The following is a 142,744-nucleotide window of genomic DNA, read 5'->3' as shown; positions in this document are numbered from 1 at the left end:
TAGTAGCTTAATATAAATATCTTATTGTCCTATATATACTGATAATGGGTGAGTGCAGAAGGCCTCTTATTTCTATCTGTATGAATTTTGTAGTCACAGCCTTACAGCACCCCTGCCTAATGTTTACAATTTAGCATTGAGCACAACTCTCCCTTTCTTCATAACTATCTGTCTGTCTATCTATCTATCTATCTATCTATCTATCTATCTACCTATCATCTATCTATCATCTATCTGTCTATCTATCTATCTATCTATCTATCTATCTATCTATCATCTATCTATCTATCATCTATATATATCTATTAATCTACCTATCTATTTTTGTCTATCATGTTGATTCCCTTTCCACCTGAATTAGTTGAGCCAAAACGACAGCCCATGCCCCCGCTATTGTGTTTTCTGCACTAGAATTGATCCATTTCATGTTTGAATACAATTGTATTTTGGATCTTGGGAGCAGCTTTTTGCAAGGCACTCCCATTGCTTCATGGCAGAAACATTATTGAGATAGATCATCGTTTACATCAGGGGTCTCAAACTCGCGGCCCGCGGGCCATTTGCGGCCGTCGGTACAATATTTTGTGGCCCGCACCAACGCCTTCTCAAAAGCAATGAATGGATCGCGATTTTTTATTGCGATTCAAGGGATAATGCAAGGCACGGCGGGCGGGAGCTGCTGATTGCGGAAATGACGTTATGCCATAATAACTGTTATGATGGCATAACGTCATTTCCGCAATCAGCAGCTCCCGCCCACCGTGCCTTGCATTATCCCTTGAAAGCCAATTTTTTGTGAAATCCCTTATGTGGCCCAGCCTCATCCTGACTTTGCCTCCTGCGGCCCCCAGGTAAATTGAGTTTGAGCCCCCTGGTTTACATCAATCCCTGCCCCATTGGCCAAAAAGATCTAAGTTCCCTATCAGACTGGGGCATATTTATGTGAACTCTGTCTTTACTGTTTCCTCAATATACTCCTAAAATTCCTATATAAGTGAATAGAGAACTGTGGAGTTCCCTTCTGAGGATCTGTCAGCCAGAGACCATGCATTTGAGCAGATTCCATTTAACCAAATGACAGGCTGCATGGGCATTTCCTGCACTCTGGGGCACATTTACTAATCCACGAATCCGAATCCCGAATGGGAAAAAATCGTATTGGAAACGAAAATTTCGGAAGATTGCAAATATCACGAAAATGCTTACGAAAAAATCGTATTAGTCGTGATAATATCGTATTGGCGATCCGAAAGTCACGAAATTTTCGTACCGAACAATTGTAAACAGCGGTAAAACCTTTCCAATTTTTTCGCGCAAACGTCCGAAAAAGTCGTGCGCCGTACGAAAAAGTTGTGCGCTGTACGAAAAAGTAGTGCGGCCGCCCGAAAAAATCGGCGAAAATATGCTCGGAGCATTCGCATGAACGCTCGAGCCTTCGTGCTTTTGTAAATGTGCCCCTCTGTGTGCTATTGGCCTACGTATCACTGCTTATACCTGGGAAGTCTTTCCTCTCCCCCCGAGTCCCCCCCACACACACAGAGCCAGCTGGGTGCCAGACAATGTTTGGCCTGGGTCAGCCGCCCCAGATCACACCCTTAAAGACAGCCCTGGGAAATGGCATGCAGCACAGAAGTCTTTATACAGTGACATTTGCATCAAGTATTTTGACTGCCACTATTCAGGAGTCTTCAACCTGTGAGTGTTGCTGCTAAATTGGTCATCAGTTCATTTTGTTTGGGAGACAGTTGAGGACCAAGAGCTATTCAACACTGCTGTCAATGGAACACAGCCTGCAGCCATCCCTGGGATTTCATAAAATCAGCCAGTTTGTGACTCAGCCCTTAGTCTCGAGGAAACACATCCGTTTAATGGCTTGTTTGCCTGTATGTCCCTGCCATACAGATCTCATGTACTTATTTTTTATGGGACATGCAACTTGAAAGGTAAAGGAGACACACACAGCTACTGAGGAGTGGGTGTTAAAGTGAGAGATGTGGGAGGGGGATAGGGAGATGCAGGGACAGTTGAAAACCTAAAGCTGACAGATGGGAGGCTTTCAATTTGTATTCCCCGGGGGAAGCCTTTACTGAGGCAATACCTAGTGATTGGCCCAGTCAAAAGAGACTCTGACAAAGCAGCAGGGGTGCTAGCAAACGCAGAGCTCAAACTTCCATGAAATGACTGTACTGATCCATAAGCCAGAGATGTACAGAAACCTGCCCTGCATCCTTCTCCTGCCTTTCCTGAGTGTCAGGATGGACACAGGGGGCAAATGCCATGCAATGATTAGGGATAAGGATAATATACAGAATTATACACCACTTGGGTGGGCATATAGGGACATCCTAGAATCAAGTTTTTAAAGTATCTCAGGCACAAGATAATGACCTGAACCCCTGTTTCAAGTTGCAGTGACATTAGAGTTGCTCTATTTTCTGTGAAACTACAACTCCCTAAGGCTTGTGAGCATCTCTTCCAATCATATTTGGTCACTCTACTACCTGTTGTCCATTACCTAATGATTAATACTTCTTATGCCATGGGACTAATACCTTTGTGCTATTGTTGCAGCTGAGTGAAACACTTCAACAAACTACAACATTCTACAAAGTTATCAGGTGGGAGCTGTAGCTGAGCGATATCTGTGTATTGGTGGGGCAGGCTGGGTATGAGTATCTGGCACACAGCATTCACCCCACACAGACACTAGAAGCACCTCAGGGTGTTCATCCCAAGGCTGTACTGTAACTGCACTATTGGACAGGACTGTATTCTCATGGGATTATATCTCTTACCTGTACATTGATATTAGTGGCTTTTTTTAAACCAAATATTTCAGTTTAACAGCAGTAGGGGGTGGCTAGGCAATCACAAATACTGGCACATGCCTGGGCTTCTGGACAGGGAATGGGGACTGGCCCTAAAGAATGCTGCAGTAGCCACAACTCTGGAACAGATGTGACAGCCTGGGGACAATAGGACACGGGTAGAGACACAAGGCGGAGAGACAAAGGGAAGAGAGGAGACTTGTCAGACAGAAAGCCGGATAAATAGCAGCCCCATATGTTCCCTTCCACCGGCTGGGGAGGACCCTTGTCATAACACTGCAGGCTCTTTCCTTGTGCCACTCTCTCCCCATCCCACCTCCACTGGCCCATTGTCAGCGAGCGGGGCTGGAAACATGAACCTGTTGCACCCATCTGCTCCCAGTTAGAAGGGGCGGGGGGGGGGGAGCAGATTTATGTTTGGTTCCAACGGCCGATTCCTCAGAGATGCGTTGCTTGTGGCTTTATGGAACAAGGCGATTGATAATGAGTGGATTCCTATTGGCTGGGAGACGCCCTCTGTACTTTCTTAATGGGGAGCTATGGGCTGTGTGCTGGGGTGGGTGGGGGTGTAACTGAGGGACACAACTTTCCCTATTACTCACAGCAGCATAGAGAAAATGCAATATTACAAGCCTATGTTATTAGTAGTATTGATATTGCTAAGAGTAGAGTAGAAAGAGTAAATATTGCTTTAGAAATCAGAGATTTCCAGCATCATTTAATCAGCACCAGGACCATAGATATGACAATTGGTATTTTGGCAGGTGTCAAAATCTATCTATCTATCTATCTATCTATCTATCATCATCATCTATCTATCATCATCTATCTATCTATCTATCTATCTATCTATCTATCTATCCATTATCTATCTATCCATTATCTATCTATCTATCTATCATCTATCTATCATCTATCTATATCTATCTATCTATCTATCATCATCTATCTATCTATCATCTATCTATCTATCTATCTATCTATCTATCATCTATCTATCTATCTATCTATCTATCTATCTATCTATCTATCTATCTATCATCATATATCTATCATCTATCTATCTATCTATCTATCTATCTATCTATCTATCTATCGATCATCTATCTATCTATCATCTATCTATCTATCTATCTATCTATCTATCTATCGATCAGATTTTTGCACACCAGTTTGGTTCATTTGCTGGCATGGAGATCATATTGCCTGCACTTTGGCTGGTATTGGCATTTCCAATGATTTACATAGAGTCAAAAATGCATGTTCTACTAGCAAATAACAGAGAAGACAGCTAAAATCATTTTTTTGTTCATATACAGACGTAGATCACCCTAAAATTAGGTTTTACAATCATGATATTTTCAGGGGATGTCTATTCTATCTTCAAGTATGTTTATTTTATTTTCTATATTTAAAAAGCAAGCAGAAATATTGTTATTTTGGTTATAAAGATTGTTATTTGTGTTGTAAAGTTCTTTCTTTTTATCTTCCAACCTGCCTTTTCAAACCAGTGACTGTTTGCTAGGGTAAGTAGGATCTTAGCAAACAGGTACCCAGTGCTTATCATTGCCCCGCCGCTTGTCATTGCCCCCACCGCTTGTCATTGCCCCCACCGCTTGTCATTGCCCCGCCGCTTGTCATTGCCCCCGCCGCTTGTCATTGCCCCCGCCGCTTGTCATTGCCCCACCGTTTGAACCCCCAGAACTGTGCATGCGCGCTAAAGCACACGTGAGGGGGGGGGTGCAGGGGTGAGGTGGCCAACCGGGCGCCCTAGGCCCGCGCCTGCACTTACCTTTTTTTGCAATCATAATGTTTAATCATTAAAAAACCTGCAAATGTAATCATGAATGCAAATAACAAATCGCTTTAGAATGTCCCTATACCAACAGGTTATTTTTATGGAGAGGTCAGTGGTCTAACCCTTAACATTATTATTGCATGTTCTCCCTGTACTTTTCTGACTTTCCTTTGGAAGCTATTGTTTCCTCCCACCCACCAAACACATGCAGGCAAGTTAATGGGCTCCTGGTAAAATTAAAAAAGAATAAAAATATATGCACTTCTAAGCCTATCATTCACATAAGGGTTAAATACTGATAGTGATGTCACAGAATTAGACTGTTGTGAGAGGCTGTTTTTCATAGACTGAGAAAAGTAATAACAGCCTATAGTATTTGCAGGTACCATGAACAAGATAGCACCTACAGTAGCACTCTCTTTGCCAAGTCTGTACTATATCACACCTACAGCAGCACTCTGTTTGCCAAATCTGTACTAACTACAGCAGCACTCTCTTTGCCAAGTCTGTACTATATCACACCTACAGCTGGACTCTCTTTGCCAAATCTGTACTATCTCTTCCCTTTGTTTCTCCGCCTTGTGTCTCTACCCGTGTCCTATTGTCCCCAGGCTGTCACATCTGTTCCAGAGTTGTGGCTACTGCAGAATTCTTTAGGGCCAGTCCCCATTCCCTGTCCAGAAGCCCAGGCATGTGCCAGTATTTGTAATTGCCGAGCCACCCCCTACTGCTGTTAAACTGAAGTATTTGGTTTAAAAAAAAACACTAAAATCAATGTACTGATAAGAGATATAATCCCATGAGAATATAGTCCTGTCCAATAGTGCAGTTACAGTACAGCCTTGGGGTGAACACCCTGAGGTGCTTCTAGTGTCTGTGTGGGGTTCACTGTTTCACTCAGCTGCAACAATAGCACAAAGGTATTAGTCCCATGGCATAAGAAGTATTAATCATTAGGTAATGGACAACAGGTAGTAGAGTGACCAAATATGATTGGAAGAGATGCTCACAAGCCTGTAGGGAGTTGTAGTTTCACAGAAAATAGACCAACTTTAATGTCACTGCAACTTGAAACAGGGGTTCAGGTCATTATCTCCTGAGACACTTTAAAAACTTGATTCTAGGATGTCCCTATATGCCCACCCAAGTGGTGTATAATTCTGCATATCACCCTTATCCCTAATCATTGCATGGCATTTGCCCCCTGTGTCCATCCTGACACTCAGGAAAGGCAGGAGAAGGATGCAGGTTTCTGTACATCTCTGGCTTACGGATCAGTACAGTCATTTCATGGAAGTTTGAGCTCTGCGTTTGCTAGCACCCCTGCTGCTTTGTCAGAGTCTCTTTTGACTGGGCCAATCACTAGGTATTGCCTCACTAAAGGCTTCCCCCGGGGAATATGAACTGAAAGCCTCCCATCTGTCAGCTTTAGGTTTTCAACTGTCCCTGCATCTCCCTATCCCCCTCCCACATCTCTCACTTTAACACCCACAGTGCAAGTTCTTTTTCAGTAGCTGAACTGCAATGGTCTGTCTGTAGTGCACCATTTCTGCACTGGGCTACACCTAGGTTCCTTCATTCCATTATTATTCTTTGCTCCCTGTGACAAAAAGGACTTTAGAAAAGATTTTAGTTTCCTAGGAATAAGCCTTTAAAACAAATGACAGAGAAAGGGATAATTTCAGTTCAGGGGTTGATATTAAGGCTCTAAAACAAGCTAGGAAAAAGGTAGAAAAAAAGATATTGGGTAGAGATGGGGTTAAGGGATATGGGAGACCAACTCGCACAACCTTGAGCTCTGCCTGCTGTGAGGGGAGGGGCTTAACTACAAACCTTAGTAGTAGAAAGGGAGGAGCCAGCAGCCCCGGACTCATTGATATTGGGCACAGCGAGTCTGCCTGGGAGCTGTCCAGCACTCCATGCTCCTGAAATAACTTGGGCAACAAGTCCGATCTGCCCGCTACTCTGTGCCTCCAGCTCAGGCCCGGGGAGAGGGACCCTGCTGAGCAGGACTCAGGTAAGCATGTCTGCAGTTTATTATATTTTATACATTCTGCAAAACTAGTAGTATCATGTACCTCCTGATTTAATACCTATAGTTATGGAAATTTCCTCATTTACCCTTTTGAAGGAACGTGGGATCTTCTGTTTATCCCGTACTGAATCTGTATTCTCTGTGTATTAGCCATGTATAAATGTATGTATGGTAAATAAGACTATTACACGCTAATCCCTCCTATTACAATAAAGCTATGTTCTCTAATATATTAAAGTAGATTGGACCACAAATTGCTGTGTGTAATATAGATATAGATAGATAGATAGACAGATAGATAAATAGATGATAGATAGATAAATAGATGATAGATAGATAGATAGATAGATAGATAGATAGGTAGATAGATAGATAGATAGATAGATAGATAGTACTGAAACTGTGCAGTTTCACATACACAGTACTAGTAATGTAATGCAGAGCAATCTCCTTCTTTGTTACATTGCACAACTAATAACTTACTTGTAACAAAAACAGTAATAACAATAGATACACAATGATCTTATTTCCATAATATTGTATCTTTAAAGTGATCAACAGTGATAGCAAAGTGATAGCAAAGTGCCCTATACTTTTCTGTTAAATCAGAGCTGGCTATAGAACGTAAATATAGAACTTTGAATGGAAAAAAATTGCTGATTTAGTAGGCTGACTTTCAGAGCTGAAAGTTATAGTTCACAAAGAGGGCCACAAATTACGTTTTTCCCTCAGATTGGTCCTCCAGCCTTCTTGCAATGGTCAGGGATCTCCTGATCTATAAATGCAGCCCCATGTGTAATATATGTAAAATAAATGGCAACATTATCATTTGGGAACTCCTCTTTGTTACATTTTAACAGTAAAGTGTCATAGAATTTTATACCAAGTAATAGTTTAGCAGTTAAATGTTACTTGGAATAAATAGCGAAAACAAGTGATAGTAGCTTACCTGTTGTATATGCTGATAGCAGCGTAATGCACAGTGATAGCAAACTGTGTTAAGATCAATACTCATTAACTGTAGCACTAGGGTTGCATTGTAATGTTAAGGTCTTCTGTGTAATATATACTTATGGCAAAGTGATATACCGTATTACACAGTTGTGTTATGTTGTTTTATTCTAGTGCTATTATTAAGTGTTGGGTAGGCAACATTATATTTTAGTTGCTACACAGCAATGCAAAAGTGATGCCAACTTGTCTTGCCTTTGTATAAGGTGATACTATTATTCCTATTATTATTATTAACACATAAATTAACACCAACATGTTCTGCAGAATATACAGAATATCATACAAAACAACCAGCAGTCAATACCAAGAGGTTAAAATGTAGCATTTAAAAATAAACATGTAAGAAAATGTTTAGAATAGAATAAAAGCAATATAATTGCATTGCTGAAAACTGCAAAAAAAGTATGAGGGGCAGGTACAAGAAAATCATAAAACTCTAAACTAAAGGAGCCTTGTTTGCCTTCTGCCTTATATTTACAGTGTAAAAAAACACCTGGAACCATATGTAAAGGTGTTTGTTACTTTGTTACATTTTTAGAAACAAACAATATGGAATGTGAAGGTGTTATTTATATAGAATCACACACACCGGCTGGTTTAGAAAGGCTGTCAGCGGAATCTTTCTTTTTTTCTTTCTTGAAATTTGTTGAGAATGTAAATTACTTTTAAGTTTAGTGTTTAGAGATGAAAGTCAATTATACATTTTAGCATACGTCTTTTTTTTTTTTTTGTATTTTAGGCTGCTACTTTACCCACTTAGCCCCCTGCCTGACAGGGCAGTGACTACAGCTTCCAGATAGCAGTTTTTACATTTAAAATTAATGAATCATTGAATTATCTAAAAATAAATGATTGAATTAGCCCTGTGGAATATGTTGGCGCTTTATAAATAAATGATAATAATAATAATCTAAAATGACAAATTATCTAACAATCACTGTCTAGTTCTAACTAAAAGTTAACTTATAGATGACAATTACATCCTATCTCTGCAAAAAGGGGTTTGAAAAACAGGAAAACAACCATAGTAACATTCTAGATTTTATAGTTCCAAAAACACAGAAATCTACAGCATTTTGGCAAAAAAGGATGCTTTTACTGTTTTTGGCTTTTTATAAATAACCCCCAGTGCAATGTATTAAAGGTGTTACACATTTAATAATGCACACTGACAAATACTGTCATGGGAAAACCTTGAACAAAAACCTTAAACAACCATGGTTATCATGTTCACAAAGCACTAAATAAAGGGTTAAGAAAAGCAAAACCCAAACTGGAACAGGAGAAGTCCCCTCATGTAGCAAGTGCTAGTCTAAAATTGCAGTCACTGTACTTTTATACTTATATTGTGTATAAGTGCTCAGGGTAGAGTTTGTAACTGGCCCTAGGGCTAACAGCAGGATAAAAATAAAAAATAAAATTGTTATTTCAAATGGACATTATGATGGACAGAGATTAATGAGGGGAGAAACTGGTGGGAATTGGGACATAGTGGTTTGGGCAACATGAAAGAGAGGCTGAACCAAATATTAACCTAGGTATTGTGGGCCATAGGTTTAGCAACCTTGTGTATTTCAATTTAATTGGTGTAAAAGAAAGTATAGGAATGACACACTAGACAAAGCATATGAAAACTTAAGAGCTACAACTCCCAGCATCCTCAAGCCTTCCTTATATACCACAATAAAAACCAAACTATGCATCCAATTAAATTTTAATTACTCTTTCATGTTTTGTGATTGCAGGACACTGTTTGAAGATCACATCAAATTCTGCTAATATGTCGGAGATAGTCAGTGTGCATGGGTGGATGGAGGAAGCCCTTAGTTCCCAGGATGAGATGGAGAGGAATCAGCGGCAATCTGCCTATGATATCATTTCAGGTCTGAGTCACGAGGAAAGGTGTAGCATAGATGGAGAAGATGATGATGAAGAAGAAGAGGATGGAGAGAAACCAAAAAAGAGGGGACCCAAAAAAAAGAAGATGACCAAGGCTAGACTGGAGAGGTTTCGTGTGCGCAGAGTAAAAGCCAATGCCAGGGAGCGCACCAGAATGCATGGACTTAATGATGCCCTAGAAAATTTAAGGAGGGTCATGCCTTGCTATTCCAAAACACAAAAGTTGTCTAAAATTGAGACCCTTAGACTGGCCAGAAACTATATATGGGCATTATCTGATATTCTAGAACAAGGTCAAAGTACAGAGGGAAAGGGCTTTCTGGAAATGCTCTGCAAAGGTCTTTCTCAGCCAACAAGCAACTTAGTAGCTGGCTGTATGCAACTTGGACCTCAGGCAATGTTCTTGGATAAACACGAAGAAAAGTCTCATTTATGTGACTCTTCTCTTACTGGTCATACCTATAATTACCAGTCCCCAGGACTACCCAGTCCACCTTATGGAAACATTGATGTTCACCATTTGCACTTGAAACCCCCTTCTTTTAAACCAGTAATGGATCCATCTGTGGTAAGCCATACACTAAACTGCACCACTCCACCCTATGAAGGAGCTTTGACACCCCCGCTCAGCATCAGTGGTAATTTTTCCTTGAAGCAAGATGGTTCACCTGATATGGACAAATCATATGCATTTAGGTCCCCCTACCCAGCTCTTGGGCTTAGTGGATCTCATGGACATGGGTCACACTTTCAAACCGGTGTCCCAAGGTATGAACTACCCATAGAAATGGCTTATGAGCCCTACCAACACCATGCTATATTCACTGAATAAATGTGCTGATCAAATGACTTTTTATAGTTGACCCAAACCTGACTTTTTTGGATGACAATGGCCACCACATCACCACCACCTAAGATGACTGTTGGTCTTATTGTACGTATGTTTTGTAGTTTGTTTGTAGGTCACTTTTGAGACTCTTGGAGCCTGAATATAATGCATAGAAAAATCCAGTCAATCACAATGATAGCTACAAATTGTAATGTGAAAACAAAACACTAATGTGAACATTGCTATTTGGTGGAAACGTACCAGCACATACATATAGCCACATATAGTAACATATAATAACAGGAACTCATCTCAGGGGAACAACACTGGGGAGTGCATTGCTCCTCTAAACACCAAGGTTTCCAAATGGTACACACAACATACTGACCCAATGGCAGAGGAGTGTGTTAGTTGTTACTGGTTACTAGCACTCATTTTTACCCCTAAACTGCTCATAGAAGATAAAAATTTACAATGTATGCAAGGACCGATTTAAAGCACAAGTTTATTATGTATCAATTGCACTACAATATCCAATGCTATAAACTACAGTATAGCTGTTTTTTATTTTTTATATTACTGCTATATCACACAGAGCCATACGGTACATGCATATTTAATACAATGTGTATATTTTTTGTTGAGAATCCCATCGCCTACATATCATGAAATACAAAAGGCCAAAAACCCTTCTAACTATTATTTATACCTTTTAATTTATTTTATTATTATTTTGTATTACTGCATTTGTCAAATGATCCTACAACGGAATGCTCTTACTGTTCATGAATGATTGTTTTTGTATTTGTTGGTTTCAAACTGCATCCTTATTTATATCATTATTTATTTTAATAGAATTTTTAAATTAATCTGTTGCTCTGATTTTAAGACTTCTGGTCTGTTTTTATTTTATTTTGTTGATAGATAGATAAATGCTCAATAACTACACATGATATTACTGCCGGCTAAAGCAGCCAATCCTCGGCCCTCTTAATTCTTCAGCTATTTTTCAGCCCATTATTGTAAGGCTGATTGACCATATCCTAATGTTTTGTATTAGAAACTTTTAATAAATGTGACTGCATTTTCCAGGTCAATGGAGAATAAGTCCTCTGACTTGACGTGTTGCATGTGATATTAAGAGCACAATTTTATCGAGCCAGATTTGGAAAGGACAAATGGAGGAGTGAATGCTATTTATAGGTAACCGGCATGAAGAGTGGGTTGCGTGTGAACACAAGCATTAAAAAAAGAAAGACAAATTAGAAGTCGGGAAAAACACTACGGGCAAGTTTTATTAAAGAACACCAAGCATAAAAAGGGCCTTATATAGCTGGCAACACAAATATTGGAAGGGTTAGGGGGTATACCCTGAGTAGTACTATGCCGCCAGTTCAGATCAGATCTTTTTATTGACATCTCAACCGCATAAAATACTTACACAGTGGGACAAAGACAATACACAACACATTATTTAGCAAAAGGTAAACAGAACAGTGTTCAACACAGCAATAATGTGCAAAAACAGCAATACAATTTCACTTACCAATGTGTCACCACAATACATAATAATATATACCGTTTCTTCTACCCTGGACTGGGTTACAGAGCTATAAAAGAAGATACAATACACAACACATATCACAGCAAAAAAGTTAAGGAGGCAGCACTGCAGTAATAAAAGCACACTGGACTTATCGATTGTTTATTAAATTGTTATATTGTTTATTAAATTGGTTCCCTCTGATTTGGACTCTATCCTTCAAGCAATACCAGGGTCAGACTGGGACCCCAGGGGCCCACCAGAAAACCTTAGACCATAGGCCTACTCTCCAAACTATTTTTCCCCCTTTCCTCACCCAACCTCTTTATTCTCCTAGTCTCTTTTATTTACATGCTAGCATCTATTCTTTCATCTATTTCTACTCTTCATTTCCATTCAGAGATAGGGAATGACAATGAAACAGGCCAAATGGTCAGGAGCAGGAGGGCCCACTTACACCTGGGCCCACCGGGAGTTTTCCTGGTATCCTGGTGGGCCAGTCCGACATTGACTAATACCCAGTGCTCCCCTGGTCTCTAAATCCTCACATTCGGTAAAGAAATTGGAGACTTCTGCCTTTGCACTTTGCACACTGCACTTGCATGGTAAATTAGTCCTTTATTCACTCAGAATACGTGAAGAGGAAGGAATGCACTAAATACAGATCAGTTTATTAACAGCAGTCAAAGTGCAAGGAATACTTTTCTTACACTCTAAATTGCTGTGACATTTTTGTAAAAGCTAAAAGCAGCAGGAAAGGTTGGAAAGGTTTGCCCACCCGACCATGTACCGGTATAAGAAAGTTGTCAGCGCTTGAGCAGTTGGAGAAACTGTGATTGGGACACGTGAATGAGACAATTCCTGTCATCTGTATCCGACAGTGGGAGACAATCAAATTAACATGTCACTGTTTGTATCGCTGCAGCTGAGCATGTGTCCCCCTCCTCACCCAAAGGCATCTGCTCCCACTTTCCATGACAAAAGAAACTGCTAACCAGCGACCTCTCTCTTCTGCCAGCATCACTTAATTCCTTTCCTTCCAGTTAGAGCCAATTAAATTAGCTTCATTGACAGCAACATGTAGATTCATTAACATAACCCTTTAGCTCATACAGATTATACGGAATCTCCTGACAGTTGTACAGTTATGGAGAAAGCCCTGAAGGAAGGCACCAGGGTGGGATTAGTGCAATTAAGGCGCCAGCATTTCACATAGCCACATTTGTGCACTTACAGGGGCTCGATGGTGAAATTACCCCATAAATATGAACCACTGGAAAACTCAAATGATATGACTATGAGATTACTATGCATTTGCCAGTGCTTATTCAATACAATAAGATATCAAATTATATCACATTGGTACAATCAATTTTTTTGTTTCCATATTTACATTTTTTTTTTGCACACAGGATGCTTTTCTACCCATGCCCAATACATTTATTTGCAATTATTCAGTTTAAATGAGATACCTGCAATGATTTAGATTAAAGGGGTAGTTCACCTTTGAGTTAAAGGAACAGTAACACCAAAAAATGAAAGTGTATAAAAGTAATTACAATATAATGTACTGCTGCCCTGCATTGCTACAACTAGTGTGTTGGCCTCAGAAAGCATACTATAGTTTATGTAAGTAAGCTGCTGTGTAGCCAAGGGGGCAGCCATTCAAAGGAGAAAAGGCACAGGTTACTTAGCAGATAACAGACAAACCCTCATTATATGGGGCTTATCTACTAGTTATCTGCTATGTAACCTGTGCCTTTTCTCCTTATTTCCAGCTTGAATGGCTGTCCCCATGGCTACACAGCAGCTTATTTATATAGTAGCTTTTCTGTAGCAAAAACACCAGTTTTTTGCAGAGCAACAGCACATTATATTTTAATTACTTTAAAACACTTTAATTTTTTTATGTTATAGAATGGGCTATTCTTAGCAACTTTGAAACTGATCTTCATTTTTCACGTTTTTTTTTCACAAGCTACTGTTGGCTCAATGGCCTGTAGCACTATTACTTGTCCATCCTTCTGTTAGCTATAGTACCTGTATTAATCCATTAAGTAGGTGAAATGTGATTTATTCCATCACCAATGGAGGCAGAGATGATCTGGGAGTTTAATACTTGCTGACATTGGGATATAGGCATCTTACAGTACTGCTAACTTTGTGCTAGATATCTGTGTGCCTACCACTGCTATTGATATTTAAATAACCATTTGCACAGGTTAGCAGATCCATAGGCAGGGTCGGACTAGGCCAGTGGGACACCAGCCCAGGCCTAATACTCTTCCTGCGCCTCCCCATCAAAGATTCAGTGTGAGGAGGTGGAAGTGATACCATGTGGCACAAATACGCTTGCTCGGGGGTACTGATATCTGGAGATTGTGAGGCCCTGGGGATTGTGAGGGGGGTCCTTCAAGTCAGAACCCTCTTGGCCACTGCTGCCCCAGTCCGACACTGTTCATAGCCCAGGTTTCAAAGAAGCCTTTTGGGGCAGCTAATAAAAAAAATCTAGCAATGAAAATTGTGATCCTATGTAAATAGTTACTATTGATCAGGCTTTCTCTGGTAAGGTGACATTCTCACATAGCAACACTAGATCAGTGTGCAAGGAAAAGTCTATCCTGTGGCTAATTTATTAGTGAAGTGGCAACTGCAGGTTAGTGAATATTAAATTAAATTACTAACACTTGCACGGCATCAGTAACCTTGTTCTCTCACTTTTGCAGCTTTCACTATTCACCGCCTCAGCTGTTCTCATACACAGTGCAAACTATTATTAAAGGCACTGTACCCTCCATATTATATACAGTATATAATAATAATACTTTCTCTCCTCTGCATAGGGAGGGACCAACTTAACTGGCATATGTATATCAGGGCTAATAAAGCCAAATATAGTTTGTCAATGTGCATTTATTTCCTATAATTTTAGAATTATAATCTTCAATTTGATACTGTTTAGTTCTGTTTGTGCAATATTGCTTTTTCTATTTGTGTGATGTTGCTTTATCCGCTTGCCTTCTGACATTCTAGCTCCAGTATCTTTATAAAAGACAATACATTAGAGGAGTCAGGAAGTTCAGTGCTGCTCTGTTTCACATACATAGGGCAACTAATATATCGAACTTTCCAACACTGCATGGGGTCCTTGGTACATTGTACAACTGAATATGTCATTATTCCCTCTTGGACAATTCCTTTTGTTCTCTAATGACTCTTATTGTACGGTACAATATAATGCAGCTAATAAAATTGCACTGAAGCTGAAGTGCGTGTATGGCGAGAGCTGTGTAGCAAAGTGTAGTGCAGAATTCTCTTAATGGTATTTTTAATTTGAAATAATTTCATTACAGGTTGTGCTTGTTTAATGGGAACTTGTCCATTTGCCTAGAATAATGCTGTTCAAGAAGTGGGACAGTTATCCCATAGATGGTAGTTGGATAGATTATATTAAAATCATGACGTTTTACAAAGAAATCTAAGGGCCACATCTAGACCTCTAGTTATTTTTACAGAAGGGAGTGCTGCATTCTGCGTCTGCATCTGAAAAGATCAAATCTGATGGTGTCTCATTGCAATACATTGTTGGATGTAGATGCAGGAACAAAACATTCGATTTTTTTAATTTGAGTATTTTTAAATTTATGACGAAACTCAATTTGAAAAAACTTAATTGCATTACTTTGTAATTATCCATTCATTTCTATGACTTAATATGTCTCCTTTTATAGCTTATATGGTTTACACAGATGATGAATTTTCGCCATCATTTTCTTGAAGCATGGAAAAATGCAGTGTCTTGGTGCTTTATGAACTGGATAGCAAAACTATTGTATACTAATATACTGTATACTAACATACAATTATTTCCCAGTGTACATCAGAGATCCACTTAGTGACACATTTCTTCTTTAAGCTAGTCTCCCCTATGGTTGATCTGTACACTCGGGCCCTTTTCTTACTAACCTACCAATATTTTTTTTAGTTTGTAATAAGAAATCAAAGCACCCAAAAACAACCCATACAAAATCAGGGAGAATATATGAACTGTCTACAGATGACACCCTGGTCAATATCACAGCACTGAGAAGCAGGGTTTCCAACCATTGTGCCACCATGCTGCCCAATTGATGCCTAATTGATTTACTGTGACCCACGGAGATACATCAGTTCATAACTGACACCCATTCAGTATGAATAACTGCATGTATTTTAGATAGATGGAATGGTGTGTGTTTGGGGAGAAGTGAGTTACATTCATTCAAGTCTGATAAACAGTTTTGTTGCTCTAGAAAAAAGGGTTAAGGAGCTGAGCATCTCTTGTTCTGTGTCCTTACTTGCTGGGTTTGAGGGAACGATACATTTACAGCTCATGGAGTTATGAGATTACAGGCAATATCAGAATTACAACCCTTTAAATCTGGATTTAAAGAGAGGCTTTAGCATTATTATAACCGTTGGACCTTTTGTTGTTTACCCGTTTCTGACTGCAGAGTAAAGTACTTATGCCTGTGCTGCGAAGCAGGGCAAACTATTATGTGCAGTCAGACATGGGGGGAGCAAAAGCTACAGGCTCTGCTGCTTCATTCAGTTCAGGGATAAAACACAAGTATATGAACGCTGAGTCTCTTGTGTCTTTGATCAGAGTCACTTGATAGTATGTTTAGGTGTTAAACTGCAAGGGAAATCCCACCTATGGCTATGATGACCCCTTGGGGAGGTAGATCCATTCAGATGCCAGGGGACCTCCAGAAATCCTTTGACTAAAGGCCCACTCTCAGGGTAGGACTGGGCTGTCAGGACAACGGGAAATAACCCAGTGAGCCCTGGCACTTGTAGGCCCTGCCAACCCAGTCACAAACCCTAAAACAATGTAGCCCTCCACTCTCAAACCCTAAAAATGTGGCACAAGTTAAAGAACACAATATGTGAGACACGACACAGTGTGCGCGGGGGCTGGATTGTGAAGGAGTATGCCTGCAAGTTTAAAAATTTGCCACTGGATAGGGGCCCCTGATGTGGCAGCCCCAGTGGGCCACACACACCTCAGTCTGACACTGCCCACTACAGAAATAGGGACTGACACGGGTTCCATTGTTGGCTCCAATTGAATAGAAAGAAGTTATTTTGCAGCAACAAGATACACTTCATAGCCCATAAATGTTACAGCCATTAAGTTACATGGAGCAGGAATTTATACCAGCAGTAAACTACCTAGTATTAGTTGTAATTCAGGTGCCCCTTCCTTCAAGTACAGTTTATAATTCTAATGCATTTAAAATAGCGTGAAGTATTTATAAAGTGAGTAATGTGTGATCTACAGCTGCATTCTGTAGGCCGGTGTGTGGTTTGCCTTTGGATCTACATGTATTATAACACAGAATCAATAAAGGGGAATAGATCTACACAAGCAAATCACTAAAGTTCTTCTTCCTCCATTTTTCTCAAAAAAAGGGTCACTGCTTTCTGGGGCCCCTTAATATAATAAGTGGTGCTCAAATCTTCTGTGTCAGAGATGTTGCTTGTTGCTAAGCAGCCATATCTATGGACCAGCTTCTCTGTGCTTACTGTCCCAGTCTTGTCACTACCTCACATTTAAAAGGAAAAAGTCTGGTGCCACAAAAATACATTTTGTAAATATAGACAGCTGTCTAGAAGCTCTTCTATGGAACCAGATTGGAGGCCTGAGCTGATCGCTCTATGAACTCCTTTTGGTCTTCTCCAAGTCTACTATCCTCAGTCTCCCCTTCTCTCTGCCTCAGGTACCACATTTACATTGTAGACTCATCTTTGCTTTGCAAAAACAAAGTTACAGGTATATGAAAACAGTCTTGTTTGCTCTGAAATTGTCCTTCAGAGTCCTCCCTTTACTACTCTGATTTGGGCAACCTGTAAGGGGCCAGCCCCTATGCATTAAGGAAACAAAACTGCTGGGGATGAAAACATACTCTGTACATTGCTCCAAAACAAGTAACCCCATAAGAACAAAGATAACTATGCCACTAATGTGTATTTTACCAGATGAAAAGTTATGTATTCAGGGGCATGTTCTCATCTCTAAAGCAATATGATACAGGCAGTCAGTTTGCAGCTCCTCGTGTATCAGTATGGAAATGTGTATATGCAAAGGTGTGTATATGTGTATATGCAAAGGTGTGTATATGTGTATATGCAAAGGTGTGTATATGTGTATATGCAAAGGTGTGTATATGTGTATATGCAAAGGTCTGTTTTTTATGACATCCAAGTTCCTGGACTTTATGGATTATGACAACAATCCTGCTTGTTGCTCCTGGAATTACGGAAGCTTTAAACAAAATTATAGACAACATGATATATACTATTTGGAATCATGGGGTATATTTCCATTAATTTCTCCATTAGATAGTATTGTATTATCACAAAAAGCTAAATGTGTCCAGAAACCATTCCTACTCTGCAAATGTTGTATGTTAAGCAGCATTTTAATTAGAGCTGACATTTTATTTGTCATAGGCATGATCTGCAGAAATGAATATACCACAGTCTATGTGTGATAAATATGGCTACCAGCCAGAGTAGGTATTACAAATTACTGTGAATGTAAATGCTGTTAAATGTGGAATACCCAATTGTTCCAACCCAATCCATATGTTACATAAGTGAATTGTATTGTATTTTTATTTGTTTCATGGCACATTGTTTGTTTACATTTGAGTTATGGGGTTTATGGGGCCCCAATCCTCCCCTTTGCATCCCCCACCCCTTATATCACTGGTCCATGGCTTTTTCCATGGGGCCAAAAGATGGGTGCCAATCCTAGGGATCACTGGACATAGGGATATCATTCACTTCTGGTGACGCAAAGAGTATGGTAAAAATGAAATATACTATATAGATGTATAGATATCACTGGATACCCAAATAAATACACATTTAAAACCTTATAAGCCCTCTGAGCCAGTGTGTGGATCTGTGCACCGTTGAAAAAAATATATAGATATATATTCTACTCCAAGCCTTTATTCTAAGAGGTTATTATCAATATAACAAATGTTTCTACAAAGCGAAACCTCACACATTAGCTCATCACTATCTGTCATCTATCTTTCTGTCTGTTTCTCTATCTATATATCATATATCTATGTATCTATCTTTCTATCTGTATATCTATATAGAGTGTCAAATAAAGCAGGGCACTCATAAAGTTTATTTCAACATTTTTGTATTCCTTGAGAAGTTTATGCACCCAGGCATTTTGTCCAATAAGTGAGTGTATCTTTATAGTTAGTGTAGCTTTATATATATATATATATATATATATATATATATATCAAACCAAGGATGGCACACCGCTTCAATTCTTGTCCCGGGTGCACGGTAAAAATTTAAAATATTACAAAAAAGCCAGCAATCACCGATCTATTATGAAAGGTAGATTGTATTAAAAAATGCATGAACAGCCCGTTACGTTTCGATCCTCATCGGGACCTTTCCAAGGGCAACCCTTGAGAAAGGTCCCGATGGGGTCGAAACGTAACGTTGGCCTGTTCATGCATTTTTTAATACAATCTACCATTCATAATAGATCGGTGTTGCTGGTCTTTTTTGTAATATATATATATATATATATATATATATATATATATGTGGGCTTGAGAGAGTTCAAGGACACCATGGCCATTCATTCTACTGTTATTGATGGCACCAGTATATTGCCTCACACTGCAGATTATAACTCTAATATAAATACAGAACTAGAATACCATAACTGAATTGCATGTAGTGTGCTATAACTTTATAACTTTCTTGATAAGTGGTCTTTCTGTAATTTGGATCCTTATCATTTAAATCTACGAAAAATGATTTAAACATCAATTCAATCAAATTTGCCTTTATATCTTATTTGGGATTAATTATAAAGTACTGTTTTATTATTACAGAGAAAAAAGAAAGAAATATGTTTACTGTTTTTTTAAAAGATGAAAATGGTATTTTGGAGCTTTTTGGATAACTGGTTTCTAGATAATGGATCCCATACCTGTACTAGCGGTTTTATATAATTATATATGTTTACTAGTATAAATCTTTCTTGGAAGCAGTGTAACTGGGATAGCCATCTGGTGCTTTTAGGATAAGTCTCAGTAATGAACCTAATGAAGATCCCATCCCTTAAGAAGTGTAGTCGATCAGTATATCCTCATTTCTGCTATTGACAAAATTTTATATAATGATACTAATAGCATTGACTTAGGGGTAAGGGTCCAATTGCTATAGCTTATATACATTTCTACAATGTGCCTGGTTACTATGAAATGATATATATGATATAATATATATTATTCTTTCAGTTTAGGTACAAGATAAAAAAAAACACTTTTCTTAAGCTCAAAAGTTCTTGAAGTACAGCAAGCTGAATATAGGAACTTAATAAAGAGCTTGGTTATACAGGGTGGTAATGTCCCAGAAACAGCAAAATAAAATTAGCTCTTAGTAGTACTAGATTTACTGACAATATTAAGTGTAAAAATCCTTTGAAAGGAAAAAAACAGGTTTAAGTGTGAGCAAAGGATGAATAAAATCCCTCCATCGCAGACCTTCTTAAACTTAGATCTAGTTAAGACCTAGAATTTTCACAAAATCCAAATCCATGTCTCATACTGATGAGATCAAATGAAATCCAAACAGTCTGTCTACATGCTGGGATTATAACTGTGCAGCCTAGACTGTGCTATATCTGTACAACATATGAACGGTTAGGTACGACTTACAGCCTGTATGGCAAATGAACATAGGAGACAGACACAAGTTAAAGCAGTGGTTTGAGTATTTGGCTGAATGGTCTTCATTTGGGCTACTTACATCCCACTTTGTAATTGCCCTAGGAATATTATCTAGAACAGCAATTTAGGCTTTAGCACATATGATACTGTAACTGGCCTCCAGGCTGGGCTTCCAGGTATATCTAGGACAGCAAATACATATTCAACCTATTTAAGGAAATCTTTACCCACCCACCCCGAACAATGTAAGTTTTTATAAATATCTATTGCACAAAAGAGCTCTTATATAAACAATGCTTCATCTGCTGGTAAAGTATTAATTATGGTGTTATAGTTTTCCTTTAATTCAATAAGCAGCAAATGAAACATACACACTTCAACTGAAACTGGGCTTTTCCACCCACCACTTGGTCCTCACTAAGGTAGGGTTTGGGGTTATCATTTAGGAGGTTATGGAAATGCCTCTACTTAAAAGGCTGTTAGGAGGTAATTTTTTTATAGAATCCAGATAAGGTAATAAATAAAAAAATCTTTAAGAATCAAGCCACAGCATGGTACAGTGCAGCAAATGGTTCTACCTACCATGTTTGGTCTATTTAGCAACACATTTGCCTGCATGTGGTGCCCAAGATTCCAACACTAAGCTGGGCAAGACAGTATAACACAGCTGAAGAGTTTCTTTGCATGGTCCCAAGGGCAATGTACATGGTATCATTAACCCTTTGTTGCCATACCTTCATGAAATAGCAATCACAGTCATGTGAAAAACAGGTAGATTTCCATAGGTTTGCACTAATATGTCCATCAACTCAATAACTGAGCGAGAGAATGCCGTGTCTGATTAAGAGATCTTCCCACTGGTTGTGTAATGTTTCTGTGATGCTCAGTATGTTTCCTACTTGAAGAGGCATTTCCTTAGTATTTTGGGGCGGGGAAGGGTTAATTAAGCATTTCTCCTAGCTGTAGATTTTTTTAAACTCTCTTAGGGCCACAAGGACTCCAGGGCATTTCTTCCTTTCCTCCTCTCAATTAGTAATTAGCGAAGATGAATAAATTATATTTAGAAGGATTATGTTGTCTTTAATAGAGTAAAATTGACAGTCATAAGCTCCAGTGATAAATTACAGAATTACTTTGCAATACCGGAGTGAAATTAGCCAGTGCTTTCCTATAGTGCACATGTAACACACCACATAGGCTGTTAATAATATACTGATATATTAGCCTAGCACAGTCTAATTATCTGCCGTGTATGTTACCAAGGCTGCGCAGGTGCCATATTAGTGTCAGTTAATGCAATCCATTCCAGCATTAGAGTTAGGCATACAGCAAGAGAGTGAGGAGAATGCAGTATCACTGCAGCACGTCTCTTGTACCCTCGGTGCAATTGTATCATGACATGAGAAGGTGTAGCAGGAAATAAAAGTTTTATCTGTTTCCAGAATTCCTGGAACCTGGGATCTCCTTTATGTTGCTAAAGACTAAAGCCAAAGCCTTGAGCTTGTTGTGCGGAATTAAGCCAGGATTAGGGGTGGGTGTTACATAAATGTTCATCCAGCGACAGTTATCCTTATGTACAGTATTCTTAGATGGTTTGAGCATTTCCAAATACAAATGCTGCCCTCTGTGCAATGGAAAGAGGGTTTAATGAATAGTGGGAAAACTCATTAATGAAGCACCATTATATATTTTGACTGTGCAGGCAGTGCTAATGTACCTGTGGGAGTGACTGAGACTCTGCATGACAAGATAACAGTAATGCTGCTGCCCAAACATTGGCCTTTTTAGGCAAAGCATCATTTTACTATGGAACCTTCTTATTCTGTAATGTGTTAACACTGGAATTGAGGGCAGGCCATAAAGCTCAGGCCTAGGGCAGCAAAGATCTGGGGGGTGGTTTGCCATCCACTGGCCTCATTTGAACTGAGGACCCAAGTGCCAGTGATTGGGGAACAGCACCAGCATTCGGTGAGGGGGGTGTGAGCAGGGGGGTGGGGGTACATGAGTGGTGGTGTGGAAATGGGGGGTGGGGGTACCGAGGGGGGGCAGGGGTGTGGGAGCGGCCTAGGTGTGCACTACGGTTGCTACATCTGCTGTTTTTTTTTCAGTGGGCAGGGGGCAAACAGTGTTGTTACTGGGCAAGGAAGAGGCGGGCCGTGATGTCACAGGGAAGAGGCTATGAGAGGCTAGGTGACATGGCTATTGGCCAATCACTGCATCAATCTCAGTGAGTCCTGCCCAGTTTACCTAATTTAGAAAGCTGGCAGAAGGTTTTGACACGGACAGCCCTTTCAAAACAGGTGGCAACCCTAGTGTGCACTAACTTGAAATCTGGCCCTGTGTACAAGGCCAAAGAGTGCTCTATAGACCTTGTTACCAAGTGTTCCTACTTAAAGAAAACAAACCCCCAAACAATGTAGGTCTCTATAAAAATACATTGCATAAACAACCTCATATGTAAAACCCTGTTTCATCTAAATAAACAATTTTCAAAAAAATATACTTTTTAGTAGTATGTGCTATTGGGTAATCCTAAATAGAAAATTGCCATTTTATGAACTAAGGGCCGCCCCCTGGGATCATAGGATTCACAGTGCACACAAACAAGCCAAGGCACACATACATGCTAGGCCCCATCAGCCAATGAATGGACAGAGTTCTGCCTTTTGCTCCCACACTACTTCCTGTTACAGTCAGAGCTGCATTATTTCCTGTCAGCTGATCACTGAGGGACACACAGATCAAGACAAAATGTCAGCTCAAGGCAAAAGATATAAAAGAGTAATATTCATTAATATATATACTCCAGTTTGGCGAGATTCTTTAATAGGTCACTTAACATAATATAATAATATGTTGGTTAAGTATTCATTGCCCTTATTGTGTATTAATGTGATAGGGACATTAGATTAGAAAAACAGTAGTTTTTCTACTAAATCCCTTGTTAGTGAGAAGTTTAAATTATAACTAAGTATAGAATAGTATAAATAAATAACTTGTATATTAAATACATTCCTCTCTGTCTTACACTAATACCATGGTTTAGTGTTCACACTTCCGCTTCATTTATGAGTTGAGAACTACTGTATTTCTCTACTGCAAATATATAAAACATGATGCTTGAGAGATACATTGACATGCAATGCCAGGGATAGATCAATAGCTCATTTATTTACTTATCACAATGGCAAAAATAAATAAAATGCAGGCAGAACTTAAATCGCTGCTATCAAAGAGGTTATAAACTGTGTCAGGTTTAATCCTCACTAAAATAACTTAATCTCTCTGTGTCTCTTTCAGACAGACTGGAAAGCCTATTCAGAATTCTAAATCATCATAAGCCACACAGTATAGGCATCTACCAGAACTGTAGAAAGATCAGACAGGCTTGGTCTATGGAGACACGGAGAATATATAATGACTATCACTGCTTGGCTTGGCAACACAGAGCATTATAAACTAAAAAATATGTGTTTTTCAGACCTCCTTCTTCACGGTAGGGAATCTTTTAGAGTAATCAGAGAAAGTGACTGCTACAGTCTGCATCGGCTACACAGCCAGCATAAGAGGAGATGGGATCCAAGTGCTCGCTTACTAAGCAGTGTCAGGATAGGTGATTGCATAGAAGATTTCTAGGGTGATGATACATATGAGCAGGGAGCTTCTGAAGCACAAAGAGTACACTTCTGTTTTAAGTAAATGTGGGGCAAAGACTGAAGATATTGGGTGGGGACGTAGAAAGAAAAAGTCACAAAAAGGAAGAAAGAAGAAACATGAAAACAGGAGACAATGATATAGAGGGAAGAGAGGCACAAAAGAGGGAGGATGAAGGAGAGAATGGTACAGAAGGAGCAGGGAAATGTGGAGAGAATGGAACATGAGAAAACGTAGAGAAAATAGTACATGGGAGAAGGAGAGAGAATTGTCCATGGTGAGAAGGGGAGAAAATGGCCTATGGGGAGACAGAAAGAGTGGAGAGAAGGAGGAAAAGGTGGAAGGAGAGAAAACAGAGAAAATCACTGATAGAGAGAGGTAAAAGGAGGATAAAATGGCTCCTGGGGAGACGGGGTAAAAGTATACAGGGAGGGATCCACATACTTCCAACCATTTTAATTTGATGGTTGCTCTGCTAAAAGTTATCAGGGTGGATCATATTTAAGATACCTTTAAGTACGTTATGGAACGGCCAGTTCTTAACAACTTTTAAGGTTATCTTCATTTTTTTATCCTTTTTGAATTATTTGCCTTTTCTTCTGACTCCATAGGTGAATTTTAATGAACGCTTTGGGAGGCTAAGATTTCCCAAGTACTTTGTAAATTTAGCTTAGCCTGCCTGCAACATTATTCTATACGAGTATCTAATTGAAGGTTTAAAAACATACATTAGCGTGGCACAGTCAGTCTTTAGTTCCTGTTCAGGCTCTGCTGCTCTTGCCTCTCCTCCTTCCCAGTGTAAGTTTAACCCGCCCATCAGGGGCACGGGCTACACAGAGAAATCACTGAGCAGGGAAATCCCTGTAGAAAGGTGTAAGTATAAAGAATAGTCAGGGGCTGACATAGTGGTGTGCTGGAGATAGAATACTGCTAGGGGCTTTTGGAGAACTATTTAAGTGGAGGGGTTCTTGCTGGGGGCTGAACCTTGTAAGGACCAGGCTTACTGGGAGTTGACAGACTAAAAAGATTTATTTTGGTAGTGGAGTATAAGTTAGCTGTTGGTATGGAATGGATCTAATATTAAATGCTCATAGAGAGGGAGAGTTATGGGATTGAATGGAGTTGAATGAGCAAATCTGTCCTGTTTGCTTAGGCAAAAAATTTGCGAACGAGCGAAAAAATAATGAAACAGCAAAAAAATTGTCCAAAATCATTTGTCGCGCCACTTTTTTGGCGCAGAACTTTTTTTACATGACCACACCTATATTTATGTGACCGTGCCCAATTTGACGCCGCCCAAATGTTTCCACTGTGAATTTTCTCTGAAGTTTTGTGAAACAATTCGCCAGTGGCAAAATGCGGATATTAGCTGCAAATTCAAAAATTTGCTTGTTACTAATTTTCAACTTTAAAGGACCAATATCACCAAAAATAGTGCATTGTCTGATACCCTGCACTGCTATAAACTACATTTCATTACTTCAGTACTTGTAACATGTGTCACAAAAATACAAATACAATATTGTTAATAAGTCTAGTGTGCTGACTTGCCTATATAAACTTAACATTTTTTAGCCTCCCATAGACATCTGTCTATGTCTGACTCTTTTAAAAGGGGGTTGCTGACTCCGACAGCCAAAAAACTATTGCTTTGTGAGGCTACTATTTATTGCTATTGTTACTTTTAGTGACTGATCTTTCTATGCAGCTCACTGCTATTCATATTCCAGTTTCTCATTTACTGCTAGGGTAAATTTGGACCCTAGCAACCATATAGCTCCTAACATTCCATACTGGAAAGTTGTTAAATAGAAAGCAAAATAACTCAAAAACCACAAATAATAAAAAAATAAGACCAACTGGAAATTGCGTCAGAATAGCACAGCCTTACTTTATGTTTGCCCATATCATTTTAACCTTATAGACAAATAATATTGATGAAATAAATGCGATGAAAGTAAGATTAGTTAGGGAATAAATAGACTGCATACTGCTAAAGTTATTCCATTTTATTGTATAAAATCGTAAACTGCATTCTAGTTTTTGTGCTTGGGGAAGTTTAGTGAGGGAAGGTATCCCAGACTCACAGATATACTGTATAAGCTGTTATGTCAAGATCAAAAATACACTATGGCTTAAATAAAAAGCAAGAGAGTAAGGAAACTGATATTGTCCCCAAGTTTGCCTCCAGCTGCACCCAGCTTTGATTCAAGTGCCAGTCTTGCTCAGCTTCAGGACCATCTGCTGCGGTAACTGACACCATCATTGCTGGCCCTCTGATCCTTTAATTGTTTGGTCTCTTGCCAAGAACCAGGAAATTTAAATATTTAAATATTTCATGCTAGTTAGGGCTCAGTCAATTCCCTTTGTAGACAGTCATGTGAAGACATCTCAGACGTTTCTAATGTAGCCCAAGCTTTTCTTCTTATTTTACAGACTTGTCAAAAATGTCTTCGTGAATCAAAAGTCAAAGGCAAATGACCCATACGAATAGCTTGCATTTATGAAAACAAATTCCCTAACAGTAGTTAGAATCTTATCTTTGTGTCAGAAACGGCATTGTCCTGGGACACTGGTATTAATGGAGATGCCAAAAAGATTGTTGGAAATTCTGCATATAGAATAGGGCGCTACAAAATCAGTAATACCATGTTAGATGAAGTAATAGTGAAAGGATACTGTACCTAAATCAGGAATTACATGAATAATGACAAGCCAAATAATTCATGCAGTCCATATTCTGGAAAGGGGGTAATTAAAAGCAGAGAAGTAAAAACCAATGAAGAAGTTGTAACACTTTTTATGGAAAGGGAGGGCTTCAGTTCCTAACTGTAAAGAGCAGTATAAGTGCAATCTGTAAGAGCATGTTCCAAAGTCATAAGAGGGTATTCTCATGATAGGCCTTGATAAAGGGCATAATACTGCCCGAAACTGCTCGTGTGCAGTGGTCTGAAATAAAAGTATTTTTTAGTAGATATTCTGCATGATGGTGCTCTCCTCTGTGCTTAGAAATACGTTGGAAGGCTGAGCGGTGTGCCTCTGAGGATTGATGCATCGAGTCTGAACAGTGGGCTGTGCAGTTGAATACCTATACAGGTAGGGGATCCTTTATTCGGAAACCCATTATCCTGAAAGCTCCGAATTATGGAAAGCCTGTCTCCCATAGACTCCATTTTAATCAAATAATTCAGAATTTTAAAACTTGATTTTCTTTGTCTCTGTAGTAATAAAACAGTACCGTGTAACTGATCCCAAGTAATATATAATTAATCCTTATTGGAGGCAAAATAATCCTATTGGGTTTAATTAATGTTTTATTGATTTTTTAGTATACTTAAGGTATGAAGATCCAAATTACAGAAAGACCCCTTATCCGGAATGCCCTTGGTCCCAAGCATTCTGGATAATGGGTCCTATACCTGTACTCGGAAGTGCAATCTGTAAGAGCATGTTCCAAAGTCATAAGAGGGTATTCTCATGATAGGCCTTAATTCCAATGACCACGCAGACAAGATATTCTCTAACACATGTAGGGATACTGTAATAAAAGGTTTGCCTCTTAGATACTGTAGCCTAATCTTTATTGCAAATTATATGAACAACCTAGCTACAGTATGTGGTTTGGTATGTTTTTACTGTTGTTTTCCTGCTCTTTTAACAAAGTTCTTTGCTGATTGTGCGTAGCTCAGCAGATTTTATGGTTTTATGGTTTCTCAAGACAAGACAATATTATATGTTAGGTTCATATATTTTTATCATCCATTGTAGAATCACAAAGATCTCTGCCTTTCTTGAATGGGAATCTCATACTTTTCTCCATGAATCATGATTATGACTTGGGGGCTGATTTACTAAGACACGATTTCGAATCCGAATTGGAAAAATTCCGATTGGAAACGAACATTTTGCGACTTTTTCGGTAATTTTGCGATTTTTTCGTATTTTTTGCGATTTTTTTGGCGTCTTTACGATTTTTGCGTAAAAACGCGAGTTTTTCGTAGCCATTACAAAAGTTGCGCAAAGTCGCGATTTTTTCGTAGCGTTAACACTTAAAAGGCGCAAGTTTTAACACTACGAAAAAATCGCGACTTTGCGCAACTTTCGTAATGGCTACGAAAAACTCGCGTTTTTACGCAAAAATCGTAAAGACGCCGAAAAAATCACAAAAGATACGAAAAAATCGCAAAAGATACGAAAAAATCGCAAAATTACCGATCATTATGAAAAAAACGCAATCGGACGCATTCGGCCCGTTCGTGGGTTAGTAAATGTGCCCCTATATGTCTGAACTTGCATAGGGCAGGGACTGGTAGCATCATCGAAATCATCAATAGAGTATCTACTCTCACTGACATAGGTGCTCCTCAGCTCTAGTTAGCCTGTGAAGTTGATATTTCACCTCCTTACAAGCCAATCAGCACACTCCCCTTATTAAGTTAAGCCTTTAGTGATGAGCTACAAACTAAGAAATGGTAGTAACCTAAACTTAGAAATGGCTCAATTAATTTAACCTAGATGTCTGAAATGTCAGGAAATCAAATAAATAAAACGTACCAAATACAAAAGAAAGATCCGGGTGTATAAACCCCGGATCTGTCTCACAGTTGATCTAGGTCAAATTCCCAACACCATCATATCAGCTCTCACAATGTGAAATCCTAAATACCAAAGAACTCACCGTTGTTCAGGAGTGGTTCAGGTGCTCAGAGCCCCGAACCTGTCGCTGGGGAAGGCGAAATCACGCATATGCAAAAGGGCTCCAAATGCACCGGACACAGCGGCTTGCTTAAAACTCAATTTTTATTACTCCATTTAAAAACAATACGCCTGACGCGTTTCGTATAAATGTACACTTAATCATAGGCATGATATATCGAGTTTTAAGCAAGCCGCTGTGTCCGGTGAATTTGGAGCCCTTTTGCATATGCTTTAGTGATGAGCAATTTTTTTTTGCCAGGCATGTCATCATGAAAATTCTGCTGAAAAAAATTTGTTTAGAAAAAATGCCCATTGACTTTAATGGAAAGAAAGAAAAAGCTTAAAAAAGAAGTTGTGCGAGTAAAAAAATGACACAGTAGCAATGAAAAAAAACCCATTGACATTAATCTGTTTGGAGTGAGAAAAAAAATAGCCTTGAAAAAACGCCTATTTTTCAGCAGTGTCACAAATTTTTGGCAGTCGAAACAGGACAGATTCGTTCATTGCGATTAGCCTCTGTATTAGTGATCCCCAACCAATATAGGATACCCAATAAAAGACAAGCCTTCTTGCACCTGCAGTTCTATTCCTGTTTACTACATATTTTATTCTGTATCCATTACATATTTTTACAGTACAAGGGGGCTCAGCCATCTAATCCCCATTGCATAAAATAGAAGCAGATGAGTTACTGATGGAGGCTTGCAGGCTTTGCTGGATTATGGCTTACTATAATCTTGTCCGAGCATGGTTTGGGGAGATTTTAATCAGAATTTCCACAGTAATAATCCTGTATAAACTCTGCTGAAAAGCCTTCAATCCCTTGCAAAGTTGTAATCAGGCAGCAAAGAATCTGATTAAAACTTACACTGGAGGGAATTGTTTCAGTTGAAAATACCATATTATATTGGTCTTGCTTATCTCTTTCAAATCAGTGGCAAGGACCAAAAGTCCTTACTGGGTTTAAAGTCTGGACCAAAATGGAAGCTCAAACTGGAGTTCAAATAGTCCAATACGCAGTATTCAAGGGTTAAGAAGGCTCAAGGTCATAATTCAGCCAAAAGTTGAGGCAGAAAGCAATCAGTCAAAAACAAAGCAGAAAAGCCAGAAACCAGAAGATCAAGTCAAAACAGCAATTTATTTGGGCATTGGTCTTTTAATTTTCGCCCCACCGCAACATGATGATGTCACACAGCGCCATGATGCGGCCATGGGTGCCACAATCTTTAGAAAAAAAAGCACTCCTGACAGTTATGCAAGGGTTAACAAGATGGATAAAGCCCTGCTTGTTCCATTTTGGGTTAATAAAGACAGAAGACCCTAGAAGTCACCTAGAAGTTGCAAATAAACCTCACTTTCAAAAAAGTAAAGACCTGCACAGTTTGAGATGGTTCATGACTCCGTAGAAGCAGATTGGTCTAAAGCAGGGATGTCCATATCCAACTAGAGGCCTGAGGGATATTTATGGCCGCCAGTCTGCACAAAGGGTCCATAGACTTCACTGTATGACATCATCATTTTATTTAATTTGAGCCTTTAACATACTATATGAGAAATAATTGGCTCACTACATGTAAGGACAGAAGTTGGACAGAATTGGTCTAGATTATTTTTTCTGATGATTGCTGGTGCCGGAAGCATTGCAGCATGGGAAACATTGAATTTATTTATATGTAAAAATAAAAAAATAAAAAATAAATATATAATATTATAGCAACATGCATAAGTCTTAATATCCATGCAATTGAGTGAGAGAAATGTCAGACTGGCACACTGGGCATATGATGCATAAAGGCAAGTTTTATTCATAATAAGGACAATTCTGCACTGCCTCAGACACAGATTCAAACGGAGGCTCAATGTGACCACAAAGCAGATACCCTAGGACTGAGGATACAAAGTCCAAAGAAAATGTGACACTCAGTCCTCAAAACCTCAGTAATTAAACCCCATGTTTTGACCTTTAACATGTCCCTTTCTTTCTAAGTTGTATACACAATCAGCTGCTGTTCAGATTGCTAAGAGGCTTTGACCCTGGTTACAATACAAAAAAGAAAAAGAGAGGACAAGCTACAAAACAATCACTAGAAAGGTTGAATGAATGTATGAAAAGGGAAGAGAGTGTAAATGGAGTTGCTTTCTCTTGCAGTTGCCTGCCACTTGTACCTCAGAGAATGGGAGATTTTGTTTAATGTAAACACTGTGGCTGTGGCCAATGTAATCATCATGTAAAACATGAGAGGAAGTCAGGGTGCAAGAGAGCCGTGGGATTATCGGCCATAGAATTCCTGCCGCAGTTAGTAGGAAATCAGTCAGGAGACCCTGCTGGGAGTTGTAGTTCTACCAGAGCTGGATGGTCCGATTTTTACTGATTACTAGTCACAGTAGTTCCTGCAGATGTTCAGATGACACTCGCTTCACTTAAAACAGTAACTGTACCATAAATCATGGTGTAAATACTATTTATTTATTTACTCTGTCTTAAAGCTGTGTTGTGCTGAGTGGCTTTCTTTGAAGACTCTTGAAAATATACTTTAAAGTTTCACACTTTATTTTTAGGTTCTATTTTATAGTAAAAGTGACACTGAATGTCGAGTGTACATGGTTTCATGTCTTTGTTATGGTTTAGATTGTAAGCCCTTGTGAGTAGGGCCCTCTGATCCTATTTTTACTCTGTAACCCTTGTTTGCAAAATTATCATTAAGTCCCCTGTTAGCTATAAATGAATGTATAGTGCTGTGTAACTTGCTGGCGCTATATGCATAAATGATGGCGATGTTGTAGGCTGAAGCTAAACACACAATTATAATCACAGATACATATGAGGTTATTATTCCACACATAGGGATTACAGTGGATTAAACTATAATGCAGGGCATATTTGACATAAAATAATAAGGGCCACCTCTTGCTATACTTGAAACCCTAGGAATTCACTGTGATTATAGAAAAAGTGCATCATGAGTATTCATGGCCAAAATAGCAGCTCTGTTTAAAGCACCCAGAGCACAGAATATTGTAATGCACATTAGCAAATATAGATATGTAACAACTCCACATAAGCCATAAATCATTCTCTGGCATTAGTGTGTTGGCCTAGTGGCTACATAGATGGTGAATTGGTGATGTAATACATAAAGAAACTAATTGTATTACTGGCAATTGTAAATATATCAGTGGCCTGAAACCCCAGCAGGCAAAATAAGTGAGTAACAGCTACCCAAAGAGGGGTCACATACACAACAAATTAGAAATATATAAGTAAATAAGTAAATATATAAAGTAATAAGCAATTTCTTTACCCCAGAAGAGCATTGTCAGAACTGAGTAACTAGCTTAATTAGTAAATTCCCAAAAAATATTTGAATAGTTCCTGAGGGACCTTTTCACTGGGTATTCTTCACTCTCAGGGTCATTTTCCCCTTCTTAAAAACCTCTGACTCTATCTATCCCAATTTATGGACACACATATTCACTTTCCTTCCAAGTAGTTATCCCAGATAAAGAACTAGATCCTCATTTGTATTTTGGACACTCCGGGTGGATGGTCACATGGTACACTTAAAGGCTCCCAGACATGACATGAGTAACGTTGGATCCTGACCCGCCCTTCTCCCAACCAACACCCCCCTTTTACTTCTTTACTTACCATCCCCAATAAACACACAAACACCGATTATTGGGATAAAATGGCCGCAGAGAATTTATTAACAACAAAGTTTTAATTTAAAACATAACATAAATAACAAATGTGAAACAAAACATCTCAAACATAACACAAATGTTTGTATAACAAACAAACCAACTTTTAAATAACCAAACACTGTAACAATCCAATAACTGCGCAGCGCAACTGGGGCTGCCAGCTGCCCTTCTAGCCCGGAACCAACTACCCAACAAACTCACCTCCTAATCCACTTTCTTAGCCCTGAGGTTCCAAGCATGCCAGCCCCAATTAACTATAACTCCCCTCCTAACCCAACCATTGTTTTCCCCCAAGTCAATCACCCCGCCAACGACACTCCGCTATCTCCATCTCTATAGGGAGGGAGGGTGGGCGTTTTACTATGCTGACTAAAATGGATTGAGAAGCGGGAACGGTTCCCCAGCATTTATACCCCTTATGAATCAGCGAATCACCTGCAACTGGGAGTGGCTAAGTCTGTCCAACGTATCTGTCATGCCCCTGCTTCCCTACATTTCACTACGGGTCATTGGGTTACTGGATCTGAGAACAGAACAAGGTTACCCTAAACCAGGCCTGGGCTGGGATTCAAAATAGGCCCTGGCATTTTAAGTACACAGAGACTAAAACAACCCCCCACCAGCCCTAGAAATAGTGACTGTCTATGTAGGGGTGCCACCTCTGCCAGCTTAGCCAGGCAGGGGTGACATCATGGGGGGGATGCGTGGCCGTGACATCACAGAGGTGGGGCTTTGACATGGAATGTTGCTGAGTCCTGCCCCTTTTTTTTAATTTGGGAAACTGGGCAGGAGGTTTTGACCTGGGAACCCCTATGTCTATGGCATCTTACAGCAGCTATTATGGTATTTGGCAGAATTCACAGATTGCCAGTGCAGGTCTGCCATAAACTCAGTTATAACTCAAGAAGACACTTATAATGGCTGGTCCGGGTGCCAGTATAGAGATGTGCTCTGGTGTGGATATATTCCTTTACCTTTGCAGTAACTTAGGCCTTAAGTCTGCTAAAAATCATTTAAAAATTAAATAAACCCAATAGGGCTGTTTTGTCTCCAATATGGACTACACTTTCTTAGGATCAGGCTCAAGAGACTTGTCATTATTACACAGGAAAAGGAAATATTGTTAAGAAATTTGATTTTTTTTTCTTAAAATGCACTAGTTTACATAAGGGGAAAATGTCACATATGATGTAAAAAATTTTCTGTGACATGCTAAAACAAAAGTACGATATGTGTTGGCATATTCACTTGCCATTGCCTTACTTTGTTAGGTCCAAGCTGGCATTATAACTACCATTATAAAGATACAGCAGATATCTTATATCTCAATGCATTGCATTCCTGTAATTTGGAGCTTTCTGATAAGGAATCCCACGCCTATATTTAAAGCTTTTATTAGTCTTAAGGCCTGGTTCTCCCTATTACAGAAAAACTCAAAGACCCTGAGCATTCCAGGCTCCCAAGAGCTCTCACAAGAGCAGGCAACCAGATAGGACTACCTTATGTTGTACAGGTATTGGACCTGTTATCCATAATACTCTGAACCTGGGGAGTTCCACATAAGGGGTATTTCCATATATTGGACACCATTAGTGACAAGCAAAATTTGTCTGCAGGCATGGATTCGCTGTGAAATTATGGATGCCACAAAAATTCCATGTGACAAAAATTTGGTCAGTGAGGAAAAAGTCAAAAAAGTGTCAAAAAAGTTGTGGTTGCATGAAAAGAATTGTGTTTGTGTCAAAAAAGTCACAGTAGTGTCAATACAGTCACAGTCACACCAAAATATTGCGGTCATTTTAGTGAAGTTTATTTTGCTCAACTAACATGATAGAAAAGAATTTGGAGTTATTTCTTAAGGTGACAGTCTACTAAAAAGTCATTCAAACATTTAACAACCCAAATGGGATTGTTTTGCCACAAATATGGATTCATGCAGCTTAGTTACTATTAAGGTACCGAGAAAAATGAAAATATTTTTTAAAATTGGAAACCTTAAAATGGACTTTATGAGAGATGCCCTTCCCATAATTTAGAGCTTTCAGGATTACAGGTATCTGGATAATGGATCGCATACCGATACTTTATGTAAAAGATTATTACTCATCTTACTGGTATTGCAAACTATATATATATATATATATATATATAAAATACTGCAAAAGGAGCCACCACTCACAGGACTTTTAAATAAATCAACAGGAAAAAATAAATAAAGTTTTCAAACCCAGTGATGAAGCATGGTTTTTTATTCGTCCGACGTTTCAGTTCCAAACTGGAACTTTCATCAGGGAGAGCAGCACTCCCTGATGAAAGTTCCAGTTTGGAACTGAAACGTCGGACGAATAAAAAACCATGCTTCATCACTGGGTTTGAAAACTTTATATATTTTTTCCTGTTGATTTATTTAAAAGTCCTGTGAGTGCTGGCTCCTTTTGCAGTATTTTGTATTTTTGTTTTTGCATTAGCACCCGGGCATTTGACTCTATGTAAGTGGAGTGCTACCGTTTGTTGGACTATATATATATATATATATTTTTTTTTTTCTTTAATCAATGATAATTTTCAAACCCCTTGCCCACACTAAAGACTGGTCAGCATAACAATTACATTTATACCCTGTCATGAAAATCAACAAAACTGGAAATCTGGTTCTTTTCATTTAAAAAAGAACACATTGCATACATGGAATTATGCCTTAATCTGCCACTTATCTTTAAGTGCGTGACTAAGTGATTCACATATATATATTTTGCCCTGACATTTGAAATACCATCTGGCCAGTCGAGTGCTCAGGAATGTATGTTAGTGAGGGGCAAACCCTAAGTGGATAAATAGATCACGTTCTCACACACACGATGGTAATTAATGCTGGAGGCTCTACAGGCTGTGTAGCATCTGAGTGGCAGCCTAGGCCAACATCTGCCTGCAAGAAGCCTGCTAGGTAGGGAGGATTGTCTGCTCGCGGATGAACACTGCACAGTTCCATACATGGGAATAAAAACCCAATTCAGTGGATACAAATTCTAGATTCTCTCCAATGCTGCCTTGTTGTCTCTCCTTCCTTTTTTATCCCACAGGCTTAAGGTCCCTCTTTTCATCCTTTCATCTATTTCCTCTTCCTTAGTATGTGATTGGTCACTCGTTTGTGTCCTCTTTTTCATTATCGCAATTTTCATAGTTTCAGATATTCACATGCAAACCCCCCAGTCACACATCGGCCCCCATGTTGTTAAATGATTTGGGCACCCAGCCATCTTCTCTTCCCCCCCAGATGCCACACTCTTGCCCTGTTTTTCTGCTGTCTCTGTCATAGCCAGTCAATACTTTCTTGTAGTCATACTATAACTGACTATTACTAATAACTTTGTGTTATACATGCTAATAGCATATGTGCATCAGTGCTGGATTCAGAATGGGAGGCAGAAAGGACGTATGACTTATCAATCACGTATGATCAGAGTCTCTCCAGAAACTGCTCCTTTTGAAACAGGGTGCAATCCTGAGGGCACGTGCAGCTTGGCACAGGGCCACAGTTACAGGGGAGTTTTGGGGAAACAGCTGCTTTGTGGGAAAAAATTGATTTGAAAAACTGCACCTTGCATGCTGCACTGCACTCATAAATGTCCTTTATGATACAATGGAACAGATTTAAATTAGGGAAAACATAATTTAATGGTTTATTATGTGAAAACATTTGCCCAAGGTTCAATTTAAAAGAGAAGGAAAGTCAACAATCACTGGGGGTGCGAAAAATTAGGCACCCTCCAATGATTGTATTTAGTTGCTTCTTTTAGCAGAAAACTGCCCCGGCTCGGGTACTTCCAGCGAGAACCACGGAGCAATCTTGTTCCTGCTTCTTCTTTCTTTGCGCAGTACAGTGTGAACTCTAAAAAATTTGGATCTAAATTAGAAGACAGACTTATTAAATTGATGCTGGACCACAATAACCTAAGCATTGACTTACAGTAAATTCTAGTGTACGTTCAGTTCATTCAGTAGATGACCCAGCTGTGCTATAGGTATGACATGCTTAATGGTCATTAGTAGTTACAGATGTGATCATGTTTTAGATACATCTATTATTATTATTATTATTATTATTATTCTGACTATATAAAGTAGCCAGCATTATGCTTATTATCCCTTATTATAATGCTTATTATCCCTTGTACAAAACTAGTGTCTGTGATTTTGGGAAGAAAGAGAGATCTTTTAAAAAAAAAAAAACAGAAATATCTTAGTAGGTCTTAGGGCTCATTTATGAAGCAAGTGCAATATGAAAAGTGTAAAATTTTGCACCAGATCAGATGTTTTACACCCTAATGCAGCATTTTTCCCACAATGCATTTGTGTGAAAATGGCACATGCCAATAATGGCATTAGCATCCAAAACACTGAATGCAATTGCCGGCATAGGTGCAACAAGCTAAGGGAACCCTGTTATTACCAGCAGGTCAATGCTAGTGTTAATTCCAGGGTTCCCTTGCATCCAGTTCATCTATTTACTTTTAATATTTTTATAGTTTGGGCAGTAGCAAAAGCTGTTTATGGCAGAACTATGCAACCTAGTGTAAGAGATTTAAGGTGAATAGATTTGCAATACCCCAGCTTACACACGAGACAATATACTAAGAACCAAGTTAGAAATGTAGATAGCGAAGTGGGGCATGTTGGCAGTAATCTGTATAAACAATAATGATTAGAAAGCAGAGACGAGGGGGTGCATATCAGGAAAGGCCTGGGAAAACTCGAGCTGTGGCCTGTGAATAAATTGACAGCCTGAACATTGAGCTCACCATCTGTCTCGGTGCAGCCCCAGTGACAGTAGCTTTTGTTTCCTAGCAAGTACGGGAGGGACCGACATCGCACCCATTCCCTCCCACCCCTCCTCTCCCTGGCACCTACATAACAAGGTTAAAGCCACACCTGAGGTGCAAGGTGGGGGAAGGACCACTGTGCATTCTCTTTCACTTCCCCGGCTCTGTATTGCAAATTCTAGGAAAAAAGACTATAATATTACAGTACATAAAATGACTTTAATAGAAAAAAAAATGATTTACTGAAACATCCCAGAAGCACAGTAATCCAATTTGGTTATTGACAAATCTCATTAATTACTAGGGAAATGTATTTAAGTAATTTTAAACAAATTATATGCAAACAAGAGGTTTTCCCCAGGCTCACAAGGACTGGGTGCTGAGAGGGGCCCCTGATGGATGGGTCCGTGGCCTTATAGTACATATTTGTTCTACGCAGCTGCCTTTCTGAGGTAAGGACACATTAGACAGGAGAGGCCCTCGGCAACATGCAAGGAAGCTTCATAAAGTCTTGAATCATGGACTCGAATGGACACAGCAGCACAGGAATAGTATCCTTTATCCAGAAACCCATTATCCAGAAAGCTCCAATTTACTGCAAGGCCATTTCCCATAGACTCAATTTTAATCAAATAATACAATTTTTTAAAAAAATGCTTCCAGTTTTCCCTGTGATAATAAAACATTACCTTGTACTTGATCCCAACCAAGATATAATTAATCCTTATTGGGGGTAGACCAATCCTAACAGGTTTGTTTAATGTTTAAATAATTTTTTAGCAGACTTAGGGGCAGATTTATCAAAATGTGAGTTTAGAGCTTGATACACCCACATTCTATTCATTCCTATGGGATTTTTAGAAGTGTATTTCTCAATGGGTGACATAAACCCCTGGTCTCAAACATTCTGGATAACAGGACCCATACCTGTATTTGCACTATAACTCAAACTGTCCCCCAACAGCCCTTGTCTGTCAATGGGGTACTGGTGGTTGCAGTTCAAATGCCACAAACCTTCGCTCAAAAAGTCTGAGGAAAATTACACAATATTTATTTGTGTTAGAAATTATACTGTATGCAAACCTTTTCTACATGGAGGGGCCAATACAGAAAGGGCCTTGACTTTATTGAAGCCTAGAACACAGGGGTTGAACCAACTGGTCAGCTAAGACTTGTCCTATTTCCTTGAACCATACATGCTAGTGACAAACACAAAAGGAGACCACCTGGTGCCTTATGTTGGTTTGGAGTGGGTTTCATGTAGACTTTAAGGGTCACATAACAGATGTGTTGATGAGCAGCCCTAATTAGTGGAACTCAGCATTACATTCCTATACAGCCTGTCAGTGTCACTTACATTTTGAACGTATAGTCATAACCAGAAGCTTTGGCTAAAGGACACTGGGCGACACAAAGGAATCCAGGTTGTTGTAAAGCTTCTCAACCATTTCGGGACAAGAGATACTGAGCCTGATATATTGCCAAGCATTGATGCAATTCCTTCAGGAAATATTAAAGACTGATATTTTTGGTTTTGGAGACACTGCTAGTTACATAGAGTAGAGGCTGTCAGGCTGAGGACATTTGTCCAGAGAAAGAAGCAAAAAGGTTTATATTCAAATCGCTCAGGTTTACACTTTCAAATTCTGTAGCTGTAAAATTTGCACAAAAAAAAAACTAATTCTACAGCGTTCAAGGAGTTGTTGGGATGCATCTTGGGCACCCTTGAACTGTGTAATCCCTCCTCTCCGTGCATAGGAATGGCCTACAGTATTCTGACCTATGGCCCCACTGGACCAGTAACCAGGAGAGGCACAATTACTGTGACACTTCCAGCAACCTTATTGGTGATATTATGCAGCCTTGCTTATTCACCTACCTTATGCAAACCCTATGAAGATGGGACCAGTCTGATGGACTTAGGCACATTCATAGCCTTGGTAACCTAATGTGGGGCATCAGTGCTAACAAGCAAGGCATCCTTTATGGGCTCAAATGTCAGCACAGACAGGAACACAATGAGGAAGAAGCGTTGGGTATTTTACCCTGTCCCTTGCCACCCGATTTATTTTAAAGTCTCCTCCTTACTTTCTTTTGGTCCTTTGATTCCAAACTTCAGCCCTGTACTAGAATTTCACGCAGCGCAGGTGCAATTCGCAGGGCATTTGTCGGATTATGGGGATGGGCTGTTTGAATCCCAGACTGCACATGAAAGCCCAGCTCCTAAATCACACCCCCCTCCCTTGGGGACACAACCACAGCCTGTGGGCACCAATTAAAGAGCCATTACACAGAACAGTAGGGGAGGAAGAATTGGTTCCCACCAGCCTCTTACAAAACAAACAATCTGTGCCACTTACTTCAATTAATAAGGAATAAGGGAAAGAAATGTGAGATGGGACCTTGTCTTATTTTTAAATAAGAGGTGACCAAGTGAAGGGAAAATGTTCTGCACAGAAAGGGTTAACATTCCTGACACCCACTAAGGAGGCGAGTGTTACTGGGAGTTACTGCCATAAATAGCCGTGTTCCTTGTATGTAAGTGACAGGTTATTTTGTTTTCTCAGGGACAAATGTAGTTAGAAGCATAAAAAAAAACCAGATTGTAGCTTTCATAGAATCTAATTCTTGCCTGATACTTCCCATTCTTTTATTAATACAAAGAGTCTATTATATTACTATATATATTAAATTATTTTATTATGGTTGTATTTATCAGCATTCTGAATTACAAACCTTTATCCAGAAAACCCCAGGTCCCTAGCATTCTGGATAACAGGTCCCATACCTGTTCTACATCCTATAAAGGATCATTTGCAAACAGTGCTGCAATCACAGGTTTGTTATGTTGCACTTACTGGCACCATTACTTGCATCCCAACATGCACCTCGCACTTCCATATAGTTGTACCAAGCACCACTGCATCTTGCACCATATAGTTGTACCAAGCACCACTGCACCTTGCACCATATAGTTGTACCAAGCACCACTGCACCTTGCACCATATAGTTGTGCCAAGCACCACTGCACCTTGCACCATATAGTTGTGCCAAGCACCACTGCACCCTGCACCATATAGTTGTGCCAAGCACCACTGCACCTTGCACCATATAGTTGTGCCAAGCACCACTGCACCCTGCACCATATAGTTGTGCCAAGCACCACTGCACCTTGCACCATATAGTTGTACCAAGCACCACTGCACCTTGCACCATATAGTTGTGCCAAGCACCACTGCACCTTGCACCATATAGTTGTGCCAAGCACCACTGCACCTTGCACCATATAGTTGTGCCAAGCACCACTGCACCTTGCACCATATAGTTGTGCCAAGCACCACTGCACCTTGCACCATATAGTTGTGCCAAGCACCACTGCACCTTGCACCATATAGTTGTGCCAAGCACCACTGCACCTTGCACCATATAGTTGTACCAAGCACCACTGCACCCTGCACCATATAGTTGTACCAAGCACCACTGCACCTTGCACCATATAGTTGTGCCAAGCACCACTGCACCTTGCACCATATAGTTGTGCCAAGCACCACTGCACCCTGCACCATATAGTTGTACCAAGCACCACTGCACCTTGCACCCTATAGTTGTTCTAAGCACCACCGCATCCACCCTGCCTTTTGTACTGAATCACATGCCTGTGCATCTAATGATGATAGGGAACTCTGAAACTACCACCACCAAGAACATGGAGGTAATTCTAGAACTTAACGACAAACGAAAAGTCACACGCTAATGCTGTTAGAACACCACTCGCTGATTTGGAAAACATTTGCTGGTGCCATTGCGTTTTGTTTTTTTTACTTACCAGCTGCAGTTGCATTGGGCACAGCTCCCCACATGCTATAATTATGCTGTAATCTTGTAGACTGTAGAACTATTGGTAAAATACAATACATGTCTAAAAAATACACTCTGTGTTCATAAATGACCCTTACAAAGCCTAATGAAGAGACGTCATTTTTCATTTTTCAATCTGAAAAGCTTGCATTCTTACACATATCAGGCAGGTACTCAGTATTTCTACTGAAAAAGAAACCCTCTGTTGTTATTTAATTATTTATAACAAATTAGGACTCATTTACAACCACAAGCACAGTGGACAACTGTACAGTATGTTGTGTGTAAAATCACTTTCATTAAAGGTACCTGTGTCAAAATGAGCTTCTTGAACATCCAAGTTGCATTCGGTGCCGCTCAGTCCTTCCTGCCCTCTGTTCTGTATTGGGCACTACTGCACGTATTGATGCAAGGGAACCCTGGAGCTACTGGCACCTCCTCAAACACAGGCATAGGTGGGTGTTGATTTTTTTGGGGAGGCTAAAAATGTTAAGTATCTATATCAGGGTCCTCAAACTTCTTAGGCAAGGGGCCAGTTCATGGCCCCTTAGACAGTTGGAGGACCAGACCGCTATCACCCCGCTCCTGCATTCTCTTCCGACTGGATTATAAGAAATCTGTTTATAAAACATACAGCAGGAGGTGGTGGCTTCATTACACTATAATATATAAGAGTTAAACCCTCGATAGTTGCATTTGGTACAACTGCATTGTCCCAAGTTACTCTATCCTATGACAACAGGGCACATAACAAATTGTGAAGGGCACAAAAATGTTATATTCAAGCAGGTAACTCAGCCCCCGCTCTCACACACCCATTGCTATGTGTTCAGTGTGCAGATCATTTTTGAGACCAGCCAACAAGGATTTAGTAGGCTATAAATTAGATTACATCCTCAAACGCGGGGGCAAAGTGCAATTTTGAGTGCAATCTCCATGTTGTTCCTCAGGTTTCCAGCATCATTGCCGGCACAAGGGGGGTGATGCACCTGATTCACTACAAACGCAACTGCACACACATTTCAATGCAAATTAGGTGCAATTGTGTGAAAGTCTGTCTGACATCATTTGTGGTGTTGGGTATGTAGAGTGATGTCTAAACCCGAATTTGCACATGCATTACCCCTAATGGGCTGGGGCACATTCAGGTGAGTAAAGGAGGATACCCAGAATTTTGCTTGCAGATGAATGATGATTCAGGTACCCTCACCCTGCAGGTGGACGTCGCCATGGTTTGCTTGTAATTCTTTTCTTTTTTTTTATACATTGTATAGTCCTGCAGAATATAATAATAATAATGATAATAAATACGCATACAGAACACTGTATAGGTTGCATATTATCCATTGGTGATTTGAACTGCTCCTCGGTTCCAAACTTCGGTAAATGAGTGGAATGTGTGACATTGCTGCACTCTATCCATCGGTTGGTCTGGCCATGAAAGCTCAGGTGCCCTTAGCAAGGATATTTGTGTGGATAGAGTACTGAAATAATACACAAAATCCATGCTTACCCAGAAAATATATCCTCATTAACAGTGCCTAGTAATGTAAACAGTTACTACCAGAACCTGTTATGACCAGTGTGGTTATTTTCTTCTAAACTGCACAAAAGTGCACCCATTGGTGCTGGGGAACGCTGGAGCTACCGCTGCCTGGCAGAAATTCCAGTGTTCCCTCTACAGTCAGTTAATAGGCAGCAGACTGCTCCCCAGTGATTCACACACAAACATAATTATAATGCCAAATGCTGAAAAGACACAATCCCCACACTAACTATGGATTCCTCAAGACCGTACCTGTAATTACGTTTGTTTTGATGTATCAGACGTAATTTTGTTTACAAGCAACACGGCACTCAGCTGCTATGACACTGGATTGTGGGTAAAAAATGCTAACTTGTACTTTGCACATGACACTTGCATTTGTAAATGAGCCCTTATTCTTTTGTGGCCAATAAAAAGGTCACTATAAGGCCTTTGGGTCAGGGACTGCTGTGCTAATGAAACGCTTAACATTCCACCTATTTTTTAATTACATAACAAAATGTAAAGATCTGCTGAATGATATTGGAATGTGAATATGGGTTGGGTTTGCCAGGTTGGATCCCATGGGTGGCAACAAAAGGATTTAGGGCTTATTTACTTACTATACAGCAGTGTGCAAACTGCATTTTTGTTATTTGCCATAATGCCAGGTTCACTGTAATTGCCAGTGGACGTTTTTCCTGACCAATAGGTCAAAAGCTACATGATAATATTGTATATATATATATATATATATATATATATAAATATACTGTATACTGTATATCTATATATATATACTGTATATACAGTATATGTGTGTGTGTTATGCCTATTAGATATTAATAGCACCACTGTCTGTTAGTTTGTTAGTAGCACCATAAGAATTAGTGTGACCCCCATAACACGGAAAATATAAAGAGAAAAACAATAATGTGCCCCCAGCTGCTCTGATGGCTTATGTCCCAAATCAGAGCTAGAAAAAGAAACCAGAGACCCCATTCTTTTTTTCTCTTGGGGGTGCCAATCGGTGCTCAGGTGTGGTCTGCAATGGGACATTTCCTGAGAGGTCTAAATCTCTCCCCCGTGTGAATGCAGCCATAGGTCTGGGGATCTCCAATGGGTTTCGGAGCACTAGACAGATGGCAAAGAATCAGCTTGGCTCCACCTGACCCCTCCTTTTACTCTCTTTTCCCTCATGGCACATGCTTTGACACACAATCGCACATTGCTCAGTTCCACACAGACACCTCTCAATGCTACATTTTTATTTTTATAAATATTAGTAGCTAATGCCTTTGTTATACTTTTAACATCCAATGTAATGGCAAAGCACTCGTTTTAGATAAATAAAGTTTAAGGAGATACTGGAATTACTTTATATAGGAGTGTGAACTTTATAAATATAAACTTTATAACTATAACTGTACTTAAATAGAAATGACTATATACAGAATTCTAAAAGATAAAATGCTTATAAACTTTGTGCAGTTAATGGGTAAGAAGTATATGCCTACTTTGTACCTCACTATTCCATTGGCTGCTTTCTTGGCCTGGTACAGTTGTTTATTTAGATCTTAGGAGGTCAGTATATATCCCGTGGGTACAAGTGCAAAATTGCACCCCCTTTGTGCTCATTCAGCAAGCAACTGTGTCTGTACTTGTCTTGGCCGCATCCAAAAAGTCGTGCTCTTTAAAAAAGTTGCATGTAAGCCGAATTTTGCAAATTTTTTGCCGTTTTGCACGTTTTTTTTTCATCACTACTCTACGCTACAAAGTCATGACTGCACCACTTACAACAAGATGGTGGTGAGACGTTATTAAAGGATGTTGGTTGCCTTCCCTAAATGTCCCCAGTTTCTTAATCTTCCTATGGGATTTCCTCCAATCAGTTCAGGTCTCCTAAACACATAATTGTCTCTTTCAACAACCCAGATAATCAGAGTGGCCATAGCTGGATCCCCACCTAAACTTAATGTTTAATAAATTGGGGGATTTACCTTTTGATGGAAAACCCCTAATTTTTAGTGTGGTTTATTCTTTTCTCTGCAATATTTAGTAGTGTGTCTGTAATAAAACTTCTTAATGAAAAAGTTAAGTTTGCTCCAAAGGATTACGCCAGCTTTAAGCATCCCGCAATGTGCAATTAAAATTCACAATACATTAGCAGTCTAATGAAGAATATTACATTGTGAAATGTGAGTTTCTATTGTTATTTGTGCAGATTTTTTTTCCATTTACGACTTTCATAACATTTCCCTCGTTAGTGATTTTTCTATAGTGCAGTGGTGCATTGAAGTGCCAATTCCTGGATACCCAACCGCGTCTGCATACACCAGATAATAAATGAAGGATCTACATGTAATCTGTGGCTCCCACAGTTCTATTTGGACTGTAAGCTACTTTAAAAGTATAAAAAAATATATATATATATATATATTTTTGAGAAAGGCTGAGGTGTTCAGCCGAAACGTTAGTCCACCATCACATTAAAGGAATCTTTATTTTTTACATAAGTCCTGAGAGCGGCTTCGTTATTTTCTATTTTGTTTCCTTCTTTTGGAGGCTGCACCCAGGCAGTTTGTGTGCTTTAAACGTGAGTGCCAGTGGTTTCCATTTTCGTATATATATATATATATATATATATATATATAAGCGCTAAGGCACACACATATAGGGGTTACAACCAGGGTGCAAATCTGAAAGATAATATGTATATGTAAAAAAATCCTGATGTACACTGGAAAAATGTTATCAAAAAAAGATACTAATTTTATCTGGATCAACGTTTCCAGGACCTTTATCAAGAAACTGAATTGTCGATCCAAATAAAATGAGTATCTTTTTTTGATAACATTTTCCTGGTGTGCATCAGCATTTTTTTACATATATAGCTAGAATTATATATATCATTCTAGCTACATTCCTGGGGTTTCACTGATATATTGATAACACCCATAGTTATTCAAAACTAATTAAAATCCTACTTAACAAGTAGCCCCAGCTTAGGTATTATATATAATATAATGTCCCCGACCCATGCCCCAGAGCTTATATCTGGATCTGTGAGGCCGCTATGGCAGGGGTCACTGTACTACTATAGCGCTAAATCTCTCCTAATCAGCATGCTTCCTACTGATTACTGATGCGCTAATGTTCTCTGGCAATGGACAGCGATGAAACAATCAGAACTGACCCTTAGAAGCCTGTGATAATGAAATCTCTATGTGTCAGGCTAAGAGGCCAAGCTAAATATTAGTTTGTGCACCTTCTGCCCAGCAAACCCCCCCGCGCTTGCAATGACATAGCCCGGCAGGCCTAACGGGACACACAGAACAGATGGCCTGACTGCAACAGTTTGAGGAGGGGGCTGGGATCTCTGCCATCTGTCAGGGAAGAGGCACAGGTGACTGGGGGCTAGGTTCAGGGCAGAGGAAACTTTAAGTTCAAATGCCAGAAGTTGATTTTATTTCTGCAGAGGAAAATATGTTTATCTGTTGACCCTTTGATGGCCGTCTCTGTTTGCATCCTAAAAGGCTCAGACACATCGTATTGTCCTAAAGAGAACAACCCATAAACTTAAATGGCAGAATTCAGCCAAGACAAGGGCTTTGTGCAGCTACAATCATTGTAAATGGAAATGACATAGCTACATGCAGGCTGCTAATGACCCTCCAACAGCTTGCATTCTTGCTTTATGTGGCACAGATACACATATAGGAATCCAGGGCAATATATTCTGTGAGGGGCCCCACGCAGACCCCAAGCTGTTATTGAACTACAGCCCACAACAAACCAAGATAGCCAGGGGAAAGTAAAAGTTTTATTGTAACAAGAACTGCACATAAATTGTTGCTGTTGCAGTCCCATCCACAAACTCACCCTATAAAGTATAGGCTCACCCCCGCTTGCATCAAGATAGCTATGTAGGAATCTCCCTGATGTCTCTCATAGGTTTTAAATCACTTCCAAATCACACATTAATAAGTACAAAAATAATCATTTAATGGCAAAGCTGCACCATTCAAAGACTCCTTCCCCAGCAGGACATCTGAATGAATAGCAGTGATTGTCAAAAGCCTTCAGAATATGAAAGAAACCCCCAAGCACTTTATTGTGTTATAGAATGAATGTTGTACAGCTAATTATAGGGTGACCTTGCTTGAATTAAGGAGTCACAACTAAGATCTTGTTCAGTGTCACAACAACTGCGCTGCAGCATAGGCCGGCAGTTATTTAGGGAAATAAATGTAATAAAAACCAAGGTAGAACAATGATTTCAGGCTGTTATAAATATATATTTAGCAGAGAGTCCTTATGCAGAAGGTGCCTTTATAACAATGCAGAATCCCAAGGAAACTCCTAAAATCAGCTATACTGTAACAGCTAGCAATAATGACGTGATGAGTGAAAATTTTTGGCAGGCATGGATTCGCTGCGAAATTCCGCATTTCGCCATTGGCAAATTTGCAGAGTGAGGAAAAAAAGTCATGGTCACGTCAAATACATTGTGGTTGAGTAAAAAAAGTCATTGTCATAAGGTAGTTGTGTTTCACAAATTTTTCAGTGGTTTTGTGAATTTTTCTGTGAAGCAAAACGGGACAGTTTCACTCATCACTGATTATGACCAATTACTGAACACTTGGGGAACAAAAAGAGGGTGAACAGGAACACTATAGAAAGAATGTGAAGGAAGATAAGATAAAGGGGGATAGGAGGGGTTAATAATATTTTGTATATTGGGCCAGCCTAGAAAAGCAAGAACTATAAATATACAAACTGAAGGACTGGAACACAAAAAAAAGAGTTCATTCATACAACAGAATTTAGCAAGAAGGATCTTATTTAGCTCCAGTAAGCTAGGCACAGTTGTGTCCATTAAACCTATTAGAGCCGGATGATCTGATCACACCATGCAATTACATGGGATAACTCTGGCAGTGTCAGGATGGGTTGCAACATGCTGGGATGGCCCATACTATCGCCATTCATGTAAAGAGCCACATGGCAATCAAAAGTACATTTTTTTCACGCAGCCAGTATGGTGCAGTCAAATGTGGGACCAAATCTGAACCGGCATTAGCATATTAAAACTTGTTTGGTTTTAGTTGTTTGGCCAAATACTAAACCAACTAATGCATTCAGTATATCCCTACATGATTTATAGTCTGTCCCAATCTGTGTAGTAGGAACCCTGAGGACTACTTGAAACATTGCACTTTATAATGAGCTGCTACTGACAGCGTACTGTACAGCGTACAATCAGGAAACAGCCAGGAGTCAGGGAAGGCACAATACAATCAGGAAACAGGCAGGAGTCAGGAAAGGCAGTGTACAATCAGGAAGCAGGCAAGAGTTAGGAAAGGCAGAGTACAATCAGGAAACAGGCAAGAGTCAGGGAAGGCAGCATACAATCAGGAAACAGGCAGGAGTCAGGGAAGGCAGCATACAATCAGGAAACAGGCAGGAGTCGGGAAGGCAGCATACAATCAAGAAACAGGCAGGAGTCAGGGAAGGCAGCATTCAATCAGGAAACAGGCAGGAGTCAGGGAAGGCAGCATACAATCAGGAAACAGGCAGGAGTCAGGGAAGGCAGCGTACAATCAGGAAACAGGCAGGAGTCAGGGAAGGCAGCGTACAATCAGGAAACAGGCAGGAGTCAGGGAAGGCAGCATACAATCAGGAAACAGGCAGGAGTCAAGGAAGGCAGCATACAATCAGGAAACAGGCAGGAGTCAGGAAAGGCAGCGTACAATCAGGAAACAGGCAAGAGTCAGGGAAGGCAGCATACAATCAGAAAACAGGCAGGAGTCAGGGAAGGCAGCATACAATCAGGAAACAGGCAGGAGTCAGGGAAGGCAGCATAAAATCAGGAAACAGGCAGGAGTCAAGGAAGGCAGCGTACAATCAGGAAACAGGCAGGAGTCAGGGAAGGCAGCATACAATCTGGAAACAGGCAGGAGTCAAGGAAGGCAGCATACAATCAGGAAACAGGCAGGAGTCAGGAAAGGCAGCGTACAATCAGGAAACAGGCAAGAGTCAGGGAAGGCAGCATACAATCAGGAAACAGGCAGGAGTCAGGGAAGGCAGCATAAAATCAGGAAACAGGCAGGAGTCAAGGAAGGCAGCGTACAATCAGGAAACAGCCAGGAGTCAGGGAAGGCACAATACAATCAGGAAACAGGCAGGAGTCAGGAAAGGCAGTGTACAATCAGGAAACAGCCAGGAGTCAGGGAAGGCACCGTACAATCAGGCAACAGGCAGGAGTCAGGAAAGGCAGCGTACAATCAGGAAACAGGCAAGAGTCAAGGAAGGCAGCATACAATCAGGAAACAGGCAGGAGTCAGGAAAGGCAGCATACAATCAGGAAACAGGCAGGAGTCAAGGAAGGCAGCGTACGATCAGGAAACAGACAGGAGTCAGGGAAGGCACCGTACAATCAGGAAACAGGCAGGAGTCAGGAAAGGCAGCGTACAATCAGGAAACAGGCAAGAGTCAAGGAAGGCAGCATACAATCAGGAAACAGGCAGGAGTCAGGGAAGGCAGCATACAATTAGGAAAAAGGCAGGAGTCAGGGAAGGCAGCATACAATTAGGAAAAAGGCAGGAGTCAGGGAAGGCAGCATACAATCAGGAAAAAGGCAGGAGTCAGGAAAGGCAGCATACAATCAGGAAACAGGCAGGAGTCAGAAAAGGCAGCATACAATCAGGAAACAGGCAAGAGTCAGGGAAGGCAGCATACAATCAGGAAACAGGCAGGAGTCAGGGAAGGCAGCATACAATCAGGAAACAGGCAGGAGTCAAGGAAGGCAGCATACAATTAGGAAAAAGGCAGGAGTCAGGGAAGGCAGCATACAATCAGGAAAAGGCAGGAGTCAGGAAAGGCAGCATACAATCAGGAAACAGGCAGGAGTCAGAAAAGGCAGCATACAATCAGGAAACAGGCAAGAGTCAGGGAAGGCAGCATACAATCAGGAAACAGGCAGGAGTCAGGGAAGGCAGCATACAATCAGGAAACAGGCAGGAGTCAAGGAAGGCAGCGTACGATCAGGAAACAGGCAGGAGTCAGGGAAGGCACCGTACAATCAGGAAACAGGCAGGAGTCAGGAAAGGCAGCGTACAATCTGGAAACAGGCAAGAGTCAAGGAAGGCAGCATACAATCAGGAAACGGGCAGGAGTCAGGGAAGGCAGCATACAATTAGGAAAAAGGCAGGAGTCAGGGAAGGCAGCATACAATTAGGAAAAAGGCAGGAGTCAGGGAAGGCAGCATACAATCAGGAAACAGGCAAGCGTCAGGGAAGGCAGCATACAATCAGGAAACAGGCAGGAGTAAGGGAAGGCAGCATACAATCAGGAAACAGGCAGGAGTCAGGGAAGGCAGCGTACAATCAGGAAACAGGCAGGAGTCAGGGAAGGCAGCGTACAATCTGGAAACAGGCAGGAGTCAAGGGAGGCAGTGAACAATCAGGAAACAGGCAGGAGTCAAGGAAGGCAGCATACAATCAGGAAACAGGCAGGAGTCAGGGAAGGCAGCGTACAATCTGGAAACAGGCAGGAGTCAAGGAAGGCAGCATACAATCAGGAAACAGGCAGGAGTCAGGGAAGGCAGCGTACAATCAGGAAACAGGCAGGAGTCAAGGGAGGCAGTGAACAATCAGGAAACAGGCAGGAGTCAAGGAAGGCAGCATACAATCAGGAAACAGGCAGGAGTCAGAGAAGGCAGCGTAAAATCAGGAAACAGGCAGGAGTCAGGGAAGGCAGCATACAATCTGGAAACAGGCAGGAGTCAAGGAAGGCAGCATACAATCAGGAAACAGGCAGGAGTCAGGGAAGGCAGCATACAATCAGGAAACAGGCAGGAGTCAGGGAAGGCAGCGTACAATCAGGAAACAGGCAGGAGTCAGGAAAGGCAGCGTACAATCAGGAAACAGGCAAGAGTCAAGGAAGGCAGCATACAATCAGGAAACAGGCAGGAGTCAGGGAAGGCAGCATACAATCAGGAAACAGGCAGGAGTCAGGGAAGGCAGCATACAATCAGGAAACAGGCAGGAGTCAGGGAAGGCAGCATACAATCAGGAAACAGGCAGGAGTCAGGGAAGGCAGCATACAATCAGGAAACAGGCAGGAGTCAGGGAAGGCAGCATACAATCAGGAAACAGGCAGGAGTCAGGGAAGGCAGCATACAATCAGGAAACAGGCAGGAGTCAAGGAAGGCAGCATACAATCAGGAAACAGGCAGGAGTCAGGGAAGGCAGCGTACAATCAGGAAACAGGCAGGAGTCAAGGAAGGCAGCATACAATCAGGAAACAGGCAGGAGTCAGGGAAGGCAGCGTACAATCAGGAAACAGGCAGGAGTCAAGGGAGGCAGTGAACAATCAGGAAACAGGCAGGAGTCAAGGAAGGCAGCATACAATCAGGAAACAGGCAGGAGTCAGAGAAGGCAGCGTAAAATCAGGAAACAGGCAGGAGTCAGGGAAGGCAGCATACAATCTGGAAACAGGCAGGAGTCAAGGAAGGCAGCATACAATCAGGAAACAGGCAGGAGTCAGGGAAGGCAGCATACAATCAGGAAACAGGCAGGAGTCAGGGAAGGCAGCGTACAATCAGGAAACAGGCAGGAGTCAGGAAAGGCAGCGTACAATCAGGAAACAGGCAAGAGTCAAGGAAGGCAGCATACAATCAGGAAACAGGCAGGAGTCAGGGAAGGCAGCATACAATCAGGAAACAGGCAGGAGTCAGGGAAGGCAGCATACAATCAGGAAACAGGCAGGAGTCAGGGAAGGCAGCATACAATCAGGAAACAGGCAGGAGTCAGGGAAGGCAGCATACAATCAGGAAACAGGCAGGAGTCAGGGAAGGCAGCATACAATCAGGAAACAGGCAGGAGTCAGGGAAGGCAGCGTACAATCAGGAAACAGGCAGGAGTCAGGGAAGGCACCGTACAATCAGGAAACAGGCAAGAGTCAAGAAAGGCAGCGTACAATCACGAAAAAGGCAAGAGTCAGGGAAGGCAGCGTACAATCAGGAAACAGGCAGGAGTCAGGGAAGGCAGCATACAATCAGGAAACAGGCAGGAGTCAAGGGAGGCAGTGAACAATCAGGAAACAGGCAGGAGTCAAGGAAGGCAGCATACAATCACCTGCTGTTCATTTCTGCCAGATGCACAAAGTAGAAAATTAAGATGATGGATAAAGCAATGTTTTATAATGTTGCTGTGCTAAGAACTGGCCAGAGAAACATTTTCTGACTCTGAAAGTTAATTAACCATATAATGATCCGTATTATAGAGGGTTCTCTACTATAGGTCAGCAAATCTGACTGCTAAAGTATTACTTTATATATCTGTGTTGAACAGAACCAGCAGTGACATAATCCTTAAAGAAGAACTAAACCCTAAAATGAATATGGCTAAAAATGCCCCATTTTATAAACTGTACTAAGTTTCAGCATTTCAATAGCATCAATGGTCCAGGACTTAAAACTTGTCACATGAGCTCCCCATCTTGGAAAGTGTCAGAGGCAGGCACATTCTCAGTGAGCTCAGGGCAGCTGTTGAGAAGCTAAACTTATGGGGTTTTGCAAATTAAAATCACAAAATAAGGATGGCCTTACATATAAGCTGATGCTACAGGGCTGGTTATTAAATTCTGATGTCAATTGCACTGTTTTCTGAGCTGCAATGTAGTAATTATTTGTATTAATTACTAATCAGCCTTATGTTGTGACATATACATTCTATATATACAGTATGTTGTGACATTTATATTCTATATATACAGTATATTGTGACATATATATTCTATATACAGTATGTTGTGACATTTATATTCTATATATACAGTATGTTGTGACATTTATATTCTATATATACAGTATATTGTGCCATTTATATTCTATATATACAGTATATTGTGAGTGGGTCCCTAAGCTCAGTAAGTGACAGCAGCACAGAGAATGTGCAGGGAATCAGCAGAAAATAAGATGGGGGGCTACTGGGGCATCTTTGGGGGCACAGATATTCCCTGTGCAGGGATCCCAAAGATTTGGGCCCCTTAGGTTGGGTTCCCCTTTAGACAGGCACCAGAGGGTGGCCTTATGGGTTATGGACACCTAAAGGTGGTCCTAGCTGTTTGTGTGAGAAAAGGGAGTTTCCATGTCATTCAACCACCAGGTGCTGCAATATAAAAAGGGATGACACACATTCTGTGTAAGGTTCGCTCTAGGAGTGACAGACAGGAATATCTAGAAAGGGCAGACGGAAGCCCCACCAGGAGGTAGTGAGGTTAAGATCTCCCGGCATTCATAGCCGGAGTTCAGGGTAACTAAGTGGCCAGCTCAGGTGGAAGCAAGGGACCACACAGTGGAGATTTTCTAAGCAAGGGGTATCCTGGTGTGAGTACCAGGGAGAGGCCTCAGGGAGTATCACTCTGGTGAGAGTACTGGTGAGAGCCCTAAGAGAGTGTCACTTGGCGGGAGTACCGGTGAGAGCCCTAAGAGAGGGTCTTTCTGGAGTGAGTACCGGGGGGAGGTCTCAAAGAGGGTCTTCTGGCAAGGAGTAAGCCCAAGTGAGAGGGTCTCCAGAGAGAAGTGAGGGGCGAATACCTGAACTGCATATATACTCCTGGATATCCTGTGTGCATCTAATAAACAAGCTTTTGGTTATTCAGCACTTCCAGTCTCCTGGTCTATTCCTCACAGAGTGGATCCTCAACTGCCTGGTAAGCAACCACCCCAAGGGGGGCAAGGTCCTGGGAGTTGCAGGGAGTCCATACACAAGGAGGACAGTACAGAGTTCCCAGGGAGGAGTGTTACAGTTCAACCTGTCCCTACCCTGGGTGGAGGCACTCCAGGTAACAGCAATATTATACCTGCCCCCCATAGTATGTGGGGACACAGGGCTCCTGTAGCGCCACACGCAACTAACTGCATGATAGAAGTAGCAGCACCGTTTAAAGTGGGCTACACCTGCTAAAGGGCTGGGGGTTACCTGGAGCTGGTGCAGAAGCCCAAAACATAATGTACAATGAACATTTCTGCCCTACTTCTTTAGTTATGCTTTAGTTTTTGTTTAAAGTGGTAGTTCACCTTTAAGTTACCTTTTACCCCCATATGTATGTATTATACAGGCACTAAATTTTCCCAGGAGCAATAACCCTCAGCAACCAATAACATGTTTGATTTTAAAAAGTTAACAAAAAAATCCTACCTGCTCATTGGTTAGTGCCTTTTATTACATAACCCCTTTAGTATGTAATAGAATGGTCAACTGTTAGCAACTTTTTAATTGGTTTTCATGTTTTATTGTTTTTGACCACTGCTGTCAAAAAAACATTGCTCTTTGAGGATCAAATTTTATTATTATTATTATTATTATTATTACTTTATATTATTTATCTTTCTATGCAGGCTCTCTGCTATTTATATTCAAGCCTCTTATTTAAACCACTGCTTGCTGGGGTAATTTAGACCATAGCACACAAATAGCTTCTGAAATTCCCAGTGGAAAACTACAAACCGGATTCCAAAAAAGTTGGGACACTAAACAAATTGTGAATAAAAACTGAACGCAATGATGTGGAGGTGCCAACTTCTAATATTTTATTCAGAATAGAACATAAATCACGGAACAAAAGTTTAAACTGAGAAAATGTACCATTTTAAGGGAAAAATATGTTGATTCAGAATTTCATGGTGTCAACAAATCCCAAAAAAGTTGGGACAAGGCCATTTTCACCACTGTGTGGCATCTCGCCTTCTTCTTACAACACTCAACAGACGTCTGGGGACCGAGGAGACCAGTTTCTCAAGTTTAGGAATAGGAATGCTCTCCCATTCTTGTCTAATACAGGTCGTTTAAGGGCCTAGAGATCACGGGCATCCAGTATGGTTTTACGGCCTTGACCCTTACGCACAAAGATTGTTCCAGATTCTCTGAATCTTCGGATGATGTTATGCACAGTTGATGATAATTGATGCAAAATCTTTGCAATTTTTCACTGGGTAACACCTTTCTGATATTGCTCCACTATCTTTCTGCGCAACATTGTGGGAGTTGGTGATCCTCTACCCATCTTGGCTTCTGAGAGACACTGCCACTCCGAGAAGCTCTTTTTTAGTGTTATTTGGTTTTCCAGCTCTTCGTTATGCCCAAATTTACTTTTTCCAGCCTCTTATTGCTACTTGTCCCAACTTTTTTGGGATTTGTTGACACCATGAAATTCTGAATCAACATATTTTTCCCTTAAAATGGTACATTTTCTCAGTTTAAACTTTTGTTCCGTGATTTCTGTTCTATTCTGAATAAAATATTAGAAGTTGGCACCTCCACATCATTGTGTTCAGTTTTTATTCACAATTTGTTTAGTGTCCCAACTTTTTTGGAATCCGGTTTGTAAATAATTAAAAAACAAACAGAAATAAAACCAATTGCAAATTGTCTCAGAATATCACTGCCCAAAATATAATGTACTACTATATTGTACCCTTTAAAGAGACACTGCCAGTAAAGTAAATGCAGGGGGTCAGCCTACAAGGAAGCCACTCTGTAAATTAACCTCTGCAGAAGTTACTCTAAACTGAACAGATTTACTGTAGTTACTGGAAATGCAGGGCTCGCTGACTTACTAGCACATTAACTAATGAAACTATATTAACTACTTATTATAGATTAACTTAGCTATTTATATTTGGATCTTTGGGAACAAGATATTTTCCATAAACATATTAGCATACAGTATATTGCAGCTGCTCACTCATTGGGCCGCCTATAGTTCCTGCCCCCCCCCCCAGCAGTTTCAGGGTGTGTTTTCTCTTTAGTTATACCCGTGCTTTTTAGTAAAATTATATGGGTTTATATTTGGATTGCCACCTCTCCTGGGCAGGGAGGCAGGGCTTGAAGTCATGGGGGCGGGCCGTGCCATGACGAGGACAGGGCTATGATGCAGCGATTGGCTAATCTTAGAGAATCCTGCCCGGTTTCTAATTGTGAAAAATGGGCAGGTAGTTTTGATCCATACAGCCTGGTAAAAACCAGACAGGTCGCAACCCTAGTTTGTATCATAATAATTTGTGTAGGGCACGCAATGGCTGTGGCCAAAAAATGTTGGCACTATGTGTGTTTCTTAGGGGGCAGATAACTTGTATGGCACTCTGAAGTTCTGTTTGCAACCCTGTGGAAAAATGAATTTATAAACCCTAAAATATAAGATACAGTTCCAGTGTGTAAGAAGACTTATATTTTGGAATGGGAGAATCCGTCATTCTGATTTAAGTTCTGGAATGGTTTTCCCATAAGTAATACAGATTACATCTTCATCAGGGGGTGATGCTTATTTGCTATTTCTATAATGGATCAAAACCAGTCAGTAGCACAAACTGTGGGTTTTGATATCTGTTTCCCAAGTCTTCTCTATTGGGGAAGAGTAATTAAAGGTGCAAAGTTGGCTACTGGTCTCATCACCTTTAGCAACTAACCAGCATTTGTTAGTCACGTCACTGGTTGCTATGGGTTTGCTTATCAGTCATTAGCATGGAGCACCAACCAGACACATTAAAATATAAACTTATCAGTCACATAAAAACATCAAAGACATGTAACTGGCTTAACCAAAAAAACAAAAGCTGGGCTTTATGCGTTTGTGGCAAACAACCACTTCCTCAGAAGCTCTATGGTCACGGCAAACAGGTTTTTTTTTTTTTGGGGTTTTTTTTCCTTCCTCTGCATCAACTAGTAGGTTATGTATAGGCATTATGGGTGAACTTGATGGACATATGTCTTTTTTCAACCTAAGTTACTACAGTACAGTATGTCATTTTATTGAATTGTTTCATAAATTAGTTCAGACGGATATATAACCAGTGTCGGACTGGCCCACCAGGAAAACCCCTGATGGGCCCCACTTATGCCAACCTCTTTAAGGGGTGGTGAGAGAGGAACCCACATTTTTGGAGATAATAACCCATTTAGAGTACATCTGATATGTTTATTTCGGTATATCGATGATTGCATAGGCACATAGGATGGAGATGAATAAACATTTGAGGCCTTTATTAATTATTGTAACAAGGCTGCAAAGGGTATTTTTTATTTTTACATATGAAATCCATCCAAGAAACATACCGTTTTTGGATATCACCTTTTCGGTAATTGGGGAAAACATGTAGACTAACCCATTTCGTAAGACTAGAACAAGCAATACTTTATTGCATGCAGATAGTTGCAATCCTGTTTCGTGTGTGAGGGGCATCCCAGTGGGACAGTCCAGGCCATGGAGTTATGGGATAGGTTCACTGAGTGGGGATACAAGATGTCTGATATAAGGTTGGCTTATGAGAAGGCAGTTGCATGCAATCTCCCCAGTTTATTGAGAACTAAACATCATTATAAGAGTTATGGTAAGGGATTCACATTTAAGATATTGTACCACGGATAACAGAGATGCCCATTCCATCAGACGGGCAGTGTGTAAACCTTAGGGTGTGCTATTAAAAGACCCTGTCTTGGAATGTGGCCTCATGGATATCAAAGAGTTTACATAAATCCAAGATTAGCGACAGGAATCCTACTTGGAAGAGATATAAAGGAACTTATCAGTGTGGCAGGAATGGATACAAGGCCTGTTCAGCAATTAAATGTTTCAGATACTTTTACAGGCAAGATATAGAACATTAAACAATATTAAAGGAGTGGTCCATCTAGCTACTTGTAGGTATGGTGCCTAGTATGTGGGCAAAACTGCCCGGAATGCGAGTGTTCATTTTGTTTGGAACTTTTGTCAGCTATAGAAAGACAGGATACTAAATCAGCTATAGCTATACATGATAGATCTATAGTTTTTCAAGTCATGTTACTTTTCAGATTATTGATAAGCCTAAATAGAATGTAAGAAAAGGAGATATGGATAGGAAGTTATCAGAAAGGGAAGCATTCTGGATTTATCTAAAGAGGATAGTTATGGGGGGCGGGGTTGAATAGTCAGTGGGATGATGTCTTTTTATGATTAATTTATGACAATATGTCAGTTGTGCATTTTTTGTTTGTTTGTTTTTTTAATCTTTGTATTGCATATTTATATTATAACTTGCTTGGACCGAGACACTGATTGTAAGTGGTAATGGGGGGGTTAAATTTTTTAATAGGAGGGTTTTGGGTGGGTATAAAAACCTGTTTGACATGTGACCGTAGAGCTTCTAAGGAAGTGGCTGTTTGCCATAAAGCCAAGCTTGTGGTTTTTAGGTGAAGCATCTCCTTGATGTTTTTATGTGACCAATAAAAGTTTATATTTGAATCTGCCTGGTTGGTGTGCCATGCTAAGGACCGATTATATGATGCCTATCCGGGGGTGGATTGTGTGTGTAGCACGCCAAGAGGCAGTAACTGGTTAGCACTCCCACTATTGTTAATCTTATTAACTGGTTGCTATGAGTTATCTGCTTTTTTATATGGGGGTCATATTTCCTAGTTATAGAGAAGATCTTCAGTGGTATTTTTAAAGCACATGATGAGATCGCAAAAATAAAAATTGTTCCTTGTTACACGGTTAAACACGCAGAAACAAGACTATTTCTATTATACATAGCAATCTATGGAGTTTATGTTTTTTCATTGTCTGCGTGGGTTCTGTGTACTCCAGTTTCCTTCCACGCTGAAAAACATACAGGCAGGCTAATTGGCTTCTGACTAAACTGACCATAGTGTGTGTAACTGTGATAGGGACCTTAGACTGTAAGCTCCTTAGTAGCAGGGACTGATGTGAATGATGAATAATCTGTAAAACAAAAAGTGATATAGTGCACGCATTGCTTTACAGTACTACTAAATTGTGTATTAGAACGTTGGTAAGTAAAGGAACGGTGACATCTAGTGTTCAGAGTAAGGATGTACAGTCTAACATAAACATGCCTCAAACATGCTTACATACCTGCAGCAGAATTAACACACCAAAGTGCAATAGAATAAAATTATTTTATTTAATTTAAAAAATGGAGAACTATAAAATCTCAGAACACTAGCAAAATTCCTAAAAATAAATAGGTAGAAACTGGATCTTAAAAAAGCATTAGAGTAATTGAGAAGGGTCAGCATCCATGTTACCAGACATCTGATGCATGAGGCTTTATTAAAATGAGTTTGCTTGCCAGTAGCCACCTCAGAAGCCTTATGACAGCCATGCTATTTGCTTGTATTCAGCGGTCAAGATCTATGGAGCACTGGTGTTGGTTGGAGAAGTATTCCAGCAGGCGCTTTGTTGTTGCAGTCATTTCTTCCTCTACATACTGAAGGACGACAGTAGAAAATTTGCGCTAAAGGAAAGAAGAAAGACTTGATGGTTACATGTTTGGATGGAGCAAAGAGTGCCATTATTTATATACACACACAAGTTAGATTTGCTGCTGCTGCTAAGGAATTGGGGCTCTGCTGGATGCAGTCAACTAGAGCTTTCAGATCAGTGGGGCTGCATTTATGCAAGGCAGGAAGCTTATACCACCAATAGAATCCAGCCAATGAAACATTTCTCCTATCTAAACTACAATGCACCTGGAAATGGTGTTGCATGTAGCCTTGGGTAGCACATACACAGCAATATGAAATATAGCACTTAAAGTCAGAGATCCTGCTTATAGGTGCAATAGTAGCTTGTGCTTTCAATGTCAGGATCCCACAAGTTCCTACAGAAGGGAATCCACATGTAGAAGGCAGGTGGGGTAACTGCAGCTATTGGCTCTGCTTCATATGCACATTTAAAGGAGAAAGAAAGGTGAAACCCTGGGGGGAGGGGGGGGGATGCCATAAAGTTATTGATCCCAGTTATTAAGATCGCTTTCCCAATACCCCAGGCTGGTGTTCCTTGTGTCTCAACCCTTTCTCCTTGTAGATTGTAAGCTCTTTTGGGCAGGGCCCTCTTCACCTCATGTATTGGTTATTGATTGCTTTATATGTTACTCTGTATGTCCAATGTATGTAACCCACTTATTGTACAGCGCTGCGGAATATGTTGGCGCTTTATAAATAAATGTTAATGTAACGTAAATGTAAAAGAGAATGACAAGTGCAGGGTACATGCAGGCGAGTGATTCTCTTCCAGTCTTTCACTGCAATCTCGGGGCCACACATGTGCAGTAGAGTCAAAAAGCTGACATGTTAAAGTGCGGCTTTTAACTCTACTGTGCATGCCCAGCTGGCGAGAAGAAAGACTGAAAATAACCTCTGGCCTTTGTGTACCCCGGACTGGTACAGTTTTCTGCCAACATGAGCACCAGCCTGGGGTATCGGGTAAGTGCATAGAATCACTGGGGGGTACCTAAAATTTTGGCACCACCCAGTAATCACAGCTTTCCTTCTTTAAGGCACTACTGACTGGCAAGGAACAGTTAGAGAAGGGCTCTTCCAGTCACCCAGGAAATATAACATTTTATCCATCATATTAATTCAGTTATATTTGACATTTCAATGCATTAGTTTTATGTATATTCTGAGTTATTAACCATCTTAGGATAGGATAGCGTATTGATTTTAGCACAGGTAAAAAGTTGGTAATACAGCTTCTATATGATTACTACAGAATGTGACCCTTTCACTGTTTAATTACAGAGCTCAACTGGGGGTATAATTTTAACAGCTGATATTAAGGGGAGCATCCTTAAATTAAATCTTTACATCACCCTCTTAATTTGCTGTTCACACTTCTCTAACTTCCAGCACTGAAATCACTGGTCTGCATCCTGTCCAGCCATCAGTATAACAGGGAGCTGGGCTGGTACCCCAGTTAAGTGTGGGTCCCTCTCCTACTTGCACCAGGGGGCTAAGCCAACAAGCCCACCTCTCTTGCAAGGACCCCGTAGTCCCATGATCTGCTGTATGGTAATTGCACTATTGTGCCCAAGCTCCTGAAACTGAAAATGCAGCTATAGTTTAAAACCAGTACTGAAATGATTAAAAGAGGATATGAAAATTTTGCCCAGTGGCATAACTACAGAGAAAGCAGACCCCATGGGCACGGGGGGGGGGGGGGGGGGGGGGCTTGGGCGACCAGTGATGTACACAAAATCATGGGTCACTCATGATCTTTTGTGACACAGGTGTCCCATGATTTTTTTCCAAAAGTTTTCCCCAAAAAACAAAAAAAGTTGTTAAAGTTATTTATAGGTGTAATTGCACTTTTCTTTGTTAATCTCTGTACTGTTGGTTGCGACTAATGAAACAAGACAGTTCCAGTAGTATCCGCCATACTTTTCTCATAGGTCGGTTATCTGGCTTCTGCTACATAGAGTAAAGGTCATTTGATTTACAGTAGAGGCCTCACTCACATAGAAGCTTTTGATTCGATCAGCTTCCAGCCGCAGAAACCCTTCCATTGTGAGGTCGTTCACACACTTTGTCAGGGAAAGGAAACCACAGCTGGCAGAACGCTTGGAGTGTTCAGTCCTTTAGGGAACAAAAAAAGTCAAAACTGTGTACAGAAACATTCACCACCTCTTATTCACTATCGCTTAGCCCTACTGTGTGCCACAGACTGCCAGGGCCATAGATTCTACATTTCTAGGGTATTTCAAGGCAGAGCTCCAAGCCACAATCCATGATACAGGGTTATTAGGGTTATTGCCCCCTCCCTCCAAAAAATAATTTTGATTTACTAGCCAGATGAAAGTATGCCTTTAATGGCATGTACACACAAGGGGAATTTGGATCCAGTTGTGCCGATGCCGTCAAACCACCATTCAATGGCAGCTGCCTGGCAATTACAGCTATTTTGTCATTGAGATTTGTCTGAGAGATGCTGTACTGGTGCCATCAAGTGATTCTTAGAGGGCAATGGAAAATGATTCTAAGCAACTTTCCTTTCACTCTCCTTCCTAAACAGTTTTTGGGTGAAGGACCCATAAGAGCGCAAGTTTTAAAAATTAGGGTATAGGCACTGGGCACTTGCCCAAATGCCAGTACAAAGACCAATAAGTTAGACTTTCTATGGAGTATTAGATATCCTCTACTTAAAAATAGGCCTTGGCTTTATGTGTAAGATATATACTCACCAAGGGTCATCATCTGGCTCCCAGCCCTCCAGCTCCTTCAAGCAGAAAAAGCAACAAGCAACATCAGGCTCATTCTCAGTGGGGCAGTGTACAAAGCCAGCCTTGGCCATCTAGGGTGCAGTAGGGAGAAAGGAGAGGAGTTTAGGGACATGCCATATAAAGTGTGAGTTAAAGAGGGCACAAACCTATCTCATGGATAGCCCCTACTTACATTTTCTGGGGTGCACTTGCAGTTTTCAGTAAAGGGCCAGTCTGCGAATGTTGCAAGGCGAGCTTCATAATCATACATATTCCTGAAGTCCTGCAGGCGCTGGACTGCTTGCACAAACCTGTTCTTGGCAGAATGCATTTCTATTAAATAATATTAAAAAAAAATCTCTCCCCAGAGAACATGCAGCTCCTTCCTCCAGCTCCAAATATATAACTGCACAGAGACGTTAACTAGCCGCACCTAAACCACTTCTGCTCCCAGGAGGGTGCATTAACCCCTTCCCCTCTTATCTGGGGCTATACATATATAGGTAATGTGCTCAGTTTTTAAAACCAGTGAAATACTATTTAGAAAGTGTTATCTGTTGTACTTTTTTGGCATTGAGATTGCGTATAGCAGCCTCCCTTTCAGTTGAGAATCTTATGAAAACGGGTTAAGATCCAACTGAGGCAGTCACACATGTTCATGGAACACAGGAGCCACTTTTGTTAAATATCATGTGACTGGGGTGATACGTCAGCCCTTTTTTTGCATAGCACCACCACATGGGAACACAAGGGTTAACTGACTTCAGTCGTCTCTCTGTGGCCTGTACAGTCCTGTGTGTGTAGTTTAAAGGGCTGCATACAATGTATCTCAGTTTTATGATGCCCTTATTTTGTGATTAAAATGCTCCTATTCATAGGACACTGGGCAGTGTGGCACTGTACTAATCAGCTTGCCCTTAATTGTCTGTAAGTCCTCAGTTACCAGGCAATCATTTATCGGTGAGACGTGGAAAAAAGGCAAATTATTTAATATGTGTGTATATTATTGATAAAGGGTTTGATGTCATTCCAGCTTCTTGTAAATTGATTTATCGCAAGTTTATCAAATGCAAGCTTGAGGCTGAGCCAGACAGGCTTATCAAGAAGAGAAACCACTAATTATAACCTTAACGCTGCAGGTGGTGAGGGGTGTTATTACCCCGTATCTGATGTCAGTTTAAAAATAATTCTCTTACAAAACATGTATAAATGATAAAAGTGATTTTGTACTTTGAATAAAAGACAATAACTAAAGGAAACCATCTGTGCTACATGTGGCATGGCCCATAGAAAAAAATGAAACCTATTTTTGTCTGCTCCGCTGATGTATTTCAGCAGCCCAAAAGAAACCCTGCTGCCCCCTACCATCCCCTCTAATTCAAACTGCCTGAAAGCACCAGCAACCTCTGTCATATGCAACAGTGCAAGTACTACTGCCCAGGCAAGCCCATCTCTGCACAGCTACAGGCTGATAGCTGGAAATTATAGTTCAGCAAGCAGGTATTCAGCTACATAAAATTATATATATCCAAGAATAATGAATAGCCTATAAAAAAACTAATAGACAGAAATAATTGGTGATCGGCGATGGCACATGTCTCGTAAATTCTTGTTTTATTATATAAAAATATTCTTCTTGCCTGTGTATTTCCAGGTTGCAGTTTGCCTATGTATTTTTATTAACTATATACTGTAAATGCACATGGTCTGCAGCCTACCTTAAAGGGGTAGTTCAACATTAAGTTAACTATTTGTATTTTGTAGAATGACCTATTTCTAGCAATTTTGCAATTAGTCTTCATTTATTTTTATAGTTTTTGAATTGTCCTATTCTTTTGCCTGTTTCCATTTTTCAAATGGGGCCACTGACCCCGGTAGCCATAACACTTACACTGTCAGGCTACTATTTAGACCCTCTCTTATACATATTCAAGTCTATCATTCAAACCTCTGTCTGGTTGCTAGGGTAAATAAGAAACTAGCAACCATATAGCTGCTGAAAAACCAAACTGGAGAGCTGCTGAACAGAAAATTAAGGGGCACATTTATCAAAGTCCGAATGGGTACGATTACAACAAATTCATATTTTTTCTAATTTATAGAACTTTGTGTATTTTCCACAATATTTTCGTTAATTTCCAACTTTTTCTGGCTTTGCGTCAATTTGTGTGACAAAATCGAATTTGTCGCGCCGAGTACAAAAGTTTTGGATTCATTCAAGGTATAGTGACTTTCCTTGGGCCAGGTTGGAGCTGCAGAGTGCCATTGAGTCCTATGGGAGACTTTCCTTGGGCCAGGTTGGAGCTGCAGAGTGCCATTGAGTCCTATGGGAGACTTTCATTGGGCCAGGTTGGAGCTGCAGAGTGCCATTGAGCCCTATGGGAGACTTTCCTTGGGCCAGGTTGGAGCTGCAGAGTGCCAGTGAGTCCTATGGGAGGCTTCCAAAATCATGCTCAGAAGGATCAAAGTCAGAAAGGTTTTCCCGCCGTTTACGATCGTTCAGATACGTAAATTTCGTAACTTTCGGATCATACCACGATATTTTTGTATGACTACGATACGACTTTTTGAGCAATTAATGTAGATCTGAAATGATGATGAATTTCAAATTGTCTCAGAATATCAATGTCAACATATGAGTAAAAGTTAACTTAAAAGTGAACAACCCTTTTAAGGACTCTTACAAATGGGTGCTCCATCATGCAATCCTGGGATTTTTTGCAGTCCCCCACACAGGAGCATTGCTGGTTATTGCTTTTCACCTGTGTTCTATTAGGCAATAAGGTGAGTACCATCACTGTAGGACTGAATGGGGTCACGTTACTCATGCTTTCCTGCGTGGTGGAACACATAAATGGGGTTATGTAATAAAAGGCACTAAGTTTGCCTAGAAACAGTAACCCATAGCTACCAATCAGCAGGCAGCATTTACTGGTCACCTGTTTAAAAGGAAACATCTTATTGGTTGCTATGGGTTACTGCTTCTGGGAAAACTTAGTGCCTTTTATTACATATGGGGGAAATAATCCGTCACATAGGATTTCATAAAAAAAAATGCTACTGTGTTAGAGCCCTAATATGGCTATAAAATTATCCTCATTTGCCTTCACTGTGTTATTCTAAATTATGACATACAGTTGAAACTGGATTGACTGAAATGTTACTATACCTGATAACACAGTATGAACTCTAGCTTTGGCCTAGCACATACCGTATAACCCAATCTTTGGCATCAGTTTATATTGCACTCAATGACTGTACTTTGCATTCTGTGCTAAGGATCTTGTACAAGCCATTTAGCATGTGACCTTAAATCAGGCCTTCTTTTAACAATATTATAGGGGCAGTAGAAGGGAAACCTGACCCTACAATGAGCCATCTGGAGCAGTGGGAAGCCCCTAGGCTAATGGTTCCCTACTCCCTCAGCTCCTGTGGGCTAAATCAGCACAACCCACTTCACTTGCAGAAGACCTTCTGTTACTTCTACTTGTCCTGTGTGTAGAAAGGTCCGGTTCTTTGATGTACAAAAACAAGCGGAACTCTTCCAGAACATTTTGTGTCTCTGTTGTGTGAGTGTCACATCAAGACAAAGAGTTACACACTGATGGGCAGAACTATGCAACTGATCTAAATACTGGCTTCATGAATGATCCACAAGAACCAATAAGAAATCTGCATTTGGAATGTAAGTGATACACTGACCCTGCTATCTATTTTATCAGTTATTATAACAAGGCTTATGTTTGCACCTCTATTTTCCTAGGCAAAGCCATATGGGACTGCTAAAAAAGTTATATTATGATGCTGCCCATTATCTATTGAGTTAGACCCACTTTAAAAGGTGCACCTTTGTTTAATTTTAAGGGAAATGGAGCTCTGTTTACAGGAAGAACCTACGAGTGAAACCTATTCCCATGGGCTATTCTGTACAATCAACTTCTTTACCTTTGTTTATTTATATTTTTATTGGTTCTAGATGGATAATTAAATATGCTTTTATACAGAGGCATGATGAAAAATGATTTTACATGGGGTAATTTATGGACTACATCTTGAAAACAAGAAAAACTATTGGTGTAGGTCAGTGTATGGCAACTTACAGCTCCAGGGATCCTGATGGTCTGTTTGCACTGTAGCTAAATATGCCAATCTTCTAATATTAAAAGGCATTAAAGCTACAGCATATTCTGTACCAGTAACCGTAGGTTATCAATGTTACTGCCCTTCATAACTGTTGCCCAGTACCTTGTAAATACTTTGCATCCCAGAAGTGTTTACAGGTGTTTTGTTGGCTTAGATCACTTTCTGACCTGTATCTGTACCACTGGCATCACATGTAAAGGTCCAGCCTAGGTACCTGGACATTGTACAGAAAGTTTGGATGGATTTTTAGCTACTGGGAAAATATAGGGTTAAAAAAATTAGGTCTTAGTAAATATCTGATCCAGGTACTGGTCCAGTTGCCCACTTGGAGTCAGAAAAGAGATGGGGGTTCAGGCCTCCTTCTAGATCAGGTTTTACTTGATAAAAGGTAGAACCTGATAGACATGTGTGGTTTTAACATAAGTTGGTTTGTATGTTATTACTGTATGTCTGGGAGAAACTGGTGGGCTACATTACTGCCATGCACTGTTATTTAACTGTTTTTGTGTGTGAATGTTTATCTCTATAGGTTTGAGTACACAGTGGTAGTGAAGAATTAAACCAGTTACTATACTGTATGTGGTCCTGAGCAGCAGAGTGCACTAGAATGTCCCACAGCACAAACACTCATAAGTAAGTACATTATGGTTGCATTTGGTAACAATTCCCAAGACCTGGGTTACCTTATAGTGTATTTAATAGACATGACATATGACCAATTAGCTGAGCCATATGCTATACAGATGCACAGAAATCAATACTGATTGTTACATGCATTAAGCAACCATTTAGCATTAACATTTCATATGCTTCCAGCTTGATGGTGCAACTGAGCAAGAGGCTTGAATGTGATGGGAAACATGAATGTTGGCACTGTCAGTTGTGGCAGAATAGTGGAACCCTAACTGGCATATCACTACTGAATGGCATATCCAGCAGGACCCTACATTGTCTGGGTGCATGGGGCAGTGGTACAAAGGTGGAGTGAGATTGATTTTTTTTTTTTTTTAGTTATGCTCTATTAAGCCTTTTCCATGGGGCAGTGTGCCCACCACTGTCAGTATGGGTTTCCCAGCATAGTCAGCCAGAGACTAACTAAATATGGTGGGAACTGTTGTCTGGATCTTGAGGCTTTTTTGATCCATTGATTTATATGTTAGAACTTTTTTTCTATATTTTGTGACTGAAAGCAGTGAGGCACAATTTAATACCCGAGTAACCATTCTGACTCCTATCACCCACTTGATATAGAATGTCCCTGATTTGTTTCTATAGGATTAGTGTTCAAAAACTGGACTGAAGTTTGAAAACTGTTTAAAATTGATAACATTAATATTTGTATTCAATATAACTATGAATTTGTCACAGCACTAGTTTCATTGCTGCAATGCATTCACTTGATTTACCATTTACCAATGGATTTTATACATACAGTTTTAAAGGGCTTGTTCATCTTTTAATTAAATTTAAGGTGGAGATTTAATAATCCATGAATCCGAATCCCAAAAGGGAAACATCCGGATTGGAAACGAAAATTTCACCGTCTTTTCGTCGCCGTTGCGACTTGTTCGTATTTGTCGGGACTTTTTCATCGCTGCCACGACTTTATCGTATTTTGCGCGACTATTTCGTCGCCGTCGCGTTTTTTTCGTATTGATCGATTGTAAACGGCGGAAAAAACAATCCGATTTTTTCGCGACGGCGGCGAAAAAGTCGCTGAAAATATACGAAAAAGTTGCAACACCGATGAAAAAGTCACGGAACATAAGAAAAAAATGCGACGGCGACAAAAAAGTCGCAAAAATACAGATCATTACGAAAAAAAACGCATTCGGACGCCTTTGGACCGTTCGTGGATTAGTAAATCTGCCCCTAAATATGATGTATATATTTATGAGTGTTATATTCTACATTTGGTCTTCATTTTTTTATTATTTGCCGTTTTTGTAGTATATAGCTTTTCATGAAACAGCTCTCAAGTTTGGAATTTTAGCAGCTATCTGGTTGCTTGGGTCCAAATTAGCCTAGCAACCAGGCACTGATTTGAATAAGAGACAGGAATATAAATAGGAGAGAAAGGAATAGAAAGGAAAGTAATAAAAAAAAATAATAATTAAATTGTAGCCTCACAGAGCAATAGATTTTTTGGCTGCTGGGGTGCAGTGGCCCAGTGGCCCTTGTCTGAAAGCTGGAAAGAGGCAGAAGAAGAAGGCAAATATTTCCAAAACGATAAAAAAGGAAGGCCAATTGAAAAGTTGCTTAGAATTAGCCATTCTATAATGAACTTAAAGTTGAATAACCCCTTTAAAGGAATAATGTGTCAACCCTAGCTATATTGAACCAGTAATAGCTAATGATCTGCAGTAGGTAAGAAATATGATATACTGTTCTTAGGGAAAAGCACATGGGCCACAAAATGAAGCACAGATTGTCCCCATTTAAACAATAGGATCTGCAGGTCTTGGCCACAGATAGGGAGTGATTCTGGGATGTAGTTACAGGTGAGCTGATCTGGCACCGCTATCTGAGCCCCTGAGAGATTCACCTGTGTTGATGTAGGAGGGCCCTAAACAGATGCATTGTGGGGAGGAGCTAAGGACAAGTCTGGGAGCTGCTGCTCAAGAAGCAATAGCAATCTGCATTCAAGGGATATACCCCACCTCACACCTAATGGGGAGACCCCATGTCAGGCTGATCGTCACATTGTAATTTGATAAAACTGAGACATCCTTTAGGTCAGTATTGGCTGAGGTTTACAGAAACTGAGAGTGTTGGAAAGGTAATGAAAGCTTTGGTAGAAAATGATGTTTTCTTTTGTAGGCTCTAATGTATTTATTATATTACCCTAAAGTGGTAAAATTCAAGTTTGTGGTGCATTATGAATTGCTTAAATTGCACATCTGAATGTATTTACCTGATGACTGAACTACTTTTCTGGGGAGATGTGAAACCTGAGTAAGAAAGATTAATACACAGACGTGTGCATTTGATACAATTACTTGTCTGGATTTCTGTATTGAAATCAATGAAGAGTAAAAAAAAATGCATAGACATGCTTCATTGAGATCTCCGTATTGTGGGGAAGTAACTCATATCATTATCTCAATTGCAGATGATCAATAAGTGCTGGTCAGTAGCTATGTGTGCAAATGACCCCAGCTTTATAAAGTATCACTATCCAGACACCTGCAAAATATACCTGACTAGTAATTATGTATGTATTCAGGGTGTCCAGATCACTTAATCCAGCTTGCAGGGCTGAACTCATTGCAGTTTATTTTAAATGCAATCAGTGCTGCCCAGCAACATGTATTTATTAGACCTGACTTTTCAGGTGATCTGGTCACCCTAGGTATGCAGCACTCTACAGCTGAATGCTATTGATTCTAGCTCCCAAAAGTTGCAAATCCCTAAATCTCTCGCTCTTTGGCTACAATTCAGTTTAGTGTATTATGTCAGTAGTTAGAAGGCAGCGTGTGTAATAGAAGATCTCACAAAACCAATTTTTTTTCTCAGGGTCACTAACCAATATTGGATGCATGTTTTACCACAGGGTAACAACAAGCTTTATGCCTTGCATTGTTCCAAGCTTTTTTTCTGAATTCAGTTTTGTTGTCCCCTTTATAAATGATGAAACAATTTTACTCATGTGCCGTTATTCAGTGGCCCACCTACAAGTGCACCACAAACCTAACACCTACAGAGCCTAAGTGGCCCTACACGGGCAGATTTAAGCTGCTGACTGCCCTCTGACAGGCCTATGTAACCAATATTATAAAAAATCAGGCAAATGTCAACAGCTCATTGATGTGTTCCTCACCCTGAATGCCTGTATGTATCCCTACCCTATCTCCAAGGGCCAAATGATCAGATCAACCATATATTGCCCACCTTAGGCATATCGGTGAAAGATCTGCTTGTTTAAGGACCTTGCCAAATGAGTGGATCTAATATATGGTCTGTTTAAGGGGGTTGCACAGGTTTGCAGTCAGGTTCACATAGTTCCTGTATGTAGCAGATACACCCTGAATGGATATGTTGCCAATGGAAGTGCTAGTGACCTAATGGGGATGATGTGCACGGAGCAACTTCCAAAATGTGGCTGGCCCCTTCTGCATGTGTGCTGGAAGTACTGTAGAACAGCATAACAATATTTTAACACTCTAGACCTCTGCTCCCTGATACTTCTGTGTTCATTTAGATGCCAGATGTATCCTTTAAGATACATTTAAAGGTAAAGTTTCCCCCTGAACATTGCAGGTTTCTATAAAACATATCACATGAAACAGCCCATATGCAAAACCCTGCTTTATCTAAATAAACCATTAGTGAAAATATCTTTCTAGTAGTATGTGCCAATTAATAATGCTAAATAGAAAAACTGCCATTTTACATACAAAGGGTCACCCTCCTGGTCATAAAACCAAGGACACACATACGTGCTACACTATGTCAGCCAAGAAATATAAATTTGGTGAAGCTTTAGGCACACGATATTGTAATTTTGTTAGGCTTGTTTACCCTAAAATTGGAAGAGGATCATAACATCTATCCAAAATAAGGGATCTCAGCAACTTGGCAATTAGTTTTTATATATTGGAATATTCCATTTCACGTCTGTATTTATCCAGTCTGGAATTGTTTAATATTGTTACTGTTTTTGTCTTTGCCACAGTCCCACTATGGATTCAGGTCATCACACTCCATATCTCCTGGCCATTCTCCTCTGCATACTTCTGCTGCTTGTTGCCTTGTCTACCCTGCTTGTCTGCTACTGGAGGTGATGTATATGGGAATATAATTGGTGCTGTGTGAATATGTATATTCAATCTAACCATGTCTGTTTTGCAGGCTATTTTGACAACGGTTCACTAAGTTTAAATGCAGATTACTCTTTCATAGATTTATATATAAAGCTTCTTGTCCTTCTTCACTGCACCATGTTAGTGACCATACCTAGTATCAAAAGAAAGACCCTATTTTTGACTCTACATTGGGTTTTTAACCCATACAGAAGCATTTCATTATAACTGTAGTCAGAAACCAGAACTCATAAAGGATGGCGCTTAGGTACTTGTGGCAGACTTAAGTGTTGGGTTTTATTATTTGCAGTCCCGCACAGAACTAAAGAATTGCGCCACAGGTTTAACAGCAGCTCACTTTCTAGAATCAGCAGGTGCTCTAATGCGCAAGGACAGGACTGCGGCAAAAATGTAAAATAATTCATCTTACACTATTTTAAATGTGCCTTATGGATTATGGTTTGTTATAAAAAGCTCCATCACTGTTACTGTTTGTTTCATTCTGCTAACAACTTGACATAAATGCACTGTGGCCTCTCTCTTCCAGTGCATTATCTGTGTTTCTCTGTGTATTTTATTCTAAATGTTTGCCTTTTTGCTTGCCCTTTATTTCTTGCATATACCTAAGAAACCAGTCCTCTCTTGTGTTTGCTTATTCACCTCGTAACGCCATCATCTTCCTATAATATCTTGACAGGAAAAAATGCTTCAAAAATAAGAAATGGAAAATTCCCAAAAAAACCCGGGGACTGGTCAAAGATCAAGCAACTTCCATGACAAGTTTTACCTTACATGTGACAGACCCAAAGTCTCACATTTATCGTGGCCAAAACATATCAAATGTTTGCCCCTCCTTTCCTCTTATGGTGGACCACAGCTGTCAGAAACCCTCTCGACCTTCCTCCTTTTTGTCTCTAGATGGACAATCATTGGGTGTGAATGAAGATTTTTGTTTGAACACTTTAGACCCTACCGTGGGAGAAAACGGGAAGGCTGTCCAACAATCATCTGTTCTTCACTATGCAATGTCATCAGGAGCATCTTTGCTTAGTAGCATATTAGATAACTCCTTGTATGTCCTCAAGTCCAAAAGGCGCAGTTCTTCTCTAAAAAGTGGACTAGATCCAGAAACCTTAATGGTTCCCCTAGAGTCACCAGTCAAAGAAACCTCATCATCAGGTACAAGTCAATTTAGGGCACTCAGTCTCCCCAGAGACTTGGACCGCAGTACACTTCTGTGTGACAATTCTGTTGACCAGCAGTTTACATGGGATACCCTTGGGCTCTCCAATCTTAGCCATCCTGCAGGACACAAAGAATCAATTTCTGTGCCAGGCACTTTAGAAAGGAATGCACACAGTTCTGAAGATCCTAAGAAGCAAGACTTTCTTCAGCTACAAAAACCTTTTCCTATTCAACCAATGGCTTGGTTTGTATCTTTTGGAAATAGACCATTTTCTGGAGGTTTTCAGGTTGGAAAGGTAGACATAAATAATGTGACAAGCTTGGATTCTGGAGTGGATATCGTAGAGATACCAGTGAGGAAAGAATGTGATGGACTGTTTAAAAGTGATCCCAGCAAGACCTCTTGTTCAGGCAGAATGGAAAGCTGTACAACGAGGCAAGAACCACAAGAAATAACTGACCATAGAGAAACAAATGTACATATCAATAAACCTCTAGGCAACAGAGTTCATATCTCTCATCAAGAGGCTGCTAGGAGGCTAAATGGGGAATACTGTGGCAAAAGTCCATGGCAAAAGAGGGAAGACAGACCCTTAATTGGCATCAACTAACTTTGCACTACCTATAAAAAATTGTTTGGCTGAATTTTTATTTCAATATTTTATTTATATTTGAGGTATGGAATCTACTACAGTCCACCTTCAACACTTATAAATATAAAATATATCTGTATGCTCTATCGCTTGTGCTCTGTATACAATGGAACTAACAAATAAAAGTAGTTTTTCCAGTGACAGGGTGTGTAGGCAAGGTATCCTTAACATAGGTGGATTACACGCAAAGATAATGAGACATATCCATGTTGGCCAGTTGAATACTTCATCAATAAACACATGGTCAAAGGTTGATAGAGCCCCCACTGGTATAGCACTAAATGTAACACACAAACGTCCTTAGAGACCCCCCTCTTATATAATTGGCATTCAGTAAAGTATTTAATTATGATTTGAAGAACAGGATACAGGGTAGTATCATGACTTGGTTAAACCGTGTGCATATTTCAATGCTTCTTATTCAAATAATGGACTTTCAAGCCAAATAATTTGTTCTGACAGTAACTGTTGTAGCATAAACTCACTGTGCCATTGCCCACCCTTGTCTTTGCTCTATTTAACAGTTTGGTTAAAGGAAATTGCTTTAACCAACGCACTTCTTAATGTTTTACAAATACTTGTCTAGTATGCTTTGTATGTTATTTATAAATAAATTTTTAACATTGATATATCTTTCATAGTTTTTGTTTTGCACATCTGCCATGTAAGGGACTGTACAAATGGCTGTAGATTTCCAGTATTTTGGTGCATATTGCATTATAGGGAGGGATGGAAAGGAAATAACCAGGCTGGGATGTCCCCTTTAGGCGTCTGCAACTGTGTCATGGTTTTAGCCGGACTATACAGAGCTATATATAGTACTCTGTTAGTTAAAGGTGTTGTTCACATTTAAAAGTACTTTTATTATGACATGGACTTTGATCATCTAAGACATTTTGCAATTTGATTTAATTTTTTGTGCTTTTTCAGTTATTTAGCTTTTCGTTCAGCAGTTCCCCTGTTTGGAATATTAGCAGCTATCTGGTTGCTAGGGTCTTCTTTACCTTAGCAACCAAGCAGTAGGTGGAATGAGAGACAGGAATGTGAATAGGAGGGGGACTGAGTAGAAAGATAAGTAATATAAAGTAACAATAATAAAATTGTAAGATCACAGAGCAATAGTTTTTTTTGGCTGCCGGGGTCAGTGACCCCCATTTGAAAGATGTAGAAGTGAAAGGCAAATCATTCAAAAAAATTAAAAAACAATGAAGACCAATTGCAAAGTTGCTAGGAATATGACATTCTATAACATATTAAAAGTTAATTCAAAGGTAAACCACCCCGTAGAATACAAGTCTGAAACTTAGTGAGAGTTTTAAACATACACATATGCATACAAGCAAACAGACCAACATCACTTTTCCCTTTTTCCTTTGACAGTAGAGAGGTGTGTGTAGTAATACGCCCCATGAAACTACTGGCAGCAGCAACTCCAACACCAAGCAAGGAGACAAACATGATTGTGGTTTGCTGTATTTCGGAGACATATTATTCATGGCGTATGGTTTAAGGCTTTAATAGGGGGAATTGTGCCTTAAAGGAACAGTAACACCAAAAAATTACAGTGTATCAAAGTAAATAGTATACAGGTATAGGATCCCTTATCCGGAAACCTGTTATCCAGAAAGTTCCGAATTACGGAAAGACCACCTCCCATAGACTCCATTATAAGCAAATAGTTCTAATTTTTAAAAATGATTCCCTTTTCTCTGTAATAATAAAACAGTACCTGTACTTGATCCCAACTAAGATATAATTAATCCTTATTGGATGCAAAACAGTCCTTTTGGGTTTAAATTATTTTTTAGTAGACTTAAGGTATGGAGATCCAAATTACAGAAAGACCCCTTATCCGGAAAGACCCAGGTCCTGACCATTTTGCATAACAGGTCCCATACCCTGTATTATGTACTATTGCCCTGCACTGGTAAAAGCTGTGTGTTTGCTTTAGAAACACTACTATAGTTTATATAAATACGGTAGTGTTTCTAAAGTAAACACACAGCTTTTACCAGTGCAGAGCAACAGTACATTATATTTGACTTACTTTAAAGCATTTTCATTTTTTGGTGTTACGGTTCCTTTAAACCAAAAGTTAAAATTGCAGGATTTTTCTCATAGATTGCAATAGATTATAGGAGTGACTACAGAGATAAAATGTGCTTATCAAGCTATGTCCCATATCTAGGAATGTTTCATGGACAACTGGCAAATATGCTTATCCTGTAATCTCAGTTGAATATTCAGTTCAGCATAGGAATGTAAAGAATGTAATATTTTTGGATTCTGATGAATATCCCCATATATATATACAGGTATATGAATATTTGCTGAATCCTACACAAAAGATGAAGCTGAAGGTGAAACCAAATCTAAACCCAAACAAGGCTATTTGAGCACAATTGACAAAAACATAATCAAGGCTGCCATTGTGGGACAATTGTCCCAGGCCCAGTGGATTTTGGGTATTTTTGGGCCTTAAGGCGGGCCTGGTTGTGCTGAACTTGTTTGGATTAGCCAGTCCCCCCAGTGATCAGAGAGCTGCAGACTTTGGAAGGGAGAGTGCTTGTTTGTCACTGAAGTTTAAGTTCCAGTACAGCCGCATAGAGATGAGATCGGCTGGAAGGGAACTTTACATTTCACCCATCCAATCCCTGTGCGGCTTTACCAGGACTTTAACTTCTGTGGCAAACATGCAGGCACCCGACCTCCTACTCTCCCTAACCAAGTCTGCAGCTTACTTACAGCAGGGGGTCCCACAAATCCAAATAAGTGCAGCACTGCAGGGCCCCCTTTAAGTGGTAAGAGAGTGGGAAAGTACATTCAAAGACTAAAAGAAACAATGGTTTCAGGTTCTCCATTAAAAAAAAAAAAAAAAAAATCTATTTCTAATATACATTCATTAAAAATCCATGCTGTTTTTATAAAAACCGCAATCCCTTGCCTTTATTCCATTAGCTCTAATTAATGATCACACAACAGGGTTCTTATACCTTTATTTCTCACTAGCTAACCTCGGTCAGAAACAACCCTGCACATTGCTTTCCTGCCACCCAGAACATGGTAGCCATGACGGTTTCAAAGAAATGCAGCAAAGTTTTGTGTGATCAGAGCTAGTGAAGTTAAGGGGAATATTGCAGGCAAGGGATCGCATTTTAAAATAAATGTATTAGTAATAGGTTACTTTTTAATAGAGAACCTGCTAGGTAGATCCATGACCACCAATATGTGTTTTGGTTTTTAGCCACTAGGCTTCTGGGAGAGCCCTGATCATTTTGTTGCAGGGGGGCCTTGTTATTTCTGAAGGCAGCCCTAAACACGATTGTCTGTAAATCACTGCATGAAGGCAAGAACTTGCATTATGAACTTGCATTATGGATCTGCCTAAATACTGAGGATGCCAATGGATAAGCAATTAGGCATTCTACTAAATCCTGAACTACATTTGGTCCATTGCTAGTACAGCATATAATTCCCACTGGGAAATATATTACATATGGGGTTTGTGTGTAATCTGTTTAAAGTAGTCATGCCCTAGGAAAAACCCCTTCAAAGGCTCACTCTGTAAATGTATGTACTGTATATTAAATAGAATTTGCCCGTGATGTCTATGTCATACAGAGTTTTACAAATTGTCAGGATCCTTTTCAGTTTAAAGTGCACCAAAACTGCCCCCTTGACTTCTTATTGACCAGCACCAGTCCTTTTTCAGCCCTGGAAGGCTGCCTTAAGAATGCTAGCTGATATTGGCCTCTAATTCCAAGCATCCCTTCTGGTAAGAGATAATGTTGTACTTCCACAAAGTCTGGAGGCTTATCTTCCACAGAGTATGCAAACAAAATAACCATTATATAACTGGGTGGATTACATCTTCTTCATGGGCCCAAATATCTTCTTGGTTTTTATCAAAAATATATACCTTCTGTTGACAAAATATATACATTCTGCATAGCAGTTAATTAGTTGAACAGGGCAAAGAGTAATTCTTGTTTATCAAGTTTTTGCCCACCCATTTTAAACAAGTGGCAATCATATTTTCTTATGTTTTCAGAATTCCAGCAAGTTCCTTGGCTGTTCTACAGTTCTTCTGCTGTATCACTGGTTAAGTCTCGTTCATGAATCCTCCATGGAATGTCTGAATAACTTCATGTAGATCGGAGCAGTTTAGTTAAATGGTTCTTGCACATAACTAATACAATATTCTTACAAACTGAATTCAGTTGATTTAGTCTTGAAAATTGTGAGAGATGCTTTTTAGTCCAAAGAACCATTTTACTTTAAATGTCTGCCACAAATAAAAAAGATCATCTTTTTACAAGTACAGTAATGGACACAGTGCTGAGATCAATTAGATGGATCCCTTCCTTGCCTCAGAGAATGGAAGACGTTGCTCAGGTTCTATCTGGAGGTGCTTTAAGCAGCAACAAACATTTCAGTTAGACTGATGTATTCCACAGGATAAACATCCCCAATGCTTAAAGGAAACCATAAAGAAACAAAATTGTGAATACTGCGGGGAATGTAGATACCACAATCCAAGAGCTGGAGTGCCGATACAATAGTAGTGTGTTAATCTTGACCCTGATACAGGGACTCAGTTGCAGTCTTAGTTCCAGTCTGTGGTTCTCTTATATAATAATCATGTAGAAGAGGCAGGCTCCAGGCTACGGGACAATTCCATCAGTTTCTTCTGATTATCAATCACTTTCATATGCTGAATATAAGCCCATGTTGTAGCTGGGCTTCTTAACGTCATTGAGTGCTCTGAACCTGTAAAAACCATGCATTAGGAGGTTAGGAAAGATATACTGGCTGCCTTTTATATGCAAAATATAACAACCATACTACACAGCTATATCAGTTTGCATGCTAAGTCATTGTTTGTTGAGTGAAAGCTAGACAACTTTTTACATTTGGTAATGGATTTTGTGCACACATCCATAAGACTGGCTAGGTAGCTAATTTAAAACCTACAGAAGCACAGACCATCTCTAGGATGACTGACACCCCTGTATCTGTTCTTGCTGTCATTGTTTTTTATTTAGCTTCGAAAAGTAATTTTCATAAGTGGCCTACCTAAATCTGCTTTGCGCTCAAAATAAACCAGTCACATGAAAGAGAAGAATCTGCTGGCAATGACATGAGCTTAGGGGAGAAATAGATCATCATAGGGGTAACAGCGTACAAGCGTCTTTATATGTACATGTATAAATTGATAAACCAATGAACCGCCAGTGAAGATCTGAGATGAGAAGAAAGGCTCGCTAACAAGGTATTGTTTATAAAGCAAAAGAAGGTTATTATCATTATATATAAATTTTAAATACTATACAAAAAAATTCTCTGGTGCCTCATACACCAATAGATCCTTGCGGGGACACAAGGACATCCTTGGAGATTATGAGAAAATGGTTTTGTATTTTTACAGCAGAGGCAGAAAATGGTTTTAATACTGTTCCGCTACTCTACTACCACTCCATATTGATCCATGGACTAGAAATCAGAAAGGATTTCCCATTTTGGGGACAGCTTCACTTTTTTTTCCTACTAGATCAGCTAGGTAGAAGTCTATAAAATCCACAAAATCTTGTAAAAATCTCCAATATAGCAAAAGATTGGGACAAAAACAGTTAAGAACACGTTGCTCTTACATGCAGATATCCGCGCAGCACTAGGATCCTCAAGGATGTTTACAGGTCGAGGTCTCAAAGGTGAGAGAGGAACTGGGAAAAACAATGTGTCATTATAAACTGTCCTCAGTGAACTAAACTGAATAGATTATTAACAGAATTTGCCATCACAAAGAAAAAACATCATTGCTCAACACTGCTTCCAAGTAAGTACAAGTATGGGACCTGGATCTTTCTGTAATTTGAGTCTCTATACCTTAAGTCTGCTAAAATTTCAATATAAAATAAACCCAATAGGATTGTTTTGCTTACAATAAGGATTAATTATATCTTAGTTGGGATCAAGTACAAGGCGCTGTTTTATTATTACCAAGAAAAAGGAAATCATTATTAAAAATTAGAATTATTTACTCATAATGGAATCTGTAGGAGATGGCCTTCCTGTAATTTGGAGCTTTCTGGATTCCAGATAACAGATCCCATACCTGTATAGCATCAGTAGATGTAGCTTTGCAGCCCCATTTGTTATATTGGAATAAAAAAAATACAAAATGGGCTTATTGATTCTATACTCCTTCATTAATTAAGAGTAAAGTTGCCATATGGTATGTTTAATAAAGCCAGTAGTGGTGTTCCCTTTATTCTATGATACATTCAGGAGGAGATATGGCAACCACCTTTACAAAAGGCACCTTTTTTTCATTCAAGTAAAGACAATAGCACTCACTGTAGGCCTGGCTGCGGCAGCTGTGGAACATCTGAACTGTCTTTGCAATCATGCGCTAAGGAGTAAAGAGTACAATCAATAAGTACAGGGAATATTTATTTGTTTAATCTTATTCTTGTTCTTTTCCCATAATGCATGAGACTAGATCACTTTGGAGTTGATCATTGCTAATTTGCCTAGGGCCCCAATGGGCAGATTTTTAGGAAGATATGAATTATGCCAGGTTAGGGAAGAACAGGTAGAGTGTACAGTACATGTTTCCTGGACCCAAAAATGAGAAATTGGCCCCTTGGCCAGAAAATGACACCTTTGAAAGTTTGAACTTAGTTATTGTGTTAATATTATTTCAGGGTAATGTAATAAATTGCACAAGGCTTGGCCCAAGGAACCACGGCAAACATATGTTAGGTATCTTCCCTCCTTTTAATCAGACAAAAAAATGCAATATTTTGGGCAATGTCACAAGTGGCATTTTACAGGACAAGTAGTGGCAGTCAAAATAGCAACTTTTTTTGCCACAAAGTGGCATATCTATTTAAATAATGTTAAATCCAGTCTTAGGCTGATGCCACACGATGCGTAGGGCTGATATTTTCGGCAAAAAATTCAGCCCTACGCCTGCTACTTGTGCCTGCTCCTGAATGAATGGAATACGCTCGGGTGCAGGCACATGTAGCCGATATACGCATGAAAACGCGAGACTTTGCATTCTCTCGCGTTTTCATGCGTATATTGGCTACATGTGCCTGCACCCGAGCGTATTCCATTCATTCCGGTGCAGGCACAAGTAGCAGGCGTAGGGCTGAATTTTCGCCAAGCGTTTTTCCGCTTGCCGAAAATATCAGCCCTACGCCACGTGTGGCATCAGCCTTAAATCCTTTTATGAGAAACTTGGCTTTACTACCTACTGGGTGGGGCTACTGGACAATTAGGTATAATTCTAAGAATAATGGCACACAATTAGGGTTGCAACTCACAAAAACATACTTGCAATTCACCCTCTGGCCTGCTGCAACCAAGCCCAAAGCACACTACATAGTTAGTTACATAGTTACATAGGGTTAAAAAAGACCAAAAGAGTCCATCAAGTTTAACCCTTCCAAGTGAACCCAGCACACACAAACTTATTCTGACCTATCTATACACTCACATACATAAACCATATATACCAGCATCAATACTAACTGTAGATTGTAGTATAACAATAGCCTTGGCTAGACAGCTTGATCTTTATGTAGAGCCCACCAGTGATCGAAACACACTTAACTGGCTCTATTTTAGTATAAAATATTATAAAACAAAACTATTCCACTTTTTAATATATAAAAAGGCAATTTAAAAAGAGGGGAAAAAATGCCACCGAATTGTTAAATGGGCTGATGTTTTTTTGCCCTCTCCAAACATAACTCTGTCCAAATATAAGGAACAGGAAAACAACATCCCCAATGTCACATTATTTTCCACTGCTTTGATGTTGAGGTTATGTGGTCATTACATAAAAGTATGGATTTTTCCAGTTCAGTTTGGACTGAAAGGGACAGTATATATCTATAAATACCTTTTTTTCTACATGAGCAAAATAAAACACTAGGGCATCTCTCCCAACCCGTCCACGACTTGATCAATCCCTCACTTCTGTCACATCATTACCCTACCCAAAGTATGCCTTTACCCAGCACCCATTTAAGACTTTCTGGACCATACTGGTATAAGTGTTCCATGCACATATGGGATATCCCATACGCACATACATACATTTTTTCCAAAAATCTGTACATGGGGGCTGATTTTGACCTGCAAATGCACACTTTGGGGCCGATTTACTAATCCACGAACGGATCGAAAGCGGCTACGAAAATGTTGCGACAATTCGTGCAAGTCGTAACGGCTATGAAACAGTTGCGACAATTCACGAAAAAGTCGCGACGGCGACGAAAAAAACGCAAAAAATACGAAAAAGTTTTTTCCCATTCGGGATTCGGAATCGTGGATTAGTAAATCAGCCCCTTTGTGTTCTGGGATAAACTCTGACCCAAGAGTGCAGGGCCAGGCAGTGCTCCCTCTAATTTCTTCTTGGCTGTGTGTGCGGTACAAAATTATGTTTTGTGGTATTACTGGCCCTATAAACAAAAAAGAAATGAGGGTAAGGATCTTTAATTATGTTAATCACTCACCATTTTCTCAAAGTTTACCAGGCTGTCCAATGTGCTTCTGTTTCCCTCATGTAGGAACGTGAGGTCTGTAAAACAATCATTTTAAATAAATGTAAAGGATGCATCATCTGAGATCAGCATTAGCAGTCCCTAAGGACCAGCATACGCAATCCCATGTGTGTTACCAATGAATAATTACAAGTCACCTCAAAGTTTAAAAGAGCAGAAAATGAAAGTGGCCATTCTCTGCACAATACTAAAGTGGTTTTGAAAGATGCTGTGCTGCCCAGCTTGCTGCCAGAGACAGGGTACAACTAGTGTTATGGTAATGGACAAGTGGGCATTTTAATTATGCACTGAGAATTTTGAAGAACCACAGTTAAGGATTTGCAAGAGGCACGTTCCTTCTGTTTAAGCCTAATTTCCTAGAATTACCAGCATCACTATAGTATTTCCCAGTGCCTACCTGAGGCTTTGATGGTTCAAAAACTATTGACCTCATGAGCATTCAAGGGATGAATTTTAATCCCTTTATAAACTCTAAACCTTTATCCTTTCATCCTTCCACTTTAATTTGGCCATCAGAATATTTTCTTGCCAGTTAAACTTGTTCTACTTACAGGTTATCATCTCTGTGATTAGAGTGTAGAGTGTGGGATTCACATAGCATTATTCCTTTGTGTGCTGCATTAAAAGGATTGTTACACTTTGTTTAGGCTTTTGCTGTATAATCTGCAGGGGTGGGACCTGTTCATCTTGCAATTAAGGTTTGTTAACAGACGTGTCTTACACAATACTCTTCAATATACAGCCACGTGTGTCTAGTCAAGTTGCTTAAGGGCAATCCTGCAGGACTGGTATCATTTACCCCGTGTCCCTATAGTAGGGTGTGTGTATAGCAGTCAGTCATGCATGGTATTAGATAAAATACACTAAAGAGGCAACAAACATCTAATTTTAAAGTTACATCCCCTCCCAAATTACATTAATAAACCCATCTGTTCTGTGTTGCACATTAGGTATTAGCAGTGCCGTTTAGCCTTTTTGTAAACACCATGAGAAGTTTGCATGTAGAATGGGTGAAGCTTCTAGTACAGTCAGAACATCCAACTTGGTACAGGCACTGGCAGTGACAACCAATGTAAACTGCAGCACTCATTATCTTCCTATTGGTTTCTGTAAGTTACATACCCACCTACAATGTAAGCTCTACAGGCAAGGAACTCCATATTTTTGCCTCTTTGACACTTAGCTCTTAAGCATTAAAAGCGAGTTAAAGCTCAACCAAAAAGGCAGAGCAGAAATATTGTACATTATGTTTTTGGCTTCTGTACCAGCCCAAGGCAACCCCAGCCCTTTAGCAGGGAAGATCTGTTCCCCCAAAGATGCCCCAGTAGCCCCCCATCTTCTTTTCTGCTGATTCCCTGCACATGCTCTGTGCTGCTGTCACTTACTGAGCTTAGGGACCCACTCACAATATACTGTATATATAGAATAGAAATGTCACAATATACTGTATATATTGAATAGAAATGTCACAATATAAGGCTCATTAGGGAATAATTCATATTATTAGATCATATCAGCTCTGAAACCAGTGCAATTAGCATCAGAATGTAATGTAATAATCAGTCCTGTAGCATCAGCTTACATGACAGACAAACCTCACTTTCTGCTTCAAAATTTGCAATGACCCCATAAGCTTAGCTTCTCAACAGCTGCTCAGATCACATTGAGCATGTGCGTGTCACTGACACTTCTAACAAAATCCAAGATGGTGAGACCCTTTGACAACTCTGAAGGCCTGGATCATTACTACCATAGAGATTCTGAACCTTTAGTTTGGTGCTATAAGTTTACTACATAAAATATGGCATTTCTAGTCAAATTCATTTTTAGGGTTAGTTCTCCTTTATTATAACTGTACTTTGAATTTATTTGTATTTATTATTGTATTGAGCCTTGTTTGTTCTATAAATGTTTTGTTCTACTGTATAGAGCTATGTGCACAAGTAGCACTTTATGAATAAAAATATACATACATACATGCAAGAAACATAGCACCTATACAAGCCCTACTCATTCATAAGCTTTTAAACTGCTAGCAAATACTGGGAGTTGCAGTTGAGTGCAATGCAACACCTGTGACTATGCCTACCACACAACATCACACAACGTGTTTTACCTTTAAGGATAAGTGGAAGAAATGGGATAAGAGGGGCACTTAGTTTTGCTACAGCAAGTCTGTAAGATCGATGGTTCCACGAGGGGTCCTATAAAGACAAAACAAAGTCACTGTTTACACATATATCCTTGTTAGTATTAGTGATGTCTGGGTCAGGTAAAAATCAACCTGCGCCCGATCCTAAACCCCTAAACCTTAACCTGACCTTAACCCACAAAATGTTGCCATTGTAGGACCCGCTCCCAAACTGCACCCACATCTTTCTGCTCTGTACGCTACTTCTGAACACACCTTTTGTTCCAAGACAAGGAAAATTTGGGGGCAGAGGAAGAGTGTACTTTCCCAGTCAGACCTAAACCCACAATGGTTGCCCAAATTTCAACCCTAACCTGTCTGATCCCGCGGGTTGAGGGTCAACCTGCACATCACTAGTTAATATCATATTGAGAGAAAAGGCAGTAATGAACTAACTCAACTAATAAGAAAATGTTATTCAGTATGTAACCACTAGAGGGCAAGCTAAGGTGTGTATATTTCAAATTAATTAATTTGCTGGTTGTATGTATGTATGTATGTATAACTTTATTTATAAAGCGCCACAAGGGTACGCAGCGCTGTACAGTCTTAGAGAATACAAAATTACACACAGGGAGGACGAGTGATATAATAAATAAATACAATAAATACATATATGTATATACAGGTCCTTTTCAAAAAATTAGCATATTGTGATAAAGTTCATTATTTTCTGTAATGTACTGATAAACATTAGACTTTCATATATTTTAGATTCATTACACACAACTGAAGTAGTTCAAGCCTTTTCTTGTTTTAATATTGATGATTGTGGCATACAGCTCATGAAAACCCAAAATTCCTATCTCAAAAAATTAGCATATTTCATCCGACCAATAAAAGAAAAGTGTTTTTAATACAAAAAAAGTCAACCTTCAAATAATTATGTTCAGTTATGCACTCAATACTTGGTCGGGAATCCTTTTGCAGAAATGACTGCTTCAATGTGGCGTGGCATGGAGGCAATCAGCCTGTGGCACTGCTCAGGTGTTATGGAGGCCCAGGATGCTTCAATAGCGGCCTTAAGCTCATCCAGAGTGTTGGGTCGTGTGTCTCTCAACTTTCTCTTCACAATATCCCACAGATTCTCTATGGGGTTCAGGTCAGGAGAGTTGGCAGGCCAATTGAGCACAGTAATACCATGGTCAGTAAACCATTTACCAGTGGTTTTGGCACTGTGAGCAGGTGCCAGGTTGTGCTGAAAAATGAAATCTTCATCTCCATAAAGCTTTTCAGCAGATGGAAGCATGAAGTGCTCCAAAATCTCCTGATAGCTAGCTGCATTGACCCTGCCCTTGATAAAACACAGTGGACCAACACCAGCAGCTGACATGGCACCCCAGACCATCACTGACTGTGGGTACTTGACACTGGACTTCAGGCATTTTGGCATTTCCCTCTCCCCAGTCTTCCTCCAGACTCTGGCACCTTGATTTCCGAATGACATACTTTGGACCACTGAGCAACAGTCCAGTGCTGCTTCTCTGTAGCCCAGGTCAGGCACTTCTGTTTCTGGTTCAAAAGTGGCTTGACCTGGGGAATGCGGCACCTGTAGCCCATTTCCTGCACACGCCTGTACACGGTGGCTCTGGATGTTTCTACTCCAGACTCAGTCCACTGCTTCCGCAGGTCCCCCAAGGTCAGGAATCGGTCCTTCTCCACAATCTTCCTCAGGGCCCAGTCACCTCTTCTCGTTGTGCAGCGTTTTCTGCCACACTTTTTCCTTCCCACAGACTTCCCACTGAGGTGCCTTGATACAGCACTCTGGGAACAGCCTATTTGTTCAGAAATTTCTTTCTGTGTCTTACCCTCTTGCTTGAGGGTGTCAATGATGGCCTTCTGGACAGCAGTCAGGTTGGCAGTCTTATGATTGCGGTTTTGAGTAATGAACCAGGCTGGGAGTTTCTAAAAGCCTCAGGAATCTTTTTAAGGTTTTTAGAGTTAATTTGTTGATTCAGATGATTAGGTTAATAGCTCGTTTAGAGAACCTTTTCATGATATGCTAATTTTTTGAGATAGGAATTTTGGGTTTTCATGAGCTGTATGCCACAATCATCAATATTAAAACAAGAAAAGGCTTGGACTACTTCAGTTGTGTGTAATGAATCTAAAATATATGAAAGTCTAATGTTTATCAGTACATTACAGAAAATAATGAACTTTATCACAATATGCTAATTTTTTGAAAAGGACCTGTATATATATATATATAAGTGCCATGTGGTATGAGACACAGTAGGAAGGAGGTGATTCAAGTTCTAAACCAACTGAACTGGCTGAGACCAGAGGAACTCTTTACTGGAACTAGTAATGTATAATAATTAATTATTCAGTGTTAATGAAAATATAAAGACTGCATTGTACTTACCATGAGCCTCTCAAATATTGAATATAGCTTCCTGAATTTGTTTGGCAGTTTCTACAGAAAAAAAAGAACTATCAAATCACAAATAAAATTTCCCTCTTGTTTAATAGATTAATTCTGAGTAGACGTATTTGGGCCTCTAGGTGATTGCCATTAAATATGTGTCACACCAAGCACATTTGTGTTTTTTAAACAAATATCTTGGAGAAAATGAGATCTTGAAATGATATTGAAAATAGGAGGTAACTTACCTGCCAGGTTCTGGACAAGCGGCTGACGGCTGTGTTACTGAGACCGAACATTACTGCAAAGAATGAGTTCAGATTTTTCTGCTCCTTGAGGCTAGATCAGAATAACAGGAATAAATACTGTAAGATGGCAGCATTTTGAGCAAGACTTACGGGTAACTATCTAAAAGTTTTTGGTCTCAGCTGTTGCTAAACAAAAACTTCCAGCAGCCCTATGAAAGCTAAAATGGAAAATCAACAACAGCTTGAAACTTTACGCAGACATCTATACCAAAGGGCTTTCAAAGTACAAGTATGGGATCCATTATCCAGAAAGCTACGAATTACAGGAAGGCCATCTCGCATAGTCTCCATTTTGATCAAACAATTCTGATTTTAAAAAATGATTTCCGTTTCCTCTCTAATAATGAAACAGTACCTTGTATTTGATCCCAACTAAGATAGAATTAATCCTTAATGGAAGCAAGACAATCCTGTTTGGTTTAAATGTTTAAATAACTTTTTAGTAGATTTAAAGTATGGAGATCCAAATCACAGAAAGATCCCTTATCTGAAAAAGCACAGGTTCCAAGCATTCTGTATAAAAGGTCCCATACCTGTACCTGAAAACTGGGAGAAATACACAAATATCATAAGATGACAAACTAGCCGTGGCTTAACTGCCTTTTGTCAACAGGTATTTGACATGTTTTTTTCACAGAGTGCACAATTCCACCAACCCAACCCCCAGCATTTCCAGATTATTTGCATTTGCCTCAAGTCACTGCAGAACTCTGCGTTGTGCTGTGCACCATAAGTGCATTAACATCAGTCATTATCTTTATTCAGAAAAATGACTTGCACCTATAAATGCTCCACAGCACTTACCCAGCCTAGTTCAGAGCTGCAGTTTGTAAAAAAAACTCTGTCTTGCATTTGTATATGAGCTTTAGTCATTTACGTGGCATAATAACTTACTAAGCGGCGAGTTTGATGAACTTTTTTAGAAGCAGTGCTCTCCGCTCCTCCTCTTGGCATAGGCATACCTCAGTAGCCACCCAGAACTGAACTTCATTGAATCGCCTCATGAACCGCTCAAGGTTAGCAGTAGTTGCGTTACGAAACCTCTGCTTCCCAAACGTGTGATAAATCAACTCCACCTGGAAATTAAGAAGCATTTCTCACTTAGCATTTATAGCTAATAATGTTACCTTTGCTGAGACACCCCCACCCCACCAAAAACCAGTGCATGCTTTCTACACCGCTACACAGACGTTGCATTAGTCAGATGGATGCATGAGTATCAATGATGCACTTACTAAGCCACTTGTACATATGTTTACACATACATTGTTGGGGGTGTTGTCTAAGGCAGGTCTCAAAACCCTAACACGTACTTGGTGGATGCTCTTAAACAGGTTCCAGTCATTATCCGTCATCTGGTGAGCCAGGTCCTTTGAACTGATCAGTTCCAGAATATCAGAGCTGCTGGTGTTTGGTCCCAGTTGTTCAGGGAGGGGGGTCTGGGAAAAGCATAGAAGGCATTCTGTGATCAAATACATTCATTTGGGCACTGGTGGTATGTCATTAAATAAGGGCAAATTTTACCACTAAAACACTTCAACTCGTTTTTACCAAAAATTGGCAAAAACAAGTCACTTTTTTAGTTTTACCATCAGTGATAGAAACTTTTATCCAGCAATCTATTTACCAAAGTTAATCCTCACTTTCCCCAAACTGGTTTTAACAGTTAAAATTGTTTACCAGCTCTAATCTGAAAATAACCATTATATGTTCCATAGGTAAAACACTTACAAGCCTGCTTCACATTTCATTTATGAATTGAGCTGAAAAAAATGGCCTTTGCTTGAAAATCTTTCAAAATAAATTCCTATAGGCAACACACACATATACATATAAAGCCCATTTACACTGAGAGTATGATTAAGACATATCTCACCAATACATCAAATGATGACTGTCTATTACATCATACAGCAGCCATATTTGCCAAGATTGCCACAGATTGTTACAGATTGCCAGTCCAGCCAGGCCTGCCTGTGTGTGCACAATTCATGCAAATGCACACAATGCATTTCTATGTATCAGTGCTTGTGGCTCTTTAATCATGGCAGATTGTTTCTCAAGGTTGATTGGCCAGTGTCACTCACCACATTGTTCAGTTCATGATTGTAGCAGATGAAAATTCTTTCGTTGAGCCCTAAAGACGTGAATACGCCAGTGTCCTCATGCTTTAGACAGACCCTTTCTGCCAAAGAATAAGGTACAGACCAATACAGATATTAGTTAAATCATTCAAAAACCACCAAAAACTGAAGATCAATTGCAAATTGTCTTCACATCATACTAAAAGTAAATTTAAAGGTGAGCTGCCCCCTTAAGGTGAACCCGGTCACCAATAAGCCTGCATTGGCCTCCGTTATGGTCTGATTATTTGCCCAGGGGTCACCAAGTAATCATGGTAGTGAAATAGCAATCAGACTGTAAGCCTTCACCACTCTGACATTTATTCATTATGGCACAATATACATTTGTATGGGCATTGATAATGTATTTCAAACGTATTGCCTGTTCATTGCTAAATTTCCATACTTACCTCCACTTGAGTTGACTTTTACCACGATTTGATCTCTGTTATATCCATTTTTTGTTGCTAATGATGATATCACCTCTTGCACCGAGGCATTCACAGGCAGCATTGTGGTGATGCAGGAGTGGTCTGGTCGATAAATATCATAAGGCACTAGAAGGAGAAGCAGCTAATAACCAGCCTTGCACACCTCTACATGTCCTTGCGTAATCATCATACTGCGCCTTATGCGATGGTAACTATTCAAGTTATTACTTATCCACATTGATGGCAAAATAATTGTGCTGTGTATTAGTCTTTATTTAACCTCCACCACCTCTTTGTCAGTTCTTTTGACTGTTTGGTACTGTTTTTTTTAGTTTCATTATAGTATCAGTGTAAAAACTGCTATTATCTTAAAGGTATACCGTCATGATTTTTATGGTGTACTTTTTATTTCTAAATTACACTGTTTACAAAGCAAATAATTCACTTTACCACATAAATGTTATTTTTTAACCAACAAATGTTATATTTTTAGTTGTAATATTGGTGTGTAGGCGCCATCTCAGTGCATTGTGCCTAATTCTGAGCTTTCAGAAGGAGCCAGCGCTACACATTAGAACTGCTTTCAGATAACCTATTGTTTCTACTACTCCCATGTAACTGGAGGAGTCCCAAGCCGGACTTGGATTTCTTACTATTGAGTGCTATTCTGATATCTACTGGGAGCTGCTATCTTGCTCCCTTCCCATTGTTCTGCTGATCGGCTGCTGAGAGGGGTGATATCACTCCAACTTGCAGCTCAGCAGTAAAGTGTGACTGAAGTTTATCAGAGCACAGGTCACATGGCTCTGGCACCCTGAGAAATGAATGGCTAGCCCCATGTGAAATTTCAAGATTAAATATAAAAAAAATCCATTTGCATTTTTGAAAAACAGATTTCAATGCAGGATTCTGCTGGAGAAGCTCTATTAACTGATGTGTTTTGAAAATAACATGTTTTCCCATGACAGTATTGGATGGGAAATTGCACAAGTTCTCAGAAGAACACTCTGAGCAGTTGTACATTAATTTGTTTTGAGGATTTACATTTCCTTTAAAGCTAACACAAGGAACTCTGGTTTAATATCTGAAGCAATGATGAGAACAATTTTTGGCCTACCTTTGTCTCCTGCTCGAATAGTATATGTGTTACTAGATGCGTCCTCCTCCAGACTGGAAAAAAGGTTCCCAAAGCTGTTGATCTAGTAAAACAAATGCAGTGTCAGAGAAATGTAGCAAACTATATAACAAGAATATATACACTAAGGAGACTATATTTGTTAGACACTGTATTCCCCTTGCTGTTATTCCATGTCCATATATAAGGTGTTAGTGTGTATGGCTGTGGGGTCTAAAGGGGACCTAGTAACATTCCAAGTGGCATGCAGTCTGTGTCTCGACTAATGGCATCACAATTAATAATAATAATTATTATTATTATTATTATGTATATGTATGTATATCTTTATTTATAAAGCGCTACTTATGTACGCAGCGCTGTACAGTAGAATTCATTAATACAGACAGGGGTGTTAAAGATAATGGATAAATACAAAGTACAACAATAAATACAATAAATACAAAGTGCAGTTGCAATAAGAGTCAGAAACACAAGAGGATGGAGGTCCCTGCCCCGTAGAGCTTACAATCTATATGGGAGGGGTAACTAACAGACACAAATAGGCAAATATAAGTGCTATAGGTCACAGTGGGTGACATTACAGTATAAGTGCCATTTATTATTATTATTAAACTTTATTCACAAAAGTGTACCTTTATTTGGGGAGAGTGATTCCCACTGCTCACCTCCAATCTGTAGACACAGTAATTAAAAAAAAAATCAGTACCCATACACATTACCTGCATTATATAAAATCAAGATCATTTAGTAGCCAAAGAAGCATTACCATAATCTGCAAGAAATTATAGTAATTTGCACAATACTTTTCTAGCAAGTTCTGGTTTACTTCCTGCATTAAACAAGAAAATAGAATCACTTTCATGTCCTGTAGCGCTTCCTGGTTCTGCCAAGTTGCTAAGTAGGTAGTAAAACAAATTACCAGTCCACAGATAAGTGCTCTCTATATTAAATTGCTCCTTATCTCAAACCCTAACAAAGGCTGCAGTTTAGAGAAAGGAAGGGTTTGTTTACACAGAGCTCATTATCTACATTTAGATCAATGACTTGTTTAGAGAGGGTAGGGAGGTTCATGGAAAGATAACATTATTTTCCATTGGTGCTTTATAACAGGAAAACTATAAGAAGATGTGGTTTATTTTTATATACAGTACCTGTACATTGTGCTTATGTTTAAAAAAGGCATACACAGGTTACATAGATATATACAGACCATTTATACAGACTGGGCAATGAATAGAAAAGAAGGAAAGTGGCTGGAGGCACAAATTGCACATATTCTATCGATATCTAAATGAACAGAGAGCGAGAGTGATGAGTTATGTAGTCACAAAATCATCACAAAATAGATCTACTTAACTACAGCAACCAATCAGCAGGCAACATTTATTGCCTGGTTGCAAAGTTAAACACCAGCACTCACAATATAATAAACATACTTATGCAATCTATTGGTACTGCCAATGTCTCAACACTGTAACGGGATAACCAAAACATGACATTCCCCCATTATGCATCTAAAGTCATATTATTATTATTATTATTATTATTATTATTATTTTTAAAAAGTTACTTGGAACTAATGGTGTATGCCCTCTGTGACCGACCAACTAAAATCTGATGCTTTTTATGTTTGTATTTATGTTCCTTTTGATTGGTGGGCACATAATCTCAGACCTACTACATACTGCACAGTAAAGCCCTAAGCAATTTGATAGGTTTGTTTCCACTGAATTATTCTAGCAGGATATCCTCCAACTTTTTACAAAATGTCAAAAGTATGTTATCCAAGTGAGAATATGCTTGCACTTCCAAAGGTAGGAGAAATTATTTGATTTTCAAGGTACCATGTTGTAAGCATATAACTAGAAATCTATGAAGCATTTAGCCGTGGTTACATTTATAATTTTATAATAATTCATCTTCAAACACATAGCTGTGTGCCACTTACGTTCTGGTTTTCCGCCTATCCTGAAGATTCTCTCTCCAAAAGGCAAGGAGCCGTGGATCTCTGCTGACATGTTCTGAAAGTTTCTGTTGAAAACAAAGGACAATGTTGGATTAATTTCAGGATACTGCATTAAATATGGAAAGGTTATTAATAATAATTGGTATTGGATTGTGATAAGAAACCATATTCTCAGGGAATAACAAAATGAGCATCCAGTAGAGGGCTTAAGTACACAAAGTAAAGTCTTTGACTGGCCAACAGCATGAAAGCACAAGTAAATACTTATTGAAATGTTTAATCAGCTCATTACTGTTGTTCTGCTGAAACTGATTTCAGTCATTCTATATCTTGTACGTATCAAAAATATAGGCTGGACATTTTTACTGACTGATTTAAAACAATAATGTTTTCTGCTTTTTCTAGCATAGCACATGTACTCCAAAAAGCTCTATTCTCAGATATATAACATTTCTGCTCTTTTATATAATAGTAATGGTACTTTATTAAAAGAAGGGTTGGGTTTATCTTTGTCAGTGTAATAGGCCACTCACCTCTAGGAAGCTCTTGGCACTTGGCTCAGCCTCCAGTAACTTCCCATACAGAGCTACCCACAGGCTCACCAGGTGCAGGATGTTCTGCCGCTTATGAAGGGAATAGGTTGCCTTTTCTGGCTCATTCACTTCTGACGGCTCCACGTTGAACCTAAGTGGCTGTTAAGGGTCATTTGATTTTTCCTGTATGTGAAATGGTTTATAAGGGCAATGTCACACAAGGCTGTTTTGAGTATTTACTAATCCACGAATCCGAATCCCGAAAGGAAAAAATTGGATTGGAAACGAAAATTTTGCTACTTTTTGCGACTTTTTTGTCGCCGTCGCAATTTTTTCGTATTTTGCGCAACTATTTCTTCGCCGTCGCGACTTTTTCGTATTGAACGATTGTGAATGGCGGAAAAACCTTTCCGACTTTGCATGATTTTGGAAGCCTTCCATAGGAATAAATGGCACTGTGCAGCTCCAACCTGGCCCAAGGAAAGTCTCCCATAGGGCTCAATGGCACTCTGCGGCTCCAACCCGGCCCAAGGAAAGTCTCCCATAGGGCTCACTGGCACTCTGCAGCTCCAACCCGGCCCAAGGAAAGTCTCCCATAGGGCTCAATGGCACTCTGCAGCTCCAACCCGGCCCAAGGAAAGTCTCCCATAGGGCTCAATGGCACTCTGCAGCTCCAACCCGGCCCAAGGAAAGTCTCCCATAGGGCTCAATGGCACTCTGCAGCTCCAACCCGGCCCAAGGAAAGTCTCCCATAGGGCTCAATGGCACTCTGCAGCTCCAACCCGGCCCAAGGAAAGTCTCCCATAGGGCTCAATGGCACTCTGCAGCTCCAACCCGGCCCAAGGAAAGTCTCCCATAGGACTCAATGGCACTCTGCAGCTCCAACCTGGCCCAAGGAAAGTCTCCCATAGGACTCAATGGCACTCTGCAGCTCCAACCCGGCCCAAGGAAAGTCTCCCATAGGGCTCAATGGCACTCTGCAGCTCCAACCTGGCCCAAGGAAAGTCACGATACCGAAGCTTGAATGAATCCAAAACTTTCGTACTTGTTGCGACAATACGTTTTTTTCGCGACGGCAACGAAAAAGTTGCGGAAAATATACGACAAATTCGTGACGCTGATGAAAAAGTCGCAAAAATACCGTTCCTTACGAAAAAACGCATTCGGCCACTTACGGTCCGTTCGTGGATTAGTAAATCTCCCCCTAAAAGTGTGAAAAAGCCTCCCATACACTGACATTGAAGTGGCCTGAAAAAGCGTATGGAGGTTCATGTTAATTTAAGGCAGGTGTCACATGTAGCGGAAGTGAAGTCACATGAAGGTATGCATGTGGTGTCACTTTCACAATCTGGGGGCGCTGTTAAGGTGCAGCTAGGATGGCATGGAAACTAAATATAGCACTGGCAAAGTAGATAATTAGATTACCAATATACAACCCGTCCCTTTATCCTCTATTGCTTTTGTTAGCTGGAGTCCATTATACAGGGTGATTGTGCTCTGTTAATCTAATTATCTACCTCACAAGGCCAACATGGGCTAGCTTTAGTCTTCCTGTTTAGCTCAAGAAAAAAAACATACATTTTATTTTGATAAAAACCACAAGCAAAAAGAAATAAGTATGTTTGGCACAAGCCCTATTCATTGCATTCATTCTAAAAAGGGATAACTGCCTTTTCAGGTCTAGCGCATGTACCCCTACGTCAGATTAATTTTAGAGACACCTCAAATTATGCCCAGTGATGTAGTTCACTCAATTCCATATGACTGCTGTTTAACAACAGCTCCCAGCATTCCATGACACTTTCACTGGAGGCATAAGGACGATAAGGATGAAGTTGTGGTTTAACAGCAGTTGGGGAGATTCTTGAATGTCTGTGCCAGATGTAGAGCTATTCTTGGTAGGAAATGGGGTATTACCTAACTGCAGGCTAGACAGTGGTAAATTTCACTTTGCCACTTAAATCTATACTAATGTACAGTTTCCAGCACAAGGATATTGGTGCAGCAAAGCTTGGCACAGTTGGGTTGTTGGCATGAAGATACTGTGAGTCAAGAGGAAATCACCTGCAAAGGAGTCTGTGAGAAAACAAAAGGGAAAAAATCTTATTTTGGCACTTGAATCAATATCATCACCGGTAGAGGGTTTCTTCCATAAGAGTATAAAATAATGAAGGTTGGAAAAAACAGAAAGCAGGCATGTCACAACAAGGGGCAGCCGCAACACTATTCATTTTGTCAATTGGAAACAAAAATAAAAAATACAATTAGAGCTACCCACAGATTTACATACCTTCTGTGCATGAATCCAGCTTTATAGTCTCTAGTAAGTGTTCCAGGATTTTATCAGCTGTCCCAGACATGACAGTGTACCTAGAAAGCATTCAAGCAATATTATAGAAAGAACTTTTGCAGACAGCCGTTCTCGTGTGAACTTAGTGATTGCACAGCATTATCACTATGCATATATCATTTGTAAAAGATATGGTACTTGTATACAGTAATGCAATGATATCTGAAGAGAAATATATAGATAAAATGTTTACAAAACATAATAAACCTTGCTGTGTTAGTATGAATTCCTTTACATACTGTACATTGTGGAAGGGTGCCAATTCCTTTGTATACTAAGCACTAAGCATAAGGTTTAGGAGAGGTCTAGGTATGTTGGTAAACCTTCAGGTTACATCTCATAAATATAAACACGATACAGCTGATTTCCCAGTGCCAAAAAAATTTCCACAAAAATTGTTTTCTCTTAGGGCCTCTACATGGAGCTTGTAGCAATAGCAGGCACAAAGGGCATTCTGCTCCTTGTGTCAGGTGCCTATGTACCACCCATGTATTATAAGGTGAAGGCAAGAGCTGCATGCATACATGGTCGTAACTATTTGTACTCAATTCTGCAAGTGCAACATAGAATATTATAGGAACAAAATACTAAAATGCTTTATGGCTGTTTTTGGCACTTTACAACATTCCCCACCATTTTAAATGACCCTAATATACTTAATATTCTCAATGCCCATGTTTTGATGGTACAGTAATTGCAACTGCATTTCATTTTCTATTCTGTGTCAATCTGATATCATTTTCATCGCACACAAGTCACTCCATTTCACTGTGCCTGAGGTTGCACTGGTTTGTGCACACCATTGACTGGCTGGAATGCAGCAGTTGGAGAGGGTACAAGTACCTTTCACCAAGAAATTGCACAGCAGCCAGTCCTAAACAACCAACATATTTTACAAATAAACAGATCACCAACAATTTTCAAGCCTGATAGATATGGGTCAGGTAAAACAACTACAGCATGACTTTACTCTGTATCACAAGCAGCCCCATGGTCAACCATTCAAAACCTTCTCAAAGCACCTCCCCCTGGGAAATCTTATGTATTTCTAGCAAACATTATATTATTGTTAAACAGAGAGTAACTTAATAAACCATTACTTTATAATTCTTGTGACATCTTTTTTTCATTTTTTTTTGTCCGTTTTGTACCTCAGTTTCTGTGACCTGTATAGCTTTGCCTGTTGGATAATACAACCCTTACATTTAACAGTACAATGTAATGTATACCTTATAGGAGATACAAGAGACTGCCTACACTATAGCTATATATGCAAACACCTATTTGATACTTAAAGAAAAATTAAGATTTGATTTAATAAAAAAGTAAATAATTCTATATAAACAGATATTGAATAAACTACAGAGGCTAAAATCAGATGTACTTACTTTTGGTTGGAGGCCCCTGCTGGTTGGTGGTTGTTTCCAGCTGATATTTGTGGATTTTTCTCCAAAACTAATACCACCTTCCCATGTTCTTTCAGACGAACTGTGTTAGCTTCTACATCCTTTGGGTAAGACCATGCAATTTAGTGAGATTTGGGTATTCATCAAAGAGCAAAAATACAAACATAAAAATAACAATAAAAATCTAAAAAGGAAGCGCACATCGGGCAAAAACTCTTTACAACTATGAAGAGGAAAAGAACCCAAAGGTACTGGTGGTCAAGTGTCTGAAGATAAAGAGAATTCAATACACCCGGAGTGCACAGGCAGACTCACTTTCCCTTTTGGGTGGTTACTTATAAGCAACTTTGCATCAGCCATTGGTGAGGAATGATTTCAAGGGAGCAGCAAGAATACTCATTAAGTGAAGCGGCATGGTATCAATAAGAAATATTCTTGTTCTTATTTTTACCATGCAAATAGCTATAAATGAAACAATACAGTATGCAATAAATTATTTTATATAGTTAGAAGACTAAGATACAAACCCGAAGAATGCGATTGAAGTCATGCTTGTCCACACGCAGAAAATGGCAGTTGTCTTCCCGCAAGACTATGGTAGCAGCTCTTGGGGCATCATTTACAAGAGCCAACTGCCCAAAATCATCTCCCTCGTGAAGTGTAGCAACCAGGCCCTAATTCAAAGAATTCATAGGGTGTTAGGCTAGAAACTACCAGAATAATAGCAAACATTTCTAAGGTCTCGAAGACTTTGTAACACCCACACCAATGATTTTAGTTCACAATTCTGTTAACTAGTGATACAAAAAGACTTCCTTGCCCCCAGCAAAGAACTATATATAACTTCACCATTGATCTCTGCATGATTTGAAAGTCCAATATGCAGCCCTAAAAAAGATACTAACCATAAATTAAGAGGAATGGCTGCCCATAGCTTTTTTCATATATTTAGATCTTTTGTACAAGATGCAGGCAGGAAATGCATCAACCATTTGAGGTCACTACTGATGCCACAGGATGGCTCACGCTTCCAAGTATACATATATTATATAAAACAGTAGCATCCACTTTTCTGTTATCTATATAAAATTTTTTATTTTATTCAGAAATGCCACACCACAATGAGACTTCGAATCCGAAAAATTACCTCTTTAGTCTCTGTTAAAGTCTACAGAGAAAGATAAGGCCAAGACAAGTAACATGGGCCCACACTAAGCTAATCTCTCATACAATAAAATGCAAAAGTAAAATAAATGGAAGAGCATACTTGTAGCTTCATTTTTATGACTATAACGAGGCCGCTTTGACTAATTCTCAATTAATACAGAGAAATTTTTTTTTAACATAATAAATTGAATGAAAAAAAGTTGAATTTAACCAACCTTCCCATGTGTAATTACGTTTACAGAACCTTTCCATATAATATACCAGGAGGTGCCCTTATCTCCTTGATTGAACACTGCAAACACAAGAGGATGGACAATTGGAGCGCAGCACAAATTGGCAAGAAAACATTTTTTCAGTGTAATATTAAAGACTATTGTTATGGAATAACACAAACATTCTCCAGAGGCATGGTACACTGGCACAATTTCTACAGTCCTGGACCATGTAAATCTGTGATGTATCCCACGGTTACACTTTACTGTGTAGTTATCTCGAATAGGGAAGACAAGGAAGTTACAAAGTTCATATTTTGTGGGGGGGTACAGAAAAGTCATGGACTTCCTATAAAGGAAAGTGTTGTTAAGTGATTGGTTGAGTTTTAATTGGATTAGTATGAGACGGCCACCGTGAAGTTACATAGGCAACTGTCTTTGTAAATGCTAAAAGGCTATTTGTATCAATCAATGTACTAACAGTATAATTACCAGTATGTATGTATGTATGTATGTATATTTTTATTTATAAAGCGCTACTTATGTACGCAGCGCTGTACAGTAGAATACATTAATACAAACAGGGGGTTAATAAGATAATAGATAAATACAAAGTACAACAATAAATACAAGATACAGTTACAGTTGCAATAAGACAAGAGTCAAAGACACAAGAGGATGGAGGTCCCTGCCCCATAGAGCTTACAATCTATATATAGCCTTGTGTTGTCTCACTTGCTAAAAATATATTCAGCTCTAACTAGAGTGAATGACAAACCTAAAACCTATAGACAAAAGCCATTTTAAGCCTCAGGACAAAGGGATGGCATTAGCAGTTTTAGGTAAAGCACTTGATATCAATTACTTACACACTGTACCAGCTTTCGCATGAGACTCAAATATCAAAACAGAAGCCAATTCCTTTTTCACCTGTAAATGGACAGAAAGCAGAAAGTGATTTCACAGTTCAGTTTGGGCTTTCAATCAGTCAATATTCCTTCACATATTATATATATATATATATATATATATCTTTGTTTCATAATAGTGCAGTTTTCTGCCCATCCGTTTAACATTCACACAAGGGAATAAGATGTACCGACCGAGTTGGAAAGATGGGACACCGCCTTGATGTGAAGTAACTCCTCAAATATCACTTCCAGCTCTTCTTCAGTACGCTGGCAAGGGCTAAATAACATGAAAACAAAGATTTAGTATGATTCAGACACTGACCCATATTTTTTTTCATCTGTTAGCTGTTAGCTATGCAAACTGGTAACAAAGGCAATTTAACCGAAACCATAAAAATCTACTTTCACAATAAAAGTCCACTCTTTGTTTGCTTAAATCCGCCTTTTAAATTACCAGGTGGAAAGTGACAACAGAAAGAACATTTACAGATTAATTTTGTTTGATTTATTCCCAGAACATACTGTTTTAAGTTACATTTCCTTTTAGAGATAGCAAGTAGGGTACAGATGAAAGAAGGGAGTCTAAATGCGTTGTATATTCACTGTCAGTGCTATTGGTGTCACATGCCATCATGGTTTCCTTCCCCTCCATCCATACACCTGTATGTGCTACAAGGGTGGTGTGACAAATGCAGGGAGGAGAAGTACATATTTGCTTACAGCTGGCATTCAGCAGTTCCCATGGTTGTACTGAACAGGTACACTTTAAAAAAATCACTCAGTATGAAGAAAAATAGGGTAAACACGGAGCTTGTGTTTTCCAAAGGCACAGCAGCTAGGTAAAATGTAAAGGATAAACTTGAACTTCTGTCATCCAATCGAATAATTTATAGCTCCAGCCAGGCTCAGGCAATAATTAAAGCTAACAAGGAGGTAACATACTCCAGCTTAGAATTAAAAAGAGGAATGGAAAAGAAAAATAGGGGTAAAGCTCAAACATATATTTATAAAGCACTTCTTATTAACAACTGAATGGCGCTAAGCAGTTAACTGCTTTACCCCCCATGGTCACAGGTGTACAATAATGACCCAGGTTTAAAACCCCAGGGTCCGCCAATTGTTACAGACTTTAAACTTTGGATCATTTAAATAACCGATTTAGCACCAACCAACATTGTTTGTCAGGCAATAATCAAAAGAAAACCATAAATGAGTGTATATTTAGGCATTTATAACCAATGTGTGTGAGTTCACATTCTGGCCAAGTCCAGTAATTTAAACACATTTCAACTCTTCTCTTGTAAAGTGGGTACATAACCAAAAGGCTTTTTATATTTTGGCTCTATTTCTAAATTAAAAGTGTAACAATTACACTCAAGTTCCTAGAGAGTAGAACTTTTTCTAAAAGATATCACAGATATCGGAGTTATGGCCTATCCAATATTCAGCCTTCATCTTTACAAATTACTTTACACTATGAATGGCAGAATCCCAATAATGGGATGGGAGGTTGTGACGTCCCCCAAGAATAGTATAATCCTTCCCAGAAGTAGAATGTGAATTCTACCATGCAATATAAAATTACACTTAAGAGTAGTAGAGTCTCCCATCCCAGAAGCAGAGTACGATATGGGTTCAACCATGCAATGTGAAAGCAAGAAAATAATATATTCCAGCTCATGTAAAGGCAATTATTCTTACGGTTTGCGTAAAATCATGGTTAGCAACGCTGCTGGTCCCAACTGAGACAGTAATACCAAGGACTCTTGCACTTCTTCTTCTGTATCTTTGTCAGTCAGCAAGGGGTCAACGTGTAGTTCTGCTTTCACGAATCGATAAAATTGGGAGTCTTTATCATGGAAATTGGGCTCTTGTCTCACTGTAACAAAGATCATTAATCCATTACCATTTTTTGTATAGTCGCTGAATTCCATATAACAAAAGTTGAATTAAAATAAAAAGTGGAACCTTTTTTAGTATCACCATAACGTACCCTAATTGCCAAAAATGGGACAAGTTGCTTAAGGACTCAAGAAATCTGACTACATGAAAAAGCTAAATGCTGGCATTCCAGGAATGAGAGAGATGAGAGAGCTTTATAGTAAATTCATAGAAATAAAAGGTTCTATGGTAGAACCAGATAGATTCAAAATTCAATATCAGCAAGGAGAGATGGAACGTTTTATGATTTGCCCCTTTCAGATTATGATCATTTACAGTTAAAGTGATGTCTAGTAAGCAATGTGTAAATATTAGCTCAGCAAGACAAATGTTGCTAAATGTGACATTTTCTGTGAGCAGTAAACAGATAACACCAATAACACCTTCCTCTTGTAACAGACAAAAGATAGCTGCTGAACATGTCTTGTTCATTCTCATAGCATTGATACCATCACAACTCTGATTCTAAAAAGAAAGCAGCCTCACTTAGACAGCTACAATGGCAAGACTTTTCATTAGACCAAAGGTAAAGGCCAGTGGGCTAGATGTAAAGTATGCTCAAATGCTGCACATCCTTACTTGTTAACCATGCAGAATGTAAGGTTGCCACATTTTGGCAAAGATACCACCAGTTGGGACAGGTCCACGAGGGGAAGGGGGTTATGATGTAAAGTGGCAATGTAAAGTGGAGATGTAATGCAAATGAGTGATTTTGGAGAGGATTTGCTGAGTATGGCTGGTGTCTTTGGGATAGAAGGGGAACTGGAAAAGGGGGATTGGGGCAGCTCAAAGGCAAGTCGGTGGCAGAAGGACTAGTTATCACAAATCAGCTGGAGAGTACATTGCCAGTAAAAATACCAGCCTCAGTCTTGGCTGGTATTTTACCGACTAGACCAGCTAGTGATGTAGTGATGGATTCTGCGATATAAAGCCCACAACAGCCGGAGAGATTCCATTTGATAGGCTTTTTCTTTGCACTATAGTAAGTAGTGATGAGCACATCTGTCCCATTTTGCTTCACCCTAAAATTCGTAAAATGTCAAGAAAATTTGCGAAACGCATTTGTCATGCGATTTTTTTTTTGTCGTCCATGTCTTTTTTGTCGCCCGCATCTTTTTTTTTGTTGCCCGCGCTTTTTGACGGGACCGTGCCCAATTTTGAAGAGACCACACCCAATTTGCCACGCAACAATTATTTTTTGACGTGCAACGAATTTTTCTGCAGCGCATTTTCACAGAGGTTTTGCAAAACAATTCGCAGAGGGTGAAATGTGAAAATTCACTGCAAATCCATGCCTGGAGAAAAAATTCGCTCATCACTAAAAGTAAGCAATCCTGCTGGAGTTTCCTGAAAGGAAAGTATTATCAGCATACCCTATTGTTCCTTACCATGCACAAGGGCTCCTTCATCCACCAGCACCTGCCATATCCCCACGGCTTGGCTTCGGGACTGCAGGCCATGACTGATGCCCAGTAACCAGTCAACAAGCTCCTTCCCTGAGCAGCATTGTCTGTTTAGAAGGGAAGAAGGCCCAGTGAATGTGCATTAGTATACATGAAGTCTCAAGTCTCAAATAACTCAATCTATTGGCAACAGACAATAAGCTTAAATATGTTTAGCGATAAAGAACTAGAGGGCTTTTTTAAATACATTTTATTATTATTTATTTTTATTACAAGGCCTTTTTTAACTTAATGTTAAAAATGTAACTAAGCATTAAGTTTCAATTGCTGTTCCGCTTAAATGCAGGTCCTGGCTAACAGGTGTGGGTTTATGGCTCAGTCCTCCAATTTATCCCACCAAGCGCTCATTCTCCCAGTTCATTAGCAATCCCACATCCACTGCATGGGCAATTTGCAAGCATTGCTCCCTGCACAATGTAGACTGTTTCCAATAAATCATTAATGTTTTTATTTGTTTTTCATTAAAAGTTTCTACATGGTATTTTGATTTCCTCAAGGGACATATTTGTGCCAATAATTGAAGCTCATTTTCTAACACTTGGCAATTATAAAACCAGGGCAGTAGCACTGCTATGAAGTAGTCATGGCAATCAGATATTGATTTAATAGCCTCAAGCTTGATAAAGGGCCCAGGTAGGGCCCAAATCATTGCCCTCTATACATATGTATGGGCTAAATAAACACCCCTTTTTCACTTTGCAACTTTTTGGTATGCTACTTGATTTTTTCTACTTGGAATGTTGCTGCGTTTTTTGGGTCTCAGTCCAGACCTGATGAACATTTTGTGCACCTAATGATACCCTCAAATTTTATAATACAAGAAAATACGAGAAAGATAGACGTGACATCTATTTTAAATCACTAAGACTTTTTATTACATTCCTACAGTATATGCACCACCCTTCCTAAAAAGATGAATATGCTTTGTTTGTAAGAAAGCTATAACACAATGTGTTGAAATTACTAATTGAATGGAATGGCAAAATATGTTCCTTTATCTTGCTAAACATCTTGTCAGAAGACAAAGGACCCATTTAAAAAGAATCATTTACAGATTTAGAAAAAAACTCATGTTTTGTATGTCATTTCCTACCAAAGAAGGCAGTAGCCAAGAAAGTGTTCTACCAACTTTTGCTGATTTTTGAAAAGTGGCTCTATTGTTAATGAACCAAAGTCGAGAATCATTTTATAGGGTGCTAGCTAATTTGTTACATAGGAAAACTGCTACTAGACTATTATTATGAGTTTTTTCCATGTACACAGGGCCACTCCTGCCATAAGGCAGAACCTTGCCTCGGGGGGCAGTTAGCGGCCAGTTATCAGGGGTGGTCATTTTTTAAAATAAAAATTTGCCTCTGCTAGTGCAGCGAGCACAATAGCACTCTCTGCACTAGCAATGCGACCCCCTCTGGACATGCTCCAACGCTACAGTTGTAAGTGCAGGGCATGATATTGAGGGCAGAGATGAATCAGCTGCCTCCAATCCGAATTCTGAATGGGAAAAAATCAGATTGGAAACGAACATTTTGCGACTTTTTTGTATTTTTTGCGATTTTTTCTTCACCGTCGCAACTTTTCGTAGCCGTTACGACTTGCACGAATTGTCGCGACTTTTTCGTAGCCGTTACGACTTGTGCGAATTGTCGCAACTTTTTCGTAGCCGTTACTACTTGCGCGAATTGTCGCAACTTTTTCGTAGCCGTTAAGACTTGCGCGAATTGTCGCAACTTTTTCATATTGAGCGCTAGTAAACGGCGGGCAAACCTTTCCGATTTTTTCGCGACGGCTACGAAAAAGTCGCGACAATTCACGCAAGTCATAACAGCTACGAAAAAGTTGTGACAATTTACGAAAAAGTCGCGACGGAGACGAAAAAAATCGCAAAATACCGATCATTACGAAAAAAACGCATTCGGACACTTTCGATCCGTTCGTGGATTAGTAAATCGGCCCCTATGTGTTGTTATTGGTTGTTTGCATGAAGAAGATGTTACTGTGTACTCATGTTGTCCATGACCATGGATCAACAGACCTTAGATATGGCACTTTTTTTAGCCTAATGATTCCATGAAACACATTCATACAGATCAACAAGCTTGCACTTCACATTTCTGATTACAACGCCATACAGTATGACTGATTTACTTAATTATATATAAGGACCAATAGTCTGTTCAATAATGTGGTGGTACCGGTGGCTGCGGAAATGGTGTTTCCTGTCACGCATCATGGCTGGAGACACGGTAAGCAGGTAAGTGTGCAAAACTTTTGCTGCCCTCCAGACTTTATGTGTTACCACCTAAAGAAAAACAAGGATTAAATGTGAAAAGGAGAATGCAAAATTAACTATATAGACAAAACATGGATCCACAATAAAGCAAGCCAATCCCCTCTATCCTCATATTATAAACTTTAAAGGAGAAGGAAAGTCATTTTGGCATTTTACTTCCAATAGATTTGCCACATTAGTGCCACCTAGAACACTATTCTGTAGAAAACATTACCATTAAAGAGCCCAGTAAAGAGCCCTAGAAGCTTTCTCTGTTTGCTTAAGATTGCAGCTGCCATTTTATCTTGGTCTTCATAGCTTCCTGCTGTATAGCTATAGCCATCATATAGTTACATAGTTACTTAGGGTTGAAAAAAGATCAGAGCCCTTCCAAGTAAACCCAGCACACACAAACCTATACTGACCTATCTATACACTCACATACATAAACCATATATACCAACATCAATTCTAACTGTAGATTTTAGTATCACAATAGCCTTGGATATTCTGATTGATCAAGAACTCATACAGGCCCCTCTTAAAGGCATTAACAGAATCTGCCATTACAACATCTCTAGGAAGTGCATTATAGTTCACACTGCACATTCCTAAGGGAAGGGGGAGGGCATTTTAGTATTCCTTAGGGAGGGGGTGCAGGAGAGAGGAGAAAACTGCCCAGATTCTGGCCCCTGGATGTTTCTGAGAGAGGAAGTCAGATACCCAAAGAACATGTTTACAAAAAAGGAGAGAAGAAATCCTGTGTTTCTTTTGATATAGGACTCTTCTGTGAGTGCTTATGGCTGTATTTACATGGACCTTTCTGATAAAGCTTAGTTTTTACTTTTCCTTCTCCTTTAAAGGCTCTCACCAAAGGAAAACAATAACATTTTTGTTGGCTTATGTATTTGAGCTGTTGGGGCATGGAAATACACAACAGTGTCAATGACAATGCAAAAAGCTCCAGCATGGTACTCCGGCAGATTCTGCAATATGAGTTTCAAAAGGGGGTAACCTAGTTCAACAAAAGTTAGCGGTCCCCTGGTATAAATACAGTACCTAAATGATGTACTAATTAATAGGCAACTTGAATATAATTTATATCTTTACAAGAGATGTGTAGAAACAGCAGATGCCTGCTTTCAAACAGGTGATCAGAAAATTCCCCCTGCCAGTTGGTTATTATAGTAACATAGTAAGTTGGGTTAAAAAAAGACATACGTCCATCATGTTCAACCATAATGCCTATATATAACCTGCCTAACTGCTGAGAGCTATCTCCCCTACCCCTGTATTCCCTCACTTGTACTGAGAGCTATCTCCCATAACCCTGTATTCCCTCACTTGTACTGAGAGCTATCTCCCATACCCCCATGCCCTTCCTAGTGATGTGGTAATGGCAGATTCTGTTAATGCCTTTAAGAGGGGCCTGGATGAGTTCTTGATCAATCAGAATATCCAAGGCTATTGTGATACTAATATCTACAGTTAGTACTAGTGGTTGTATTTATAGTTTATGTATGTGAGTATAGATTGGTAGGTGTGGGTTAGGTGTGCTGGGTTTACTTGGATGGGTTGAACTTGATGGACACAGGTCTTTTTTCAACCCTATGTAACTATGTAACTATGTAACTTGTACTGAGAGCTATCTCCCATAACCCTGTATTCCCTCACTTGTACTGAGAGCTATCTCCCATAACCCTGTATTCCCTCACTTGTACTGAGAGCTATCCCCCATAACCCTGTATTCCCTCACTTGTACTGAGAGCTATCTCCCCTACCCCTGTATTCCCTCACTTGTACTGAGAGCTATCTCCCATAACCCTGTATTCCCTCACTTGTACTGAGAGCTATCTCCCATAACCCTGTATTCCCTCACTTGTACTGAGAGCTATCCCCCATACCCCTGTATTCCCTCACTTGTACTGAGAGCTATCTCCCCTACCCCTGTATTCCCTCACTTGTACTGAGAGCTATCTCCCATACCCCTGTATTCCCTCACTTGTACTGAGAGCTATCTCCCATACCCCTGTATTCCCTCACTTGTACTGAGAGCTATCTCCCATACCCCTGTATTCCCTCACTTGTACTGAGAGCTATCTCTCCTACCCCTGTATTCCCTCACTTGTACTGAGAGCTATCTCCCATACCCCTGTATTCCCTCACTTGTACTGAGAGCTATCTCCCCTACCCCTGTATTCCCTCACTTGTACTGAGAGCTATCTCCCCTACCCCTGTATTCCCTCACTTGTACTGAGAGCTATCTCCCATACCCCTGTATTCCCTCACTTGTACTGAGAGCTATCTCCCCTACCCTTGTATTCCCTCACTTGTACTGAGAGCTATCTCCCATACCCCTGTATTCCCTCACTTGTACTGAGAGCTATCCCCCCTACCCCTGTATTCCCTCACTTGTACTGAGAGCTATCTCCCATACCCCTGTATTCCCTCACTTGTACTGAGAGCTATCTCCCATACCCCTGTATTCCCTCACTTGTACTGAGAGCTATCTCCCATACCCCTGTATTCCCTCACTTGTACTGAGAGCTATCTCCCATACCCCTGTATTCCCTCACTTGTACTGAGAGCTATCTCCCATACCCCTGTATTCCCTCACTTGTACTGAGAGCTATCTCCCATACCCCTGTATTCCCTCACTTGTACTGAGAGCTATCTCCCATAACCCTGTATTCCCTCACTTGTACTGAGAGCTATCTCCCCTACCCCTGTATTCCCTCACTTGTACTGAGAGCTATCTCCCCTACCCCTGTATTCCCTCACTTGTACTGAGAGCTATCTCCCATAACCCTGTATTCCCTCACTTGTACTGAGAGCTATCTCCCATACCCCTGTATTCCCTCACTTGTACTGAGAGCTATCTCCCCTACCCCTGTATTCCCTCACTTGTACTGAGAGCTATCTCCCCTACCCCTGTATTCCCTCACTTGCTAAGAATCCATCCAGCCCCTTCTTAAAGCTATATAATGTATCAGCCAGTACGACTGATTCGGGGTTATGGGTTATTATATGCAAATATAAATATATGCAAAATAAACATAGGTCACACCAAAGGATTATGTGACACTGGGAGATTAGTAGATGCTATTAGTAACTGATTAAGGAAAATGTGGCAACACAATCACCCAGCTATAGAACCAGGAAATCCTGGAGAGTAAATAAGCTGTCATTCTCACATCTCACCCTAACTGGCCTGAGGTTAGCTCTGCCTTGGGTCCCAATAGAAAAACAAATTCTCTCTCTCTTCATAGGATATGGACAAACTTTGGGGGGGTTGTTCTTGCGGTTGCTACACCTACATGAAACCATAAAGACTGCCCTGTCCCCTAGGCCTTTCTGTACAAAGATTATGAAACTTTAGTGGCCTGAAAGAAATTCTGTTGAAAACACTAATAAGCAGGGAACTTCTCTTTAGCTCTGCACACAATTAGCAGAGGTGAATGAGCATAGATTGCTAGTGTACTTGTGCAGTATGAGAGGAGATAAGCTGTGCTGCACCCCAGCAGGTCGGGTAACACAGACAGAGGGCTCATTCACCACATTTAAGCTGGAGTCTAAAAGATTCCTCTGTTACCTGTTTCACAGTCTGCTTGTATTCTTCTTGAGACTTAATATCAGGTAACGGTGTCTGGAAGAGAATATGAGGTTGCAAATTATCAAGGAGAAACCAGAACATAGAAACACAGTAACCAAAGCCCCATAAATATGAGCTGCGGTGGCCTAAATGCATAATCTTTGCGAGGACAAGCCATGGTGAAGTTGACTGCATTTGTATCCTCTCGTGTTTATTTTCTACCAGCCAGAATAATCCTGCTTGCAGCCCCTCTGTACATTGCCCTACTGTACCCACTTTCGGGACAGTTGATCACTCTGCAATTTTAGCAGCAAAGTGCTATATATTCCCTAGTGTATAAATCATCTATGGCGTACGGTGGTCTTCCAGTGTACCTGCCACTCTACGTAGCAGAAAGGGTTAAAGGTGCTTTTGTACTGTCTGTTATATCACCCTGTCACACAAGCCTTGTTTTTGTCTCTTAAAGGGGTTGTTCACCTTTAAGTTAACTTTACGTTACCCTATTACTATCAGTTGTTCAATTAGTAATTATTAGACTTAATCTTCTGCCTCTTTTCAGCTTTCAAATGTGGGTAACTGACCCCAGCAGCCAAAAAACTATTGCTCTGTGAGGCTACAATTTTAATGTTAATTTCTATTGTTTATCTTCTTATTTAGACCCTCTCCAGTCTTACATTTAAGCCACTGCCTGGTTGCTAGCCTAATTAAGCAACCGGGTAGCCGCTGAAGTACCAAACTAGAAAGATGCTGAACAAAAAGCTGAATAACTAAAAAACCACAACAAATAAAAAATGAAGACCAATTGCAAAATGTCTCAGGATACCAATATCTACATTATAAAGTTATTTAAAGGCTAACTACCCTTTAAAGAGAAACAACCATGTTTATTAACTAGAACAGTTAATTCCTTGCTGCTCACTGGCTTTATTTCTCTTAATTATTAAATTCCCAAATTGTCCAAGGCACAATCAACTTGACAAACAGCAGAAGGCAAAGCTAGATATCAACAAGTACTACAGCCTATTTCATTTTATTTGTTACCAGGCAAAAAAAATAAAATGGCCAGCACGCTTCAGGTCTGTTTCAGCATGAAGAAGACCCAGAAAATAAAACTGGGCTCTATTAATAGTCATGTAGGGTCTGCCTACTGTGTATGATAGCAGTATGTAAGCTACCCTATATGAGAGTTGTTTACTGCCCTGATCAGTTGGGGTCACTCTCCTCCAGCTGCAATCTGTGGTAAGGTTAGTTTAACATTGTGTTGCCCAAGAATTGCATGGCTGATAAATAAACCAAGAAATGTTGTAAATTCACATTTCCTTCTTCTAAGGACCCAGATATCAGGATTCAGGAATTATTTCTCTTATTCCCTTCACGTGCAAGGTGACTTCATAAGCTCCCTCCCTGCAGCTGTCACCTGTACACCGCTTTCTGCCTGGGTGAATTTGTTTGCACAGCAAACATGCCAAGTGCCCTGCAATAACCGAAAGTGGCTACTAAACAAATATGCTGCAAGTCTGTCTCTATGCGCTTTATCCATAATGTGTATTAAAATCAAATAAGTTCAGGTTAATGATATTAAACCTGCACAACTGCAGATGGCTATCGTTGACCTTCAGAGCTGCGGAACACCAGTGCTCCCAGCAGCCATTATCTGCTCATGGGTGTTGCAGTCTAACAACTGGAGCTCCATAGATAAGTATTGTTTTACCATTGATTAAGCCGTTTCAGATGGCCATGCATGTTGTGACATTAGCTTCACATATAAGATGTCTGTCTCATGGGTATGGACTGAGGGCCATTGTGCCTGATCCTGAGCTTTCAGAAAGAGCCAGCACTAAACAACAGAACTGCTTTCAGATAAGCTATTGTTTCTCCAACTGTAACTGGAAGAGTCATGAATTGGGTAAGCCAGACTTGGAATTTTACTATTGAGTGCTATTCTCATATCTACCACTAGGCAATGCAGGTGTCAGGGAGCTATCTTGCAATCTGCCCATTGTTCTGCTGAAATTTCAACATTAAATAGAAAAAATATGTTTGTTTCAATTCAAGATTCTTCTGAAGGAGTGCTATTAACTGGTTGTAAAAAAAAAAACACCTTTTTTCCCAGGACAGATTCCCTTTAAGGAATATTTCCAATGTAATAGACTGCATGTGCATAATAATATAATTCCATGATTTATGCTAGAAAGATGAGCACCGCTATGCAGTTGATTGAGCCTGAGTAAGCGCCCCAGGATTTGCAACCCTTGGGTTCCAGATGAACGTGGTGGGCATTGGGAGTGAAAATATCTCTGTAAACCGGTCGATATGCTAGGGCACACAGCCATTCTTTTTATGATTTAATCTATTTATTGTTTTACTCCTGAGTCACCTTCAATAAAAAAAATATGCGTAATAAAGCACACTTGGATCTTGGTGTTTCCATGCTAATCAGTGAGTATATCTGGGCAAACACTGCTTGCAGTGAGCTAACACCCATCTGACAGCAGTATAACTGCAGCCATGGGAGAACCTTACATAATAGTAATGCTTAAGATTTTAGTATGGCATGGTATATTCGTAAAGATCCTGTAGCTTACAAGAAAGCTACTCTATTGTCAATGTTTGCCCCTTTTTACAACACATCTTTTATAATGGCATTTCAATTCAGTGAAACTATGTAGCACTCTAGCAGCAATAGAGTTCCACAGGCTGCAGAGAAGTCCCAGTTAGTCGCTTTTATATCTTACATGGCAGATGTTTGGAAAGGGCAAGCAATGCTGTAATCAGTCTGATGATTGTAGCACTATCAAGAAATAGCAATGCAAACATGATGTCAGGTATTTGAGAACACTCCCTGCTTCTCTTCTGTAACTGCACTGTGTCACCTTCACTAGCCTCCTTCCAAAGCAGGATCCAGTAAGCCATTTGCTCTGGGTTTCCTTTGATTACAACCATATACAGGTATAGGATTCATTATCCGGAAACCTGTTATCAAGAAAGCACTGAATTACAGGAAAGCCATGTCCCATAGACTCAAATAATTACAAATTTCAAACATAATTCCTTTTTCTCTGTAATAATAAAGCAGTACCCTGTACTTGATGCCAACTAAGATATAATTAATCCTTATTAGACAAAACAATCCTAGAAGGTTTATTTACTATTTAAATAATTTTTTACAAGATTTAAGGCTATGACAGACAAGGAGATTAGTTAAACAGATACTGACACCAGCAATGAAACCTTTTTTACATCTATCATAACATTGTCTTTGCATGAGCTTTATAATTTTGCCAAAAAAGTATTTCCTGAAGCTTTTCCATTCCTTATCTGATCCCCCATGTTCTTCTATGAGGGGGCGGCCATATTTGTGCAGCAGTAGGCTGTTAGCATTAGAAGCTATAAGTGACAGGCTGAGATGGGACAGTCAGGTTGGCAAAACAGTCAGTATCACTTTAACCGCAACAAATTTCCTCTGCTGCCAGTGGGAAAACGTATGCATCACTTCAGCTTTCCGAAATCACACAAAGGTCCCTCGCGAGGAAATTTCAGGTGTTTAAGAAAGCCATAAGCATAAGCAACACGTATGTTTTCTCACCGGCCATAATGTAAATCTGGAAAGACCCTTTTATACAGGGCCCCAGGTCCCAAGCATTCTAGATTACAGGTCCCGTACATGTAATAGGAATGGACATGATCATTTGCAGCACTTTGCCTCTGACAGTAAATACAGTATACAAACACACACACATAGAAAGAAAGAAAAGATGGATATAATTTCTGAATTTGTGGATGTAACTGATCTGATTCAACCAACTGGACCAAACTTGCTCCTGAGAACGAAGTGGTTCAGAGTCAGTCAGAAAATCATTGCTGCATCTTTATGTTTTTACAGACGTGCTAGAAATGACCATACCAAACTTTACTACTGACTATGGTGTCCATTATCATTACTTACCACCTAAATTTAAAATATATATTCTTGCTGTTTAGTAGGAGATAGGTCTGTCAATTTATTTCATCCAGAAATCCACATTGTTTTGTTGATATCCATGTTACCACATCTTACATTCCAATACTGCTCTGTATATGTTTAAGTTCTGTTGTATCTTCACCAACTACTGCACCACACCATCCAACAATTCTGCCAGTTGCCCCACCAGATGTCTTTGTCTGCTGCTTCATTCCCCCTTTTGACCTTATCAATTCCCCACTGCCTGACCTCAAAGGTTGCCCATTATTTTTGGCTATCTCCAGCCAAAACTATTAGAGTCCAACTCTAGTAATTCTGTTTGTCTGGCTGGCCATCGAATGACCACTATATCCACATCCAATTTCGTATTTAACCAATCCATCTCTTTAATGGCTCTTTGTGGCTAGTCTAAGCTTGTTTTTTTTCTATATTTTGCTGCCCACTGTGTATCCTGTACAGCATTACCTTTATTTACATGCCGGTACTATACAAATTAATTAAGGGGTAGCATAGAAGGCTCCAGTCTGAAGGTACCAAGGCACTGAAAAATAACCTTAAAACTGAAGGATACAAAGCCTTTTGTAGATACAGATTTAAAAAAAAAAGTCAATGGTGAATATAATACACACAGCTCAACTGCAGCTTACTGCCAGGTGATTACCTGCCTCCTGTGTGTGAGTCTTTCCCATAGGGTAGCTACCCAAGTCATGTTTCTGACTTAAGGATTTCCCTAAGTGTTCCAGCGTTGAGTTATGAATTTATGTACATCTGTTGCGCCAAGCCGGTGATTGGCTGATTCTGTGTTTTTAGAACAAACACGGAGCGTGAAAAAACATTTTTTCCCTTTTGTTTATGCAACAAACTTTGTTAGTAAGTAAAACTTTTGGTTAGCTTTGTTCTTCCATAAAAATTGCCTTTTTAACTGATTCAGGACTGTCTGGATTTTCTGGAGAAACTGCCTAGTGATTTCTTGAAGAATGAATAAATAAAAAATAAATTGAGTGAATCTCATGCAACAAATGTATGTTTATCAAAATAATGTCCATTTTTTACAGTTGATATCCTCTAGTCATCACAACAAACTGCTCCTTTAGGTACAGGGATCTCTTGTACTGTCAGCACTGCGAGTTTCAATCCTGCACAAGGCTCATTGCAGCAACACAAACCAACCATAAGCAAGGTTCAAGTGCCAAGTGTATGGGTTGTAAGGGGAACAAATTTACACTCCTTAGTGCTCCAGCCCTTGCCCCCCAGCCCAAAAGCTTTACTTATAGTGATGAGCGAATCTGTCCCATTTTGCTTTGCCAAAAAATGGGGAAAAATTTGTGAAACGGTGAAAATGCCACGCAGCAAAAATTGCTTTAAAAAATGGCACACAGAAATTTTTTTTTCAATGCGCATTCATTTTTTTTGACACAGGCCAGTCTCACGAAAAATCCGGCAATGGTGAAATGTGGAAATTCCCTGCAAATCCATGCCTGCCGAATTATTTCGCCCATCACTAGTTACTTACTGTTTATAACATATATCTTTTAGTTTATTTCTCCAACTTTATCCCCTCCATTCTGCACATTTACACGAGGTTTGGGGAATACTGTTATTTATAGCTCATAGTAGTTTAAGTGATTGTGAATTTGACAGGCCCAGGCAGCATAAACTTACATGGAATCGGAAGGCTTCTAGGAGGACCATGTTTATTCTCCCATATCAGGCAACTGGAAAATATTTTTAGTTAAAGGTCTATAATATTGTTCCCCCGTGAAAGGGTCAGAATGGAAGACAGACTTCTCAGGCTCTTACCGACAATGTTTTGATATAGTCAAAAATAAGACACATTGTCCTGTGGAGTTTTATGTTAATTTCCTCCTTTGATACAATAGGAGCACACCCCTCCTTTCCTCCACCCTCCTCTCGCAAGGCTTCCTGCCATGTACCGATCCAGAAATCCTGAATTACAGGAGACATCCGGCAGGAGTTTGGCTGCTTTCCAGGCTCCAAGCTCAGATCCCAAGTGTATTTGGCATAAGTTGGTGTGTTGCTATAGTGACCCATCGCATGCTGTAGGGCACTCTGCCTTGACTTCACCTCAGAGGCAATGTTTGCAAAGCATTTCCCATTATATATCATGTTAGGCACTGACATTTTAAATGAACTGTTTGCCCAGAAAGATTTCAAGCTACTCTTTTCACCCCAGGAAATCACCCCCCCCCCCCACCACCACCATAATCGTATATTTAGCTCTGTTCAAAAGAAAAGTTAAACTGTTCTGTAGCTCAGTGAGGAGATCTCATTGGCAAAGGGCAAGGGAGAGTGACAGAACAATGGATAGTGAAGCAAATGCACAGAGCAGGGATCCTGAATCTCCGCTGCTATTGAAGGGGTGATATTCCATGGCATTTGAACTATGTGGGTTAGCCCATCCTCTTAACATTGTTGGCAGCAATGATGGGGCTGTAGGAATGTGCTTTATAGGCAATGGCCTGTAACTGTGAAACCTATGTGTGAAGAAGAGGGTGACAACTCTTTGGTTAAATTGCTCTTTTACCATACAGAATAGTTTTCAAAGCAACAGTGGTGGTATATCAAAGGTCATGAAAGAAACACTTTTTCTGGTACCAGGGAAAATATTTGATCAGTCAGTAAAAAATTAATTTTTTTCAAATGTCATAATTTTTCAGCATTTTCGCTTAAAGGAGAAGGAAAGGCAAAAACTAAGTAAGCTTTATCAGAAAGGTCCATGTAAATACAGCCATAAGCACTCACAGAAATACTGCACTAACTTCTCTGAAAAAAAGATTAGTTGTGTCTGTTTTCCTGTGCCACAGACACGCAGCTCTCTGCTCTCTCCCCTCTCCTGCTCCCCACTCCCTCAAGAATGATAAGAACTCACTCCCCCCCTTAGGAATGTGAATCTGAGCCAATCAGCAGGAAGCTGACTCGTTGTCTAACTAACTGAGCATGTACACTTGGTCTGGGTCTCTGTGCAGGAGTGAGGCATTATGGGAACTTTATTTACACAGCTCAGCATTTTTTCTTCCTGTTTGGCTTCTGATCATCTGAACGGGACTTAAGGGCTCTGGCACACGGGGAAATTAGTCGCCCGCGACAAAACTCCCTGTTCGCGGGCGACTAATCTCCCCGAGTTGCCATGACCCGCCATCCCACCGGCGAACATGTAAGTCGCCGGTGGGATGGCACACGCAGCGGCGCGATTTCCCGAAATCACCGAAAAAGACTCGCGAGGCTTTTTCGGCGATTTCCCGAAATCGCCCCGCCGCGTCTGCCATCCCGCCGGCGACTTACATGTTCGCCGGTGGGATGGCAGGGGGATGGCAACTCGGGGAGATTAGTCGCCCGCGAGCAGGGAGTTTTGCCGCGGGCGACTAATCTCCCCGTGTGCCAGAGCCCTAAAGGCACTATTAAAACAACTAACGTTATGCCTGCAGCTTGAGATTAACTCTTTATTAGCCTTTTCTTCTGCTTTAAGTGATAAGAGGTGATAAGTTATACACATAAATGTATTGAGCTGAGTGGGTTTACTATAGATTGCCACTGTGTCACATGTTCTAACTGCTAAAAAAACATGGGGGACTAATTTCAAACAAACCATGAATGGTTTTTGCCTGCTCAAAGCAGGAGAACACTTCTTGGTAAAAACATGAACGTATGGCAAGTGGGGAGATGCTTCAATAACTGAGCCTAATTGTGAAAATGTATTCAATTTGGTGAGAAATACTGAAAAAAATGTGAGCACTGATAAATCTGATAAAGCCTAATTGGCTTTGACTTAGTACTGAGAAAAAGTTTTATTGGCAAGAAAAGGTTACATGGACAACTTACTAATATCATTGGAAGGAATGCCTTTACCCTATGTTATTATTATTACAACTGTATTTATAAATTGCCAACATGTTGGCTGTACAATAAATAATTGTATACAGTGAACATACAGATATAAATGCAAACCTTCAAAGCCCTCCATTCCTCTGCTCCTCACTACATCTCTTCCCTTGTGTCTCCGTACGTTCCTGGCCGACTCCTTCGTTCCTCGCAGAGCAATCGTTTGGTTGCGCCCCACTACTACTGCTGTTTCCCGCCTTAAACCTTTCTGCCTGGCTGCCCCTTACATTTGGAATGCCCTCCTTGATCTCCTCCGGAGAGAATCCTCCCTCAGTCTTTTTAAAACTAAACTTAAAGACTACCTTTTGGAGCACTCACCCAGCACCTGATCTGGAAACTGGCACTTATACTGTAATGTCACCCACTGTGACCTACAGCACTTACATTTGCCCATTTGTGTCTGTTAGTTACCCCTCCCATATAGATTGTAAGCTCTACGGGGCAGGGACCTCCTTCATCTTGTGTTTCTGACTCTTATTGCAACTGCACCTTGTATTTATTGTATTTATTGTTGTACTTTGTATTTATCCATTATCTTTTGTATTTATCCATTATCTTTAACCCCCTGTCTGTATTAATGAATTCTACTGTACAGCGCTGCGTACATAAGTAGCGCTTTATAAATAAAGATATACATACATACATACATACAAAATCAACCAATACCTGATACAAGAGGTACAAAGGGCCCTTCTCAAAAAAGCTCACCATATAAAGGCTGGGGGCAGAGGAGTTAATATAGAGGAAACAGTGAGTGCTGGCCCCCCAAAAAAAAGAAATCAAAATTCCTCCAAGGGGCCCGTAGCATACCTGAAACCTTTATAGAGAAAAGGCAGCTCTACCTGTTAAGACTGCCTCTACTATAGTCAAGAAAAGCTCTTTACTTCTCTTTGCCCCCCATAAACATATATGACACACTGCAACCACATGCTGGTAAAGAAAAGAAAAACTTTTAAAGAATAATACGGCTACTCCTCTCCATGTAAAAATGGCTCCGCTCCTTCCCCCCATTATATACCAATTGTGCATGATACTGATTTGTGTTACCAAGACCAATGCATAAGGGTTGATTCACTAAAGTGCGTTAAGCGTTATCGCATGCTTTTTTGTGTTAAAAATGACGCGAAAAAAAGCGTGATTCGCGAAAGTATTATCGGGTGCGTTAAGATGCATATCGCATGCGCTAAATAACGTATGCTTGCAAGGCGTTAATTTTAACCCATTGTGTTAATTCTCGCATAGAAGTAATACTAACGCATGATTCACAAACACATAAGAGGCGTTAGACGTGCTAAATATCGCATTAGTCTGTGCAAAAATTAAGACCTACTTGGGGCAGGCGGTACTTATTGAAAATTGGGGTTGGTGAGCTTTTGGCAACACAACATGGACTTTGCAGTGGGAGTTTTTCAAGTATGTGTTGGCCCTAGAGTGATTCAGCCTCCAGTTTGCAGGAAAATGGTCATTTTCAGAAAAGTAGCTTTACGAACGTAATGGTTACATGCGTTAAATCGTGCGCTAATATAGCAAGCAGTGAAATATATCACGCGCAGTGGGAATTAACGAACGCGCGGAAAATAACGCAAGAAAACCACTCATTGCGACTTAAATAACGCAAACAACATTGCGTCTAAATTAACGCAAGTATCCTTTTAGTGAATTATGCGTTATGGCAAAAAATAAGAAGCGATGAAATTTTTAACACATGCTATAAATAGTGCTCGTTTTAACGCACTTCAGTGAATCAACCCCATAGTCACTGTCAACTAAACTTATCTACTTTCCAGTTTAACTTTACAGTATCATCCCCCCAAGATACAAGAACACATGGCTTACACATCACTTAAATGGAAATCTACCAGGGAATTATATATATCCATGACCAGACCCACTAAAGCCTATTATAAAAGCCAAATTCAGCACATAAAACTAGTTCTAGTTCTGCTGGTGGGTGGGCTGATTGGTTGCTATAGGTTACTAGATCTGGTGCAAACCTTGTCCTAACTGCTAGTGTCTGGACTGCGTGCATTAAGCAATTAAGGTGAAAGGTGGATCTGATTTAGAAAAATAGAATTTTTGTTATTTCTTCACCCTACACTTTCAGCCTCCAATTGTCAGGTCTGTCTGCCACAAAATACTGAAAGCAGAATTTGCTACTAATAAGCTGCTATGGAAAATTGAGCACAGTTTAAATGGTAAGCGCACTAATATTCTACATTTCTGAAGTTATACAAGTTATACATTTCTGCATGTATGCTAGATTTCAAACATTATAAACACCGTACTCTAACATCAACCTCTGTTAACACTAGTGCCCATTTGTTGACAAAGAGATGGAAATTGCACAGACGTAGCATGGATGAATGGCTGCTTATTGCAAGGAAAGCATTGTAAGTTCAGCTTCTACTTGGTGCTTCATGTTACGGTCCCTTTCCCTATTAACGTCATCAGTTCCCTGAACAAATATTTCCACACAGCCAGTTCCTTCCATTCCACCTTCGAGTTGTTCACTGCTATCGCCTCTAAGCACTTAAAGATATTCATGTTTACCACGCTTCATAGTCTGCGCCAGTTTATTGTTTGACTGAGCCTTACATAAGAAATTCAGGCCTACCAGGTCTGAAATGGAGCAGTAAGAAAAACGCATCCACTTAATGGTACAGTAGTTATCAAGTAGGAATTGTGAACATTTATCTATAAAATATTTATATATTTCCTTTCTGAAAAATAACAAGAGGTGCTGCGTTCAGGCAATTGCATGGCTGACCATAATGATCACTGAAACCTATGAATGAAATGAAACCAGTTAGTGTAATAACGATATGGCTATACCTATTCATTCAACCAATCAAAAATATAAATATAAATAGGATCTGTGTAGAGGACAACCAACAGCAATATGTTTTTAGATTGAAAGCTTTTTTGAGCAGGGCCCTCTTTACCTCTTGTATCAGTTATTTTGTATGTAATTTGTATGTTCAATATATGCGCCCATTTATTGTACAGCACTGCAAAATATGTTGGCACTTTATACATATGTGTAATAATAACAACAATAACATTAATGTTTTATATTCAACATTTAATATAAAAAAAATAAACATAAACAAAAGTTCTTTGTATAATAATGAGAAAAAATAATAGAAATAATGAACACTGGTAATACAGTAACAGCAACCATGGTGGGACATACTTTTGTAGTGAGCCATACAACAAGTACAGGTATGGGATCTGTTATCCGGAAACCCCTTATCCAGAAAGCTCCGAATTACGGAAAGCCTGTCTCCAATAGAGTCCATTTTAATCAAATAATTGAGATTTTTAAAATTGATTTGCTTTTTCTCTGTAATAATAAAACAATACCTTGTACTTGATCCCAACTAAGATAAAAATAATCCTTATTGATTGCAAAACTATTCTGTTGGGTTTAATTAATGTTTTATTGATTTTTTAGTAGACTTAAGGTATCAAGATCCAAATTACAGAAAGACCCTTTATCTGGAATAACCTTGGTCCCGAGCATTCTGGATAATGGATCCTATACCTGTACTTGTATATGATCTATTATCCAGAATACCTTGGACCCAGGGTTTTCCGGATAAGGAATCTTTCCATAAAAAAAAAAGTAAATGTTTTTTACAAATTAGAATGATATGGACTCTATGAAGATGATCTTCCTGTAATTTGGAGCTTTCTGGTAAACTAACTTCCAGATAATTGATCCCAGTCCTGTACAGCAGTGTATAAGGAAGGTATATGACTCTTTTTCAAGAAAAGCTGTAATATGTTTGCAGAGGCAAAGCTAACACAATCAAGTAGGAACAACTGTACAAGAATACTCTGTTTCTTTCAGTAAGTTCCAAAACATTATTCAAGGTACACAAAAACCCTTTTCCAAGATAAAGTGGAGTTCTGATGTGTTTCCAAAACACAAGATTCTTTCCTTACTGGTAGATACATACAAAGAGAACTACACAATGTACCCATTCCCTAATCATACGCACCTCTGCCAAAAGATTGGGTACTGCAAGAGAAGAAACTGAATATTCTAAAAAGTTCGTAATTGCATCATAGGCGGATTTTCAATAAAGCTACAGGAGGCTAAGAATCTACAGGCTATAAACTTGACCTGAGAACCTCACTAACTCTGACCTTTTGCTGCAGATTTCATCCCACTCCCACAGGTACTATACTGTATATGTTCTAGAGGCTGAATCACTAGCTGAAATTAAATGGTTTTTTGTCACCTGGCATCTATAATCTCTCTATCACCCTAGCTCCAGCCCTAAATTAACTCATTGCCCCTGAAAAAACTAATTGTGCTTTTATAGATTTTTTTGCACTTTTTTTCTTACTTTTGTCACTGTTATGTTTCTAGTTAGTTACAGTGGAGCCCCCATGAGACTGCATGTGTTGTGTTTCAGTGCCAGTGTTATAGTGCCAGGGCTTGGCTGAATATCTGGCACCAGTACCCACTGCATCTCACTGCCCATAATGTGCCTGGGGTGCTAGTACCCACTGCATCTCACTGCCCATAATGTGCCTGGGGTGCAAGTACCCACTGCATCTCACTGCCCATAATGTGCCTGGGGTGCTAGTACCCACTGCATCTCACTGCCCATAATGTGCCTGGGGTGCAAGTACCCACTGCATCTCACTGCCCATAATGTGCCTGGGGTGCTAGTACCCACTGCATCTCACTGCCCATAATGTGCCTGGGGTGCAAGTATCCACTGCATCTCACTGCCCATAATGTGCCTGGGGTGCTAGTACCCACTGCATCTCACTGCCCATAATGTGCCTGGGATGCAAGTACCCACTGCATCTCACTGCCCATAATGTGCCTGGGGTGCTAGTACCCACTGCATCTCACTGCCCATAATGTGCCTGGGGTGCTAGTACCCACTGCATCTCACTGCCCATAATGTGCCTGGGGTGCAAGTATCCACTGCATCTCACTGCCCATAATGTGTCTGGGGTGCAAGTACCCACTGCATCTCACTGCCCATAATGTGTCTGGGGCGCTAGTACCCACCGCATCTCACTGCCCATAATGTGCCTGGGGTGCAAGTACCCACTGCATCTCACTGCCCATAATGTGCCTGGGGCGCAAGTACCCACTGCATCTCACTGCCCATAATGTGCCTGGGGTGCTAGTACCCACTGCATCTCACTGCCCATAATGTGCCTGGGGTGCTAGTACCCACTGCATCTCACTGCCCATAATATCAAACCTTACAATGTGCCTGGGGTGCAAGTACCCACTGCATCTCACTGTCCATAATGTGTCTGGGGAGCTAGTACCCACTGCATCTCACTGCCCATAATGTGCCTGGGGTGCAAGTACCCACTGCATCTCACTGCATATAATGTGCCTGGGGTGCTTGTACTCACTGTATCTTACTGAATATAATGTGCTGGTTTGTAAATATAGACAGCCTTTGGCTGTATATAATGTGGCTGGGATGTCAGTACCCAGTGCCTTTCTCTCTATAAAAATAAGTAAAACACATTTACGCTAACTGATCACAAACACAAATGGATGGAGAATACCTCACAGAATTTTAGGGTGAAAAGCACTCAACTGCAAGAGGTACTTGGTAGGTTCATTTTTTATGCCAGCAGCGAATCCACTAAGTCTCACATTAGTTTTAGGTCATTCAATGTATGGCCCATCTTTAGCCCCCCCCCCCCAAACAAAAAAGTCACCCTCTGCCTTTGATCTGCATAGAACTAAAACAAAGAATCTTTTCCAAGTAAAGTTGTTCCTGAAGCTTGTGAAATATCTTCAACTTCTGTGTTTACAGAAAAGTTTACAAAAAGTCATGTGATTTTAAGGATTTAGATTCTGTTCGGCCAGAGGCATGGATTCAGCCAAATTCGAATCCTGCTGAAAAAGGATGAATCTTGGCCAAAACCCAAAGCAAATCCTGGTGCATCCCTAGTTCTGACAGAATATTTTTTAATGCCACTATGCTTGAGGCTACACCGTGTACCACTTGAACATCCCTAAGTGACAGTAACTCCTGTATTGACTCAAGGGATGAGAACATAATTTTGCCCCTTTATAGGTCCCTGGTAAGGCCTCACCTTGAGTATGCAGTGCAGTTTTGGGCTCCAGTCCTTAAGAAGGATATTAATGAGCTGGAGAGAGTGCAGAGACGTGCAACTAAACTGGTTAAGGGGATGGAAGATTTAAACTATGAGGTTAGACTGTCGAGGTTGGGGTTGTTTTCTCTGGAAAAGAGGCGCTTGCGAGGGGACATGATTACTCTGTACAAGTACATTAGAGGGGATTATAGGCAGTTGGGGGATGTTCTTTTTTCCCATAAAAACAATCAACGCACCAGAGGTCACCCCTTTAGATTAGAGGAACGGAGCTTCCATTTGAAGCAGCGTAGGTGGTTTTTCACGGTGAGGGCAGTGAGGTTATGGAATGCCCTTCCTAGTGATGTGGTAATGGCAGATTCTGTTAATGCCTTTAAGAGGGGCCTGGATGAGTTCTTGATCAATCAGAATATCCAAGGCTATTGTGATACTAATATCTACAGTTAGTACTAGTGGTTGTATTTATAGTTTATGTATGTGAGTATAGATTGGTAGGTGTGGGTTAGGTGTGCTGGGTTTACTTGGATGGGTTGAACTTGATGGACACAGGTCTTTTTTCAACCCTATGTAACTATGTAACTATGTAACTATATGCTGGAACAATTATCTCATGTGCCAAAATGGAAGAACAAGATTGTGAGCTTAGTGTGACATTGTGACAATGTTATTTTGACTTCTGATATCACTGTTCACCCAGGTACAACAGTACTTCACCTTATTCTAAAGGTGTATTCATGTATACATACCTTGTAGGGGGAGTAGGCGTAAGTAAAGGGTCGTAGCAGAATCACGTTGCTGAAATTTTACATATGTTTTGCTTACAGCCCCTTAACAGTAATCAAAACAGGGTCAGTGTTTAGTAGCTTTAGGGCTAAAATAACTGCAACACAGCTTTGCAGTATTAACCTGCTGTGATTGTCCTTGAAAATGTTGCCATTGCACTTTAACCCCATTCCCCAGAATTTATAACACAGTGCATGGTCTCATTTATATATCACCACAAGTACAGTGAGCCAGGCACTTCCCTTTCAGCTTTCTGTTACTGACTGCTTACACTTAAGGGCTCTGGAACACGGGGAGATTAGTCGCCTGCGACAAATCTCCCTTGTTGCGGGCGACTAATCTTCCCGAAATGCCATCCCACCAGCGAGAATGTAAATCGCCGGCATACGCGGCGCCGCGATTTCCCCAAAATCGCGGAAGTTTTCTCTCAATGCAACTTCCGTGATTTGGGGGAAATCGCGGCACCGCGTATGCCATCCCCCACAGTGAGGACCAAGCATTTGGGGTCTTGTTGCGCTACCACCATTGTGATAACATGGGTGTGGTTTGAAGTGGGTGTGGCTTAAAAAGGGGGAGTGGACAAAACTGGCTTCCATTAGAGGCCCTCCACTATGTATGCTAGAGAAATTCCGGCCCTCAGCATCACAGAAGTTGGTGTACAGGGTATTTTAATCAGCATATGGAAAGCCAGGAAAGTGGATCCACAAAAAAAAACCATTCTGATTAAGGAGAGTCAATAACATGTTGTTAGTATTTAATGAGTAAGTACTAAAAGTGTCAGATACTGGGTATGCTTACGATTTAATACAGGTTCTTGCAGAATTTGAAAATCCATATGTCGAACCTCAGAATCCATATTATTCTAGCACTATTTTAGAGCTTCTAACAGTATGTCTTATAGGGCTATATGTTTTTCCATTTCTTGCTTTCAAATGACCCCAGCACCTTGGGTTGAACATGGCTGTAAAGGGAAAGTCAATCGTCCTTTCTAGGGGTACACCAAATCAGTAGTTTTGGATAGCATGACTCAGAACAGAATGGCACATTTTTTTATAAAGTTGGTCCAGACAAGGCCAGGTACAAAACAGATGAAACGTCCATACATCACCATATTTCTACCAATCCCTTTTGACTGTAGGTTTGAAGCACTGCTCCTTTAACCTCTAAAAAGGCTCTTCCAATAGCAATTGTCCATGGCTAGGGCTCAGTTTTGGTTGGCAGTCATTTGAGTTACTTGTTAGGTTCAGAGGACAGGTTTGGGAATGGGGGTTCATTCATCTAGGATACTTTTTCCTATGAAAAATGAGTGTAGACTGTCGAGAATTGCATCTGAATGGGTCATTTATTTGTTAAGAAAAACAAGCCGAGGAGTAGAGTTGATTCATGGGAATGGATCTCTTAATTTTTATGCCAAATTAGTCTAATGCTAGAGTTGAGCCATGTGATCCATGCTAAAATCTGCTTTGCAGAAGAGCTATTCATCTGCCAGTTAGTATTATTAACACATATTTATAAATCACCAACGTATTGCGCAGCATTGAACAAAAAAAATACATTGAACATACAGATTATATGCAAAAATACAGCTGATAACGGATATAAGAGATAAATATTGTTTATTCTCACCTACTATACACTCTAAATAAATTCAGTAATTTCATTAAGTAATGAACTAATTTTAGCTTCCTTGTAAAACTGGGCTTCCTTTTAAAACGTAGCTTCTATCGTATCCATGTTATTTTTATAGCTCTCTATCTGCTCTTCTTTCCTCTACTTTTAACGTTAAAAATTTTTTATTTTTGGTAAGGAAACTGAACTGTAACTACTGGAGTGGGTACAGTAAACTCTGTAAACTCCTAATACAACATTGGCATCAAATAAGCTACAATAAAGGAACATGTGCACATATGTGGCTATGTCTTTGTAACAATCCTAATATCTTCCTACTAGGACACTGGTAATTTGGTGTGAGATTCCAGTACTGCACAATTACTGCTAATGCCCACTGAAGTCAACAGAACATGTACCCAAAGAACCAACCTCCCAATTGATTTCAGCTGGTTAATTCAATTCTGCCCAAAAAACTTGTTGGTACTTCCTTTTCAGACGAGTCCCTCCAAGTGGTAAACATACAGTCCTGCTTCTTTTAAAACCTAATTTCTATTCAGTCTAAAAGGAAACGTCATACACCAAATTCGCCCGTAGGTCGCCAAGCGAGCGGATCTTACCGTGTATGGCAACTTTTGGTGATATAATATCAACACATGATATTAATTAATTTGGCCCCAGGTCCAAAAAATGTCACATTTTATGAAAACTGATTTTATTTTAATTTCATCTGATTTTGCTAGTAAAAATATTTTACCCCCAACTAGGCAACTACAGTACTGGAGTATAAATCACCTATGTAAATAACTCCTCACAAATTCCCTGCTTAACTATAAGGGCTCTGGTACACGGGGAGATTAGTCGCCCGCGGCAAAACTCCCTGCTCGCGGGCGACTAATCTCCCCGAGTTGTCTTCCCCCTGCCATCCCACCGGCGAACATGTAAGTCGCCGGCGGGATGGCAGACGCGGCGGCGCGATTTCGCGCAAATCGCCGAAAAAGACTCGCGAGACTCGGGGAGATTAGTCGCCCGCGAGCAGGGAGTTTTTGCCGCGGGCGACTAATCTCCCTCTGTACCAGAGCCCTAAGAGAAGTAATGAAAGGCGTTTCAGACTCAAAGTCATGAAACCATGACATTCTAAATTAGAAAATAGCCCCGTGGTGTTACAGCAGGCAACCCATGGCATAAGATAAAGATCACTTCTTAAGTGCACATAGTTAATACAACTATACTATTTAGCCAAGGAAAAATAATCTCCCTAATTCAGCAATAGTAGATAGTAGATGAGCTTGAAAAAAACAAACACACAAGCATCATGTAAAACCGCTTTTTACAGATTTGGCCTCTATTTATACCCCATGTACCAAGATATCGTTGGGTTAACAACCTTCACTCTACAGGACCTCTATACCATAAACACTATAAGCAAAAAAAAAAAAAAGTTGTTTTCCTTGCTATTACGAATGCTATACACAGCCTTGTTCAGGCATCTATCCACGCAACAAAAACACTGTGAGAACTGATAAGGAGCTCTGGCCAGCCTGCGCACAGATAATGGTTATTTGGGCAAGGCTAAAACTGCAGGCAGTTCTAATCTATGAGCAATAAAGTGAACTGAAAATAAATATTTAACTTTTAACAATTTCATTATAAGAACCAAAAATGAAGGTATACTTGCCCTTTAAATCAAAACTGAGGTGTCACTGACAACAGCAAGGGACACTCACTATAACTGGAAATTGACCAGTGTTTCAGTAGCTAAAGTTAAAACAAGCCAATCCAACACACTGACTGTGATGCCCCATTACCCCACGGGCTTACTCAACAAAATGTCATTAATCACATTACTTGCTGTACTTATCCGTTTATATCTAGCAAGATTCTGCATAAAGCAAATGACTACAGATCGGTCCATGTTGGTCAATATAACTGCCCAGTGCTCTGGGCTTATATAAACATCAAACAACTTCTGAATAGTGTTATGTACTTTTTTGATTTATTATTATGTGAGCTTGCCTAAAACCTTTCATCTCATTAATTATACATAGGCCTTTGCATCCCTAGGCATTATGGGAGTCATGCAACCACATTACGTATAATCATATACCTGCATCCATATGAAGAGGATAAATTATGTTTGGGGAGGCTAATTAAAGAAATTTTAGACATAGATATTTTATAGCAGTGATCCCCAACCAGTGGCTCGTGAGTAACATGTTGTTCACCAACCCCTTGGATGTTGCTCTCAGTGGCCCCAAACCAGGTAGTTATTTTTTAATTCTTGACTTGGTGGCAAGTTTTGGTTGAATAAAAACAAGATTTACTACCAAATAAAGCCTCAGTAAGCTGTTAGTGTGCATAGAGGCTACCTAATAGCCAATCATAGCACCTCCATTAACTTTTATGATGCTTGTGTTGCTCCCCAAGTCATTTTACATTTGACTGTGGCTCACAAATAAGAAAGACTGGGGACCCCTGCTTTATAGTATCACAGTTACATGTATAATACTCAAGGAACACAAGGCAGGATGAATGCAATAGCAATATGATGGGGCAGATTTATTAAAATGTAAGATTAGAGCTCGCCACAGAAAAACTCACCACCTTTCTATTCATTCCTATGGGATTTTTAGAAGCATATTTATCAAGTGGAACTTTCAGGCATTTATAAATACACTTCTATGTGTAATATCACAGATACACGTGTATAAATGGTTATATATAAATATAATTGAAAGCGTTATAGCTAGTCAGTGATAATTAGTATCTAGTCTGCCTAAGCAGACAGATGGGCTAAATGAAAGCATGTAAATGCAAGTCATTTGATTACCAGTAAATTATCTGCACACAACATGACAAGGAGACAACACCTTCCAAAATAACAATAAGAACTGTCTATGAAAGTTTTCTTTCATCCAGGTCATGGTATATCTAGTAGAAGTAAATCTAGACTTGCTAAGTAATTACTGAAGATGTTTCACTAGTGATCCGAGCAGCTTCTTCAGTTCCACTGGGAGTCCTCATAGTCTAGGGAATGGGCACAGTCTTCCCTGGTTCCCGGAAAACTTTTCATACCAGTCAGTTGAACTAAAGAAGCTGCTCAGAGGAATAGTGAAACGTCATCAATAACTCAACGAGTCTAGTTGCTCTAGATTTACTTCTACTAATTAGAAAGTCTATATATTATTAGACTTTTCTTGGTGTTATGTTCTCTGTTCAGATTAAATGTTACATTTTGTGATCTTGTCCTTTAATCCATAGCTCTGTATTAATCAATGCTATGTTTTTCATTCCCGCATACCCATCTCTATATGGAAGCGGCCGCCTTTCTTGGGACAAACTATAATCTTTTGTTGCCATGTAGTGTATTTAATAAGCGTGATGCTGTAAGGATTGTTGCATGGCATTTCTTCCGATCAGCACAACTTCCTACGTTCTTATAGAACTTTCTTTAAAACTGTATTTGGTTTTAGAATAAAAAAAAGATTTCTTTAATAAGCCTAAAGTTCTGATGGTACATGCAATGAGAAATAATTACCCATCTGATGCCTTGGATGCGGCTGTGAATATCCAATCTCTGCTCCACCTGAATCTCATAGGAGTAGGTCCTGAAGAAGTGCATCTTGTTCCTGTGCCTCATACCACAGGGATTCCGCAGCTGCTGCCCTATTATTCTCATTCACAAATCCCACAGGGAGAGTTCAGCAGAAAGAACCCTGCATTGAAAATAATCCTATCCGGCAGGGAATGGAGAAGGCAATATGATGGTATCGATTCCAGGTCACGCTATATTGGCACCTTCATATATATGAACAGTGGGCCACAAGATGATTTAAAGCTGCTGCTTGCTGTGATGGCCATTGTAAAATGAAATGTATTGACCAGTGCAGAAGTACAGGAAGAAATTATTGTGGTGCCCTCAAAAGCTGTGCAGAATGTTTGGTGGGAATAGTCCTTGGCATGCAGGCAGAGAAAAAGAATGGTGCCACAGGTAGAATGTTTGATTGCCAGTAGTGCCAGTTTGTGTGCCCAGTCCCGCTGCAAGTCGTTCTCCTTTCCTAGTGCTGAGGAGTTCCCTGCTTATTAAATGAGTGAACGCTAGCGCCCCCTGCCAAGGGGCAGTGAAGGAGACCAGTGATAAGTCAAAGACTGTCAAACACTGTGTGTCCCAAAATCTGTGCCAAAGCAGTGATATATCCAGTGCCAGACCTGGGGTACAGTGCCCTCAGTTATAACACGTAGTCATGATGCAGTTGTCTGTATGTAGCCACGTCTCTAGGAACCGTGCAAATACCACAACAAGCCCGGGGCAAAGAGAGAGCAGTCAGGCAGGTTCTAGCTGTGTGCCAGCCCTCAGCCAAAGGAAAGTGCACAGGATTCCCCATAGCAGCAGCAACAGCAGCTCCCGGACTGGAGTCGGGCAGGGGAGGGACCAAGTGCTGACAAGCAAACAAACTACATCTCCCTTTAAAGAGAACCTTTCATTTTTCAGTTAACAATAGGAACGTGTTTAGAGTGCTAAGTGTAATGACATACCATAACTTTTTTAAAAAAAAAAATGACCAGAAGCAATATTTTTAAAACTGTGCATGAGCCGACTTTCTCAAAAGTCGGAGTGCAAATTCCCATTGGAAAAAAAAACTTGCCCGAGGTTTTTTTTATTATTATTGGGGAAGGACTCCAATTTTACTGTGCTTGGGCCAGCCCTGCGCAATCCCTGCATCCTCCTCTATACAAACGGAGGGGTTTCAGTGATACTGCGCGAGGGACCGTTCCCCCCTGCAGCCCCCTCCCTGTGCCTGTGACCGGAGGAGTTTTGCTAAATCCGTGTAATGCTCTGTTCCCCTCTGCAGCCCTCCTTGCTTTGCCTGTGACCGGAGCCAGAGGAGTTCACTCTGCAGCTGCCCCCCCCCCCCCACCTGCGAACTGAGGTGTTTCAATTAAACTGAGTAAGGCTCTGTTCCCCAGCTGCGTCCCCCACCCGGTGCCTTCCTAATGCGTAATGTGTAAGGCACCAGGTGGGGGATGTAGCTGGGGAACAGAGCCTTACGCAGTTTAATTGAAACACCTCCGTTCACAGGTGGGGGGGCAGCTTTAACTCCTCCGGTCAGAGGCAGGCAGGCGGGCGGCTGCAGAGGGAACTCCTCCTGCTCCGGTCACAGGCAAAGCAAGGAGGGCTGCAGAGGGGAACAGAGTATTACACGGACACGGGCGAAAATCCTCTGATAACACTCTAAACACATTCCTATTGTTAACTGACAACTGACTAAGGGCGCAGAGTCGAACCTGCCAGGCAGGGGCGCTATCAGTGACTACAGCTGGATATGACAGTGTTTTTTACTTGTATACTGAACTGAGCCACATGTGTAACAATATGGACATTTTAAATGCATACAATTATTGCTATTTCATGCCTCTCTATTTGCATCCTGGTGCAAGAGACCCAGCCAATCAGGAAAAGCAGGGGAGTGGCTACACACAGGTAGTAAGGCACAGATACAAACCTGTTACCTTTTTTTGGAAAAAAAATACAAGACTTACATACATACCTCCCAACTGTCCCGATTTTCGTGGGACAGTCCCCTCTTTTGACAGTTCAACCCGCAGTCACAGATTCCTACTAAAAAGTCCCTCATTTCCCTTTGATCTCCTGCACTGAATGCTAAAAAAGATACAAATTTAATTAAAAGTAGCTTTTGGCAGAGAGCCCAGAAACCTTAATAAGCATCACCTGCACTTGGATACATTGTTTCTCATTCTTAATTAAATAAGTAGCTTTTAGCAGAGAGCCCAGAAAGGTAAAGGCTGATGCCACACGTGGCGTTTTTCCGCTGCATTTTTTCTCAGCCTAAAAACGCCGTACAAGCCAAAAACCTCACCTGCACTGAGATACAATGGTAACTAATAAGCTAAACAGGTCTCTTGGGGGAACTGACACTCGCAGCTTAAAGGTCAATTTCACCTTTTTCAGAAAAACTGTAATAACACATAAAACAGGATCCCAAAACCCCCAGTTCAAACATTAAATAACCTGCCAAATTTAGTCAAATGGGAGTGGTATTTAGGGGTGTGGTTGCAAAAAAAATGGGCGTGGTCAAAATTGGGAGGTGTGTTACATATACCCCCATTTTTATATTTTTCCCTATTGACAACATTGCCATTAAGCAGAACTAACCGTTATTGTTAATTTTGGTGATCAAAGCCACCATTTAATATACACCTGTTGCTTTACCTCTGGCAGGAGCAGTATATTACTTGTCTCTGAAGGGAAAAATAATGTTGTGGCTTTACTTCTGGTTAATATCACTTTTGATGAACTAGTCATTCTTATGAGGCATTGCATGCATTTTTATATGACTTCACTGTTATATAACACTTCTTCTAAATGAAAGGGCATTCTGTGACATTGAGATGCATATATAAATGTTTGCAGATCCTGATAAAATGAAGGAAACTTGATAATGTCTACAGTTCTTCAGAAACATTTAACCCCCAACAGTCTGCTCCAGTAGGACCTCTGATTATTCAGATTTTGGGACTGCAAGTGTGACATGGACCTAGATACTCTACACTCTTAAAGCTGCTTTGCTCAGAATCTTACAAGTGGTAATTTGTGGTGAAAGTAGTGGCAAAATCTTTGTTTTTTTCTAGTTTTCATTTTATAGGGAATGATCCACTAATTGCACGTTAACGTGTTAATGTCATAAAGGGCACACCAGGTCTAGCAACCACGCTTTACTTCAGAAAGTTGACAAATACATGGTAACTGGTTAGTTGTTGTAAACATGATGCTGACTTGCCACCTTTTAGTACATTACCCCATATAAGTGCATTATTTTTTATCATCGCATATTTTTGTATAGCGAACACTCTTTATAGGCTTTGTAGTTGTAGGCTAATTGCTGTTAATGGTTACATTACTTATATTTACTTACTCTGTCATTTACCAGCTGAATTTTATATCCTGGGGGTGCAAGAGTCTGACCATGGATTTGAAGTCTGACTTTCTACCCTAGTTTCTATCCCCAATCCTCATGCACCGCTCTTCACTGCCTTTAACTTAAGCATTTTTTAATTACAGCCATGCTCTACGGTGGAGCTCCTTTTTAATTCAAGGGTTTTTTGTTCATTGAGTGGTTAATTAGTGTCCCATGATGGAAACATAATTCCTGCTTATCTTACTGGTTATTTCTTTAAGTGAGAACACTGAATGATGTATGTGATTATAAGCGTTTGCTTCCATTCTAGCCATTATAACGTAGCTTTTGATTTAGATACATTTCATTCTGTTTCACACAAAATGCAGCCAGTGCCTTACCGTATGTTTACATACAATCAAAAACAATGGCCGGCTGTTGCCTCTGCTTCTGTCATCCCGCCTAGTTGGGTTGCCTGACTGCTGCCTGAAGCATATTTATTGGGATTAATTTTAAGGCGTAGCACTGCTTACTAACTGCTTCATGCTTTCTGTGCCCTGCACTGTACAGTATGTGCAGTTTTATTTTTAAAATCTCAGAACGTCAGAGTGGTGGATGACACATGGGTGAGGAGAGGCATGGCAGCATACCTGAGCTGGTATGTGGTATTCTGTAAGAGATGTGTTAAGTAGCTTTTCTGAAATGCTCAGCTATCTTAGGGATAGGCTACAGTCCCTTTACCTCTCTAGCCATGAATTTACCACTCTGGAGCTACTATACATATTTATTTATTATACTCATAATATATGTTTCCCTTTGACAATGCTTATATTCCTGCAGCCCTCAGGTTTTGGTTTGCTTTCATACTGTGTTGCCAGTGTCTAAATTGAGCATGTGCATAAAGACAGAAGAGGCATGCATAGGAGATTGAGAATTTAAGGCACTTTGGAAAACATAATTTACATTGCACAGTGCTGCTAGACCTGTAAATTCATAGAGAAGATTTCTACAGGGATATGAGACAATACTACAAATCTTAGGTTAATTCAGCATTCATTTGCTTTAGTTACGCTTTTATTATTCACGGTATTGCTATTTTTACTCAAGCTTGCAGCAGGAGGATGTGGCTTAAAGGGCCAGTAACACCACAAATGAAAGTGTATAAAAGTAATTACAGTATAACTTACTGTTGCCCTGCACTGGTACAACTGGGGTGTTTGCTTCAAAATGACTACTATAGTTTATATAGACAAAGCTTCTATGTAGCCATGGGGGCAGCCATTCAAATGAGAAAAGGCACAGGTTATTTAGCATATAATAGACAAAGCCCCATTATATTCTACAGAGTTTATCTGTTACAGTATCTACTGTTTAACCTGTGCGTTTTCGCCTTTTTTCCACCCTGAATGGTTGCCCCTGTGGCTACACAGCAGGGTATTTATATAAACTATAGCAGTGTTACTGTAGCAAACACACCATTTGTACCAGTGCAGGGCAACAGTACATTATATTTTAATTACTTTAAAACACTTTCATTTATTGGTGGTACTGTTCCTTTAAAAATCAAGTGTATAACACAGACCCCTGTGGTTGCTTGTATAGTTATTCACCATATTACAACTGTCAAGGAAAAAAAATCTACCTCTATGTAGCTTAAACCCTATTAAAAATGGGCAATAATTTATATTTAACTGGCTATCAAGGCCTGTATGTGAGCTTGCAGCAGGGCACACCCAGTCATATATATAGATGCTGGTTATGCATGCAGCCTTTAATTAGCAAATCATTTTAATTATAGCAGTGCAGAATTACTTTTCTCTTTAAGGGGTTTTTCTTGTTCATTAAGTGGGTAATTAGTTTACCATGGTGGAATGACAATGCCTGTTTTTCTTACCTCATTAGGATGCCTTAGTAAGCCACCAAATATTTTAAAGCTTAATTTTTTTATTACACTCAACCAGTGTTTTTTTTATATTTTCCCATAATTGTTAAGTATCTTTGTTTAGATGTGGCAGCACTTCTTGAATTATGCCATGTAGCATTAAATAGAAACCAACACTTTACTCCTTGGCAACATTTGTTAATTGTGGCTGGAAAGATAATTACATTTCTACTTTAGATAGATTATCCTAATGAGGGTTTGGTTACATGTCCAATTGGCTTGGTATCTGAAAGTTGGAAATCCTGTTCTACACATATGGCTTAGGCTAATGTCCCATGGAGAGATTAGTCGCTGTGATTTTTAAAAAGCGAGTTCCAGCGGCAAGTCGCTCATCTTGTCTCTACATAGAGAAGAATATAAATCGCCAGTTCTTAAACTGACGATACTACTTCAAATCTCTTCAAATCGATATGACGCTTTTTAGAGCGATTTTACAAAGAAAGAATTGGCATTCGAAACTTTTGAGCGGGAAGTCGCTGCAATTTCCCCATAACACTGAATGTAATTTCTAATTGTGGGGGACACCTGGATCTGTGGGAAATATAATTGCTCAGTTGTGGAAACCTCTAGTAATCGATTGTTAGGAAAAGACGAGTGACTTGTCGCTGGAACTCATTTGTGAAAAATCGCAGTGACTAGATAACCCTACACAGTATTCTTTGTCTTTGTGTTTATATGATTGGTTGATAGAGGTTGATAGATAAACAGACAGACAGACAGACAAACTATCCCAAACAAATCCCTGTAATGGTGACTGTACATTTGCAAGCCTTACCATATAAATCAGTTTTATTTTTTGGTAAATATCAGAAACTGAATTTTCAATTAGATGCATAGAAAGGTATGTAATAAGGATTGCATGGAATGTGGCTGGACTAGCCTGCCCTTGGTTGGCACAGCAAAAGCCCATGTTTATTAGGTACATACCAAGGCTTTGCTTTGCCTATTTGGGAGTTGGTCAGTGAAAACTAAGAAGGGAAATTCCTATACTACTGCGGTAAAGGAGAACCCATACAACAGTCCTATCCACATAGCTTATTTACATATACTATATTACTATTATATTTGTTTCTTTCCCCAAGATTTTCTGAAACTGGAACCAAAACTGACAAGTTTAGATGCATGGGAACCTGGGGGGCTGCCTAAGGGCCCAACTCTCTGTGGGGCTATAGAAAGAAGTGGTTGTATAGGGATAATAAAAAACTCCATTGTTCCTTATATCTGTTTTGCCAAGGAGGGGCTTTAAATGTGCCTTGGTGTGAATACTGTAGTTAGGCCAAATGGTGTCATGGGAAGGAGGCTACAGTGCATACAGTGTATATTAATGCACTGGTCACTGGGCAACAACACGTTGTATGTTGTATGCTTATGAAGATACTGTAGAAATGATGCCAGAGCTATACTGGTATCAAACCCATACAGGATCATCATGTCAGCAAGTAATTTATCTTGTACAGGTGGGCATACTTTTACCTCTTGTAACTACCTTCTCTGACTGGAAAACCTTTCATTGTTTTTGCAACGGAGCCGCACATACGAGTATATGCAGTCGGGGAGCTTACCCCATTTGTTGTGACCACCTTGATCAACGCTTCGGGTGGGATACACCCTTCCTTCGTCAGTAAACCTTTCATTGTACCTTTATTAAGGACATTTTTGCTTCATTTAACCTTATTTTACATGTAGGTTTGTAGAAACTGTCAAATTGTCCTTACTTTAGGACCTAGTTAAAGCTGATGTAAGGTCCGCTTCCTTTTGTCTCTATTTTATAGGCACAGGATAAGCCTGAGTGCAGCTACACGGAACGGAGATCACCTGAAAATGCCTGCTTTTGTGTTTGAATGGTTTTATCAGATTACAAGGTAGGGGCATTAATATGCCACAAAGCAAAGAGATTTCTTTGAACTTCAACTGAAAACCAGTGTAACAGTGGTGCATGTGCCGTTTTGCCCACAGTGACTCATTGTATTGCCTGCAGGCAACGGAGAAATACAATAATGACATGTAAAAAAATAAACACGTAACAAAGGCTATTGGGTCAAATGGAGTACATAATCAAGCTCATGTAACATTTATGTAATCTGTGCTGTGTCACCATTCATAGCTATGTTTATGTAACTTCATGTCATCATGGTGACAGTAATACAGTGTGGCTCATCAACAAGTTGACCTTGACCACACTACATACCAGAGCAATACTGGTCAAAATGTGTTCAAAATGTATTCAAAATATATATGTTACATTAGCTTAGATCTAGACCTTTGTGAGAGAAAATAAGGTAACTTGACTACAGTTCTCAATGTAAGCACAACAATATTTTTTTCAAATATAAATGTAATTTTTTGTAGCTAATATCCATCTAAATTAAAGCCAGTGAGGCTAACATTAGCTTTGAAGCATTCTGCCTCACTTATTTATCATTGGAATGCAGTTTATTCATGGAATGCCATGCTCCTTGCTAGTAGAACACTCTAAAACCCCAAGTAGCAGAACTAAGAGTCATAGATCATAAAGCAGTGCACATGGTTACAGTGTCCTGCCATTCTGTGCAGTGCTTCACTAGAGATAGTTTATTATACTTCTAAAGTGTTATTTTGTTGTTGTTCTGTGGGTTACAGTCACAAAAGCTGACCAATTTCTACACACAAAGATATAATAAAATATGGCTACTTAATGTGTGTTTACTGCTTAAAGGTTAAATTGCATGTACAGTGTTTTTTCATTTACTCTGCCCTGGGCAAAGGCATATTAGTGTTTTCCATGTAGTCACAGTTAATGCTTAAATGCAGATTGGGATCTGACAGCTTGTACTATGTACAAACCAGGTTCACCCACTTGTGCTGAATTTGTATGTAACTTCTGAGTGTCAGACAGGGCCACCTTGGGCCCACAAGAGAACCTGGCATCACCAGGGCCACCTCCTACCACAATAAGACATAAACAGTGATACATATTAAAGAGCTGTAAGAGGCTTATGGTGAGAATAGGAAAATGATTAGATGGAGCAGTCCTTTACTGGGACCCAAGAGAAGATATTCTGGAAGTTTGGCAAACTAGTCCCACGCTGTTATACTGGCCCTGTCTATGCCTGAGAGTGACTGCATATTGAAACTTTGGTCCAACAGTTTAAATTGGAATGCATGCAAGCACTTGTATTTATTTTGGCATCAGATACCAAGCTATAAGTAGTATATGTTGGTTTGCAGTTTTAGGCACCAATAGAAGCATTGTAATTCCCCACCATACAAGGCTATTGGGGACAATATAACGGTAACATTTCTGGAGTCTCTTAGAGATAAAGAAGTGGTTTCTGCTATATCAAGCACCTTTTTGTTTTGCTTTTAGGTACAGACAGAAAGGGCTTTTTGTAACATTAGATGTTATACATCTCTGAACTCTATTCCTTTGAGGAAAGCTTCAGTACAGGAGCTTCAACCTTATAATTGGGGAGACACAACCTGTGACTGCTGGGGGGTCCAGGTGATATAGGGCTTATCAATCCGTGCGGCCGTCAATATAAGTTTAGCAAAAAATAAATTTCCCAAAGGTTACGTGAGGGGCCGTGAAATGATTTTGTTCTGGCACCCAGACCCAGAAACTTTTTTTTTACTACCACTGTTAGGGAGTGAAATTACATATTTCAAATATGAATGAATAGGTAGACTCACTGCATCATAAATGGGGTCCAGAAGCATATGCCCCAGATTTTCAGCTTAAGGAAGGATCCCTCCTGATTAACTATTTAGTAAAAGGTTCCCTCACCCTTTACATAGTACAAAATCTTAGCCCACATACAATAATAATACATATAATACTAAGAATCAATCCTGCTTAAACACAATAATGCAAACAGAGGTAGTATGTCATTGTTCTAAAAATTAAAATGTAATTGGCAGGAGTCGACTAGTTGTAATTAAACTAAATACATTCATCTTCTAGCTGTTCCACTATTTGCATTTTCCTAATCATCAGCTGAGGTTTTATAAGGACACCATGTCAGCATTAACATTCCTGTACTGAACTCTCTTAATTGATTGCATTTAGCAAGCCTGTAAATGTGGATTTTTTATTAGTGTCCCTGAAATGATAGGGGGACATACAGTTTATCATATTCTAGAGGACAAGCAAGGACAGCCTTTGCAGCTTTGTGTCCTTGCCTATGCTTATTATAGTTCATTACCAGTGTCTAAAGGGATTAACACCAGGAGTGGATTTCTGAGGAACCCAAAGGGAGGGGCAGACAGTGGCAAAACAATCTCAGTGACAACAACTCCACCTGTGCCTGCAGCCTATCTGCTTGCATAAGTAACAGCCGAAACTTTCATCCATTAAACTTTCAGATCAGAGGAGGAATGTCTCTAGAAGGAAGTGACTGGGCTATAACATTTGTATCTGCACAGTGTTGTAATAGCTGTATCACAAAAGTCTAATGAACAAAGGATACTTGGGCAATTATGTATCATCCCTTAGAGTGAGGATATGTAGGCTGGTCAGGGTTAATCAGGTGGTGGAAGGGTTTCTAGCTACAGGGACCATGTAGGGAAGCCATCCAGCATTTTTACAGAGCGGCAGCAGTTTAAGAGATCCCCCAACTACCCTTGCTAGTTATCAGGGATGTTAGGTTGGATTATATGAATTCAGCTTTCCTATTGGGTGTACTTTGGAGGATCGGTACTAAAGGTTGGAGCTAGTTTTCTGAGATAGGGGAATGGGGGGCTAGATGATTTCCCTTACCAGTCACAGTTTTGTTAGCGGGTGGTGTCGTATTGAACAGTGTTAATGGTTATGGTGACCCTTAAGGTGGGTTAATTATGGTAAATTTGGTGATAGGACATTGACTTCCCCCATGGACTGGGCCCCTGGGAGGGGATTGGTTTTAAAGAGCTGTGGTGTGAAATGGAAAGGCCATGTGTGCCCACTGAGCTAGGTGCAAGTAGCTTGCTGGTATCAAATAGCACCTGAAAGGGCAGACTGACAGAGTGCCTCAAATATTCTCTAATATGTTGTTAAATGTTATTGTGGATGTTTCTCAGGAAGAGAACTCTCATTTTTTTAGTCCATTGCAACACAATTTAGGAAATATAACTTGGTAAGACAGTAGTCAGCATTTTCCCGCAATACATGCCCCAAAGGCACGTTGTTATTCTATGTTCAGCACATAATCCATAATTAAAGAAAGGTATTAGATTAGAGGAACGGAGCTTCCATTTGAAGCAGCGTAGGTGGATTTTCACGGTGAGGGCAGTGAGGTTGGGGAATGGCCTTCCTAGTGATGTGGTAATGGCAGATTCTGTTAATGCCTTTAAGAGGGGCCTGGATGAGTTCTTGAACAAGCAGAATATCCAAGGCTATTGTGATACTAATATCTACAGTTAGTATTAGTGGTTGTATTTATAGTTTATGTATGTGAGTGTATAGATTGGTAAGTATAGGTTGTGTGTGCTGGGTTTACTTGGATGGGTTGAACTTGATGGACTCTGGTCTTTTTTCAACCCTATGTAACTATGTAACTAACTATGTTCCAACTATATTAAGTTGGAATTCTCCAAGTGTTGATTGAAGCTCCAAGTGTGCCATTACCCTTTGAATGAATTATTGCCCTAAGTAAGCTCTGACTGTTTCACTACAAAATCAGCAATGTGCTCTTACGCAGGTCTAATCTTTACCATATCTCCTGCATGTCCAGGACCTCTGCTTCCCACCATAAGATATTTTAGCTATTCCCCTCAAGGAGAAAGTATTATGCACACAAAGCAGTTCCCAAGGTTTCTTAATGTTGGTGCCAGGGGCGACATTCCCACAGAGATTGAATAATTACACATGTGATGAAGATTTGGCCTGTTCCTTATATGATCACTATTACGTCCTCTAATGAAGAGATTGTTTGTGGGAGTAGAAGGTTTTCTGAATAGAAATGTCAGTCATGAAGATTGTGTAATAGATCAAATATACTTTGTTTTTCTGCGTTGCAGTAAATAGTTATACAACAAAAGCCAGTGAGGGCAGAAGAAGCCCAGGGAAAATTCAGATGAGTTATGGTCTGTCATCCTATATATACTTCAGGCTTATACTCCCAACATGCAAGATCCCATGGGACTGCCCTGGGAATGTTGGCACACAGGGAGGGGGTGTGGGTGTCCCAAGAGAGATTTGTTGATCTTAGGTCTTTATTTTCCCACAAAGACTACTCAGTGTCAAAGCTCTGTGGGTAATTTAATCCAAAGCAAAAAAAAAGAGAAAATTGAGGAGAAGCAAAAAGATTTACAGGCCCAGTGGGGGCTGAAAGTTCACTGTGATGTGATTGTGTGATTGGCTGCTCCCATACTGACGTGCCTGTGAAGTGACATAAACATATAAACACAGGGGTATAAGTAGGGGCTTTTGGCACCTTGTGCTTGCTGTGATCAGTCTACACACTAAATGTTTGGTGAATAAATTGCTTTTGACATTAGTAGGCTGAGGGGAGCACTTTCCACGCCCATACTTTCCACTAGAGCCAAGTGGGCTTCCCTATGTGGCACAGTATACGCTGTAACAGACAGCTATACTGATGTCGGGAGCAGTACTACCACCTCTAAACACCCCCGATCAAAAGCCACCATCCACTGTCCACCACTGGCCCCCCTTCCTCCTCCCCAGTGAGTCTATTACATAGAAAAGCATCCCAATTTGTGAATCTGACATATAGATGAAGATAGGCAAGCGGGGTTCTCAGGTGCTATCTTATGTATCTTTTACATTTTTTTGGGATCGAGGGGCAGATGAAGGCCAGATGATAGGAGCTTTTATTAATGGGGGGGGGGGTTTAGTACAAACATACAAGATACCATACCAACCTTTTAACATGGGCCCCTGAATGCTGAATGGTACAGGCTCTGTCTACCTGTAAAGAACCTTTACAAGTAACTGCATCTTGGGCAGGCCTGGATTTGCGGAACGGCCACAAAGGCCCGGGCCTAGAGCGGCACAAATTAGGGGCGGCATGCTCCATGTGCGAAATCGCGCCGCGGCGTATGCCATCCCAGCGGCGATTTACATTTTCGCCGGTGGGATGGCATTTTGGGGAGATTAGACGCCCGCGAACAGGGAGATTTGTCGCGGGCCCTGTGTGCCAGAGCCCTTAAAGGAGATGTAACCCTTTCTTGGCACACTCACTTATTTTGGCCTGTAAATATATAACAGGGAATTGGTCCCCTAATGCAGATAAAAGGTACTGGGAACTGGGATTTTAGCGCAGTGCCTCCACCTAGTGGACACCGAGGAGCACACCTCAGGGGGATTTCCACTAGGAAAATAATCACACACAGTTTGCAGCAAATATCAACTTTATATAACTGGGTGTAAAGGTAATAACATGCAAAACAGTATTAAACCCTGCTTTGGAAACCTGGAGGGTTTTAGCCACTACTGGCTCAGTCTCTCTGGGGACACAGTCCCACACTCCACTCCTGGAGGAAATACCCTTTCCCAGTTCAGTCCTGGCAAAGTCCCTTCCCCAGAGCTCTCTCAGTTTCCCCAGGTAGCGCTACCTGCCACAAAGTACCTCTCCCTTTGGATAAGCAGTTGCTCCCACATAGCAGGCACAGGAGAAACACCTGTCCTCACCCAGGGGACACACACAGGAGACTGTCAATACCTTCCCTCAGATGGATCACTCACTTGGGATCCCAGGTAGTAAAGGCATCCAACAGCAATGTAGCAGATTTCTCTTGATACAAAGTGGTCCAGCATAATCTTAGATTCTAGATCTAGTTTTAGATATATATACATTTTCCCAATTTTACATTTTCTGTACTTTAAATAATGTTCCTGGCCCTCTGAAAAACATAAAATGGGATTCTACTGTATAAGATTGAATATGCGCAGTTGTTCATTTCCCCCAGACCTAATGTATCTGCCAGTACAACCCCTTCATGCTAATAATTCCACAACTTCTCAGCTCTCAACTTCTGAATTACTAGATGTGGATTTTAAAGGGGTTGTTCACCTTAAAGTGTACTTTTATTATGGTGTAGACATTGATATTTTGAGACATTTTGCAGTTGGTCTTCATTTTTATTTTTTGATGTTTTTGATCTTATTGTGTGGGAGACATTTGGGTGAGTGTGTGGGGGTTTGCCTGCTTATGTCTATGTATCTGATCCTGGGCATGTTTGTGTTGCACAATGCATATTGCTGTTGCAGACTTTACAAAAAGGGCCACATTGATGCATATTTCCTTCTTGATCTTTTTACAAAATTACAGCTTTTTTTAAATAATTTTTCACAAATATGGGGACATAAGCAAGTAGTGATTGGAAGTGCATTCATCTTGATGATAACCTGGAGTCATTATACATGTATTTGGTATTTTAGTTATCCTGCCTTGTGTTCATATAAAACTTAATTTGTTCGTAATTCATCCTGGCATATTTTCATGGGGGAATTATACATGAAACAAGTAGTTTTTCTATGTTATGGAGGCATTATACATGAAATTGGCACTTTTGCTGTGCAAATAGTCTTGGGGCGTTCTACATGAAACTTGCACAGTATTTATCAGGCTTGGTATTGTTATACATGGAGTTATAACTGCTTTTATACCTTGTTTTCTGGGGGTAGCAATAAATGATATTGATAATTCATACACTTACAATACATACCTCCCAACTATCCTGATTTTCGTGGGATAGTCCCGATTTTGGCAGCTCAGCCCACAGTTTCAGATTCTTTCTGAAAAGTCCCTCATTTCCCCTTTGATCTCCTGCATTAAACCTGTGCTGAATGCTAAAAAAGATACATTGTTTCTCAAACTTAATTAAAAAAATAGAAAAAAAAATAGATCCCAGAAAAACCAGAGACGGGCCACCCTTGGACTCATGTCATTTATGTAGCGGAGCTTTAATATTTTGCGGTACCATTTGACCTGGAGACCATTGTAGCCAGGGGCCTAATTAACCTACATAGATATTTTTGCTTCGGCTAGTTCAAGTTCATTTATGGGGGAATCTAGATAATTAGCTTGTTTATTTGTTAGGGTCAGTATAGGAATTTGGGCTTAAAATGCTTGAGTTCAACCTCAGTGTATGTGGCTTTAGAAGTATACAGAGTTGAATAAAGGAGGGCAAACTCTTCTGCTATATCACTGGGGCACTTTCAGTGGAGGCAAAAGTGATAATCTGTTGCAGCATTTTAGCTAGGAAGGCTAATGGTTTACCATTTTTATGTCCCAGGGCGAAGGTCCGCGTCAGGCTCAATAAAAGAACAGTTGTATGTATCTGGGGAGGGATTAATAGCATATTCAGGTTCAGCTTGAACCATATCAGTTTCAAGGTGATCTAGGGGTTTCCTGCTTAGATGCCCTTGATTTTTCTATGGCAGCAATCAGGAAACCGCAGGTCCCCGCTTTAAGAGCAACCCGCACTCCCAAGCCAGGTGTTGTAGTATTAGTGATTTGCTATCTGTACTGGTCTATTATGGGTTTGGTTTCTGCATTGACTATTGGATCTGTTAACCACATTGGGTTTAGCTTAAAAAGCTTTACTAGTTCCACAAGGGACATTTGAAGAGTGATTAGTAGAGGGGCATGGTTTGAAATTGCCTTAGGTAAATAAGCAGTGTCTCTGACCTACTGTATGGTTACCAGTCTAATGAGGCTAGTCTAGGGCTATTCTTGAGATCGTGTGATGGGTAGAGGAGTGGCAAGAATATGCTCTCCTGTATAGGAACTTCCAACTCCATATATGTGTCAAGTTTTGGCCTGTTACCCAGTTGAGAAGTTTAGAGGCAGCTGGAAGT

The 142,744-nt window shown here is 40.1% G+C and overlaps 4 protein-coding genes across 5 annotated transcripts; 2 read left to right on the top strand and 2 right to left on the bottom strand.

The window, feature by feature from the left end:
* Positions 1–6,549: 6,549 nt before the first annotated feature.
* Positions 6,550–12,150, top strand: neurod4 (neuronal differentiation 4). Its single transcript, NM_001131041.1, is given in 2 exon segments — positions 6,550–6,643; positions 9,421–12,150. A coding segment is annotated over 1 exon segment (951 nt). The 5' UTR covers positions 6,550–6,643; positions 9,421–9,455; the 3' UTR covers positions 10,407–12,150.
* A 46,764-nt stretch (positions 12,151–58,914) lies between these two features.
* birc5 (baculoviral IAP repeat-containing 5) lies at positions 58,915–62,361 on the bottom strand. The gene is made up of 4 exons (NM_001044454.1): positions 62,210–62,361; positions 61,999–62,108; positions 61,276–61,393; positions 58,915–59,271 (listed from the first exon to the last, which is right to left on the bottom strand). Exons 1-4 carry the CDS (start codon positions 62,345–62,347, stop codon positions 59,155–59,157), a joined length of 483 nt encoding a protein of 160 aa, NP_001037919.1. The 5' UTR covers positions 62,348–62,361; the 3' UTR covers positions 58,915–59,154.
* A 6,282-nt stretch (positions 62,362–68,643) lies between these two features.
* LOC100490651 lies at positions 68,644–73,428 on the top strand. Of its 2 annotated transcripts, none has more exons than XM_004911918.4 (3): positions 68,644–68,894; positions 70,835–70,939; positions 71,659–73,428. In XM_004911918.4, exons 2-3 carry the CDS (start codon positions 70,842–70,844, stop codon positions 72,755–72,757), a joined length of 1,197 nt encoding a protein of 398 aa, XP_004911975.2. In that variant the 5' UTR covers positions 68,644–68,894; positions 70,835–70,841; the 3' UTR covers positions 72,758–73,428. The 2 variants fall into 2 exon arrangements, with proteins under 2 accessions (XP_004911975.2, XP_004911976.2); XM_004911919.4 differs by having other exon boundaries at positions 68,658–68,938; positions 71,659–73,426.
* Positions 73,429–76,772: 3,344 nt separating this feature from the next.
* Positions 76,773–128,543, bottom strand: rapgef3 (Rap guanine nucleotide exchange factor 3). Its single transcript, XM_012957843.3, has 27 exons — positions 127,646–128,543; positions 107,748–107,801; positions 104,079–104,185; positions 101,812–101,933; positions 100,184–100,361; positions 98,675–98,759; positions 98,441–98,501; positions 97,575–97,651; positions 96,720–96,866; positions 96,175–96,293; positions 94,727–94,806; positions 94,434–94,512; positions 92,437–92,587; positions 91,886–91,968; positions 90,570–90,609; positions 89,917–89,998; positions 88,779–88,925; positions 88,333–88,430; positions 87,559–87,684; positions 87,140–87,321; positions 86,186–86,276; positions 85,938–85,988; positions 83,495–83,582; positions 81,331–81,395; positions 79,157–79,211; positions 78,451–78,522; positions 76,773–77,569 (listed from the first exon to the last, which is right to left on the bottom strand). Exons 1-27 carry the CDS (start codon positions 127,784–127,786, stop codon positions 77,439–77,441), a joined length of 2,712 nt encoding a protein of 903 aa, XP_012813297.1. The 5' UTR covers positions 127,787–128,543; the 3' UTR covers positions 76,773–77,438.
* Between the last annotated feature and the right edge of the window lie 14,201 nt (positions 128,544–142,744).

Source organism: Xenopus tropicalis, chromosome 2, assembly GCF_000004195.4.
Source record: "Xenopus tropicalis strain Nigerian chromosome 2, UCB_Xtro_10.0, whole genome shotgun sequence".
NCBI lineage: Eukaryota > Metazoa > Chordata > Amphibia > Anura > Pipidae > Xenopus > Xenopus tropicalis.
Note: the sequence above shows the minus strand (reverse complement) of the source record. Positions and strands in the feature narration are given on the sequence as shown.

Bases quoted from the DNA above. Each gene is read 5' to 3' on its own strand.
- birc5 (NM_001044454.1), bottom strand. From the start codon at position 62,347: ATGCATTCTGCCAAGAACAGGTTTGTGCAAGCAGTCCAGCGCCTGCAG. The intron at 62,109-62,209 runs GTAAGTAGGGGC...ACTGCACCCTAG, and splicing joins GCAAGTGCACCCCAGAAAAT to ATGGCCAAGGCTGGCTTTGT. The intron at 61,394-61,998 runs GTGAGTATATAT...TGTTCCCTAAAG, and splicing joins GAGCCAGATGATGACCCTTG to GACTGAACACTCCAAGCGTT.
- LOC100490651 (XM_004911918.4), top strand. From the start codon at position 70,842: ATGGATTCAGGTCATCACACTCCATATCTCCTGGCCATTCTCCTCTGC. The intron at 70,940-71,658 runs GTGATGTATATG...ATATCTTGACAG, and splicing joins CTGCTTGTCTGCTACTGGAG to GAAAAAATGCTTCAAAAATA.
- rapgef3 (XM_012957843.3), bottom strand. From the start codon at position 127,786: ATGAGAATAATAGGGCAGCAGCTGCGGAATCCCTGTGGTATGAGGCAC. The intron at 107,802-127,645 runs GTAATTATTTCT...ATTCTCTTCCAG, and splicing joins GCATCCAAGGCATCAGATGG to ACACCGTTACCTGATATTAA. The intron at 98,502-98,674 runs GTCGGTACATCT...GTCCATTTACAG, and splicing joins TGTCCCATCTTTCCAACTCG to GTGAAAAAGGAATTGGCTTC.